Source organism: Aulonocara sp. 'chitande type north' Nkhata Bay, linkage group LG10 (assembly GCF_057382095.1).
Source record: "Aulonocara sp. 'chitande type north' Nkhata Bay isolate Kocher_YH1m ecotype deep benthic linkage group LG10, A_spYH_male_GT1.1, whole genome shotgun sequence".
NCBI classification, from domain to species: Eukaryota; Metazoa; Chordata; class Actinopteri; order Cichliformes; family Cichlidae; genus Aulonocara; species Aulonocara sp. 'chitande type north' Nkhata Bay.
The window spans coordinates 33568108-33712286 of record NC_141353.1 but is presented as its reverse complement, the minus strand read 5'-3'; the positions used below and the strand labels follow the sequence as shown (position 1 = coordinate 33712286).

General features: G+C 39.4%; 6 protein-coding genes and 1 pseudogene across 12 annotated transcripts; 6 read left to right on the top strand and 1 right to left on the bottom strand.

Moving 5' to 3' along the window:
* Nucleotides 1–17841: 17841 nt before the first annotated feature.
* Nucleotides 17842–23146, top strand: LOC147321259 (protocadherin-10-like). The gene is made up of 4 exons (XM_086309614.1): nucleotides 17842–20577; nucleotides 21522–21583; nucleotides 21667–21779; nucleotides 22090–23146. The coding sequence occupies exons 1-4, from the start codon at nucleotides 18061–18063 to the stop codon at nucleotides 22359–22361; spliced, it is 2964 nt and encodes a 987-aa protein (XP_086165740.1). The 5' UTR covers nucleotides 17842–18060; the 3' UTR covers nucleotides 22362–23146.
* A 7697-nt stretch (nucleotides 23147–30843) lies between these two features.
* Nucleotides 30844–38835, top strand: LOC147321258 (protocadherin alpha-C2-like). 4 transcript variants are annotated; one of them, XM_086309613.1, is made up of 3 exons: nucleotides 30844–33447; nucleotides 34767–34803; nucleotides 35761–38835. In XM_086309613.1, exons 1-2 carry the CDS (start codon nucleotides 31015–31017, stop codon nucleotides 34776–34778), a joined length of 2445 nt encoding a protein of 814 aa, XP_086165739.1. In that variant the 5' UTR covers nucleotides 30844–31014; the 3' UTR covers nucleotides 34779–34803; nucleotides 35761–38835. The 4 variants fall into 4 exon arrangements, with proteins under 4 accessions (XP_086165739.1, XP_086165737.1, XP_086165736.1 ...); XM_086309612.1 differs by having other exon boundaries at nucleotides 30845–33447; nucleotides 35758–38835; XM_086309611.1 differs by lacking the exon at nucleotides 34767–34803.
* Nucleotides 38836–47460: 8625 nt separating this feature from the next.
* LOC147321257 (protocadherin alpha-C2-like) lies at nucleotides 47461–69271 on the top strand. 2 transcript variants are annotated; one of them, XM_086309608.1, is made up of 4 exons: nucleotides 47461–50245; nucleotides 52576–52634; nucleotides 56243–56328; nucleotides 65282–69271. In XM_086309608.1, the coding sequence occupies exons 1-4, from the start codon at nucleotides 47705–47707 to the stop codon at nucleotides 65593–65595; spliced, it is 3000 nt and encodes a 999-aa protein (XP_086165734.1). In that variant the 5' UTR covers nucleotides 47461–47704; the 3' UTR covers nucleotides 65596–69271. The 2 variants fall into 2 exon arrangements, with proteins under 2 accessions (XP_086165734.1, XP_086165735.1); XM_086309609.1 differs by lacking the exon at nucleotides 52576–52634 and having other exon boundaries at nucleotides 65282–65419.
* Nucleotides 69272–73756: 4485 nt separating this feature from the next.
* LOC147321256 (uncharacterized) lies at nucleotides 73757–82236 on the top strand. Of its 2 annotated transcripts, none has more exons than XM_086309607.1 (4): nucleotides 73757–74173; nucleotides 75233–78495; nucleotides 79962–80036; nucleotides 81595–82236. In XM_086309607.1, the coding sequence occupies exons 2-4, from the start codon at nucleotides 75257–75259 to the stop codon at nucleotides 81791–81793; spliced, it is 3513 nt and encodes a 1170-aa protein (XP_086165733.1). In that variant the 5' UTR covers nucleotides 73757–74173; nucleotides 75233–75256; the 3' UTR covers nucleotides 81794–82236. The 2 variants fall into 2 exon arrangements, with proteins under 2 accessions (XP_086165733.1, XP_086165732.1); XM_086309606.1 differs by having other exon boundaries at nucleotides 75186–78495.
* Nucleotides 82237–89587: 7351 nt separating this feature from the next.
* LOC147321255 (uncharacterized) lies at nucleotides 89588–103219 on the bottom strand (annotated as a pseudogene).
* Nucleotides 103220–107250: 4031 nt separating this feature from the next.
* Nucleotides 107251–108616, top strand: hrh2b (histamine receptor H2b). Its single transcript, XM_086307380.1, has 2 exons — nucleotides 107251–107871; nucleotides 108140–108616. The coding sequence occupies exons 1-2, from the start codon at nucleotides 107251–107253 to the stop codon at nucleotides 108614–108616; spliced, it is 1098 nt and encodes a 365-aa protein (XP_086163506.1).
* Nucleotides 108617–117362: 8746 nt separating this feature from the next.
* kcnip1b (Kv channel interacting protein 1 b) lies at nucleotides 117363–142552 on the top strand. 2 transcript variants are annotated; one of them, XM_086309604.1, is made up of 9 exons: nucleotides 117363–117570; nucleotides 117972–118188; nucleotides 137941–138065; nucleotides 139210–139279; nucleotides 139362–139432; nucleotides 139525–139632; nucleotides 139722–139826; nucleotides 140284–140346; nucleotides 140973–142552. In XM_086309604.1, the coding sequence occupies exons 2-9, from the start codon at nucleotides 118101–118103 to the stop codon at nucleotides 141018–141020; spliced, it is 678 nt and encodes a 225-aa protein (XP_086165730.1). In that variant the 5' UTR covers nucleotides 117363–117570; nucleotides 117972–118100; the 3' UTR covers nucleotides 141021–142552. The 2 variants fall into 2 exon arrangements, with proteins under 2 accessions (XP_086165730.1, XP_086165731.1); XM_086309605.1 differs by lacking the exons at nucleotides 117363–117570; nucleotides 117972–118188 and adding an exon at nucleotides 129781–130124.
* Nucleotides 142553–144179: the final 1627 nt, after the last annotated feature.

Genomic DNA, 144179 nt, shown 5'->3' with positions numbered 1-144179 from the left:
ATGAGAACTGCTGCGGAGAAGTTGAATTATAATCTCATCAAGAGCCTGTAGATAATCCTCTATACGTCAGTTCATGAAAAATCGAACGCTCTGGGTTTCTAGTTTCTGTCACATCACAGAAACTTTTTTTTTCTTTTTCACAACTTAAGATGTATAATAGTTCCAGCATATAGCCATGACATATGAAGTGGTATTTTATAAACAACACATTCATTATGCACCAGTATGAATAACAGCAGATGCCACCATCAAACAAGTCTGTAAATGGGCATACAGCCAGTAAATGCCATATAGTGCTTCAGTAAACCTGGATAAGCAAATATTGCAAATATAAATCTACATATAAATACAATAATGGGCATTATTGTTTCCAGAAAACATATTTATGCCCAGTACATCTACAAAAAATACTTGCTTATGCTTGGGTGGTATTTGGGCGGTATATGCAAGCAAAAACATGTATGTGTGCTTCTGTTTTTATTAACTACACAGAGATTTACTGTATTAATATAATGTGGAATCCAATGATACATCATTTGAGCTGGCCAAAACAAGCAATGCTACATAGCTTTCATCTGCTACAAGATGTTTACTGTTATTTAAATCAAATATGGCATGCAAAATACTGCGAACCTGCACTTAAACAACAGCATTTCACATATTAATTTAACATTCATATAGCACATATAATTCTGCCTCTTATAGTATAGTTTATTATACATTTATACATTACAGCTATTGATCTTTTCAAGTACATTTCCTATTCGATTTAGCAAAGCATAGGCTGGTGTCTCTAGAATATAGTCTACTGCCAGGTGCATGTCCATGAAGTCTGTAGTGCACATGTTAGTGTTATGTACTTTTCTTTTCAACTGTGACAGAACAAAACCAAGCAGGCTTTGCTCAGTTCATTGCAAGATCTACATGGTGGCTGCTCAACTAACTCCTACAGTGTGCAGGGAAGTCACAGATTCTCACCTAGAACTTTTGCTCTAACAGCTCACAAATTCAGACTGTAACTGTTTGGCTCTCAGGGCATATACAGCCAGCAAATTCTTATGCCAAGTCAAAGAATGCATTCAAAATAATTATGGATGAATAAATGTGCTATTCTGTGAACAGTATTTATGATAACCTGCTAATAAGAAAATGACAGTAGCTACGCAAAACCTGAAAATCAAAGACTGCATATTTTAATATTTGTCACACTTCAATGTTTGAAACAAATTTCACTATTAAACAAAGATAACCGAGTAAATAGAAAATGCAGTTCTTAAATGATGCATGATCATTTCATTTGTTATCCAAAAAGTAATTCACCCCTTGTTTGGGCGATCATGGCTCAAGAGTTGGGAGTTCGCCTTGTAATCGGAAGGTTGCCGGTTCGAGCCCCGGCTTGGACAGTCTCGGTCGTTGTGTCCTTGGGCAAGACACTTCACCCATTGCCTACTGGTGGTGGTCAGAGGGCCCGGTGGCGCCAATGTCCGGCAGCCTCGCCTCTGTCAGTGCACCCCAGGGCGGCTGTGGCTACAATGTAGCTTGCCATCATCAGTGTGTGAATGTGTGTGTGTGTGAATGGGTGGATGACTGGATATGTAAAGCGCTTTGGGGTCCTTAGGGACTAGTAAAGCGCTATATAAATACAGGCCATTTACCATTAACATGAAATAACAGTAATTAACCACATGTTTTTGGAAAACTTGGTTCATTTTCATTAGACACACCCAGACCTGACTACTCCCAGACCTGTTGAATCAAGAAATCACTTAAACATAATATGTCTGGCAAAGTGAAGTAGGCAAAAGGATCTGAAAAGACATCATGCCACAATCTAAGTGAGTCTGTAAAAAGCTACAAACCCATTGCTAAGGCCTTGGTACTCCAGTGAGCCACGGTGAGAGCTATTATCCACAAATGGAGAAAACTTTAAAGAGTGGCGACCCTCCCCAGGAGTGGCTAGGCAACCCAGATTAATCTAATAACACATTAATGACTCATTCAGGTGGTCACAAACGAACCCAGAAAAATGTCTAAAAAACTGCAGGCCTCACTTGTCACAGTTAAGGTCAGAGTCCATAATTTAACAATAAAAACAGGCTGGGCAAAAATGGCATCCATGCGAGAGTTCCAAGAAGAAAACCCTGCTGACCAAAAAGAACACAAAGATTCTCACACATACTAAAGAACATTTTGATGATCTCCAAGACTTTTGAAATTATTCTGAGGACTGACAAGAGAAAAGATGATGCATTGCTGCTTCATAACCTGGACTATTTGCCATGTTTCATGGAACCATGAATTCTGCTCTCTACCAGAAAATCTAGAGACCGTCTGGCCATCATTTCATGACCTTAAGCTTAAGTGTCCATTTAAAACCTTTAATCAAAAAGTTTAACCTTTAATTAATCTTGAATATGTGGAATGGAATTCAAACTTCCTTTTCAGTAAGCCTTAAAATGCAAAACATACAGATCCAACTGGGATGCTGAAAAAAATAGTGTATTACTGTTTTGTTGTTGTTGTTGTTGTTTGTTTTTTAAAGTGAAATTAAGCAATGCATTAGGAACTATGTACAGCCTTTTCTATGGCCAAAGCATTCTGCGAGTTATGCTACAAGACACACAGACCTCATGGGTCTTTAAAATGGGATCATTTCCTTCTGTAGTAAATATTTCATTTGCCTTTGTCACAGCTAAAGGTCAGCTAAAGGTTCAATATCCCAAAAAGTTGATTCTGTTCATCTGGATGTTGCATTTTCAGTGGTAGCAATGTTTCATCACTCATCCAAGTGACTTCTTCAGTCTCAGCTGACAGCAGTTCCTCCACTCTCATAAACAGTACATTTGCACAATGAGTGACACCACTGACTACCAATGGGCCGTGAGGTCAGTTTCATGATCATTAATATGCTAATTGTCATAACAGTGGCCATGAGTACTATTTACAGAGGTTTATTCAGTATATTCAGTTTTGAATATGATGAAACCGTGATTACATTTCTTCATCAGTAGTACAACACTGAAATATGTGACTAGTATTAGTTTGGACAACATATGCATTATAGTGCTCTGTATTTTCTACTCGGGAATGCTTCTTCCCTGCTGGCTTATTCATAATTCCACTTCACAAAGCTACATCATATTATTACTAATCTAAGACACAAGATGACACCAGAGCCTCTGCAACATCAGTTTTCATTCAATATATTCAGATGCACTCTGAAAAAACAAAAACAAAAAATGGCCATATAGCAGCCTTGCCTGCTTTGTAAGAAACCTCATAAAATACATTACTGTTAATATTAAAATAGTATACACACTAGATAGTGATCTAATTTTCTACATTTGAAAGGTGCCTTACCTCAAGAATCACCACGTTACCTTTATTAATTTTGCTTGCTTATGCAATTATTATTGCCTTGGTAATTCTATGCTTGTACTTTAATATTACACCACTATTTCCAGATTTTTTTTGCAGGATTTAGACACTCACTGTCTTTCTGTACTCCAAGGCAAATCCCATGACAGTGCACGATTCTGCTTTTCATTTGAATAAACAATTTTTCCTCACCAACATGGGACCAATCAGACACCTCCAGTATTGACGACAATATTGAGGAATTCTACAAATTACAGAACAATGAAAGAACAGGAATGTTACACATTAATGTATATTTGGGTCATTACATTTGGGGGTATAATCAAGCATAGATTTTAATTGTGTACTTCTGTTTTTCTATCTTTTTCTGCCAAGAGTCCCACAAGATTAACTCTAACTGAATATGATATACACCTGCCCAAAGAGGAATACCTATTACCATTTTTATTTCATCCATTCCACTTAGAACAGACTATTTTTAAACAGAAAATTTTATAATCCCAGGCTAATTCCATGACAATGCAGGACTCTGCTCTTCGTGTGAATAAACAGTTTTTCATCACCAACATGGGACCAATCAGACACCTGTATGACATTACTGAGGAATGATGAGAATCGCAGAACAATGAAAGATCAGAACATCAGAAGATTGTGTATTTGCCAAACAAAAAGATTTCCACTACTTTTTGGATGTAATTAAGGTTATTTTTTAATTGTATAGTTCTATTTTTTCTCTCATAGTCTGCCATGAGTACCACAAGATGAACTAGCTGACCACAGGGGAATACCACATACCATACATTCCAAACAGATTATTTTGGAACAGAAAAAATGCTGGTCATTTCATGCTCTGAATTACTTTCATTGTTCATTTTATTTACAGTGCTTCAGTGTAGTAGCCAGCAAGCTCTATTCAAGCAGAAGCTTTTAGATGCTATAACAGGCAGCACCACTGCTATACATGTCATAGCATCAAATTCTATTTCTAAAATGAATTTAATTCATGATATAATGTTAGGATGGAATAGAAGTGTAAAAAGATCAACAAAGCCTTTGCCCGTCTTATTTGCCTGTAGCATTATTGCCTTAGAAATGTTCAATGAAAAACAATTCTGCTACTATCGTTTAAGCCTGCACCAAAATCTGAGCAGCTTTCCATTAAAAAAAGAAAGGCATATTTTTCTTTGTGACAAATAATGAGGATAAACATATCAGAACATATCCTGTCTTCGGATAAAGATCGGCAATCAAGACTGTCCTGATATCCTCTGCAGTCTGCCATAGCTCCATTTCTTCTTGCTCTAGGGGAAAAGCTGCAGTGTGTCATCCAGCTGAGAGGGTCATTGCTTGCCAGTTGCTCTCCACTAAGCAGTCGCCTAATGCCAGAGCAAAGAGGAGGGCAGGGAGGATTGCCTCCGACACTGCCCACCCAGGCAATCAACTGTTGGAGGATTTGTGGGAGGTGGAATTAGTCCATCTCCACTGACTCTGCCTGCCACTTCTACAGGCTCTTCCCAATACCTGTCCGCCTACTCAGCTAGCCTTCCAACCTGAACTACATCTCTCATCTGACTGCCTCCATGCAAACCCTACATTGTAAATGATCTTTTGCTGTTTATCCACCTAAAGCAGTCACCCTAGCACAATTGCCTCATATGATTGTCACCTTTTGAGACGTTTTCTCTGCTGAATGTTTAGGGATCAAATTCAACATGCTCCGTTTCAAATGTGTGCAGTATTACATATTAAACTTTTTTTTTTGCATTTTTGTGGCCCTGTGGGTGTTTTTATCATCTTGTCTGATATACTCCCACCCACAGCTCTGTCAGATGAGCTCGAGTATCCCTTCAGTGACACCACCTGTCAAGTTCCAGTGTGTTCATTTGATTTGGTTTTAAATTGCGTGCTGGAGTATTTAGAGAGTGACATTACAAGAGTGACATTACAAGAGTGACATTACAAGAGTGACGTTAGTGATATTATGCTGACTTTACACAGAATATGGTCCTTTATAATATAGTCCTTGAGATGATGCAGTAGTCAAAAGTGATATTACATTCCAGATGCAATCCTGATGACAGTTTTGCTCCGTGACATTTCCAATTAAGTGTACACATGAAATAGATTATTAGGCTATGTATCTATGAGGGATGTTCTTATTAATGTGAGTAGAGTAGAAAATGTAATGTTCATCAAGGCTACAATGCAAAAAAACATACTAGCCTGACATTCAGAAAGGGGTTGTGCCAAGTGTGCTGTGCAAATTAAATAGCAAAGTGGTGTAATTGAGTTATAGATTACAGGCTACACCTTAGGCAGTCACCATCTATAAATTTAGATATTAATCTATTCTACCATATTTTGACACTGAGTAATTTCAGTTTATCAAATTTTCTTAGAAGAAACAGAAGAGGAAATAGAAATGTTTGAGTGAGTGAAGTTATATTTGAAATGTGATAAGAATTTATGACACTGTGTCTCTCAAAAGTAAAAACCACTGATTTAAGTTTGACCTCTATTAAGGTATAAGGTAATCTCTTAGGACATTTACCCCTACTTGTGATCCTATTACCCCGAGATGGCTCCCTGAACATCCTGTTTTCAACAGCTCCCTTGTACTGTTGCCCAACATGGAATTCAAGTTTAAGGGTCAACATTTTGACAAAGTGGGTGAAATGTAGAATTTCTTACAAATACTGTATATGCCTGCAAGTGGTAAGAACAGGACTACCAAGGAATGATCCAAATGAGTGGCGAGTGAGTGGTGAAAACCTGCCAAGGAGACTAACTTGAAGCGTGCAATCTTTTGTTTTTTACAGGTGTGATCCCACTTGCATTTTGATTACATCCCATAGATATACTTTGTACATATACTGTGTTTCACACTGTGTTTTAAATAGGTAAATGGCACACATAATTATGGTTAATTAAAGAATTGTATACTGACAAATGTCTGTTGCCAGAGGGCTTTTATTTTTTTTGCCTTGTAACTTTCAGGCTTTTCACTCTGCTGAGAAATGACAAATAGAATGGCATGAGCACTAACAGGAACTGATACAATTAATTATTATTTGTCTTGAAATAAAAATGTGTTCGGCTTGTTTGAGAATTGTAATCGTCTGTTCAACAGTTGTCTAAATTGCCTATATTAAACGAGTCATCTTATGCCAATTAAAAAAAGAGAATTTAAATAGTTGCATGTCAACTATATTATTTTGCGCCAAATAAACAGTTCATTTTCATAAACAATTACTCAAAACAAGATTGCTGAATTATAAGTCCATCTGTTTGACAAGATGTATCAAATGATTATTTCCTGAAATGATTACTATGCATCAAATTCAGCTGGGAAAATAGTCTAATGTTACAGCTTACTTATTTATTTTTACCAGATAGGTTTTAACGTATATTGCAAGCAGAAAAGTATACACTTGCTTTTGAATTTAAAGACACAAGGAGAAGGAAATTGTTTGTTTAAATTTTTTTTTCTCTAAAACTATTATTATGACTAGACCACATCCGACTGTTATTGTGGTCAAAAGTACTGGTTTAGAATTTTAAGGAAAAGGCTGTTAAAACTGAACACAATATCCATATTCCATGGGAAAAAGATTAGACAGATGCTGACCTCTACAGGTGTGTTGCTGCCTTGCATTGTTGATGGATATCGCTTCATATTGTGAGACTCATAATGTTGCTTTCATCAAAACAAACTAGGATGCACTGACATTGCTTGCAACGCACAAAGCTCCTGTTACTAAGCAAAGTTTATAGGCATACATGGTTGTATGCTCTGTATAGTTGTAGAAAGGGTAACAATAGCTCATTAAAGGGAACAAAATGATGAGCATGAGGTACTTTAAGAAATGTGGTTTTGCTGAGGCACTGATAGATAATGAAATGTCTCACTGGAGACAAAATGTAGTGGCAGAGCAACAGGGAGGCAGACAGCTAAACCAAATAACTGGGCAATCAGCCTCTACTGACAAACAGCCACAAGCCTGACTGAACTGGGAAAAATAGAGCAGTGGAGAAGACATGGCGGCAATGGAGCACAAAGTGGAGATGACAGCCTTTAGGACACAAGTGACAGCAATTGAGGGTAGACTGAGTACAACTGAGTGTCAGGCAGAAGGAAAAGCCATGCTGGTGCAACAAGCATTAATGGTGACTGGCACATGGTTTAAAGACAGACACAGGGGTCTCATTCAGAAGGTTCGCTTAGGCTGTAACTTGCTGCTTACCGGTCATCTGGTCAGCTGTTTATAATGATGTTTTACACCACTGACCTTTAAGTCTTATTTAGAATGGTAAAGTTAGCAGAGTTTCTTTGTACTGTTGCCAGTCCTCCACAGTGAGGAGAAGCCAAGTAAAGGAAATCATATGTGATTGCAAGAGTAGCACTCACCAGTTTTAATTTTAGAGACTAACATGTGACATTCTACAAGATCTAAATCAAATGGGGATTCTTCTGAGCAGAAAAGGCAATCAATCGAAGATTGATTGCCTTTATGTGTATCCATATAAATGGGTGGGCCATTTATATGGATACACCGTAATAACATGGGAATTGTTGGTGATATTAAAGTCCTGTTTGTGGCACATTAGTATATGTGAGGGGGCAAACTCCTCAAGATGGGTGGTGACCATGGTGGCCATTTAGAAGTCGGCCATCTTGGATACAACTTTTGTTTTTTCAATAGGAAGAGGGCCATGTGACACATCAAACTTATTGGTAATGTCACAAGAAAAACAATGGTGTGCTTGGTTTCAACGTAACTTTATTCTTTCATGAGTTATTTACAAGTTTCTCTTTGTTCACAGCCATTGACATGTCGAAGAGGTTAATACGTGAGCAGCGGATCGAAATTGTGTTGATATCTAGTGAACGCAGTAACCGGGTCATTGCAGCAGATTTCAATGCAAGACACCCTACGAGACCACCCATCTCCTATGCTACAGTTAGCAAACTGCTTGCTAAGTTTTGTGAAACTGGTTCAGTGTTGGATTTGCCAAAATGTGGACTCAAGAAAACTGTCACTAATGAAGAATCATCAGTGGCGGTCCTAGCTTCATTCAGCAAGAGCCCACAGCGTAGCACTCGCCGCATGTCACTGGAGAGTGGCATTAGTCATACATCCCTTTGGCGGATATTAGCTACTCACAAATGGCACCCTTACAAACTCCAGCTACTGCAGCATCTCAACGAGGATGACCCAGATCGGCGCACAGAATTTGCAAAATGGGCAAAACAAAAATTGGACGATAGTGGGTCCATTCTTCATCAATGGAAACCTCAAGGCCACTGGATATTTGAAATTGCTACATGATGATGTGTTTCCCTCTTTATGCACTGAAGCGGACACGTTCCCTGAGTTTTTCCAGCAAGATGGTGCACCACCACATTACGGGTACCAGGTCCAAGCATTCCTAGATTAACAGTTTCCTGGAAAGTGGATTGGTCATCGTGGGCCAGTTGAATGGCCCCCAAGGTCTCCCGATCTGACCCCCTTAGACTTTTATCTTTGGGGTCATCTGAAGGCAAATGTCCATGGTGTGAAGATACGAGATGTGCAGCACCTGAAACTACGGATACTGGATGCCTGTGCTGGCATTTCTCCTGCGGTGTTGCTATCAGTGTGTGAAGAGTGGGAGAAGAGGGTTGCATTGACAATCCAACACAATGGGCAGTACATTGAACACATTTTATAAGTGGTCAGACACTTGTAAATAACTCATGAAAGAATAAAGTTACGTTGAAACCAATCACACCATTGTTTTTCTTGTGACATTACCAATAAGTTTGATGTGTCACGTGGCCCTCTTCCTATTGAAAAAACAAAAGTTGTATCCAAGATGGCCGACTTCTAAATGGCCACCATGGTCACCACCCATCTTGAGGAGTTTGCCCCCTCTCATATACTAATGTGCCACAAACAGGACTTTAATATCACCAACCATTCCCATGTTATTACGGTGTATCCATATAAATGGCCCACCCTGTAGTACTGCATAACCTCTACATGTGACAATTTAGAATTTTTTAATACATCTCATCAACTATCATCAAGCTTTTTATTTTTTTTATTCTGTATGTTGGTGTTTTGATGGGACCTAACTGCTTTCCCAAACAACACCTTTTGTTTTTCACCCCACAAGTTTGTTAAAATTACTTTTGTTGTATTATCCACATGCCTGTCTGCCTCCTGGGGCCTCCACTACAGTACAAAGCAAGTTCAAATTACCCAATATTGTTCCCTTATCTGGCTTCACTTACACCAACATTGGAAATCCTGCTAAGCAGTCACAGACATAGACAGTCCTACTAACAGCAGAGCAGAGCACTATATTTTAAAAATAAAGATCAAAATATTGGCTAAAGAAAAATAGAAGCTGAAAGCAACAGTACTGATAAAAGAAAAAGAGAAAAGCTTTGACAGGATTGTAGTATGATTATAGCTATACACTTAAATGTCCATAGAGAGATTTTCCTTTTGTTACATTGTTCATAAATTGCTTTCATAGGTCTGAAAACCTAAGGTTAAGGTTACCTCACTAAGCCCCTAATCCTGCGTCATAGGACAAACCTCTGGTGTCTGCACTCTGGCTCGGTTTTGAAATAATAATGACAGCTCTTCCAGCATATCAGCAGCCTTTCTTACCAAATTCCCACACAACATCTCACTTTCCCAAATTGTAATGTAAAAGCTACTATCTATTTGAACCAGTTCATTAGTTAATGGGGACCATTTGGTATTTGATCATACTGATTTTGCTTACTTGAGTGTTTTTACATTTTTTTATACATTTTATTTTGAAACCAAAGAAAGGAACAGAAGGCGATATCGGGACAAAATAGTAACAAAATAATAATTTGGTATAAACATTAAAATGAGTGTGTGTTTTGTGTGTGTGTGTGTGTGTGTGTGTGTGTGTGTGTGTGTGTGTGTGTGTGTGTGTGTGTGTGTGTGTGTGTGTGTGTGTGCATCATTCCTAAGCACAACTCTGTTCAGTCTAAGAGGAACAAAGAGTAAGAAAAAAGCTAATGAAAAAATAGAAATAAAGCTAGATAAATAGTTAAGCATGGTTGTGTACTTACAAAAATATAAGGAGATGTATTGGGAGTACTGGAGAAGGCACTGGCAAATTATCGATCAATCATGAGCTATGGACACGGGGGTGACTCAGGATGAAGTCCTCATCGAGACCTGCTTTGGCGGTTCAATAGGACAGTGTCTGCCAGCTTTTTATGATGTTCAATACAGTGTAGTTTTATCTGTTATTAAATTATGCCGTTTTAAATTGCCCCCAGACCCAACAGAAGGGAGCCTACTAAACGCTTTTCTCTTCTTCAAAGAAAAAAAGAGTAAAAAAAAAAAGCATGTTTACTTTTGTTATGAATTGTATTTAAATTGTGCCACTTTGCAGCTGTGGTTTGCTACAAATGTGAACTTGAACTGTTCTTCTTGTAATGCTTTAAGATATGGTTTATCAGCTTGTTTTTTCCTGTGGTATGAATATAGTATTTTTTTTTTTGTCTCACAGAACGCAATTTTCTTCAAAGCTTACAGATGTTTGCCCCTCTTATCATAAGTGCTAACTGGATCATTGATGAAATCAAGTGTCAAAACCACATTGTTTTGCTGATTGTCTGAGGTTGGCTGCCCAAGGCCTTGTTTAACATAAAAACACAAACAGAATACAAAAGATGATTTTTGGCTCTTTCTTTATTCCATAGAGTTTAGCAAGACAGAGGAGAGTGCTTACAGCACAGGGTATAGAAGCAACATTACACTGGCAAATGCTATCAACCTGCTGTGTTAAGACATGTTCAAAAATGATACTGAATGAACATGTGCAGCTTTAGCTATCTGGAAACAAAAGCATGCCATTAGTCTGAGATCTTTATTAAAAATACGTCTTCTGATCACTTTTGTAGCGATGATTCTAATCATATAAAGTTCATTTCAGTTATACCAGTTATATTGCATAAGAATTAAGGCTTTATTGTAAATCTGTGTGTATTTTTGTTTGAGCAGTCCAAGCTGCAACCCTGTATTGACTGTGAGCATGCTTATGTACTTTGAAGCACTGTCATGAATGAGCATAAGTGGTAAATCATATTCAGAGACATGAAAGATTTATTGCCAGAGAAATGATAACACTCAGCAACACCAAAAGTAAGCGACGGAGAGAAAGAATTTAAAATAGGCATGCTCGGTAATTGTCAGATATATATAGATTATCTGCCATGAGAGGTGTGCATATTGCAGAGGGATAGCATAATAGGTTTGAGTTGATAAGAGGATGACAGAGAAGTGATGTCAGTGAAACACACACAGTTGAAAATCAGCTAAATCAATATTTATGTGTGGTGTGCAAGCTATACTGGTACACCAAAATGGTGCATTTCCACTCAGGAATTAAATTAAATATATATTTTTTTTAAATTACTCATTTTTTTGACTAAAGAGCACTCTTCACTCAAGACTACTGTGATGAAACTAAACTTTAAAAAAAAAATCATATTGTAATGTAGAATGAAAAGCATAATTTTCCATTTCCATTTTCATTTATTTTCCTAAAAATAAATAATGGGGGCAGCATGGACCATCTCTGCGTAATATCTTAATAACCTTCCACTCATTAGTGTGCTTGGATTACAGCTGCTCTGGAGGGTCAGCAGCACAAAATAGGTCATGCATGTGTGAAGCATTATGGCTTACATTTCATTATGTTTTCAGAAAAAGAAATATTCACATGTGGCAACTCGGGTACAGAATCTCAGTACATGTTTGAATAAAATTCGCTGATATGCATGTGTAGGCCCATTACTGCGACTCGAGACGCAGACCGTGGAGAGGCAGGAGAGGAGTTAACCGGGGTGCCTGACCCGGTTTATCATAGATGAAATGTTAGCTTCTCTGGTTTTATCTCTAAAGTCGGATGCTTTTCCTCATTTTCTCTGTCCCCCTCGGGTCCTCAGGTGCTGCTGCATTTCAATGCCATAAATTTTGGTGTGAAGTTTGTGTTACAAAAAAAAAAACAAATTTTAGAATCCAATTCTAAGTGAGTGTCTGGTTCTAATTCAGGGTATTTTCAACAAAACTTAATTTCAGCAACTTAGTCACCTGAGTGAACACCTTAACTGCAGTCCACTCAACATAAGGTCCAAAACATGACAAAATCCAGAGACTTTTAAACAGTGATTTCACACAGTGTGACATTACTCAATCCAACAGCAATTACTACCCAGCTAAACTATTTTTCTGATAAAGGTTTTGAAATGCAGATCATGCTGTGGGGCTAGAAGTACTTAGCACTGTCAACTCACAGCAAGAAGGTCCTGAGTTTTAATCCTCCAGTTTGGAATTGTTATGTTCTACCTGTTCTGCCCGGATACTCGAGCTGCCCAGCACAGTCCTAAGACATGCTTGTTAGGTTGACTGGTGATTCTAGATTCCAGTGAATGTGAGTGTACATATTTGTCTGACTCTATGTGTTGGCCCTGCAATAAACTGTGGGCCTGTCCTGGGTGAACCCCACTTCTTGCCCTATGACAACTGGTATAGCCTCCAGCCAATCTAAGATCCTGAATTGGATAACCAATTATGAAATATGGCTTGATGGGTGGATGGATCATGCTGCAGTCCTGACACCACCTCACAGATGTACATTAGAACTACAGATCAGAGGTTTGTCAGCATGCAGCTATTCTTCACTTGCTTTGAAATACGACTGTGTGTCAAGTCTACGGCTGAGCATTACTTACTAAACATTAGTATGAAAATAGGAAACATCAGGGCTAGGTTAAAGAGATTCAAACAGTAAAATTGTTTTTCTAAGCCAAGAGGGACTTTCTGAACATCAAAACATGGCTAAAGGTCTCTTTGTTTTTTCCACGTCATTTCACTGGTAAATAATTCAGAAGCATTATATTTAAATTGATCTGACTAATTTGTTTACAGCAAGTTCCTGTTCTGTGGCACATGAAAGGCAGACCACAGGACAAAATAAAACAAAACAGAGAGAGGAGGAATCGAGAAGTATGCTGCAGCAGGATAATGAGCCCCAAAACACCTCAAAGTTTTGCAAGAACTACTAGAAGACCAAAGAGTACTGACAGATATGGATATTTCTCTACATGATCTAACCTCCACCCCTCTCAATATTCATGAATTGAGAGAGCAAAGCATTCTTGAAGTCACAAGACATTTTTTTTAAAACTCTCGGATCGTGCTGACAGAAGGTTTCGCACAAACTTGTTCATGCGGCTCAAGTGCGTGCTGCTTGGCCCAATGCCACAATTGCCACAATTCCAGTGAGTAAATAACTAGTGAGAAAAGTTTTGTATACCATGACAGTGAAACAGTGAGCAAACAGGCATAGTTCCTGAAAGCAGCTTAATGGTATTCATTCATTTAATAATGAATAAAAATTTTACAATTTTAAAAAATCCCAGGAAAATTAAAAAGTATCTTTTCATCAAGCTTGAACACAACCATGTGGCAGCCTCTGGGACTTAAAAAATGAAGTCAGTGCCAATGACGAGTTGAAGCTGGCTTCAAAAGTCAGTCACTCCCCACAGACCCCTGCTAAAATTCCCAACTTGCCACATAATTGAGATGTTTACTTTGTGTTAATTTTTGGCCAAATCTCTTACAAAATCATTGATGCCTAAATCCAATGTTTACAGGTTACTGCAATAACACCATGTGACTCAAGCTCTGGGTTTTAAGAACAAAAATCGGTTTTACCTGCCATATTATTTACAACCAGCAGTGTGAGTTTACTTCTTTGAGCAAGCCAGTGAATTGGCATGTAATTGCAGCAGGTGTGTTTTGCTAAAAAAAAAAAAAAAAAAAAAAAGTTAAAATGGCAACTGAAAATGAAAATTACTAAACCCCAAGCAGAAATACATAGACATACTGATTACTGAATAGACATGTCCAGTGTGAGGAAATGCCACTTTAGCTGGTTGGTATGATTGCAAATATGCTCGGTCCAGATTGTTGGTTGAACAAAACAAACAGGGAACAAAGATCTTGCGGCTTTTGCAACACATCCAAAGACACAATTAATATTTCACTCAGTGCCTTTGAAGACAGTGTCATATGCCTATTATATATCATCAGTAATACAAAAAATTTCAGTCATCAGCTATGAGACCCTCATTTTCACCAAAGTGTCTTTTTTCACACATCCTGTTTCAAATTATTATAGTGACAAAATAAGAATGCCATTGACAACATTTTCAACAACCTACAGATACCAAGCTATCGTGATAAATTAACAATGCAGGTCAAAGACGTTGAAGAAAAGTCCCAACTCCTGTCTCCAGTCTGATTCTTCATCCCTGCTAGTTATGAATACAGCAAGAAAGGAGAAACTTCTCAAAATGCTATACAGACTGTCCTATGAGTGAAGAATACTATTCTACACAGAGTGAGCAGTCTATGAGTTGAAGCATGCTTGTGAGCTGTAGCACAGAAACATCTGCTTGTTGGCGGGGGCAATTGTTTAGGCTGTCTGTATCCGGCAGTGACCTGAATTATTCCATAATCTCTGAGCCTGAAGGATTAAGACGAACTTTCTTCTTTAGAGGCAAAGGCATTTCCTGCTGTTAGGGTGTGTATGTTTCTCACCTGTGATGACTACGACTATTATTATTTACTGCAAAGTCAGAAAATGTTGTGACTTTGCAGTGGCAATAATAGACCTGTGTAAGAAATATTAATAAACGGTCTAGTCATGGGTTACGTGTTTCATAGTTTTAGTCATCTGCAAATAAAATCTTAATGAAAAAATGAATGTTTAAATTTGCCTAATTAAGCTTGAGGTTTAGTGTGAATTGGTTTGGGGGGGGGGGGGGGGGGGGGGTTAGGAGACAGAATGGTGTGTGAATTATTTGAATCTAACTGGAATTGCAGATCTGTATCCATTTTTTGCACCTTGCCATGTTTTTACTCTTATTTGGTTTTAAGAGATATAGAAATAAGATGCTGAAAGAATACTAATTACTATAATATTACACTCAATCCGTATATTGCCAAACAGTCCAATTCAGAGGTCCTTCTAGTAGAGCTGGGTTTATATCTACTAATTGGCTCATATGTTGACTTCTGACTTCTCATTTTTTCCAATGAAGGGTGATATTAGTACAAGATTTCTTTTTGACTTGTTTTGTTTTGTGTTTTTTAGTTCGGGGAAATGCAAAATAAAGATAAAGCAAGACATAATGTTATCACGTAAAAAAGAATTCTGCTTTATTGGTCCAGGGAGGAAAGGGTTTTATGTAAAACCTTGAGGAGACTTTAGACAGCACAGGCACAATGTGATTTTACTGCTGTGTTATGTTAAAAAGTACCTGTCATTGTGCTAGTTTTATGATGAATAGTATGCCGATTCTTGCTGCACAGCAATTTCTGTAAAAATCGAATGAAGACAAAGGCCTTAACATCTAATTTCCTCTCCATTCTTTCATTAACTGATTTTTTTGTTACTCTGTGGGGTAAAGAACAACAGTTTTGCAGTGCAATAAAGACTTTAATAAAAAACACAATCAAACGCACGCATGAGGTAATATCCAAATGGATCTTTTCAAGACTGTTCAATTACTTTTAATGAAAATCTGTGTTTACAGATGGATTACACAAATTGAAGTAAACCCTCTTTTTTCTCCTCTTTTACTGGGTGCATTTGATGAACTCAAATCACCACTTACTTTCTTATCTACCCTATATGAATGTATGCACACTAGACTGGCATATTATTAGCAACCTTTTCCTGTTTACCAGACTGTGGAAATTTATGCTGTTCATAGCAATTTACAAACCATCCAATGTTTGTGTTTAGCACCTCTTCCCCATTCGGTGACTGTCCATGAAATAACAGGAACACAAGAGGGGGATCTAAACACTTTGTGGCAAGAAAAACAGGATAGGTAGCTATGAATGTTCCTTGGAACCATGACAGTCGATCATGTGAAAAGACATTGTTGTCAGTTGGCTGTCGGCGTTTCATGCCAGTTGATGCGTAACATCTGCAATAGTTTTTTAAAGGGTTAAATGGAATTCAAAATGATTAGTTGCACTCAGAGCATGTTACATGATGAGCAGACCATTTAAGCAGAATGCAAAACACTGTTTCCAACGTTTTTCTGGGGTTTTTTTAAGGCAAAAGTAGGCTAACCTTTTCTAATCCTGCAGTTTTAAAGCTGAAAAGTGGTTAAAGACAAAGGGATTGATAGTCTACTTTAGCCCTTTAGTGAGGTGTGTGCGTGTGTGTGTGTGTGTGTGTGTGTGTGTGTGTGTGAGAGAGAGAGAGAGAGAGAGAGAGAGAGAGAGAGAAAGAGTCGGGGGTGACAGTAAGATAATCTCTTTTGTGTTTTTGATCCCTAAATGTGGTGGTTGTGTCCCCTTATCCCAGCTACTTAGTTTCTGCTATGCGTAAGTGATGCCATGTACTTAGGCTATGAAAAGCAGGTCAGTATGACCACTGAGAGAAAACCACATGTGCATCGCATGGATAGCCGTGGGATTATTCCTCACAAAATGTCTTAATTCCACTGTTCACTAATGATCCAGGGAAAATGCCCTCTAATCTCCATTCCATTAATTAAAAAGAGCATGAGCCAGTAGAAAACCTCACCATCTGCTGCAGTTTCATTCCTGCGGACAGATTGTGTTTTCAGTTTTAAACAGGGGAATGGGGATTTTTTTTTCTTTTTTTCTGAGCAAATGGGTGAAGTAAGCATTGAGGTGGGTAGTAAACATAATGCAACTGCTCTATTTAAGTACTAATACACTGAAATATGTTCGGAAAAAGATGTTTTAAACAGTAACAGTGCCTGCCAGGGTACTTTGATGGGGTTTGCGCTTATTCATAACATTTTTACAGCTTACAGACTTCGCAGTCAGAATGACATTAACCTTTTGAAACTTCATTGATGTTTTGCCATAAATGAATATATACTGATTGTTTTTCCCTTTTATTTTCCTCTAACCTGACAAAGATTAAAACGAGATTCTTACACCGATGTTATTCTAATAAATCGTTATCACAGTTCCATTTTTTTTTTATAAGATAACAAGTTTATGAGTTTCTACACGTGTTATTAATTTCTCAGTCATTTGTAGCAGGATCATTTTTGTTCTCTTTTTATTTCCTTATTTTGATATAGTAAAGGCATTTTTTGAAAATCTGAAAGTAGTTTGATTACATTGCACAATTATAACTTTTTGCCAGTTTTGTGGGTTAGCATGACTACACTGCAGTAAGGTGTGCTTATGTCCGATTTCATTTCACTTTTATACTCTGTTATAAGAAATTGAATGTTGTACTTTTGACCTGCAGTCAAAGTCTAGAGACTGTGACATAAATTTGATCAGGCTAGTAGGCGAAAGATTATCCCACCAGATGTCGTTTCTCCTCTATTGGAACAGTGGGGCCAATAATAAACACACACACTCACAGACACAGTAATCTGAGGCAGGCGAGTAGCCCTTGCGCGTCCCTTTCTCTCTTCTCTTCTCTTTTCTCTCGGGCAGGCAGTGGCTGTTCCAGTCCAGCCAGTGTCAAGTTTTATCCCGGCTGTATGTTGGACAGTTCAGATTCAATCATCTTTTATGAGTACACTACAGACATAGTCCTTGTGAGTTGCCGAATTGCTTCTGCCTACAGATGGACATACAGGGCGCGATGAAAAGACTGAGTGGGAAATGGCATGTAGTCTACTATTTGGCATTGTTCATGTATTTATTGGATGCAGTCTGGGGACAGATACGTTACTCGATCCCAGAGGAACTAGAGCATGGAGCTTTTGTTGGCAATATTGCAGAAGACCTGGGTTTGGATTTGGATAAGCTCTCCGCGCGCAGATTCCGGATAGTCTCTGGCACTAAGAAGCAGTATGTGGAGGTAAATCTGGAAAATGGAGTTTTGTTCGTCAATGAAAGAATTGATCGCGAAGAACTGTGCGAGCAGAGTTTGTCCTGCTCTTTTCACTTGCAAGTGGTTATAGAAAACCCACTGGAACTCTACAGGGTAGAGATAGAAATTTTGGACGTGAATGACAACTCCCCTAATTTCCCGTGGACCGAATTTAATCTGGACATATCAGAGTCATCTGCGCCAGGTTCCCGTTTCCCACTTGAGAGCGCACAAGACTTAGACGTGGGATCCAACTCCCTCCGCACCTACTTGTTAAGTGTAAACGAACACTTCTTCTTGGATATACAGACGCGCAGTGACGGCAGTAAATTTGCAGAGCTAGTTCTGCAAAACCCGCTGGACAGAGAGCAGCAGAGTGCGCATCAGATGGTGCTCACGGCCGTGGATGGAGGCGCACCGGAGAGATCAGGCACTGTGCAAATTGACATCACCGTTCTGGACGCAAACGATAACGCGCCTGTGTTTGATCAGTCGTTTTACAGAGTGAGGCTGGCCGAAAACGCGCCCAAAGGTACAGTTGTTATAAAACTTAACGCTTCCGATCTTGACGAGGGTTCCAACGCTGATATCAGCTATTCATTCAGTGGCCACGCTCCCATCAAGGTGCGCCAGCTTTTCAGCGTGGATTCAGAAACGGGGGAGATCAAAGTCAAAGGAGTGATAGATTATGAAAAGACCAGGATGCATGAAATTTATGTCCAGGCTAAAGATAAAGGCCCATCTGCCGTAGCAGTTCACTGTAAAGTGCTGGTCAGCGTTTTGGATAAAAATGACAACCTCCCAGAGGTGATCTTAACATCTGTATCCACACCTGTGCAGGAGGACGCTCCTCCCGGGACGGTAATAGCCGTCATAAGCGTGATGGACAAAGACTCAGGTGAAAACGGGAATGTGGACTGCGAGATTCCTCATCACGTCCCATTTCAGCTCCACTCGTCATTTAAGAATTACTACACTTTGGTTACCTGCGATTTTTTGGATAGGGAGGCAGTCGCGGAGTACAACATCACTCTCACTGCCCGAGATATGGGTTCCCCTCCTTTATTCACCAGGAAAACAATTTTAGTGCAAGTGTCTGATGTGAACGACAACACGCCGAACTTTAAACAGCCTTCGTACACTGTGTATCTGACAGAGAATAACGCGCCGGGGGCGTCTATTTGTGCGCTGACTGCACTGGATCCCGATTCTGGTCAAAATGCGTACTTGTCATATTCAGTCCTAGAAGGTGACATACACGGAATGCCCGTGTCCACGTATGTGTCCGTAAACTCAGACAACGGTAACATTTACGCGCTGCGATCCTTTGATCACGAGCAACTCAAAAACTTTCAGATCACGGTTCAAGCTCAAGACGCGGGATTCCCGCCTCTGAGCAGCAACGTTACAGTGAACATCTTCATTTTGGACCAAAACGACAATGCACCTGTTATAGTTTCACATGTTCCGCAAAACCGCACTGCGCCCAGCGAAACTGTGCCCAGATCAGTTGACGCCGGCTATCTCGTTACCAAAATCAGCGCGGAGGACGCAGATGCGGGTCAGAACTCGAGGCTTTTCTATGAGATGCTCCAAGCAACAGACCTGAGTTTGTTCAGCATTGCTCTTTATACGGGCGAAATCAGGACGATACGCCAGTTAGTGGAGAAAGACCCCACGAGGCATAGACTGGTCATTCTGGTGAAGGACAATGGTCAGCCACCCCTCTCGGCCACAGTTTCCATCATTCTGTCAGTGGTTGACAGCCTGCCAGATTCCCCGCCCGATCTGGGTGACCTGTCACTAAGCCCACATCACAGCACCAACTTTACACTGTACTTAATCGTGTCTCTGGGCGCAGTGTCCTTCACATTTCTAGTGGCTATTATCGTCCTCGTTGCGGTGAGGAGACTGAAAGGCAGACCTTCCAACAAAGAGTCCAAGTTCCCCTCCATCAGCTGCTGCTGCTGCTGCTCTCGTTCAGAAATATCCACTACCACAGAGGTGTTCAAAAAGTCCAACTTAAATGTCCGCATGTCCACGGGCGCGTCAGAGGTAAACAGCAATGGCGCACTCCCCCAGGTCTATTGCTACAAAATGTGCCTGACACCGGAATCATCCAAAAGCGACTTCATGTTCCTAAAACCGTGCAGCCCGGTAATGTCAGTTCAGCAGAATAATGCCAAGAGCACAGACTACCTGACTTCTGGATGGAGCGCGCTGGACCACAATGAGCTGTCCAACAAAAGAGCAGCAACCCCAAACGAGGTAATGTGCTGAAATGAAGTGAATGAATACACTAAGACAGTGCTTTTCCTTCTCTGTCTTACTATCCACTTTAAGGCATCACAAACTATATCCACTCTGTCATGTCTCATCCCAGCCCTCTTCCTGCCATGCTGCATTTTATAGGCCTTCTACAGGCATAACTGCCATAAAACATCTAATATGCTGGGAGAAGATGGAGCAAAATCATTTACTTTACTTTACTGATGGTTTCCAAACACATGTATGCTAATCTGTAAAATCCCAAAGTCAGATTAGATGCTATTATGTATGCTGTGTACACGCATACACACACACACACACACACACACACACACACACATATAGATACATTTACATATAAAGATACATACATACATATATTATATACTTTACTACTTTATTTTATTCATCCCTTTTTTTTGGAATAAAACAAATGAGGTTGACTCTACACCTAGTAACTAATGAAATAGAAAATACAGCCTCAACCCTGTACCTTGTAGCAGTAAGCTACCCTGCTGTTTGGAAGATCACAGTGTGACAAGGTGTGTAACACGGGCATAAAAGGTGCTGCAGGGATAAAAGAGATACACGTTTTTATCACCAACTTGAAGCTATCTTTTGATGTTAACACAACTCCTGGCGCATTTGTGCTCTAGTCAGCAGCATTAGTGTCTGCACCTCACATTAGCCACATATTCTCAGATTAAGCAGTAACTCCTTTATCACTTTTCAAAGCCTTACTTTTATGTTTGACAGTCGCAAAAGATATGTAAGACAGAAAAAAATGTGTCACAAGTTTAAAGCTTTAAACTGACTTTCTGTTGGCTTTCTCTTAACTTCAAACCTATCCACCGCTGACAGCCAACAAGACTACACCTACACAGCAGTGTTCTCCCTGAAGTTCTCACTGATATTCAAAGTTTCTTTATGTTTTAAACTGGCAGCTCAAGTATTCAAACAAGGACTGGACGTGGACCAATAACCAGCGCAACTCGGCATACAAGAGGTGAGTACATAGCTGATTCAGTTGGGCAAACACTCACACACACACTTGAATTTACACTTCTGTTATTTCTCTTATCTTTCCAGGTATAGCTCAGCAAATATGGAGGGCACGCTTTCACGCCAACCAAAATTTGACTCTGATGGGTTTTCCTGCTCTGTGGCACCACAGTACTGGACTTGGGGGAACCACATGAATGGTGGGTGGTAGATGTGCAATTTTGGCACATTATTGTTCATGTAAACGAGGGTGGCGGTGTGGCTGGGATTTCTGTGCCTGAGGATTTACTGCGACATTAAAAACCAAAAGGGAGATAATACCAGGCCCCTAAACCGGGGGAATTTTAATGCATCAACATGAGGATTATAAGTCCCTGAAAGAAGTGTTATTTGCACAAAAAAAATTAAGAAAATGCCTTTAAAACCGCCTTATTCAAATCAAAAAGACTGTATTTAAATATGAAGAAATAATCTCCAAAAGTAAATTTTAATGCATGCATATTTTTACAGACTGCAAGATGCCTCTTCAAGAGGGAGCAGCTCCAAACTATTCATGGACTAACAAGTCCACACAGCCTCATCCTGAAACACCGGACTACCAGCACAACGTGTACATTCCGGGCACCACAACTGGATACAGCACTCTGAAGCTGGCACCAAGAGGAGAACTGGACGTATACAACACCTTCTCCACTTTTGGAAAGAAAAAGAAATTCATCTCAAACTATGAACAATCTTTTGACAAAGATGGCAGTCATATAAGTAATTCTATATTTAAGTAATCCAAAACGTCAGCGAGGACATGCCAAACACTTGTTGTCAATGTACTGGTCATGTTTCCGTAGCTTCTCTGTGTGTCAAAGCTGTGAATAAACTACTGTAACTGTGCTAGCAGTACCTTTCATAGGTTTCTATTAATAGCCAGCATTTAACAAATGTACTTTTAAGGTGTGATTTATTTTCTAAAATATAAAACTACAACTGTTTTACTACGACAATAAAAGGTTTGTGCGACTAGTATCCTGCACGTCTTTATCCATTTACTGTCCATAATGCACAGGCAATGCAAAACAGTATGGAAATGTACCGAAAGAGAAGTCGAGAAAAGCAATGTAACATCTTTTTTTTTTTAATTAAAGCAATTAATCTGTCAAATATAAATAAAAAAGAGGATTAAGTTGAAGAGTGTAAGCACTGAAGCTGTACATCTTACACTGAGGGATTTTGTTACAGGGAATAACATCACAGCTATAATATATTTCCTCTGTCTCGTGCAGTCGACCATCACACTAACACGTCACAGTGAATTGTTGGTGACATTTTGAAGGGCAATAACGCCAGTGAAGTGATGCAGATCCTGTAAGGTTATGGCAAAAGACTTACAGCTCCTGGACAGTAAGTGGAAAGCATAAGAGCACATAATTCACTTATGGGTTGCATGTATTCATGATGTATTCATTATTAGTGGTTGGGCTTGTATATTAATGAGTGTTTACATAATTATTCTTAGTAGGAATTATTACTCTGTATATATGCTATGTACAGAATAAATGAATAAACTTGAGACCAGCTCAAAAAACTTCATTTGTTTTTGTTATGGTTTTTTTTTCTTTTTTTCGGGGGGGGGGGGGGGGGGGGGGCTCTTTCGACAAAGCTGCTACATTTTTATGGCTATGTGAAGAACCAAAGTTAACTTTGGAAGTTAATGTGACTCAAAAGTGATGGTCACTTTCACCATGAATAACTATGCACATGGGGTAGCTCAGGTAGTAGAGCAGGTCAACTAGTAATCTGAAGGTTGGTGGTTTGAACCACGTCTGCTCCAGTGTGCATCCTGAATGTCTTTGGGGAAGATACTAACCCCAAGTTGCTCTCCAGTGCCCCAGTGGGGGTACGAATGTGTGTAAATGTTAGCGTGAATGAGGTAAACCGCTTAGAGTGTTCAGATAGAGTACAAAAGTCTTATATAAGATCCCATCCATTTACATCAGTGCACTATGGTGTAAGAGTGAAACAAATAGATGTTCTTTTTGCTACCTATTAAAAGACACCACTTCAATGTGGTCTTCCATTAAAACGCTTTTAGAAAACGATGAGTAAAAATCTAATCTTCACATTAAATCAGTTGTTCTTTGCCAGCTGCTGACACTAATGCTGGGCTCCACTGGTTCCAGAGGTGAAGCATCCAGTCATATTTTAAAGATAAAACTATGATGTGTTTGGGCATATGGCTTTGAATGCCTTTTAACCTTCTTCATGAAGCTTTCCTTAGTAAAGACACGGCTTTTAAACTGCACTGTGGGAATTATCCACAGGATCCATTGTCTTTAACTGAGCTATTACAGGCTAGTGGGTTAATCATGGGTTGGGCCTGACTGCCTCAGTGAACTGCTTCAAGCTGAGTGCCAAGGGCCATTTTGGACTCTGAAAATCAAGTCATGAGGATAAAACCTGGAAAAAAAAGAAAATTTTACTCTGTTATACAGAGACTATTAGGAATTTAGAAAACAAGTCCAATTATGCCCGTAACAACATCCTGCCAGAAATTACAGATAACGAAGCCAAGATTTATCTTTGACTGTATCATAACCAAAAACAGCCGAGCTTAGCAGTCCCATGTGCTCTAAGCAGGGACAGACAGCATATGCCCAGCTTCTGCTCTGTGTAAAATCTATTCACAGCCAAATCTGTGCTGCTTTATTTTCATTTATCTTCAGTGACTATTCCCCCCACCAATCCATAGCTCCCACATCTCCAGCCAAGTGCAGGGATTTCATCTAATCTCCACCAGAGGGCGCGTTTACTTCATACATCTCTGGTGTGTCTTGGTGTGTCTTAAATGCGTTAATAATAATAAATATTAAATACGTTCCTGTTTCTTTTAATTGGTAAGTTAGTTGTTATGTCTAATTTGTGGTTTGATAGGAAGTGCAATATATATATATATATATATATATATATATATATATATATATATATATATATATATATATATATATATATATATATATTGCACTAAGCTAAGATACTGCGCAGGACCCTCAAGCTCCCAGGCCTCTGGTAGAGGACCCGAGCTTGAAGGATAAACCGCCCGCAGGGGCGTGCTGGGTATATATATATATATATATATATATATATATATATGGATATATATATATATATGGGAACCATGAAGAGGTACTTGCAGAGGGTCAGGCAAGTCCTGAGGAGTCAGCTGAATGGTAAGAACAAGATCCGGGCCATCAACACGTACGCCCTGCCCGTGATCAGGTACCCTGCTGGGGTAATAGGCTGGCCAAAGGAGGAGATAGAAGCCACTGACATAAAGACAAGAAAGCTCCTTACCATGCATGGAGGGTTTCACCCCAAGTCCAGCACCCTGAGGCTGTACGCTAAGCGGAAGGAAGGGGGCCGGGGACTGGTGAGTGTCAGCACCACAGTCCAGGATGAGACAAGGAACATCCAAGAATACATTGGGAGGATGGCCCCAACTGACCGAGTGCTCAGTGAATACCTCAGGCAGCAGAAACCCAAGAAAGAGGAGGGAGATGAGGAACCATCATGGAAGGACAGGCCCCTGCACGGTTGTAGGGGTTATATACACTATATACACTATATACACCTTTTGTTGTGGGCAGTCTGAGGTACACCTGTGCACTACTCATGATGTCAGATCAGCATCCTGATGTGGCACACCTGTGAGGTGGGATGGATTATCTCAATATAGCAGATGTGCCCACTACCACACATTTGGACTGATTTGTGACCACTGTTTGGGAGGGATGGTTATATTGTGTATCTGGAATGAATTTTAGGTCTCTACGTCCATCCCATGGGGAATGGGAGCAAAAACAAAAGTGTTGCATTTATATTTTTGTTCAGTGTATATATATATATATATATATAGGTCAAAATGGGAGATGCCCCCAAGGGTGGTGGAGAATGACCGAGCTAAGATCCTGTGGGACTTCCAGATACAGACGGACAAAATGGTGGTGGCTAACCAACCGGACATAGTGGTGGTAGACAAACAGAAGAAGACGGCCGTAGTGATCGATGTAGCGGTTCCGAATGACAGCAATATCAGGAAGAAGGAACACGAGAAGCTGGAGAAATACCAAGGGCTCAGAGAAGAGCTCGAGAGGATGTGGAGGGTGAAGGTAACGGTGGTCCCCGTGGTAATCGGAGCACTAGGTGCGGTGACTCCCAAGCTAGGCGAGTGGCTCCAGCAGATCCCGGGAACAACATCGGAGATCTCTGTCCAGAAGAGCGCAGTCCTGGGAACAGCTAAGATACTGCGCAGGACCCTCAAGCTCCCAGGCCTCTGGTAGAGGACCCGAGCTTGAAGGATAAACCGCCCGCAGGGGCGTGCTGGGTGTTTTTTTATATCTCAGTGATTGAGTTATCAGTTGGTAGAAAACCTTGCAAGGGTTTAGGAGTGGAATAAATTCATGTTAAGGCTGTTATTTCCTGTTACATATAAAATAACAAAAGATGAAGAAATTTTCTTAAAATTTCCTTAATAATTGAAATACATTTTTATGAAAGCCTAATAATAAAGCCTAATAATATATTGATATAATATATTATATAATTATTGATCAGTGTAGTGTTCAATCTATGTTAGATGTACATCTTTGGAAGTCAGCACTGATTCATTGATAGTGCAGCTTTTTAATTCAATTATGTAAAACAGACTCAAATGAAATTTTTAATTTATGTTCCCTGAAGCACATCTCCTTTCATTTGAAAGTTTTACTACTATTTCCATTATTTTAAAAAATTAAAACCTGAATTGTGTTATATTCTGAGAAGTTTATGCCTCATTGTTTTTGTTTCTTTTTCCAAATGTTTTAAAAGTATATATTTGAAAACTTTGCCAGGAGAAACCAGAACAAGGCAAGATCCTGAAAACAGAGAGATACATCTGAAAACAGAAATCCAGTATATAAGGCAAAAACAGATGTTTTACCACTCTGAGTTGGAAAGTTAATATTTGTTATGACTTCCTTTTTTTTAGCCAAAAAAAAAAAAAAAAAAAACATAGCCAGAAATTTCTTAAACAAGCTCTGTTGTAATTTTTCTAAGTAGTCTTCAGGACTGGTCCTCCAGTCTTCTTGAAGGACATTCAAAGCTCTTTTTTGGACGTGGGTAGTCTCTTGTTCTGTCCTCTGTCAAGGTGATTTCACACTGTTTGAGATTACTGAAAATTAACCTGTTGCCAATCAGATGTTTCAGATAGTCAGATAGTATTTGCACAGCAGGTCATTATTTAATGGTTCTTTTCTCCCTTCATATTTTGTCAGTTTTCACAAGTTCTGCAAGACCACTGAATGAAACACATCATCAAAGCATGACAGAACCTCTGTCATGGTTTACAGATGGCTACTGTTGTACCTGGCCTCCTTACATATTGATGAGTGAGTACATACATACATACATACATATAAATAAATTTAATTTTTAAGCTTGCCACTTGCAAGAAATGTGAACAAATTGGTTCTTTGCTTGTTGTCTGTTATATGTAGACACAACACTGGTTAATCGGTTGAGGAGGATGCTTTTGTTATGTTTGAATGATTCATAGATAGTGTTTAACAAACAAACAAAAAATGCTTAGGTACAAGGACTGCTGAAAACGCAAAATGAAATGAAAAAAGTATCCAGTTATCATGGATATATACATAATTAAATAATACATTTAATGTGGATGGGAGGATGGGGTGTGAGGGGGGGCACTTTTCAAATTAGGGTTGGTTCAAGACTTTTGCACAGTCCTGTAGTTGTAATCTTTCTAGCAAATGATTAAACAAGCTGAAACAAACTGATTCAGTAAATCTCTGTTCCTAATTAAGGCTCAGATGGCGTATGTGGTGCTTCTTGTTACGCTTGGTGAGGAGCTTGATCTCTTCCTCCTCTTGAGTAAAAGGTTAAAATGAGTTAACGTGTCATAATTAATTAAAATTAATTAAAAGGCAAAAACAGTGGGCTATGTGAAGCTGCTGCCCTGGCAATCGCGGTTATAAGTTGAGGAAAACAGCCAACAACAGAAGGTATGTAATGAACTATATTTTACTTTCTGCACAGACTCAAAGTCAACTCATGGAAAGATTGAAAGAATTTATGATAGTAATAAAAACATAACAGTGTTTACATATATGGCACAGGAGCAAAGTGTTTGAGCAATTCTTTCAAATGCATTAAAGACAACATGGTGTGTGCTTTGCATGTACGGTGTTTTCTGTAATTTTCTGTGTTGTCACTGGATGGAGCCAAAGGAAAAGAGAGAGATTAAGCATCACCCTCATCTTGTCATCTGCCATGTCAACACAAAATGGTTTAAGCTTGCAGAAAAAGCTGACAAGTAAAAATATGACAGCTAGGAGAAATAATGAGAAGCACTGTATGCTGCATAGGCTGTATTAAAGGGGGAGACTGAAGCTTCTTTGCAGTAGCTTAGCTCAAAAGGAAAAGGAAACTTTGCATCACAGGATTAGTAGAAGAGACTCAGGCTGCATGAAGACATGGAGGTAAAAAAAAAAAAAAGAAGCTAAACTAAAGGGTGACGGGTTGTCTTCACTGACATCTCATCAGTAAAGTTAGTAAAAAAGAAGAAGAAGAAAAAAGACTGCATCTCCAGTTTAAAATAACACTTTTAGATGGTTTTAAAATATACATGAAACAAAATGTGACCATTTAAAATGATTAAAGCTTTTATATACATTTTTTTTATATGCCTGGATTTTCAAGTTGGACTCTTTGTCCTTATTGCAAACAATCTTCTGTTTTTCCCCTTGCTTTTGGAACCTTTGACTGAATCATTACCTCCATTTAGCATATTTTTAAGAGCTTGACTCTTTTTGGCCATTAATAACAGAATAACCCTTTAAAAATCTTTCTTGTTGCAAATGCAAGTTGCATTTTTCAGTTGCTCAAGCAAACTGAAAAAGTTTGCATGGGCCTCTAGGGAGCAGTTTCACTGGAAATGCATGCATTAAGTGGTCAGAAGGATACTCTGTCATGTTTGAATGTTTCGTGGATCCAAATGATTTATTAAGTGATTAGCTTTTTTCACTCCAAGTGGCAGCCAAAAACAAAGTCCACAAAACCTTGGGGCGACAGCAGAGGGCTGTCTTCAGAGAACAGCCTGGAAAAGAATGCAAAGGGACAATGAACTAAAGCAAACTGAAAACAGACACAGGAGGAGAGGATATGCGAAACACCAGGGTAATGAGATACTGCTGAAACTAATCCAAGAAGACAAGAAACCAAGCTGGGAACAAACACAAGCGACTGAAGCTGCCCAAATAAAACAGGATGTAACAAAATGAGGGCACACCTAACACCGAAACTGAGATTAAACCACAGACACATAGAACACAATAGGGCAGGAAAAGTGAAACAGTAACTATATTTAATGATTAAAAAAGTAATCATATCTAAAACTAAGAAAACCTGAAAATAGAATCAAAAGCAGAACACGAACAATGCACATGATGCACACTGATCCGAAGATCGTTTGTCCCTTACACATACATTGGAAAAAGAACTCTTGTAAGATGATGGATACTTTTTTTTCAGAGCATCCGAAATTATTGTTTGTTTGTTTTTTTCAAGCTGTTTAATTCATTTAATTTGGCTCTGGAGAGTCTGTAACAGCTGCATGATTATCTTATCAGAGGCCTTTCATGTGTGCTGGGAGCCAACAGAAAGTCAATCAGTTCAGCAAATGAGGGTCTTGGTTGCACATGTCCTAAATGAGAACTAATGTGCATGCTCACGGGCCTAAAATGTGGAAGCAGATGTAAGTACCTCATGGAGGACCTTTGGTATATGCACTGATAAGCAACTTTCATTCAAATGAATGAGGCGCTGTCCTGAACTGCAGTATCCACTTTTCCTCAGCTCACCCCAATTGAAGCCCCATTCTTCATTCAAAGTCACTTTATTGTGTTTTCTTGTTGTTGTTTGGGTACTTACAAAAAACATTACATTTCATACATACTCTATCCATTTGGGCACTTTGGTACATTTTTCTTCTTCGTGTGGGTGCCTTAGGTTGCACTGTATCATGTTTACCGCTGAGCACCTTTGAGGGTCATAAAAAGCATCTCCTTCATTTCTTTGTCAAGTAACAGTGAGAGCTACAGCAGATAAATTTGGCAACACCTCCATGGCGTCCGTTTCTGACATCCATTCCTTTTCTTCTGCTTCTCCACTTCAGAGGGGGCCTGGAGTCTATTCCAGCTGTCATAGGGTGAAAGATGGAGTACACCGGGGTACACCGATATACTGGACAGGTCACCAGTCTGACACAGGGCAAACACAGAGAAAGAGAGCAACAACATTCACACTCACATTGATGCCAAATTTTAGAATCACCAGTTAACCTAACCCCAGTAACTGCCAGTCCCTGACAGAACCCACGCAAACATGGGGACAACATGCTAACTCCACACAGAAAGGCATCACAGAGCGACGACGGTGATGAAATGAACATGATTTTAAAAATGAGACATAAAGGGATATGATTCTGTTAACTCTTCTGACTCAATTGATTATATTGTTTGACTTTCATAACAGGCAGCACGGTGTCACGGTGGTTAGCACTGTTGCTGCACAGCAAGAAGGTCCTGAGTTCAATTCCTGAGTGTGAATGGTTGTCTGTCTTTGTGTGTTAGCCCTGTGACAGACTGGTGTACCCCGCCTCTTGCCCTATCACAGCTGGAATAGGCTCCTGCGACCCTGAAAAGTGGAAGTGACTGAATGAATGGACTTTCATAACATCAGAGGACCAGAGATGAGCAAACACATGCTCACCAAATTTATGATTTTTCTAAAGCCTATGATATGCTCTTAATCAAAGACGCTGCTATTATGCAAAGAATGAGTTAATTATCAAATATTAATTTTAAAAAATACATTAACCGGAACTAGTTATTATTGCTGTTGTTGCTGTTTTTTCTTTGTTTTTTTGTTTTTTAATCCAGTCAGCCATCTGTCAGCCAGCCATCCATTTCTTTTTTTTTTTTTTTAATTTTTAATCAATCAATTATTTTTTTTTTTTGCTCTATACTCTATTAGACAACACATGATGCAAGCTGTTGCACAAAATGCCAAAAATATTCTTTAAAAAACACAAAGAAAGAAAGAAGGGTTCCATATGGGCACCCTTTAATTTCACTGAGGAGACCTCGCCAGTCTGCTCAAGCCCTGCTCAGACGTTGCATACGCCCCTGCAGAGCAGGGCTGTGAGAGCCCCCCCTCTCCTCCTCCAGCGGCACTGTGCTGTAAATGGCCTGCTGCAGCTACAGCTACAAGTCGTGGAGGCAAGAATGACACCGGCGCTCCCCTACAGCAAGACAACTTGAGCGTAAGAACGGATTTGTTTCATTAATTCCTTTAAAATAATAATAAGATATATACCAAAACACGATGGCGCTTATCCCTGCATCTTTACGGACACGGTTAGTGGTGGGTGTTTTTTCGTTCTTTGCAATGTGGGGATTTGCGCTCTCCATCACTCGGTACTCTATTCCGGAGGAAATGGAAGAGGGTTCCTTTGTTGCTAATCTGGCCACAGATTTGGGTCTGGATATTCGCAGTTTGGAGGAGCGCAAAGCAAAACTCGATGTCATTCACAGTAAAAATTACCTCGACATCAACAAAGATACGGGGGAGCTGGTTATCCGCGAGAAGATAGACCGGGAAAGCATATGCATGACTAAAACAACCTCGTGTTTTCTGAAAATGGATGTCATACTTTCAAGCCCGGTTCGCATTTTTAACATCGAGCTGGAAATTATGGACATAAATGACAACGCGCCGGTGTTTCGCAGAAAGACAATGCACTTAGACATTTCGGAGGCAACCCTTCCCGGTGAGAGATTCTCACTGACAAACGCCGTGGATGCGGATGTGGGGGCGAATTCAATCAAGACCTACTATCTCAGTGAAAGCAAATACTTCAACATCGACATCCAGACCGGCAGCGATGGCTCCAAATATGTCGATTTAGTGCTTAGTGGTAATTTGGACCGTGAGGAGCATGCTGTTCACGATTTAATTCTAACCGCTGTGGATGGAGGTGTGCCTCCTCGCTCCGGCACAGCCAGCATCATTATTAACGTCCTGGATATCAACGACAACGCCCCCATATTCAGTCAGCCGGTATATGCAGTCAATGTCTCGGAGAACTCGGCAGCAGGAACGGTGGTCATGACCTTAAATGCAACAGACTTAGACGAAGGCACAAACGCCCAGTTGGTATACTCACACACACTGTACACATCGGAGAAGACACAAGAGCTATTCTCACTTGATCCAAATTCAGGTGAGATCAAGGTGAAGGGGGTGATCGATTATGAAGAGAGTCAGAGTTTTGAGATGCACATACAGGCACAGGACAGAGGGACGAACCCTCTGTCCGGACACTGTAAAGTCACAGTGTTTGTGACAGATCTCAATGATAATTACCCTGAAGTGACTATCAAGTCTCTGAAAAGTTCGCTGACTGAGGATGTCTCTGTAGGGACGCTGATTGCAGTGGTCAGTGTGAGCGACAGGGACTCTGGAGCCAACGGAGAAGTGGAGCTCTCTCTAAATAGGCAAGAAACGTTACCGTTTCTCTTAAGCAAGTCCTCTGAGGGTTACTTTGAAATGCTAGTGTCAAAACCACTGGACAGAGAGGTAATAAGCAAATATGACATCATACTGAGAGTGACAGACAAAGGTGTGCCACCCTTATCGGAAAATGAAACCATCACTTTGGAGATACTGGATATCAATGACAATGCACCTACATTCTCCCAGTCGTTCTACACAATCCATGTCATGGAGAACAATCCACCGGGGGCATTATTGACATCTCTGAGCGCATTTGACCCAGATCTGAATGAGAACCAGTACTTGGTTTATTTCATAATGGAGAAAGAAATCGTTAACACTTCTATGTCGATGTTGTTTTCCATCAATCCTGAGAATGGTGATCTTTATGCCCTGAAGACCTTTGATTATGAGAGAGAAAGGGACTTTCTTTTCCACATTGAGGCAAGAGACTCTGGTGTTCCCCCGCTGAGCACCAATTGTACCGTGCATATTATTATTCTGGATCAAAATGACAACACCCCTCTCATAGTGTCACCTTGGCGCGCACAGGGCTCTGTTATAGAGGAGGTGATACCGAGGTCGACTGATAAGGGACATTTGGTGGCCAAAGTGATCGCCATTGATGCAGACTCTGAGCAGAACGCCAGAGTCACATATCAGCTACTTCAGATCAGCGATTCAACCCTCTTTAGCCTGGATCAGTACAACGGTGAGATCCGGACAACAAGGATGTTTAGTTACAGAGATCCAAGACAACAGAGGCTGGTAATTGTTGCTAAAGACAATGGTCAACCTTCTCTTTCTGCTACTGTCACCATCAAGATATCAACAGTGGAACATGCAATGGCCTTTTCAGAGACTACAGAGCTTCCACTAGACTATGACATGTTCACTGACCTAAACCTCTATTTAGTGATCGGTTTAGGAGCCGTGTCCTTTCTGCTACTGATAACCATCTTAGTTATTATTGTGCTCAAGTGTCAAAAACCAAAGCCAAAGGCCATCAAGATCCCTCCAGCCAATAGAAATAGCGTGATCAGCAGGAACAGCGTGATCAGCCAGAGAAGCTCCACTATCGCAGATTCCACGCTGATCTCCAGCGATGCCTACTGGTACAGCTTGTTCCTCGCAGAGACCAGGAAGGGCAAAGTGGTCGTGAGACAGCCCATAATTCCCAAAGGAGCTGGGTATTTTGTTTCCAGCATACCCAGGAGCATAGGGCCAAGTGAGACCACAGATTCCAGAGCATCAACACTGGAGGTATGTAGAAATATCGGATGGGTTTGGTAAAAAGCTTAAAAACGTTGAAATTGCCCATATGGAAAAGATATATATAAATCTTATAAAGCTTGTATCTGTCTTGTGTGAAACTTGTATGAAAAGCATACAAGCGTGAAAACACTTGAGTTGAAGTTTCCTTCAACCTGCATTCAAGTATAAATCAGAAATACTGTACTTATACTCGACAACATTTCAGAAGTAAATATTGCAAGTTTGAGGTTAATCCTGAAGTGAAGATTTTACCAAGTCTCGGGATCCCCTGAAGGAGGCCAACCTCTGGCTTAGTTTAAACTATTGAACTGTATATAAATCAAATGACGTACTGTAATATGTAATAATGTGTCATTTTTCAGTGTGTTTAATAATAATATTTATGAAGGATTTTGAATGTTAATTCAGGCTGTTTAAAAGTGTAGGACTGGTACTTTTACTTGGGCAAAGGATCTTAGTACTTCTTCCACTGCAGTGACTCCTCGCTTGTACTTTGAAATGCATTCAGGATGACACGACTGACTGAAAAATCAAAGCGCTTTCTATTATTTACCTTGGGTCTGTGTCATGGGTCTGATGGGCTAGTTTTCTCTGCAGTCTGAAATCTGATATGAGTTGAAAATAAAAGTGGGGCTAAAGTTTTTAGAATGGATGAATTTGATAATGACTATAAGTAATTTCATTGACATTAATCAAGTGAAATGTATATTGTAATGAATAATAATGCACCTATTTTCAAAATTATTGGAAATAAGTTACAAGTAAGAGGACAGCTCAATTTATTTAGTTTAGTTTAGTTTTTTCATCAAGCATGTGTTTCTAGAGCAAATCATCAGTGCTGCTATTGCATAATTAGGCCAAACAAGTCCACCCCACAAAAAATTGTCACTTTTTGATGTCTTATGTAGCATGTAGGTCATGTACTGCAGATGCATAGCACAGAATAATAGCATAACTGGTAGGTGCAAGAGGGGGAGTACTACAAAGAAGATCAGACGTGGGAGGGTTGTCTTCAAGGACAAGCGAGATGCCTCTTGAGTCTCTAGCAGTGTTCTGGCACACTGTAGACTATCAACAATGCATGGATGCTAAAAAAATGATCCAGATGTTGTTTCTGTTTGTACAGCTGGACCTGCAGAGTAAACTGAATCGAGTGATCCGCTGAATGATCAGCATAAATATGCATGTTGTACGGGGGCATATGGAGGGAAAGAGACAAACACCCATGTATGATGTGGATGTATTGTGAGCGTGAGTTCGAGTGTCTGCATTACCACTGAATTTGTCTCTTTTTTTCTATTCTTAAGTACTCAAAATGAAAGGAAGTCCATTCTACAACTGGAGGTATGCTGGTTGCTAACTACATCTGTAGAGCCACTATAATTGTGTAGACATTTTCTATCTCTTTCTATTTGGTGTTCGTTCTTCGTTTGGCTCTAAAAATTTGGATTTTATACAATTTTTTTTTCTGATTCTTCTTTTTTTTTTGCTGAAATCATTTCCCAAGATATTTTCCTGATTAAATAGAACAGGTTACACTAGCCCACAAAAAAACAACACTCCCCTCTAATTCACTGCTACTGTGAGCATTAAAATCTAAATTGGCTGGTCTCTGAAGTGAGAAAACCATGTATCAGCTTATAACAAGAGCTGAGATTAGAATAAAATTGGCTGCTTGTCAGATCTGTGTTGCGCACATCTGGCTAGCTTGGTAGAGATTCAGGGCAAAAGTGATGGCACAGACATAAAAAAAGGATTAAAGAATGAATTGCCCTGAGTGGATTCTCAGCATACCTGAGAGCAGTGACTATATAAACTCAGATCTCCACATATAAACTCTGTTAGGTGACGTTTTAAATGTCGCAAATGAATTATGCCCTATTCTTTTCCCCCCACGTCAAAAAAACATTAGACAGTTTAATATTGGCATACCAAAATACCAAATAGCACATTGTGATGCTTGCTTGTGCATGCTTTAGTCACACCTTCTGCTTCCCTTATTTCAGTTAATGACTTTGATATTTTATTTTAGTCATGTATGTTAGTCAAACAAATTTTTTTGTATTTTTAAATTTGTAGATTGATTTTTTTTTTTAAAAAAACAAATTTAAAAAACAATCCTGATTATGATTGATTTAGTGACTTATCTTTCAATTTAAAAGTCCCTAACGTCTATTGACATGTCAATGATGGTGGCAGTAACCAGTCACGATCCACTGTTGCATGAGTGAGGACTTTCTGTAAGTTTATATTAAGACTTACTTCCTGTGTTGGCTAATTCTATGTTCTTTCTCTCAGCAGGGGCCCAGAAGAGAACTGCCATGATATAATCATCTCTTCATGGGAGTCTTTGGCTAAAAAATCTTCCCTGTGACTCACAAAGAAGATGTAAAAAAAAAAAAAAAAAACCAGAAACAAAAAAAACATCTGCTAGTCCCTCTGCTCCAGCTGTTCTTTCTCTCTGCTTCCTCCATTGGCCACTAACCACCTCAGCCTTCCAGCTTTGTTAATCTTTTAAGCATGAATCTGCATGATTCTACAACTAAGTATTCAGACAACAATTTGAAGTAGTTTCTGGCAGGATATGTGGACATTACTGAGCAGACCTCATGTCATAAATCATTCCCTTCATGATGTTCTGAAACTTTTAAATAGACAATTTTGCCTTTTTTCTCCAGAGTTTAAGCTGAGTGTTGTAGTTGTAGAAACCTTCAGTACTTTGCAATATTCTTAAGTTCAAGTCAGGCAGCATTTCATATAAGCAAGAGTTCAAAATATGCCTAAACCTAAATATACAAGTGAATCAGGGTGAATATACTTCTTCCATAATACTGATATAACATAACTGCAGCTGGTTATGTCACTGATTCAGCCTTTTTGTCTTGTTTCTTTTTCGGTTTTTAATAAAACGTTTCTACTCTATTATGGGTCTTGCTGGTTAGTAAGATTCATATGCTTTTAGTTGAGCTGTTTTCACACATGTGCTTCAGAAAATATTGAGAGAATTACTGAAGGACATTGTCTACAATTGCCCTTTTCACATGTAGCACGCAAAAGGGGAACAGTCGGTGTCAGATGCTTTCTCATTACCAGATAGACGAGAGTGCTGCCTTGGCGGAGTGTGCAGAAAGCACACTTGCTGTGAATTCACTGGGCAATTACCTGCTCTAGTCTCAAATGGGTGCATTCAGATGTTACATGGTGTTTTTACTAAAGAGCTGTCAGGGTAAAGACTGTTAAATGTCCAAAATGACATTTGCTTTCTCACGTAGAGCTCTGCTGGTTAATGCTGAGGAAAGTTTAGGCCCACAGTGCAAGTGTGAAAACAGCTGTAGTAAGTTTCTAAGAAAAAGAGCAAAAAAAAGATTTTATTCAATTTTAAATTTTTTAAACAGTATTTGTTGTACTAGAGAAGTTATGAATGTGTCAAAGTGATGAAAAAGAATGAAAGATAAGAAAACTAAAAAAAAAACAATCACATTATAGGTGATACATTGTTTCTCTTTTCATTTGATTGTAGATAGATTAGTCGTATAGGGACGATAACAAGATTACAAAAGTTAACTAACAACAGATTTACGTTTTTTATCTGACGTGTATGAGCTACACAAAAATATTGAACTACACAAATATTGAACAATTTTCATTTTCACACTGTAGTTTGAGCTTGTCTCATTACGTTGTACTAAGCAAGGGGTCTGGAGGAGGGGTGCGCTTACACCTCTTTTTTTTTTTTTTTTTAACTGAGGTAATCACAGAGTGGGGTGAGGCCAGAGTGGGGGACATGTACAACTCTCAGACACAATGAACCGTATTTTGAAAAAACACAATCAAATATCAAATGTCAGTTTAACTGTCTGTGAGAAGATTTGCTTATTACAAGCTATCATCTCTTCGGGCTCATTTCCTTAAAAGTTCACAGTTCAAATAATAACTGTGTTCACTCATTGCACAAAGTGCAAATTGATTAATTTAATATGAAAACAAAGGAATAATATAGAGCAAGTATATCCAAATGTATTTATCTTTGCCAGGGTACAAAGGGATATCAGGTACAGGCATGGCAATTTAGGAATATTATTGTTTTTATATATTTTTTGGTAGTAACTTTTAATGCTGCTTTTGTGAGCTTCTTTGAGGGCATTTTTTGTTGCATATTTGTAGTTTAGTGTACGTAATGTTGTTTTGATGGTGTACATATTAATATATAAATAATAAAACTAGAATACTTCTCTTGACCTCAAAAGTAGCGCTGTTGCACTACGAATAAGCCCAGGACTTTCATGACTCAGAAACAAGGAGCTTATTAATACCACTTATTAGGGTGCTAATTGATCAAATGTAACTGTATGTGGTAAAAGTATTGGATTATGAGAAGAAGAGCGCAGTGTTAATTATGCTCACAGCATTAAAGTGCAGACTCTGCAAGTTCAGAAATCTGCTGAACCCATACGTGGAGCGTGAAAAGCATTAAGCAGATGCCAGCACTTTGAATCTGAATCTAAATGTGATCGGAGCACTCCCTTCAGTAATGCAGTGAAGGTAGAAGATTTCAGGAAGTATCAGTCTTCACATTTAGAGTCAGTGAAATTGAACCTCTCTTCCTCTCTTTTGCACCAGGCTTCCCAGACATAAACACATCTTTCTGGCTGTCTGTCAGGCTAACGATGTCACGTAATAAACGATTTCTCGCTGTGAAGAACGTTTTATATGTTTAATTCATGCCTGAACCAATTCGAACAGTGTTTAAAATGATTTTTTTTAGAATTGCACATACGATGAGCTCTTTGTGTGCCTTCTGCATTGTAAAAAATAAACATGACTGTTGATGAATGAAATAATGGCATTCCACTAGTATTACAAATTACACTGACACCCATGATACAATACCTTGAATTTCTTGTTGGGTGGGGCTCAGCCTTTTGGTTTCAGAGCAGGTTTTCAGTTAAAAACAAAGAAACAAACAAAAAAAAGCAACAAAAAAAAACATGCATTTACTGTAAAATGAAGTGCTTTGTACTTTGTTTTTTCTACAGTAGACTTTTTTGATATTTTCTGTATTCACTGTGACTGAATGGCACAGGAGGTGCTTGTGCTCAGTATTGTAAACGTGAGTAATTCTCATGCGTACACAGCTCAGTTTTTTTTTTTACTTTTCTCCTTCTCACTTATTTGCCAGTCAGACTGTACAGTATGCTTTGAGAGTCGCATCAAATGTTAGCCAGTTCCATCCCATTTAATGAATCAAAGACAGTATGGGTGAGAATGGTCTTGCTTTGTTTTCAAGTCTAGTCAATTGTCAGATTTTGATGTTGCTTATTTGGCTTAAATGTTCTGCCTGATCATGCTAGTTTGAATAAAGCTTTTTAATCTGTCTTTCTATTGTTTCTCTAATGAAGAATGAAGCTGAAGTGATCAGAAGTGACTTCTTCAATATGATGTTCTCTCTTCCCCCTCTTCCTTGCTCTCTCAAATTCCCTCACATACACACATTTTGACCCAGTTTCTCTTTATAACGCTCTGTACTAATTCTTGGAAATTGAAAACTAAATAAAGGAGATGCGCCTGCAGTTCAAATCACAGAAGCAGACAAATAATAGCTTTGTCAGGATTAGTAAAAGCCATGAGCCAAATTGCAGTAGTCTGCTCTTCGCTGTGGCCACACAGGGCTTTTAGTTTGTAGTCCTATGGCAGACTCATCTATGAGAGTACTGTGAATTTGTATCACTAGCTATTGCCACTGCTATCAATAACAGCAAATTTCTATCTGTTATCTGGCTAAATAATAACAACTTCCATACCTGGATTGATGTGATTTACAGTGTCTTTCACAGTAATGATCTGGCTTGCTTTTCAAACAAAATCAATACCTGTATATAATAAAACTATTAAGGATAGTATTGACTGAAATCTAGTAGATTTGGATAATAAAATTGAGAAACAGTCCTGTGTCTCAGCTGTATGCTGGTCAGTTCAGAAATACAGCACCTTGTAAAATTACACAATACTATAGAGAAGGCCCAAAAGTTCTTAAGTAACTTGTGCTTTAAAAGATCCTGAAGTAGGTCAGTGCAAATGAGCAGTGCAACTGTGGCTACATCCCATGTGCTGAGTGCTGTTCCCGCCAACTCTTCCCTCAGGAGAGCTACGTTTTTTAAACCAACGCAGTCCATGTTATTGAAATTGTTGTGCAACCCACCAGTGATAAACACGAGCAGAGTGCAACTACAGTTCAAAAGGGTACTTTTAATCACACTGGTTCCTAGAATGTTTAACTGTTTTACAATGTTTATAAGTACTGTACTGCACAAGGTCATCATACTGTAATTAAAAGGTAAACCAAAATCTAAAATGTAAATACAAATTAAAAAGTAGATTTCAGGAGGAAAGAAAAGATTTTGTATCCTGACTAAACTGAAACAGTTCCCACCAGTAAAAAATAAACTGTCATGATTCACTCTGGAAGCCAAAACCTCTGATAACTGTGCTGCAGTATTTAGGGCAGCACTGTCTAGCCACCCAGCTCTGATCTGTTTAGGGATCCACACAGTTTCAATGCAATAAAACTGGTGACCTGCCCAGGGTGCTCTGTTCAGTGATTCTTGTCCCACCGTGAACCCAAACAGAGCAGGCAAATGTGGAAAATCTAACCGATGTTAGGTTAGGTTAAGTGTTTTCAGAGTGCACTTATAGTGAAGCAGCAGCACTTAAAAAAAACAAACTCCTCTCTGCTGTAATCTGTAATGTAGTAGAAGTTGTTTTGGGTTTTTTTTTCAGACAACTTTGTGGTCTGAAGAGGTATGCAATTAAGCACCCCATTACACATCATCACCACTTTTTTCTGCAATGCTGCAGTGCTTCCATATCTAATGTGTGGGCTTCATTATAAATCATTTTAAAATCTATCTGCCTCACAGTAAAAAGAAATGTTTTTGTTTGCAGCTAGCTCATCACACAGCACTATATCGATCCGTTAAGTGTGGCAGTGTGTTTTAATCTTCAGTACTGAGATACAATATTCAAAACAGAGCTTTGGGGAAGCTGCTTAAGCATATTTTTACCAGATTATCTGGACTGACTCAAGTCTATATTTTGGCCACTGTAAAAGCTTCTTTTAGATCAGCTTTAGATCAGCTTCAGTGTGTGGATTTGCATTAACTATAATCAACCTAAAACAATTCTCCTTTTTATGAATTAATGTGATTTTGATTTAGTTGCTTTAAACACATGTTTAAGCAGGGGTTTTTTTCTCCAATAAACGAAGTTCAAAAAAGGAGTCAGTGACCAAATATTATACCTAAAATATAAAGTAGACATCTGGTGCCTACATTGTGGATCGTCCACTCTAGATAACTCTATATTATCCCATATTATATTCCCAAAAAGTATTCACTCACCCATCCAAATTTTTGAATTTAGATGTTCCAATAAATTCCACGGCCACAGTTCTATAAAATTAAGCATGTAGGCATGCAGACGGCTTCTACAAACAAGAATTGGTCACTCTCAGGAGTTCAGCGAATTCCAGTGTGAAACTGCAGGATGCTACCTATGCAACAAGTCCACTTGTGAATGTTCCTCACAGCTAAATATTTCACCGTCAGATGTTAGTGGATGTGTAACAAAGTGATTGGGAACAACCGCAACTAAGGGCACATCAAATTACAGATCGGGGTTAGTGCACAAGGTCGACAACTTTCTGCAGTCAATCACTACAGACCTCCAAATTTCATGAATGTGGTTCCATAGCCGAGCAGCTGCATGCAAGACTTACATCAGCAGTTGCAATGCAAAGTGTCCGATGCAGTGATATAAAGCACACCGCCACTGGACTCTAGAGACGTGTTCTCTGGACTGACAAATCACGCTTCTCTGTCTGGTAATCCAATGGACAGATCTAGGTTTGGCAGTTGCCACGAGAGCAGAACTTGTCTGAAGTTTGGTAGAGTGGGGGATTATGGTGTGGAGGTGTGTGGAGGCCCCCTTAGTCCCCCTCTTAGTTGACCCCCTTAGTTCCAGTAAAAAGAACTCTTAATGCTTCAGCATATCAAGATATTTTGGACAATTTCATGTTCCCAACTTTGTGGGAACAATTTGGGGATGGCCTCTTTTCTTCCAACATGACTGCACACCAGTGCACAAAGCAAGGTCCATAAAGACATGAATGGTGTGGAAGAACTTGCCTGGGCTGCACAAAGTTCTGACCTCAACCTGATAGAGCATATTTGGGATGAATTAGGGCGGAAACTGCAAGCCAGGCTTCCCATTCAACATCACTGTCTGACCTCACAAATTTGCTTCTGGAAAAATGGTCAAAGATCCCCATAAACATATTTCCAATCCTTGTGGAAAGCCTATCTCAGAAGAGTTGACACTGTTCTAACTGCAAAGGATGGACCCACATCATATTGAACCCTAAAGAATGGGATGTCACACAAGTTTATATGTGTGTGAAGGCAGACAATCAAATACTTTTGGCAAAAATCTGTGAGGTCGACGCTTACACTACCAGAACACTCAGGCAAAGTCAGATAACCTTGGCAAAAATATTATTTAGAAACTCTTAATCAATGTGAACAATGGTAAAATGTGTGCACTCTTAAGACTTATTGTATTTGCAATATTAAGATTATCCTTTAGCAGGGAATCTCTACTCCAACTTAGCATTACAGTTTTTTCTAAACTACCGTAGGTTTCTACTACTACTGCCGTCACCACTCCCAGGGTATGGGCCACCAAAGTTAGATCTCCAGAGTGGTTCTCCTGGTTGAAAGGAGAATCGGTTCGGTGGCTTCCTTTCGGCTTTCACCACCTAGCGTCATTCGTCCCTGAACTGTCGGGGGTCCTCCATCTTCCAGAAAGTTAGTCTCTGTTTTTCTTATTGGCATTTCCTGTAGTGGTTGAGATTTTCTCTGGGGTGGGGTTGCTAACCCCAGGCCCAACCCTCCTCCTTTAACTCCTCCAACGGCGGAGTTAAACAAGGTTTACCTGACCCATATTTGTTAAAATCGGATAATAAAGACATCACTCAGATTTGGCAAGAAGTTACTGGGTCAGTCTGACTTCTGAGGATGGAAGAGGAGCAATGCTGGATCGTCCAGTATAAAATAGTTATCACACTTGTCATCTGGATATGATGTTCAGAAAAAAACAATTTTAAATGCTTGATTTAATCAGGTCAGATCAGAGCAGCTTTACCTGCTACACAAGCTTACCCTTGTTGTTTCATTTAGGAACCCATGTTGCTATTAGATTGGCAGCATTATCGGTCAAAGTGTCAGACAGCATGTGAGAACTTGACCCATTTATGCATGAGTCAGATGAGCAGCCAAGATACCCTGGCTGGAGCCCATGCACAATGGGGTCATGAGTCTTATCACCTAGAGCTTTGGTCTTCACTACAGCTAAAAGAAAACTAAAGAGGTTTCCTGCAAAGTATCCCTGTCATTTGTTTGATTTTGTGAGGAGGCTGTGTGACAAAGATAAAACAGTTATTACATTATTGCAGAAAAGGACATGACCAGGCTGTCACTCTGATTTAGAGAGACACACTGGACAAGACACTGATACAAATCTGTTGCAGAATCTACAAAATTTACCGTTTATTTCACTAGATCTCCACAGACAAAATCTGTCTATTTTGGTGTGTTTGTTGTAATTTGTTGTATGTATTGAATATTAAAGATGTGGATATACAAACACGAATAACCAGGATACCAATAAGCAAGCTTCCCACTCGCAGGGAGACCAGTGATGGAAATAGTGAATGTTGAACTGGAGGGTAATCTTCTGGATGTACTATGATGGAGTGAAGTGCAGTGTGACTTATGCTCCATCTTGAGTGATGCCTGTGGCCGGTTTTCTATGTGCATGGTTGCCCTTGCCATGGGGTTACTGCTGCACTCATTTATGATGCGTCTGCTGGTTGTTTTAGATGCAAGCAGGAGTCCATTAAATACTGTGCAGTTTGGCAAAATGGCCATGTCTGTCGCAGAAGTCACAAAAGGCTTGTGTTAAATCGAACATTAACATGAACAGGCACAGACTTTCCTCAGCAGGCAAAGTTAAGATCAGTTCAAAAATCTCTGTGGTGAAAGGTGTACTCCCACACTTCTTTCTTTGTTGGTAAGTGTAACACGGACCTTTCTTTATGTTGGAATATAAAGCACATCCAATTTAGCTCACATATTCATCAAATTGCTGTTGCTATGGAAACAGAAGTCTTATGCAACAAATGCAAAATGGTTCCTATAACCAGGTGAACAGCAAGGAGAATATCTGAATGAAAAATGTGTCTATCTATAACATGCACATACACACACACACACACACACACACATATATATATATATATATATATATATATATATATATATATATATATATATATATATATATATATATATATATATATATATATATAAAATTCCCCACTCGCCCCTGTGGGCGGTCAATCCTTCAAGCTCGGGTCCTCTACCAGAGGCCTGGGAGCTTGAGGGTCCTGCGCAGTATCTTAGCTGTTCCCAGGACTGCGCTCTTCTGGACAGAGATCTCCGATGTTGTTCCCGGGATCTGCTGGAGCCACTCGCCTAGCTTGGGAGTCACCGCACCTAGTGCTCCGATTACCACTGGGACCACCGTCACCTTCACCCTCCACATCTTCTCGAGCTCTTCTCTGAGCCCTTGGTATTTCTTGAGCTTCTCGTGTTCCTTCTTCCTGATGTTGCTGTCATTCGGAACCGCTACATCGATCACTGCAGCCGTCTTCTCATGTTTGTCTACCACCACTATGTCCGGTTGGTTAGCCACCACCATTTTGTCCACCACCTCCTCTATCTCCTCTCTATATATGGCGATATTCAATAATTACTTAATTATATTTTTTATTACATTATTATCATATCATTATATTGTTTCATAACTGTGTGGAGTTCACACAGGAGGTCTGAGACTTAATATTGTAAACCTTTAATTCTTTTGTGCCTGTTGTTTTTCACTATCACAACCCTGCATTAGCACCAAGATGAAATTTAATAGCTTGTAAAAATCCAAATTAGGGACTAAAGACATGCTAATTCTAGGGCAGGATGGGAAACAGCTTTGTGCAAGTAGCAAAATATCTTCTGTGTACTAAATAAAAACACATCGATGGCTGTTTTAACCTATTTTCTCCTCATTTTTTCTTTACTTCAGCTATGTGGTGATTCATGATATCTCAGTAGCATATGGCATTGACATTAAAGTGATGTTTTGTTGCAGAAATACTGATAAAACTTTGATTATTATTGCAACACATTCTAGTGGTCCAGCTAACTGTGCATAAATAGCCAAAGAAGACATTATGGCTTTCCTCCATTGGATGCATTCATCCAGTGATCTATTCTGCTTAAGGCTATCAGGACAGCCTTGCCAGCTGTTGTGACTGACTTTGCTTTCCTGATTTGGAACGATTTCCCAGACCTTAGCTTAATCAGAAACAAAATGCTGCCCTTTTACATTGAAATGATACAAGTCATTTTTTTTCCAGTGGTTTGCTAGCTTTCACCTCAAATTGCTATTACTCTTCCTTGTTATTCACCATAAAGCTCTGAGCTTCATAATGTGTAATCAGTAGAGCTTCCTTTGTATTCATAGTGTGATAGGTGTTATGTTCTGGCTCTACCCCAAGCCATGGTTACTGACCTAGCAAACCTCTGTCATGGTTTTCTGTGATTTATGATCATTTCCTATGATTCTGTTGCTCCTTTAGTACTACCCCCCCCCCCCCCCCTTCACACACACACACACACACACACACACACACACACACAAACACACATATATTATATTAGATATCTCTAATCAAACAGCATCTTGGTTCTCTTGGCTCATCTGTTCACCTGAGCCTCAGGTACCTTGGTGTGATCTTTGATTCTGCCATGTCCCTAGAACAACACTCTTGCCAGTTGTTTAGGAATTGCCTTTTTTAGCTAAGAAACATCTCCAAACTGCGAACTTTGCAGTCTGAGTTAGAAATGGTTATTCATGCTTTTATTTCATCTCGCTTAGATTGTTGTAACAGTCTTTTTCTTTGTTTGGGCAAAAGGAATCTTGACCGTCTCCAGTTAGTCCAGAATGCTGCCGCAAGGCTTTTAACTAAGACACCAGTGTTACGTTCATTACACTGGCTTCCAGTACATTTTAGAATTCATTTTAAAATCTTGGTACTGACTTTTAAAGCTTTGAATTGTGATGCCCCTGCTTACATTTCTGATCTTTTAGAACCCCACGCTCCCTCTCGCAGCCTGAGATCATCTAATCAAAGGCTGTTGGTAGTCCCACGAACTCGTTTTAAGACTAGAGGTGGTTGTGGACTGCTCTCCCTCCATCATTACGTTGCCTTGATTGTATTTATTCTTTTAAAAAGCAGCTTAAGACTCATTTATTTGGATTGGCTTTTAATTAGATTTGTGCTGTATGTTTGATTATTAATGTATTCTGTTTTATATTACTGTGAAGCACTTTGTGGTTTTTATCCTGTGAAAAGTGCTATATAAATAAATTGATTTGATTTGAGATATATATATATATATATATATATATATATATATATATATATATATATATATATATATATATATATAGTCATCATTTTGTCATCATTCACCTGTACATCGTATATCACGTTTCATACAAGGAATGAGACTTCTGCTTTATGGGGTCATTTATGGGGCTTCTTTAATACGATTATGTGACCTGACAGTCTGAGGTCTGCCTCTGACAGTGATCCATGTGGAGAGGAGCTTGTGATTGTCAGTACAATGCTTTCTTGCTGCTGTGCCTTGCCTAAATGATCGCCATGCGGTAGGCTGCGCTGCAGAATCGCCACTGGCAAATTAACCATCCTTGCGACTTCGGAGCAGACAAAGGACGACAAATATGAGCCAGTTCCCGGACATGTGTCTGTGTTTGTGAACACGTTTCCCCACGTTTGTATTTTATTACGCTGAGAATTTCGGCGGATCCATTCATTACCACCGCCCCTCACTTCTTGCGCAATAGTGAATCCAAGAGAATCTGCCAAATAAAACATTTTAACTAAATATTCACGTTATATCATCAATTCCCTGTAAGTCTGCGATTAATATTTTGCCACATGCTGCACAGCTAATTTTAATTACCGGATGAAAGTCTGGTAAGACTGGATGCATACGCCAAATATTTATGTGGTCTTTTTGTGTGGTCGCCATTCTTTTTTTTTCTGGAGGTGCTTTAATATGTGGTTAGCTCACAGACCTTACACCGACATCGCAATGGGGGGATGAGAGGAGAGAAATGGGTGGAGGGGGAAGCGGGGAGCTGCGCCACAGCGGAGAGGAGAGAGCTGAAATCTGAGTGCGCGCTAGGGCGGATAGTGTCCTTCCAAGGTCAAGTCACCTACATTGAATTTTATGAGTTCCGGTTATCCATTCAAAATAAACCTAATATGAACAGACTGCACTGCTTTTTTTGCACAGAACATACTGTGTAAATATTTGATCCGTAGTGCTTGGTTCATAGTTCCATTTATTAAACTAAATTAAATACATAAACATAATACTTTTTAATCATGTCATACAACATGAGGCACAAAAAAAATGTAATACATTTCAAGCATCACGTCTCACATAAAAGTCTTTAATCAATACTAAAATAACTATTTAAAATGGTTATAGTTAAGTGACATATCACAAATTTTTATGTGATTATGAACAAATTATTATTCATAATGGTTCAAAATTTTACAATTTTTTTTGTAAGTAAGGAATTACAGAACTCCTCGCCAAGCTGTGACCTTTTTCCTTTTATTTCAGCGCCTAAAATAATCCCACACATTGGATTGGTTAAATCGTTTTTTCTTCTCTTCTAGTGCAAGCAAACTTGGGCACAGACCGCTTATAATTTTATTTTGAAAGGGACAGCAGTCTTTTCCGATTCCATAAGGTAAAACTTCGCCTGCCTTGATTATCTGACGGCTCCAGCGACAGGGAAACACACCCGTCAGCAGCGCGCATTGGAGACAAAAAAAGCGCCTCACGGACAAAGGTAATATGGATGCGCTGGAGAGGATTCGCTTCAGCCGGGTATCACAGTGGATGAGCCGCTTCTGTTTCATTTACCGGGAGACCAATTAGCCCACCTTAATGAGGTGCTGGGATGCGAGATACTGCAAGCTAAAAAGGCGGAAGGCTGCATTTAATCCGTCTGCGGATCCTGTGAGCTTGCAATGGCTGTGGCTGGGCTGTGCAACCGGATAGGGAATAATGTGCCTTTTTATTTTGTGATATTTTCATTATTTTGTGGCCTTTCATTTGGACAGTTACGATATTCGATTACAGAAGAACTAGAAAATGGGGCACTGGTTGGTGATCTAGCGCATGACTTGGGGCTGGATATTCGAAAGCTCGCCACCCGAAAAATCAAGGTAACCTCCAACAGCGGCAAACGCAATGTGATTGTCAACCCCAAAAATGGGAAATTGCTTGTCAATGAAAGGATTGACAGGGAGGCACTGTGCGATTTATCCAGCACCTGCCTCATTAATCTAGAGGTGCTGATTGAAAACCCCACTGAAGTGCACCACGTCGAGGTGGAGATTGTAGATGCCAACGACAATGCGCCGCAGTTCCCCAGAGACGAGTATCAATTGGAAATAATAGAGTCTGCTTTACCGGGGTCTCGTTACCCAATTGAAAACGCTCAAGATCCAGATACTGGGTCAAATTCTGTTCGCATGTATCAGCTTAGCACAAACGACCATTTCGCGCTGGTTTCTAACAAACCCTCTCTAAATACAAAGCACATCGAGCTTGTGCTCAAAAAGCCCCTTGATCGCGAGCAGACGCCTTACCATCAATTAATTCTAAGTGCTGTGGATGGTGGGACGCCGGAAAAAACGGGGACGACTAAAATCAGTGTCCGGGTACTGGACTCAAATGACAATATTCCCTCATTTGACAGCTCAGTGTACAAAGTGAAAGTGTTAGAAAACTCCCCCAAAGACACCCTGGTGATCAAACTGAATGCAACTGACCTGGATGAGGGCACAAATGGGGAGATTTATTACTCCTTCAGCAGCTACACCCCGGAGAGAGTGAGGCAGATGTTCAGCATGGACACTAATACAGGAGAGATAAGAGTGAGAAACAATGTTGATTATGAAGAGACTAACTCCTATGAGATGTACATTCAGGCAATGGACAGGGGCCCCGGTGCTGTGGCAGCACACTGTAAGGTGGTAGTAGAGGTTGTGGATGTGAATGACAACGTCCCTCAGATAGTGTTGTCATCTCTGTCGAGCCCCGTGAGGGAGGATGCCCGTGCAGACACAGTTGTGGCCCTTATTAGTGTTACTGATCGAGACTCTGGAGCTAACAAGCAGGTGAACTTGGAGATCCCAGCAGGCCTTCCATTCAAGATCAAGTCATTCAGAAACTATTACACTCTGGTTACCTCAGCCTTTCTGGACCGTGAGACCACTGATGCCTACAATGTCACTCTGAGTGCCACAGATGGAGGAAATCCTCCCCTATCCTCCCAGAAGACTATACAGGTGGATGTGGCAGATGTTAATGACAACCCTCCACGATTTGAACAGACCTCATATACAGTCTATGTGGCTGAGAACAATGCCCCCGGGGCCTCTTTGTGTACTGTGAAAGCTCGAGATGCCGACATCAAAGAGAACGCACGCATCACCTACACAGTGCTCAATGACAACAACCACGGCATTCCTGTCACCTCATATGTGTCTGTGAAGGCCGATACAGGGGAGGCTTATGCCCTGCGAGCCTTTGACTATGAGTCACTGAGAGAGTTTCACTTCCAGGTCAAAGCCCAAGATGGGGGCATTCCTCCGCTCAGCCGCGTCGCCACAGTCTACATCTATATAATGGATCAGAATGACCATGCACCACTGATAGTCAACCCCCCTGGCAATGGCACGCGCTCCTTGGAGACGGTACAAAAGAATGCCGAACCTGGTGTCCTGGTGACCAAAGTGGTGGCATACGATGCAGACGCTGGTCCAAATGCTTGGCTGGGGTATGTGCTGGAGACAGCCACTGACCCGGACTTGTTCAAGGTGCATGAACACAACGGAGAGATCAGGACCACTCGGAGGATCTTGGAAGACAACTCCACCTCCTTCACTCTAACTGTTCTTGTAAAGGATCATGGCCAGCCTGCTCTTTCCTCCACTGCTACTATTAACGTGGCAGTCATGGAGGTGCCACCAAAAGTGGTGTCTGATCCCAAGAGGATTATGCGACCTCAAGGCCCAATCCCTTTGTCCAAAGTGACCGTCTACTTGACCGTGGCTTTGAGTGCCACGACCTTTGTTTTCCTGGTCACTGTGGTGGTGCTGGCTATTGTCCGCTGCCACGCCTACTGCACCCAGCCTGGGTCCTGTTCCCCATGCTGTGTGTCACAGAAACCCCCTCCAGATGGTGGGAACAGCAGCGTGAGTGCTGGCGGAGGTGGCAGCAGTGGAGCTCCAGGCCAGCCTAATAACAATGTGGTGCTTCGGAGAGACCTTAAAGTGGAGCCTCACTACATCGAAGTACGTGGGAATGGCTCCCTAACGAAGACTTACTGCTACAAGACCTGCCTGACTGCCACGTCTGGCAGTGACACTTTCATGTTCTACAACACAGGACGACCCATCAGCGGCACCTGGGGCAGCGGTGCCGACCGCTTTTTCACCAGTGGAAGTGGATTTGTACGCAGACTCAGCATGCCCGATGCCTCCCTCCAAATCTGCCCAGAGGTGGGTCATGAATTTTTTATTTTTACCTTTTGTTCGCATAGCCGGAAGGTCAGGAACCTTCAAGTTTTAAAAAGTGTCTTGAATTTGACCAAGGTGTAAGCAGTATTAGGCACTTTTAAACATACCAAACCGGACTTTTCATTCCAATATGGTGCCAGTGTGCAGTGTTACCATATTCTCTGTCACTGTCACTTTGTTGCTGCAGGGAGATGACATGTTGCACATCAGGTTTTTACCCTCTCCTGAACTGAATCCCTGCAAGCTTCAGTCTCTTTGTTTAGTTCCCACTTGCACTGCAAACTCACTCAGTGTAGCCTAGCTCAGCACTCACACCGAATTAGTGTCAGTTGTGATGCTTTTCAAGGGTCCTATGTTATTTCTGATGATTCAGAGATTTGTGTTTCACCTTGAGATTGTCATCACGTCTACACCAGGAACAGGTCATGTATCATTCCTACTACTTGGTCACCCTCTTTGCATGCAGTTTTGATTTGTCTGTGTTTTTGTTGTGTTGAGTAAGGCAGTGACATAGGAGCAGTTGGGGTTTCCTGACTTGATTTCTGATTATGGTTAGTTTTGAGGTTTATTTTTATGGCTGTATTGCATTTATGACTTCTGGGTGATTTTTTTTAAAAAAAGAGAGAATCATTAATGAGTTAACCTCATTTAATAATAGAGCTTTTTAACTGGCAATATTAAAATCAAGGGTTTGGCTTATGTGATTTCCTGAGCACATTATTTCCATTTGTGTTTATTTTAAAGTTATTCTAAAGTCATTTAGATTATGTCTTAAATGACTCTTGCAAAAAAGTTTGGGGTGACACATTCTGCTTTTATCACTAATGCTTGCTGATGATGCAAATATTCATTTTTTCAGTTATTTTTAGTTTTTTGCTTTTTTGTTGTTGTTGTTTTTTAATTTATATGATGTTGAAGGTTTGGATTTTCCACGAGTTCCCTGTCTTAATTAGCAGGTGGCAGTCTCTGGTAAATTAGTTATTTTAAAAATAAATCTGATCAAGACAAGTGTAGCAGTGTAAATGAAATTAACCTCCACACTGTGTTCATCAGCCTTGCAAATTAAATTTACTCAAATGGGCTGGGTCTACCAGCAAAAAATACTCCCCCCTGATATGAACTAAGGAACATGATGTGCTTTCTTTATCTGGGACACTTGCTGCTGCCAGCGCAGGTTTGTTTCTTAAACACAGCTTTTTTTAAAATTCAGCGTTGTGCATGTGCCTACTCATGAAGAACATGATTATGAAAGAGTCCGGCATAATTAATGGCTGTGAAGCATTAACTTGTAAATGGTAAATGGCCTGTATTTATATAGCGCTTTAGCTCATTAAAACAATGACTTGCCCCTCTATGCCATTTATATTGCAAAGAGGGGGACGTTCTTTGAACTTAAATGTAGAATCATCAGTGAAATCTACAATGACCAAAGTCATATTGGGACTTCCACTTATTTCTGGGAGTCCTAGCAGGCTTTCAATGGTGAATAGCCTCAAGCCCCAGATCTGAACTTCACCAATACTTTTTAAATTTCTGTGCTCATGTGGAATTTTGTTTATCAGGTTTTCAGTGCAAGTATAGAATGTGCTATGTACTATTAAAATGTGTCCATACAGTTACCATTGATTAATGATAATTTAATGTTTTAGATGAGATATTCAGAAAAGGAACACAAGTAAAGAGGAAATACTTTTATAAATACTATGTGTTGATAGCTGAGATAGCCGTATCTTAATATAGCAAGGACCAATGCAGGCCAGAGATAGTGGATGTGGCTGGTCTCTCTTTTTTATTGGAGTTTAAAGGCAATTATTTACCAGAGGGCTGCTGGGAATTTGAAGCACTCAGCTAGGTTCATCAGGAGCAGACAGATTTACTCCAGTGACACACAAACACATACGCATCAGTCTGTACTGTCATCATAGTATTCCTTTAAAGGGCATTACTCTCCCAGCTCACACATTTACAGAACAGTGGAATGAGAGACTGTCCAGAAGCTGTCAATATGGCTTGCAGTCATTGTCCTTATTAAAGTCCTTTCGTGTGTGTGTGTTTGTGTGTTTGTGTGTGCGCGCGCGTGCGTGCGTGCGTGCATAAGTGTGTGTGTTTGTGCTTGTAATCAGTGACACAACTGCAGTGTTCCTATCACGTCCAGAGCTGGGATGCGTATCATGATTAATTGATGAGGCCATGGCTCTGCACAGTATGAGATCAAGCTAAACTTACTCTCTTCATCCTCCCTCTCTGTCTCTACCTCTCTCTCCTTCATTTTCTTTTCTCTCGCAACCTCTCTCTCCCTCTTGCTCGCTCAGCCCAAAGCCCCGAATGCTGACTGGAGATATTCTGCATCTTTGAGGGCAGGGGTGCAGAGGTAAGCATTTTCCACGTTAAAGTCTTGTGCAACTTTTTATCATCTCAAAAAAGGTTCCACCTTTCCACTCTACTCATCCTGCCGCCATCTAGTCTGCACCATTAGAGAGACCCCTCATTTTGCTCTTGCAACTATAGCATATACGATTCCCCAAGCAAATGATTTATTCACATGTTACAGTTACATTTATCCCTACACCTCTATGGAAATGATTCAAAAAGCTACTGCAACACTAATGCTGTAGCTTTTCAGAAATGACTGTGAGTGGCGCCTAAGCATTTGTTTGAACCTTTAACCTCAACCTCTCCCTTTGGGAAAAGGCCTTTGCGGTTCGGTCACTGGATTCATAGCCTTGGTCCTCTGCAGTGAAATACTATATAGGTCATCTACATTCTGAGCATCACTCCCTCACTTGCAGTCTTTAAGCTGGAAGCATGAAGGACAAACAGGCAGATGATGACATTTCCTAGATTATCACATGCACATGTGCTTCAGTGTCTGCATGTACAACTGCCCCTCACCACCACCCCATGCATGCGTTTGCATTTCTCTGTGTATCACATATTATTGTGCAAAGATGATGTTTTTTTACATCTCTAAGTTTTTCCACTTCTTATTGTTAGACCAAATCCACACAAAACAACACCTCCAAAGACATATTAAACTAAAACATTTGAATTGTTTTAAGTCTACAAACACTGTAGTACTCTAGCCATGATTATCCTCTCCTAAAATCATGATTTCTAAGATTTGGGCTTGAAACCTCTCCTAGGTATTGTGTCAACAATAGATTGCTGTGATTTTAGTGTGCTTGCTCTTTCATGAATATTCGAGTATTCCCACCTACATATATCTAATTAATGAAGCACTACACTTTAAGCAGTGTCATTAGCTGCAAATCAGAGAATACTGAAATGAAGAGGATCATAGAAAAAAGCACCAACGATTAGAAAAAATTCTACCCAAAAACAAAACTTAACAGTTTTCCCATGATTATGTCAGAAAATGTCATTTATTTCCCCATAAGTTGATCTAAAAACAGCAGGGACATCAGGAATTAATGTGTTTACTATTCACACGCCTATGCTTTCTGCAAAACTCTCCCAAATTTCATGGTACCAGTGCTTACCGCTCATTTGTGAAGTCATCTTCTTAGTCTAAGTTGATTTAATTGGATATTAGTGTTAATTTGTATGGATCATGTGCACTCTGTCATCAAGTCACTGTTACATGACATGGATTCAGATAAATCATCACTGCAATTTGCCGCTGCCACTTCTTAAATGACAGTGACTGTAAAACACACAGAGACACAGAGATGGCTCACATCAACACTTAGCCACAACACAGGCGTGCTGTAATGTAACAGCATGTAACACCAGCACTGTTGACCCATATTCTGAGTGTAGACAGAAGTGCAGTACATCAGTACTTTCTGTGTCATATTCGTATACATCAAACTGCTTAGAATACACCTGGTCATTTTTTCTTCATGGGGAAATCAAGATAATGCAGGTTGCAGATGATAGTATTAATGTGCTGCAGAAAAACCTAGTCAACAACAATTAACTATATATGTATAACAAATGGATGAGGGAAAAGATTTTTTGCTAGGGTGGGTGTGTCAGTTTTATATAAGCTCATACACTCATATTTAGTCAAATATTTGGACTTTCTGCCAAATGCATTTCCTCAAATGTGATTGTTTTCACACCACGGTGTCAGCGTGGTAAAGATAACGCTATAAAGCAAGCTGTCAGTTGGCTTCCCTTAGCTTAAAAACTGGAGACCAGGATGGAAAGGGGCAGGTTTGCTCAGTCACTCAGAAAATTGGACAAACTAAAATAATTGTTTTTCTTTCTCAGAACTGAGTTAAATTCCTATTTTTGCACCTAATTGTACCCTTGTTAGTCTTTCTCTCTAGCAGCCAGTGTAGGTGAAAGCCAGATCTCTTCCTCTTGTTTGGGGGTTGCTAGGGCACTGGCCAGAACTAGCTTTCCTATCATCAGAAGGAGAACTTCTAGCAACCTTGTTACTGCTGGCAGATTCAGGTTGGCTGATTTAGAAAATGCTGATATTTTTGGCCTGATTTTCAGACATCTGGGATCGACATCTGTTCATCCTTGGATGCAAACGGATTAACATTTGTTGGTAGGCTTATTGCACTCGTAGAAAAGTACCAAGTGCTCTTTAACTTAAATAGTTTTGCTGTCTTCACTTCACCTGTTTCTCCCCTACTGTGCTTCTTATAGCTCAGCCCCTGCTAACACACACAAGGTGAAACAAAGATCACAGGGAAGATGAAAAGCTAGCACACCCAAAAATGATGGCAAAACAAAGTCTCACACTGTACTAAATCTGTAATTAGTAAAAAATTTGATTGATAGACTGTTAAATGACTTTTTCACTGGTTTAACTGATCTTTTTAAAAAGCTCTACATTTGAAAAGCTCTATATATACTATTGCCATCAGTAGTATTCTTATGTATTTGTATAAACATGTAACAACTACATTAACCTACATTATGCTATTATTTCAAAGTGAATATGAAAGTATTTGTCACTTAAAGTGTTGAATTACTTTTTTTAAAGGCACACAATGAAACATATGCATTTTATGCATTATTCTATTGTGATATCAAAGTCATTTAGACATATTCAATTACTATTCAAAACACTGAGCATGGATCAGGATAGTTCATTATGCTTATAAATTTCAAAAGCTATGGAACGATTACAAGTGCAGAAATCCGTCAAGTCATATTTTACATGGAAGCTCCAAAATGAATGAAAATGAAGACTTGCAGTGCACCTTTGTTATTCTTTGCAAGTGGCACTGTTTTCATGTAGCAAGGTGTTTGGCCATAGTTATAGTATTTTAGTGTAGTTATAGTGTATACTGGTGCGCACTGTTTTAGCGGTTCTTAATCCTGGTCAACTTCAACCACAAACACAACCACATAAAACAGCTGGTTATCTGGGACAGAACAGCTATTTTCAGTTTCCATTATAAGCAGCAAAGTTTAAAGAGCACTTCATGTAGTCCTACAGTAGTCGTCAGTATGCATATTTCTATTCTGTGAAAAGTCGCTCATTCTTTTATGTGCTCCGTCTTTCTTCATAGCTATTCCTAGACCAATTTAAATGCATTACAAAAGCCCTGAGTCTTTAGATATTCTGTCATATGAGGCAAAGCACAGGTATTCAGCCTGAAGGGTGGGATGGTTTGGGTTTGGGTTTGGGTTTTTTTTTTTTTTAAAGTGGGGGTGGGGGGCTGTACCCACTTACAACAAGACCACATGAATGTATCCACAATTTCTCTTTCTGGAGAGCCAGAAAGCCACTGTCAATGTCTAAAATAATCAGTATTGCTGTTTGAAAGTTTTTAAGCTATTTGAATACCACTTAATTTGCCTTATATTAAACAGAAATGTCATCTTATTAGACTATTATTTTAAATTGCTCAGTTGTGGATGGATTCCAGGGTCTGCACCAACAATCATTTGAATTTCATAACAAAATCTCCGAATGTTAAGGAAAATGTGTCCTATTTTTAAATATTTGAATGTTTGCAAATTTTTCACTGACTAAATGTGATTGCCTTTCAGTTCCGTCCACATGGAGGAGTCCTCTGTGATGCAGGGAGCCCAGGGCATGCTGGTTCAGAACTGGCCCACTGTATCTAGTGCTGCAGGTGAGTGGAAATGTAGGAATCAGGATACAGGATGAAGATTTTTTTAAACTGATTTTGTGTTAGTTAGATGTAGTTCAGAATATTTAGCTAGAAATAGTTCAGATGCCCAAAATATAATTTGGGTTAAACCATCTAGGTCAAGGTCAAGTTGATTTATATAACACATTTAAAACAACAGTGTTGACCAAAGTACTGTACATTAGAAAAAAGTGTCCCAAGAAAAAGTAGACTAAAAATCCAAAACACAATAAAACAAAATAAAATGAAATGAAATAAAATAAAATACAAAACAATAAAATAAAGCAAAGGAAAAAGTTCTACTTTTTGATGGATGAGAAGCTGTTTTTGTCCTTACATCATGATATAACTTGAAGGGCAGCTGAACAGTGAAGCCCACTGCCAAGGTCAACACCTTATGCCAAAATCTTAAAGATTTTTTTCCTAATTTTGACAGGTTCCTCTTTTGAAGAAGAACCCGTGTTCAATCTCTACCTGCAACTTTTTTTGTAAGATCATTTTTTTAGCCTTTTAACCTTTATTGGATAGAGACAGTGTAGGTAGACAGGAAAGCGGGGAGAGAGAGAGAGAGGGGAAGACATGCAGCAAAAGGCCACGGGTCAGACTTGAGCAGGTGAACCAGTCACCTGCTCACCCACTCAGCTAAACCAGCACCCTAATCTATAACTTTTTATCCACCATTAATATTTACCATAAATAAGTAATTGACATTTGTCTCATCATGTAACTGTCAGCAAACAAACAAATTAGCATGTATGCAGAGTTCCATAGGCCAAGCAACATGCATAGTCAGATAGCCACCAGAGCCGTTGGACCCTTATGCAGAGCACTTTCATACCTAGAATATTGTCACTTTCCACAACAGCAGCAAGCAAGAGCTAGAAATCAGAAAAGGCAGCTGTCTCTTATAAGAATGAGTTAGTGAGTGGGTGACAGTGCTGAAAAATGTTGCAACACAACTGATGTGTAAAGAAAGCTGGACTCATAGACCTGTGCTTTACAGAAAGTGTGTCTTAGAGCTAATGCTTAAAAGTTTGTGTGTGGAACTTTACAAGGGCACAGAGGCTGGAAGACTTTGGTAAGCAAGATTTCAAAACCATGTTTCAGCACTGTGAACCGTCCCCCTATTCTTCCACCCCCGCTTCCATTCATTGATTTTCTGTCTGGCTTCAGGAATTAGGACATACGTAGACACTTGAGGGTGAAGAGTAGCATCACAGTAAATCACTTGGCAAACCAGGGACAGAGTATGAATTTACTGCCTGTCAGTAAACATGAATAAATAAAGATTTTTTTCTCTCTGTATAAAAGGAAGTTGGGAAATTGTTTGAGATACCAGCTGCATCATTTCCCAGTTCTAGTGTATTCCCCTCTGCCAGAGTGCAGCAAAAAATGTGCAATTTTTTTACTTACAGCAGATGGAAACCATCTGGCCAACTCCGCCCCTATAAAGACTCAAATATTGTCTCAAATATTATCTTTAAGCGGAGTGCTCAGCATACTGCGGTCCTTCCAGTTGTTGCTGATGCATTAGGAAATACATTTTTAGAAGTGGCTTAATGCAATAGCACAGACAAGTTTATCCTCTCTGTTACACGTCATCCTTTATTGTGACACATTTTCACATCTGTAGCAAACTGTTATCACAATGAAGCCTTTAATAATTGACCAATTATTAATAATTGGCCAATTATTAAAGTTCTTCATCTTCCATCAAGTGTTGCTGGAGTTCCTGCATTGTGAATTCTTTCATCCTCTCCATGCACCTTGGAAATAGGTGAAGTTGTGCCAGAAATCTTTGCTGCGATTTATCACAATGAAGTCTTCCGACATGCTGTGATGCATCTAAATGTGGCACCTTCAAAACTGTGTTTATGTAAGTGACCCTTGGTGCAGATGAGGAGACATTTGTGTGATGCCAGAGGGGGAGATGTGCTGTTATCACAAACAAGAAAGTGCCGTAAAAAAAAGAAAGATGTGGCAACATTTAAAGAAACTGTGATTAGAAGATGAACAGAAGAGACGTACAGGGGGATGGAGGGAAAAAAAGCGAGGTGTGGGGGGATGGAGAAACAGAGAGAGAAAGGTTAAGAGGATTGGCAGGTTCCTGCAGTAGTGGTGTTGCTAGGGAACACCATGTGACCTGTTGCCTGGCAACACTGTCTAACTGAGAGATTGCTGCAGCAGCCGCACCCTCCATCAGCAGGGAGTGGGCGAAGGCAGTTTCCATAGCAACCGGTCATATCTCTGAATGGAATATTTAGAGACAAAAAAACAGAGGAGTAAAGGGGAAGGGGACTTGGCAAAATCGTGGTTTTAAGAAAGAAAGAAAAGGCATTTTAGAGGATATCAGGTGGAAAAGCAAAGTTTATGCTTCCTATGCAGAATACATGTGGTACATGTCACATATATGTACGAGCACTGTGACTGTCGCATGTCAGTGTGCCACAAACCATCAGAGGGATTCATTTCAGATGGAACCGTGTCTCGGAGTAGCCTATTTTAAATGTAGGTTACACCAAATGAGGCTTCCGACACCCTTATATTTTCACATCAGGTGCCACTACATGCTCCTCGCTATACTTCCCTGCTCACTAGCAGTTACAGTGTAATCCATTTGCTGTGAAGTATAGGCTGTTAAAAAGAAACACTGGCTGGAGCATGTTAGATAAACAGCAGCACAAAGGCAGCAAAGCTCTTTAAAATTTTGCACTCTGTGACATGAAGAGCTTATATACACCTAAACAGGAAATGTCTGAATTAAAACGTGGGTTGTTTTTTAAATTAACAATGCCAGAGGTCTGGATTTTTTTCAAGCAGTGCATGAAGCCCTAGAATGTTCCAAGACACTAACGCGATACCCATTTGTTTCAGTATGCTGTGTCAGTGGATATTGTACTTCTCTGTACATCATGCAGAGAAATACAAACTTTTTGACCTCTGCTCTGTGTATACTATATCCACACACATTTGGTACTCTAAGCAGGTAATGGTAACATGGTTACAAATCAAAATTAAAATTGTAGAAAATCTAAAGATCATCCAAACATTTATTTACTACAGATTATAGATCCAGATGTTTCCACCAACGCAAGTAGCAACATTTCAGGATGAAAAATTAAGCAGCGCTGGCTCAAAGGTTAAGCCAATCCCTCCCTCCCAATGGTAAATTGCGAGACAGCAGAAATAAATGTTTTTACAGCCTCTATGGAGACCAGAAATTATTTGGCCTTTATGGGAACTCTAGAGTGAGTTTTAATATATTGAGATCACCTGTTTAAATTGCTTAAAGGCTTAACACTATGTATTATTAGGCCCATGGCCCCTTTGACTGATAGGTAGACGCTAAGCTTTACCTCAGCTAATTTGAGTCACTTAACTGGAAGTCTCTCTGGTACCTTCTGGAGTATTTTTAGTGTAGTTATCTAACAAATAGTATGGTTTGCTGTGAGGTATAGACCTTCTAAGAGTTTCTGCTTGAGTTTTGATATTTGACAACTGATATCTTTATATCCATTGATCCAAATATGCTCACTGCTTGTTCAAACCCCACCACCACCACACACACACACAAAAGAACACAAGCCATGCAGGCATCAGGGGCCCGTTCTTCGTACGTCGCTCACTACATCCAAGATCAAATGACACATCCAAGACCAAACCATCGCGCTAACCGTGAGCTCGCTATTCCGGTTCCCCGAACACACCTGCTGTTGACGATTAGTACAGCTGGACGCAGTAATGTGACATCACTGGGTGTCGTAAAAGGGGCTACGCATCGATAGTGGAAACATTGATCGGCAACCCTCTGATTGGTCGGCGAAAATGTCGACGGAGCGCGCTCGGCTCGGTATTTTTCGGCAGCAGAGCAAGAACTCTTGAGTGAGGGATTTCAGGAGTTTCAGAGTTTAATCAGAACGCAAGGGAACACTGCAAAGGCTGCAAAAGCAAGGAGCGAGGGCTGGCAGAAAGTTGCTGACAAATTAAACTAGTAAGTAATTTAATAATAACAATAATAATGGAGTGGATTGATATAGCGCTTTTCAAGGCACCCAAAGCGCTTTACAATGCCACTATTCAGTCACTCTCACATTCACACACTGGTGGAGGCAGCTACGGTTGTAGCCACAGCTGCCCTGGGGCAGACTGACAGAAGCCAGGCTGCCATATCGCGCCATCGGCCCCTCTGGCCAACACCAGTAGGCGGTAGGGTAGATTTATTATATTACACTATATTATCCAATAATATATTACATTATATTATAATATGTTATATTATATCCCCTTTCACATTAGAGCCACGACAGGACCCACTTGAACATGGGAACAAGTAAAAGTGAAATATAAGAATATTCTACAGAATGGTAATATTTATCACTTATATTGCTTTTCGTCTCTTGGAAAGAGACCCTGGAATAATCTGTTTGTTTATAACAGCAACCAAGAAAAGGGCAGAGCAAAAAAAAGACAGGTGGTGGTCCTGCACCCCCTCGTCAACAAGTTGGTTAAGTAAATAATACCCTCACGGGAAAATCGATATCTCTCTATGAGCACACTGTCGCGCTGAGCTAAAGGATCCTGTCTGTCCCGCAATATACGCTGAATTCTGAAAACTCTCCTTATCAATCTTGCACCTTCTGCAATGGGCTGCTCGCGTATACGGACAGGACATGGCTGCGACAGACTTCCCAAATCCACCTTCGCTTTTATAGCCGTGGTCTCTCATCTTGATTACACAAAGTAATTTGCAATTGCTACTCTGAAATATGAATTACATCTGTAATAATCACATACATGTGATAGAATGTTAATAGTACATTTTCCTTTTTTAGGAAATGACCTGTATGTATCTGTGTGAAATCAATAAATGGATCAGGTGCTGCATTGTCTTTAGTTACATTGATAATATTTATTTATGGTGAAACAGTGGAAAAATATCGCTGTTGCTTTCGTATAAATGAAGCGGACATACCTGCGTGGCCGCGATCTAATCCTGTTTACATAAAGTAAACCTGCTCCCGAGCAGGTTTACGCTTACGGCTCTGTTGCTATGACAGCAAGTCCCGGATGAGCTTCGGGGAACCGAACGATCCAAGATCAGGCGAAATCGTCAACAATCAAATCCAGCTAACCTACTTAGCGAGGTACGAAGAACAGACCCCAGGCCTTCAGAACAGGAATTCACAAACAGTGTGACATCACATATCACATGGATAAGTCTCTTTTATATACAGTCTATAGGTGAACTTCAGGATTTTCCTTGGCACCTGAAATGTATTTAAATAAACTTGATATTCCATGAAGATGAACTCCTAATTTGACCTTTCACCACCAGAATACAAACTTAAAGTACACAAAATGTTTCTAACTCGTATGGTAATCATCGAATTACACCGACTACATTATACATAATACACGAGGTTGAAATTTTAATGACCTTTTAATGGCTTGTTCTCAACTACTGTGTCACCACTACTGTCCAAACTACTGTGTCACGTGTAATTTTATGGTGAAAAGTAAACTGCAGGCTATAACGCTTGCCCCAAATTAATTTTAATACTGTGTTTTCACATTGCATGTTTACATACATTAACCTGTAAAAATGAAATGTAAAATGTGGAAAGACCCTTTGTGAACATTTAACTATCAGATAAGACAATATTACTTAGAACTCCCAAAATTTAAGCAAAAAAATCACCTTCCTTTAAGAGGACTTATCAGGTAACAGGAAATGGTGTGTCTGTTACATAAAAATGAACTGTATACTATATATAGAGCAGTAAAGTGCACTATATTTTCTTCCGCAGTTTTTCGTGCATCTGAGCAGCTATCTTTTCATATTTTATTACTTAAAGTTCTTTCTTCTCCACATGAGAAGTGGACTTTCTCACTTTAGCAATGGAATCAGTTAAATCGGACTTTGTTGAGCACAGATTAAACATATGCTAACAGACTGTCAAATGGTATAATCCTAATCCTAAAATGACTGGCATTAGAGTTTATTAGTAGTAAGTCCACTAATGTTAATGTGAGATAATAGCATCTGACACTAAATAATTACTAAGAAGCTGGTTATTTAAGCAAAGAAACAAAAAAAATGCAGAAAGTTGTGTGAATTTTAAGAAAAAAGGTCAACCAGATTACTCTGCATGCCTTCAGTAGTGATACCCAGGTGTTAATGTGGCCTGGAAGGATCTAGAACAGCAGTCCAGCTCCCACAGTTGGCGACTTATAAAATCTGATAGGCAGGTTAATGCTTATTACTATTGAATGAGTTCATTTTCATGCGCTGCAGACTAGCATTGCTTTCAGTGACAGCCTGGAGGTATTTGCTCACTGGTAAGAAAATAATGACATCCCACAGCGCGCTTACACTTTCAACACATCCCGTTTTTCCTTTCTCTTCCCTGTGATGCGTTCACGGCGCAGACGTAAAGTTGGTAGAAGTGCTTAACTAGCTGCTGAGCAGGAGGGAGCATAAACTCGAATGTATCTTTTCAAACAGCTCAACAAATATCAGCAAACAAACAAACGCTTTCTGCACAGTTTGTCACAAAATGCATCCATCAGATAATTGCGGTATTTCCCACGGAGAGAAAATAAAACGTTAATGTGTGACACTGTCAGAGATGGAGAAACATGTAAGAAAGAGAGGAAAGGAGATCATTTTCAAAGGACTGCTCAGCAAGTTAAATTTTATAGACTAGAAACTTGAATCTTACATGTTATACCCTCATTCATTTTAAACATCGGTAAAACATATAGTTGATATAGTGATGCACTATGCTGGGCTGGTTACGTCTAGGGTACTATTACTAGCTTATACTACAATAAGGGTAGCACACAGAAATGTATATTTAAGATGATGATGCCGATTAGATTCACTCACTGAATCTACCTTTTATAATTCCTCATTACCCCATTAAATATCACCTTAAATCTTGCTGAATTCGTTTGGCTAAAGCAGTGAATATTGGACTAGCAGCACAGGTCAGCTGATCGCAGTCTACATGCAAAGAAAATTCTACTGAGCTTGCTAAACAAATTATTATTTGACTTATTTCGAAGTAATTCTTTCCCCCACGTTGCACTGCGACACCCAAGCTTCCAGTTCCCCCATCTGCCAAATCCCAATTTGACCCCTGGCTATACCCCATTGTTTCTGTTTTATTTTGGCTTTTTTTCCCATCACCTTGTCTTCTATGTGCTAATTATAAAATGTTAAACATGTGTAATAATTAAATGATCACTTCTGCAAGCAGAAACTAATTCGAACTAATAATTTATTTCTCTCTTATCTGACTACTCCTTCTATATTAAAATCAATGACCCTTTCTGGCATTGTAGTTTCTTTATTTAATATCTAATGTACTTGCAATGAGTCAATGATAAATCATATATGAAGAATGCCTATACACTTTATATGCTCACTGAGGTTAAACAGCACAATAATGCAGAGCGACTGACTGACCAGTTCAGTAGAGACCATTACATCTGCTGTCATTGTAGCCTGTACGTGTTATATATTTTTATACTCAATGGACTCGTTGTGGGGACTTTGTGGGACACTGTGCGTCTGAAGAGCGCACATTTTCAAAATAGTGTACTTCCCAGTGGGGCAGTGGTTGAAATCATTTCAGCACTCCAGCAATGTCATAAATAGCCTACAAAGAAAAATCAAACAGAATCTTTTTGTAGGGGCCCGTTTTTGATCTAAATATTATCCAGGCTGAAAGTAGGTCAGCGCAGAGGGAACTGGTGTGAGCCTGAGAGCGCCGTGTCTGCAAAACCCGCCCACCCCCATCTTTCTTACTGCCTCTCTCTCATTCACGCTCTCTCTCCCTTCTCTCTCCGGCTTCATCTCATCTAGCATCCGCTTTCTTTTTGCATTACGAAATGTATGACCCCTTGACCTCAATAGATGGGTCCTTTTCTCACGTTTCAAAATAATTATTCAATATAGGCTATAGATCCCTTCTTCATTTTTTATTTTTTTGTCAATTTGCAATCTGGGTTTCTTAATCTTTCACATCCATGCACTGTTGAATCCTTGTCTCTGGCTTCCAATGAGAGTAGGATTATGCTGCAGCCATCATCCAAATACAAATCGCACTGCCAAGTTAAACATCCCTGTGGTTTAAAGGTTAGTCCCCTCCAGTCCCCTTCAGTGAACTGGGTTGCATTGCTCTCCTTAAAGTATATGAATCTTGGCTATTGTCAGGCCAACATTTAACCCTGTAATGCCAAATGTATCATATCATGCTTCTACCACTTACAAGCAAAACGATCAAAATATCGCTGCGTGTTAAGGCCGCATTGAAAGAGTATACAACGCGTATGTGTAAATGTACCAACAAAATGCACCTCATTGATAAAAGATTAATGGAAAATTGATATCAGTCAAAATCAGTCAAGTTACACATCTTTACCACTTCTTTCGACAATTGATGCTTTCATTTGAGATTTTACTTCCTTAATATATCTTATATAGCTTTGATCTCAGCTCTTTTCTCCTTTTTTGTCATTTCAATTTAACTTTGCTCTTACTTTAAGATTTCCAAATTATTTTGGTCTGTGATATTGCATTTATTTTATTTAGCTGAGTTTTTCATTATTTGGCTTTTGGGATAGTTTAGCTTGGAAGCTTTAGAAACAAATGGATAGCTTTAGCCTAACTGTCATTAAAGGTATTTAAGTCTGCTTACCAGCATCTCTATGGTGCAACTGGGTACCAGGTAATGTGATGTTTTTAAAAAGTTAATATTTTTTTCCTTTTTTTAATCAGAATCTCTCAGCTAGAATGCTAAGTATATCGATTCCCTAAAATTTTAAACAGTTCCTTTAACAAATAAATAAAATGTAATGAATTATTCTCTTTTCATTGTTTTTCTTTTTCCTTTTTGTTCTTTTCCATTTTTTAATCACGTGTGTGTAGATGGAGAAGGTGGTGGAGAGCTATCACCTCCAGTGGGCGCTGGAGTTAACAGCAACAGCTGGCACTTCAGATACGGTGCTGGACAAGGCTATGGCCTTCCTCAGCCCCTGAAACCAGGAGAGATTCCACCTGAAGCCTTCATCATTCCTGGATCTCCAGCCATCATCTCTATCCGCCACGACCCAGGTCCTGTGGATGACAAGGGTGAATTCATAAGCTTTGGCAAGAAGGAGGACGCCAAGAAGAAGAAAAAGAAGAAGAAGGACAAGAAAGATAAGAAGGAGAAAGGAAAAGATGAAAGCGGTGATGACTAGAGAAGTGGTGATATGACAGCAAAGCTATTAACAAACTACCCAATTTCAGAGCCAGAAAAATAAGCCAAATGCATATTGTAGAACCAAGGGAGCCTCCTTGCGCCATATTTGCATAGACATTGTATAGTGGCCAAATCCTCATTAGACCAGGCCTGGCTCCAAACGTCATGCGAACTTGTTAAACAAATGCTCTTTATCGAAAGAATGGACCAAATTACACCAGAAAATGATTTATTGTCTTAGATTAGCCTTTGTGATTTGCTGCCCACCCCCACTTCCCCAACCCCTTCCCCCACCCCCAGTTTGTATAACAACAACAAAAATAGCACCCAAAAAAGGTGTACTATTTGTAACGACCACTGTCCACTGAGGCTGCCTGTGATGACATCTCTGGCCCTCCTCCTTTTTGACTAGTTCAAGGGTAAGTAAAAAGTAAAAGAAATAACTTTAAAATTAAAAAAAATAATAAACGGGGCTATTGTCTTCAGAATTATGGAGGCGTTGTAGAAAATCTAAAAATGTGGGCTTTTATAAAAAATAAATACGTAAAAAATATAATAAAATGAGCAAAGACAACAGCATATAGTATGCGTAACATAGGATTAGCACCTTTGAGACTACAAGGTGCCTGAAAGAAGTTAGACCACGCTCAATAAAGAGCTCTGTTTCAGTGTAACATAGCACATTGTGGAGGCTGAGGACCTGGACTGGGTTGCACCAACTATGCGCAAGTTTGTTCCCAGGTTAGGATATAAAGTGGTGGCCTCATAACTGCTAATTCCTTTGCAATTAGAATGTCGCTAAATTCAATGATAGAGTAGGTATTAAGACGTGAGTTCAAAGGTGAGATCTTTTGATATTATTAAAAGTTAGAATGAGTAGCAAATAAGTAATAGCAATATACTGGATGGTTTTGGGACTAGATTGGCATAAAACATGGCCGATTCTCATTTGACTTTTAAAGGAAAATGCTAGTATTTGAATGTTTTAGTCCACTTTCTACCAGTCATTTTTAAGGCTAATCATTTTCTAAAGCACATCATTTTGTTTTTGGAAATTCTATTGGGGTTTTTTTTTACCTGTTTTTTTTAATGGACTATAGCACAAAAATGCATTAGCTGAGACTCGGAACTGTTTCACACTGAACACATCGAATTTTGTCCTTGCTTTAAGCCGTATTTTCATCACACTATAGTGTAGCTACTGCACTGACACAATTAACCAGATTAGGTACAGTACCTAAGGCGAGTCTCAGCGTATTATTTTTCACATTCCATGGAATCTAATGCCAACAAAAAAGGAATGACACACTAAATAGTTGAAAATAGCCCAAAGTGTTTGTGCAATGTGTAGACAATGGACAGAAACATTCAAAATCATGGCTGTGGCTCTTCAAGTTGCAAAACAGCAGGGAACTGCTAAAGAAAAAAAAAATGCTGCGTGCAGAAAACTAGATTCTTTATTGTTAGTGAGTGCATTTGTGTGACTTGTATCATTTGCACCTGCTTTATTGCTTGCTTAATATGTTTAGCGTTTACTTAAGGTTACGTTTGGACAGATTTCTGTAGTGGTACCGCTTGTAATTTTAGCAATGCCTGAAATGGGATTGTGGCGACTTCGGCCATAACTAGGGAACCTACGTGCAGCTGATGCAACCAGCCCCTGACATGGCTTCTTCTCTTGGAATGTGACACAGGTTAATGGGGTCTGAATTAGCACACCCAGTCTGAAAGACACATTACTGTACACAAACACTGATTTTCTCTCCGCCGCTTACACACAATCCAACAAATCAAACATACGCACACATGAACACATAAATTCAAAATACACGAAAAGAATACGCAGCCCTTTGTGGAAACTCCAAAAACTGAAGGCCAATGCCACCCTTAACATGGGAGTGTATTATATGGCTAGGAAGCAGGAACGCTGCTTGTCGCTTCATTTCTGTTCCGATCCGTCCTCTTCTGTCTTTGAATGTTAAATAGTTGTTCTTTAAGCCTTGCGCCACTGCCTCGCCTGCTTCAGTGCTTGTAGGATGTGCTTGCCCGCCGCCTGTTTCCTCGCTCTACTCCTGTTTCCTCAAATCAACATGGTTGGACATCTTTCCACTTTGCTTCAATGAACTGTACAACAGTAACATGTGTGTATTTGCATATTTACACAGATACAGACACATAGACATATAGACACATGTCACACTCTCATAGACATTTTTTTTTGTCTCAACTTCAGCTGAGTTTAGGCGTTTCTGCCAGAATGTCTCCTCTGGTTGCTCATTGTTGACAGCTCTGTCATCTCTCGCATGACTTGTATGCACTGAATTGCGAAGACGCCTGAGAGCTTAGCAGAAACTGAGATTATGCTGTGCTAGATATGAGGCAAGATGGAGTGAGAGTCAGAAAATAGTAGTCATAGTAGTCCATTGTGTAGATACAGTGTAGGAGACAAAGAAACTATTGGGCAAGTCATTTCTCCTTTGCACAAGCACATGTATTGCAGTTAACACTGACTGGGAAGTACAGTTCAGCTGCAGTACAAAGAGGCTGGAGGCTGCATTCAAATTATGATAATTACTATTATAATAAAAATTGTGACTGAAAGGTGACAAAAGTTCATTGGCTTCACCTGGCATCACCTTAAAATTTCCCTTTTTTTGCTTTATGGCTCCACATGAATATGGGGGGAAAAAGTTTGCTGGGAAGTTTTGGCACTGATATTGTGTATAAACATAGTGTGGTAGAAATGGGAGCAGCGTCAACATGATTGAAAGTGTCATAAAATCTCACCTCGCTGTTCCTTTTATTAGACCACCATATTACCGATCACTATAGGGGTATATAGGTGCTGCTCAGTCCTTCCCATGCACACTATTCCCTCCTCACCTGCCCTGTTCTTCAGGTGTACTTCTGTGCTGTCAGATCACCAAGTGGCTGTTTGCATGTTATAAGCAAAGGAAACAGATCCTATATAGATACTATATATATATATACATAGATATGTTTTTCCACTGGGAAATGCGTATTGGAATATTTACATATACCTCTGATACACATTCTCAAAGACAATACACACACCTCTCCATACAGACACAAACATACAGTAAATACAGACATGGCAGCAGCAATTTGTGGAAAAACCTAAAAGAAACACATTTTCTTATCATGTTGAAAATAAATTTAATCTTCTAGATATACATAATGCTATTGTGTTATGCTATGAAATGCCTTTTTTTCTTTCTGTTTTTACCCATATGATTTTCATGGATAAGAAAATCAGTCCTTAAACTAACTTGTGTTCAACTTTGAAATGATGATCAAAAAGACACTATTGTGAAATTATATACTTTGCTCACCCTCTGTACCTTTCCCTTGCCCAGTAGAGAAAAAGGCAGAAAAATAAGAAAAAAAATATCAAAATACAAAAAAATGAAATAAAAAAAAATAAAGTTGATGTATTCTCTGCTTGTGTATAGTGAATGTTCCTCAGTCGTTGGGTGTGGCGGTGAGTGGCACATACCAGTCGACTGTGACAGTGCAGATCTGTTAATAACTTTTTTGTACACCTGCTCATCATTGTAAAGGTGATCATAGTGATTCTTATGATTTAATCAATCTGGTAATGTGTTTTGTTAATACGTCACAAATAAAGTTTTTTTTTTCTTAAATATCTCAAACAGTGTTTTGAATTCAGTTGAACTAACAGCTTATTTTCTCCTTCAGTAGACTGTGACGCCCTTTTTTTCCTCTCCACTTTTGCAACAGTGGAATTTTGAAATATGGGAATGCAGGAAATGAGAAAATACAGCATTAGTATCCGAGGTCAACAAGATCTCAACATTTTAAAGTTGGCAAAGCCATGAAAAGGGGACTGGATGATGATTAACGTGGGACTTTAACATCCCTTCTATTTGAACAAAGACTTGTCTTTCTTTAGGAAAATAGGAAAAGCCTTTATCTATTCATTGCACTGGCTCCATCTGTCTGGAGAAGTAATTAATGCACACCACCCTTCCTCCGCTTTCTTGCTGCAGCCGACCCATACTGTTCATATTTAATAAGCATTTTGTTTGCAGCATATGTAATAACTAAAAAGGCTTTCTTTTTGTGGAATTAATATCTAAAGACATCAAATTCTACTTTAAAGATGACTTTATTCTAACACAATTCATTCTGAAGACACTTGTACATAGGATTGTGACTTTCCTCCATTCCTGGGTAGCACAGGGGGGCAGTGGTTAACAAGAAAGTCCCTGCTTCAAACCTCATGGTCACCTTTTTCTGTATTAGCATTCTAACCAGGCCTGCTGGCTTTCTTCTGGGTACTTCCTGGCAATTCAATTCAATTTTATTTATATAGTGCCAAATCACAACAAAAGTCGCCTCAAGGCGCTTCATAGAAAAAGGCTTTCTTTTTGTGGAATTAATATCTAAAGACATCAAACTCTACCTAAAAGCCTAAAAGCACGTATGTTAGTCTAACTGGGGATTTTAACTCATTAGTGTGAGGTAGATAACGTGGTTAAAGTGCATAGAACAATGTAGTGCATGAATCTATGGTTAAATGTGATTTAGGTATGTCTGAATTGCTTTGAGCGGTCAGTATGATGGAAAAAATGTTACATAAATGTCAGTCCCTTTCCAACAGACTGATGATAATTAGCAGTCATACTGACATGTTGTCAGTGATGTAAAAAAATAGAAGAGGAAGAAACAGTGAAGGGGCATAATTAATGTTTATCTGCCCTCTTGTGGCAGTTTTTTTGAATGCAGCTTTAAAATGAAAAACAAAATTGCTAATTTAAGTGTTTGGATTTCATATTACAGCTGTATGGCACGCTATTGAACCTCACTAAAATATGTTTTCACCATTGTGACTCAACAAGAATATAGCACTCTGGAAGCTGCTGAATTGCATACAGCTTTTCAGTAACTTCTCAAATATTTAATGGCAAGGGCAACAACTTTAGACTTACAAGAAACACCCTAACGGGTCTGCAAAAGACTTATATAATCCAGACAGAGTCACAAGCCATGTCACTTCATCACCTTTGTATAACTTAATTGGTAACTACAACCAAACTCTCGATAGTCATATTGCATTGTGACAAATGACAACAAGAGTCCAAGGATTAATAATGTCGCTCTCTCTGATTCACATGTACAGACTATTATCAGGAGTTCTCATGGTTTAAAAAGATGGGCTATAATTATTCTAATATGTCATTATATTTGCCTAAAGGAAACATGTTTGAAAAAAAGAGAAAGAGCCTTAGTAAAATGTAAATGTATGTGCATCTCTTAGACCCACATCTAATATTCGAAGCCCACTTGTCAAATTATCAGTCTATTGTCACCACGCTAACAAGGCAAAATACAAATATACACCCTCGCAAGATTTTTTTTTTTTAAAGGAAAGCGATTTTCCTTTTCAAATGTCTTCACTAAAGCATAACCAACTGTTATGATGAATAAATGCAAACCACACAAAACTCTTACAGTGACAGTTAAACCGTTTTCACTGTAGGCATTTTCCCTGATACAATACTGTGTAATTGCCCCGAGGCTATGAGATAATATTTTATTCACAAAGTCAGCCTCATGTTCCCTACAGCTCCAGTGATGGAATTTGAGTGCAATCTCTTGAAATCAGAAGTCAACACACAGCCTGGTTTCCATAGTCAAATTTGCTAATATCTGATGATAACAATAGTCTGATAAATAATTATATTACACATCATATTTCTCATCTTTCCAGTCTAAACGGAGCTGACTACCAACCAAATTATTAGTCAGCAGCCAGTCTATGCTATATAGAGTCACAGAATGGATGCATTTTCCTTGCGCAGCAGGACTTTCATTATTTTAATAGATTAGTGTATGAAAATAAAACATTAAAGTATTAGAATATTCTTAGTTTGATTTCATTTGTTTTTGTATTTAATGTTTTTGGAGGTTTTAACATCCATGACAATCCTCTTCATCCTGTCTAATTTATCCTTTCTTTTCTCCTTTAATTTGCAGTGCTGTCTAATGCTGGCTGAAGATTTAATCTTGTGAAAGTAATAAAATTGTAGGAGATGATGCAAAAAAATCATTTCAGGTGCAAAAAAATCATGAACATCAAAACATACAGTAATAAAACAACTCATTCTTATCTTTTTATTTTAGGAATATATTATTTAGAGATTGTACAAAGATCACTTGACTATAATCAATATTATGATGTCCATAATAGTGCATAACCTGATTTATTTGACAGCAAATATAAACATTACCATACTTGATTATTCATAATTTCAATATATCCTATGAATATCCTGTTGATGCAGGCATGGTGATAAATTATGTTAGAGGCTGTGGGCTCTAGTGTCCATAAACTTAAATGACATACATCAAAGGGCTTATATACGACACATTAAAATCCATAAATGAGAAACATTTTGATGTTTTATCAATTATTTGTCAGATGTAAAAATACATGGTTTTTAAAATACACATTAAATACACATTAATTGATATTAAATTAAACTTTTATTCACTTAAAACATGTACTTGAATGTTGCATGTTTGCTATGGAAAATAATATTTTTTTCCATTATCCCAAGACAATATTCAAATTGTTGTTATAATTAAAGAAAAGAATTCCACAGGGCTTAACTGCAGTACTTGATAAAGGTAGAAACCATGCTTTAATGTCAGCAGCAGGAAAAAACCTTCAAAGCTTATTTTTTTTAAATGTATTTATTTATTTATTTTTATTTATTTGTGAAGACATCAAAAATTTTGCACAACAACATAATAAAGTTGCAAAAACAAGAAAAAATCTGAATCTGAAAAGTAATTAATATTCATAAAAGTAAGAATACACATGTGGTGAAGTGCTTTAAATGCCAATGTGGAGAAAAGTACACTGTACGATAGAAATACTATATGTTAATTACAAGTACTTTTTTAAGGGTGTCCTGTCCAAGCAGAATTATGGTCTACATCCACTGTTGTGCCAAAGGACCTGGGTGTGATGGTGAAATGCAAACTGTGTACAGGACAGAAACATCTGTATTATTCTGCTAACATAACTTTGGCTCCTTTTTGCGAACATTTGCACAGACAGCATGCTAATGCAAAGCTGGCAAAAAAAAAAAAACCCAGAGTGATGTTGAAGCTGAGTGATTCCAAGCCCCAGACCTGCAACTGGACCCTGAACTTCAACAGAGGCAGTGGCATAACAGAGGAAGTGATAAGGAGTCAGGCTTGAAACACTGTTGCCTCCATTTCTGTCTTTACATGCTAAAGTAGAATCACTGTGACGATCACTTTGAATTCTCTTTGGGTTGGTTTTCAACTTTGCTTTGTGCTGTCGATTTTGTGTTCATATCTAATCACTAAAAGAGAGATCCTCATCCTCAAAGATGTGTCCTCATTAGAATATGGATTTGTGTTGGTATGTAGAACATTAGCTTATGGTATATATTGTTTACTGGAATAAAGTGAAAGTAATGTTTAGTGTATTGAATTGCTTTTTCCAGTGAGTAATTAAGAAAGTACTTGATTGCTTTTAAGAAAAGTAATGTGAAATACGTACATAACAACCCCAACACTGGTCATGAAATGTACATAATGAGCAGTGAGAAGCTGAAACAATGGCCTCTGGGAACTAGATGCAGACAGAGAAAAGCCCAGGAGACCCAGGGCATCCGAAGACCCCCCAGAGCACTGAAGACATGGGGCCACACATCCTGATAATAAAAGGATGTGTGCCCAAAATGTGAAAAATCAAACATTAGCTATACATGAATGCTTATTTTCTACCTGGACTAAGCCCGATCTAGAATAAAAGTGCCTTCTCTGTAAAAGAAACCACATACATTAAAGAAATTAGAGACTCAAATTAGTAATAGTGTTAAAGAGGCTTAATTTGTAATTACCGCCTCTTCAGACTGCTACAACTTTGTTTACATACATTTGCTGCCATTTACATTTCCTGTTTTTTAACTTGTATGGTAATTTACACACAGTCCCTACCCCACTGATGCAAGTCACTTCCTCTCTCTCCCTCTCTTTCTCTCTCTTTCTCTCTCTTGCTCTCTCTTGCTCTCTTTCTCCACCCAGCTATAGACCAGGATACATGAATGCTGGGAAGGAGGACAGTAGCAGAAAGAGCAGAGAGGGAGCACCGCAGAAAGAGTAAGTGAGAAGAGGAGGTAAAAAGATAAGGCATAGTAGGGCAGAGTGTGTTGGAGGACAGCATACTGTGGCATACTATGGAGCAGTGTGGAGCAGCAGGACCAAAACAAGAAGCGGGCGCAGTGAGGACACAGCTTGGCTTTATGCCTGATCAATAAAAGGTAGATTAGTTCAGAATCTGAGCAGTTACGAAGAGAACTCATTAAGCAGCATTGCTTTACCGAGATGACTGCCTGTGGACTGCACTGAGTTTGAATTGTGCAGCTAAGGGATAAAAACATATGAAAATAAAGTCACTCAGAACCTTGAGAATCCATGAGGACATAAAAGAGAGTGCGTAAAACTAACTCATTTGGAGCCAAGACTTGCAGCAGGATCATACAAAGACTGAGGTATGTCTGTGTTTTATTCTTAAGTTGAGGGCATGTAAACATTTTGCGGCTTTTCAATAGCTTGTTTTTTCTCTGCTTGCTTTTTTATGGTGTATTAACAGGACAAGACAGTTGTCACTTATTATTAGACAGCAACTACAGACGTGGGTCACTTGACCTAGCTCAACTAACATCAGTTGACACGAGAACCAAAATAATAGTCCCTGTGGATGACTAATGTTCGTCTAGCAATTTAGACATATCTGGATAAAGGAGTTTGAGGGGTATGAAGGCCAGGAGAAAGTGAAGAAAGCCTTACCAAAATGTATTTACATGTTCTTTTTTTGTCATGAATGAATACATGCAAGCGCTAACATAGACACACACTCTGTGTTTAACTGTATAATAAAGAATTGCTGAAAAATCCACACATGATCACCCTGGTGTTGACAACTGAACTGTTGTTGCATAAATCATTAAAATGACCTCCTCTACACATGAGAAAACTTGTGTGCACGCATAGACACACACACACACACTTACACAGGCTGTCCCCTTCGTGAAATGGTGTTGCGGTTAAATGCACACAGACCTTAATTAAGGCTATAGCATTAGTGTATGGTACTCTTTTTCAAGGTGAGCTGAACGTGAAGGGTAATGGGGTGAACGCTGCCTTCTATGGCAAATACTGTAATGAAAGAAGACATTAGAGTTTACTCCAGGCGCTATGTTGAAACATTAATGTGGGTGGGATCTTTGCATTATGTTCAAAGTGCTGATATAATATACAACACTTCTCTTGTTATCAGCATTTGCACATTGTCATTGCTTTTTCCAGTCTTATTCCAAGAAAGTAAGAGCACAATCCTCACAATTCTTGACAACTCTAGTTATCCTCCTTTTTTTGCACTATTAAAGCGCTTCCTTGTCTCAGCCCAAGCTCTGTGCATTGTTTCCTGCTTACTCATGGATTTCCTTCACAGTGCCATCTAAAATGTCTCTCGCTTTAAACGTGTTCCTCTTTTACTTTTAGATGGATGTAATGATGTGGAAACGCTGACCCCCTTTTTGAATTATCAGACTTTTGAGTCGACCAGTCGAGGAATGGGGAGACGAGCAGCTGACCTGACGACTTCGGTTCCGGTTTTAGGAGTCCCTGCCTTGGTTGGCGTGCGTGGTTGGAAGGCAACAGGAGGAGACAGATCCGGAGGAGCCCTGTGGGGACTTCAGTGCAGTGTTGGTGTTCAGACATCCCCTGCGATAAGTAGACCTCCTACCCAGCTAACTGATACACTCTCAGATAACATTAGTCAAACATCCAACAGCTATATTACCAAGGAAACGGAAGACAAGGAGATACTACTAACAAAGAGTGACAAGGAGAAAAAGGCTATTCTAAAACAGAAAAGTGGCGAATCCAAGACCAAAAAGGAAGTGACTTTCAAAGCACTTGGAGGTGAGGCCTCAAAGGATGTGGCCTGCTGTCAGAGGAACAGTAGAGGGACTTATTGCTATACCAGGGCAATCAAGACAAATCCACACATTGCAGGGAATGCCAGGTCTAATTGTAAATCTGGTAACCGTTACACTAATGGCAGTGTGGTTGACTCAGAGGCAATCGGTGGGATTACCGTACACAATGATGAGGCCGAGCCTGTAAAGGGAGCAACCTGTCGTGGAGGAGACCGGACCAGATTGCAAGGTCATTATACAGATTTGTGTAGGAAGACGCTGCCATTATCTGCTGCCCGACCTTTTGGTATGCCTCAAAAAATATGCAACCACTGTGGAGGGAGACAGTCTGTAACCAACAAAGCTGTTATTATAGGGGAGAAAATTCCTACTCCCAATGCTTTCCTTAGAGGGAACTCTTTAAACTCATCCTTCACCTCACTCTCGACCTCTACGCCTTTCCAAATATCCCACACTGAAAAAAACCCTACGGCAAACCAACAACTCTCCGACAGCATTAATAATACTGACAACAGGACCCAAATTACAGTCAATCCACAATTATTATACGTTAATGAGGAACTAAGGTATCGAAAAACACCACACCCTGCATGCCCGGTCCACTCTATAGGCAATCAAGTCACTTTGTCAAATATAAATCCTTCCAGAAGTGAAACATCAATCCAACCTACAACCGTCCTACATGCTAAAACCATCACTATCACAAAAGCAACAATAGAAACCAGACAGGATGTTTCCAGTGAAAAATTTGGTGCTAAACCTCCACAGGACCATAAGCTCTCTCGTCCAACAACTCTCCCTTTGACCCCCAAGTTGGCCATAGCTACCAAGGCCAACAACCCACATTCGCACACTTACCCCAAGCGCATTAAGACAACACAACACATTTCTACACAATACAATGAATCTCAAAATGTATGTGTGTCTATACATGCTGCACCTGAGATTACACTGTCACCACCTTCGCATTTCTATACTGTAGCCACAGGGACTGGAAATACATCCAGTACCAACACACTCATATCAACCACAGTTTTTAATTCTGCACCAACGTCCACTGAAAGCATAGCTGCTAAAGTCAATACTCAGCACAAGCCTCTACACTCCAAGCATGCGGGTCAAATAAATACAACTAATAACCAACAAATTAGCCCTAAATGCCCCACATTATCACTGGCCAGCAATGCATTCAACCAAATGCATAAATCAAAGTCACCTGCACACGTTTTACCCTCAGGTCCACCGCATGCTCTGCTTGAACATCATAAACTACAAGAAAAGGCATCCACAGTAGCTGCTAGCACATCTTTAGCTAAAATACCTTTTACTGACAGAGGAATAAGCTCAACTGGAATTCAAGCTTTTGCTAATCCACAGCATCCAGCTATACCGCATCTATATTTGAGCATTTTAAATTATAAAACTAATTCAGATCAAATTGCATGTGATGATAAGTCTGTGCCTGCACAAATAATTCACCCTAACTCTTCAAATTCTGAACCTCTGCTTCACGCTTGTACATCTTTCCTAGACACAACATCTAGTGCATCCAATCTCCTAGACTCGGAAGTTAAGGTGCCTGTGAGTACTACTTCCAGCTCTAGACTTGGATTTAACAGCACCCTGAACAAAAATATAGCTCTCAGGAACACAGCATTCAATTCGAAAAAATCTGCAACCCCAGCTGGCACGCATTTGTTTGCCTTGACAGAGAAACAAAATAATGTCTCTGTATCAAGTGCAAATTTGCTTCAATCAATAGGCACAGCACAGGTAGTTAGCTGTAATGAAGCCCCCGACAAAAGCAAACCTCAATGCACACTAGGACCAGACATCAGAACTCAAAGCAGTAACAAACCTGGTAAATGTGGTGTTGTTTGTCATCAGGAAAGCAACTTAGCACTTCCGCATGCATTATCTAAGCCTCAAATTGTGCCAAAAGATCATAACAGGGGCAGTGATGCTAGCACTAATCACCCTAAATCAACCAATAAACCCAGCGAGGAGTTGCATTCTGATAAAAGTAACTTCAGTGCTAATCTAACCAATGAATTAATTGTGCATGAGTCAAAAGACCATGAAAATTCAAATCCATCGCAGGTCGCAAACCTCCAGAATTACATTTCCCTAATTAAGTCAAACAGCTCTTGTCTGCAGGGTTTCATAAAAACGGAACAACAAAAGCCTGCACATAATCAAGGATGTGCAGAAACCGAACATGAGGGACACTGTGCAACATGCCCACCGGTAACAACAGCCCAGCAAAAGAATTCAAATGCAGAACGGTTTGCCTTGGGTGTATCAGCCAGTCATGCAAATGTTAAGCTTAAAACTGACGTAGTTAAAGAGACACATCCCATCAACTCAACACCCTCTATAACAGTGCAAACAAACTGTGGACCCATCACCTCAACTAGAAATGTCAAACCCATCATCAAATCCTCAGTCCAGCAAAACTCTGACACATTATTACCGCCACAAACACTCACACGTACCGAGCGTTCTTTCACTGCGCCAGCCCCATGCAGCAGTGAGAGAGAACCCCGTATGCACACAGGCCTTGATTGCAATTCCATATTGCTATCATCAACAAAGCCCTTGGCATCCTATCTCCGCCTCCAGTCTAAGAAAGTGGAGGCAATTGACAACCCCGCTCCTCCTCAGCCATGCCCAGAGGACACCAGCCTGGCTCACTCCCACCCAGCTGATGCAGCCCTGCTGCTGCCATCTTCCCCACAGTGCTGCAAATCAGCAGCCTTACAGCAGAGACTCGAGACTGTGGAGGCCAGCCTGGCAGCCAACAAGGACAGGATCACTACTCTGCTTAACATTATCCATGACCTAGAGACATGGCACGCTCCAACCAGTGGGTAAGTAAATGTGCGTGTGTGTCTGGGCTCTGAGTGTGTGTGGAAGTGTAATAAGGGATGTGTTGAGCTTTCTTTATCACTTCAGGATCATCAGTTTTTTACTTGAATATCTAATATTTAGTACAATAGAGCTTTACATATTTGTGAATGGCATATACTTAACATGCTTTGTTAGAGATGAGTTGTAAATACTTTGCTGTAATACTTTATATTCAGTCCAGTACAGGTACAGCAGCCAGAATCCTGTCTAGGAATTATTTTAAAAGCATTCCTGCTTCTGCTGATCTCTGGCTTTACAGTGAGTCATCACTTAGATTGGAAACACTCAGCAGCATTGAATATCAATGCAAACACCATTGTTTTTAGACTGAAAACAGTTGTGCATTTGTTAAATTTATAAACACATGTTTTACTCACCCACTGTTCAGTTAATTAGCTACTAATTACTGTATTGCCAAGGACAAAAATGATACAGAAAACCAGGATGTAGGATGTTTCTATCTATTACTGTACAAAAGCAAGGGTACAGTAACCAAAACAGGGTCAGTTTTTTTTTCAAAAGCACAGAGCTTCACGTGTTTCTCACATATTTCTCACATATTTCCCCATTCTGTCCTATAACTAAAGTAAATAATAGGAAGAAAGATATTCCAGCATCTGCACTGGAAGACCTCAATGACATTTGAACCAAACGAGTTTCAGTCGTGTAAATAATTTCGCACACTGTGATTTAAGTTGCACAAATCAATTTGAAGGCAGTACTGCTAACATGTTATCAAGTCTGTTTCACAAACGTGCAAAAAATCTGATTCGAATTGTAGTTATGTGGCATTGCAACATTGTTGCAGGTTTGAAAAACAGGTCCGTGATTATGCTCCTGAGTATGATAGAAACCTACTTGGGCATTTCAGGGGGGCAGAGATTTATATAGCCACGCAATTCTTCTGGGACAAATAACAGGAATTAAAACAGGCCTCTGGCAACGTGTCTCTGTCAATCATTCTCATTCAGTGTGCTGTGTTAATAAGCTGTGACTGTCTCTGAGGTCATGTTTTAGAAAAACCAACTCCTAATAACCTACTGATGTCTTACACGCTATGTTATATAGACTGAAAGTGTCTCAGATGGATACAGTGATAGGAAAGATGATTACACTGTAAATCTAAAAGGATGATTTGGTTAACACAAAAGGACGGGTTTATGGTTTATCATGACTTAAAAAGACATCATATACCTTAGTTGTTACATCAGCTGCATCGTTTATTTTTCTTTCATTAACAATAAGACACAATGATTCATGTAAGCTGCTGATAGTTGATAGGGTCATACATTAATTCATCCTTCCTTTTCCATTCAAGTTATGTTAGAATTCTTAATAGCTCATACTCTCTTGCACTGAAGGGTTACAGAGTTAAGCAGTTATTCACAATATTTGTGATATAAAATGTGCTTTATCTGTATTCCAGTCGGCGATCCCACAAAACAGGACAGGACTTCAAAGACTGCTCAACGTGTCAGAAAACTGCTTGTGTTGTATACAGGTGAGATGACAGTTGTGCCTACATGCAAAGTCTGAACACATAACTGATCAAATCTGCTGCAATGTACCATAAGAATGCTACATTATAATTAATACACCTTAATTTTGCTACTTGCTTCCCTTTTGGTGTTCATTCAATAAAAGAGATGAAGAAACCAATTAAACCAAATCAACATGCATGGCATGCACAGTAACAGGAACACGTATCAGTTTATTCAAGGACAAAGTCGGACAACAGATTTACAGTTTCAGGCACACAGTTCAGTTCATGGGTCAGCACCTTTGCCATTGCAGCTGCCAGTTCTTGGCCAGTCTGTTCTCTTCATTTCTCTAAAAATTAATGACTTACTGTCATTAGCAAGCAGTTTCTTGCTCAGAAGTAACAGAAGGATTATATTTTCCTGTCAGAGAACACGATAAATCTTATGGAAAAACTGCCAAATTTAAGCACTTGCTTTATGTAGCATAGTCTATTTGGAAATGTAAGCAGGCAGACAGAACTGAGTCAGGTCCAAGCAGCCTACAAAACTGATTTATACTGATTTATGAAGTCAAAATTTGCATTGTCAGTTGGATTGTAGACTAATTGATGTTATGCTGTATTAAAATGAAATGTTTTAGAAGATTCGATGACTCGTAGGAAGCAGGAGAATATATCAAAAGTAGTTATTGCAAACTGAGCTATTACTGTCTTAGTTTTCATGACAGCAATTCAGCAGTAGCGGTTGCATTTCAGTGCATTGCAAACTTTATTAAAGAAAGCAGTGAAAGGAATTGTTTGTCTGCTGTCTGAGAAGAGCTTTCGCATCCTTTGCCTGTAAGACTTATCATGGAATATTGGTTAGTTCTCATATTCCAACACTGGTATAGTTTGCACCTAATAACTAAAATGTTGCATCAGGTGGAAGCAATGGAGAATAAAAAATATTACTAAGTGGGCTGAGGAAAATCTAAAATTCTTCTCATCATCTTTTCGGAAAACAAAAACGCCTCAAGCTCGAGAAAGCAAAACCTTAAATTGTCTTCATCGTGAAATATTCAAAACATTCCTGTTGAGCTCCTTATTTTCCAAAACCCCTTTTGTATGACAAAAAGAGTGTTACATAAGTTGATTTGCTGACCAGTGTGTGTGCGCGTGTGTGTGGAGTGTGTGTGTGGAGTGTGTGTGTGGGCATCTGGTCCTTAAAAGGCCAAGTGGGGAGATAAGAATATTTAAACCAGACTTGTGTACCCTCCAAAAAAAGAGGATATCCTGCTGGGAAATGTCTACCTGCCCAAACCAATCAGCCACTTTGAAACCTGACAAGTGCAGCGCTTCCCACATGAGGAGACCACACAAAGCAAAGTGAAATGTAGCAACACAGTTTATAGTGATTTTGAGGCATGAAAAGCTTTTGCATTATGTAAAAATGAGCTGGAAATGCAGATACGACACACTAAAACATTCATTTGCATCTTCGGAGAAAGCTTTCAGGTTTGACACACTTTTTGTTTTTTGTAATGTGTGTTTTCTTCAGGTGGAGAATAACTAATTTGGGGCTGTGTGTGTGTCTCTCCAGTGTAGAGTATGACTTCAGGCAGCAGGAAAGACGCTTCTTGGAGGTTCTGAATCGTTCAACTGCGCACCTATCCCAGCCTTTAACCTTCAGCCTGCTCCAAAATGTCGTCATTAAGAACTTAACAAAGACAAAGCTGAAAAGCAAAAAGCTGTGCAAGACTCTGTTCAAATGGCTTCCAAGAAAAACTCACAAAGTCTAGAACTCTTTTCAGTACCTGTGTGCAGTTTAATAGCCATTATCCTGTGTTACAAGTGACCAGCAGAAGCCTTTTGCAGAGAACTCTTACTATTCCCTTTCTTCCTGTGGAATGAGATTGCTTTGAATTATGTTCTTCCCAAGTAAAGTTCCACTCTTCTGCACACTGTCAAAGCCTATATGAAGGATTTTCTCAAATTTGAACCGGATCTTTGTGACCTTCAACTAGTACCATCCATAAGAAATGTATTTTCACTTTTTCTCAAGTTAAATATGTTTTCTTGTCAATATGCTTGCATTAAAATGTAGATTTCTATATCTAATTTTGTACATGAGATTCTGTTCTGTTTGCACTGTTATAATTAAAGCATTTGATTCTATATTCCCTGTTTTAAATGTCGCTTAATGTCGCTTTACCTTTTAATTACCGTTAAGTAGTTTGATATAACCTCTGTTTATTTGTCTATAAATTAGTTAATTTGATTCATTCTAATTGCTAAACTGTTTTTGGTCATTTATGAATGAAATAAAGATTTTTTTTCACTTAGGACATGTACGTTCAATGCATCTAAACCTTTTCACAACTGCAAACTGGCCACAAGGGTGCACAAAATACAGAAGCATTCATTATGCCTTTGCCAATTGTGCTGATGGTCTCCAAATCCCCAAACAATCTGAACTTCATAAAAGGTCTCTGAGTAAAACAATGAAATGACGAAAGGCTGCAATGAAGCATGCACACACCCATGAGCACACTCATGGACACACACTTATGGACATAAAAAGCAAACGTGAAACAGACCCTTGTAGTTTCATAGAACTGTTCATAAAGTGTGAGGGGAATTTTGGATGAAAGCTTGTGAATAAGAGTGCGTGCAACTTTTATTTGAGCAGTATGTCAAACAAAGATTGTGATATTACCTTCTTAGCAGGCGATACTCGGGATTTAATTAAAAACCCCTCTAAGAAGAAATAAAGCACACTGAAAATGAAAGTCGTGTAACACTGTTACAAGGAATGAGGGCTCAAAGCACCTCTGAAAGCCTTGAAGCCTCGTACGAGTAGCCCTGTTCAGTACATTTAAATGTAAGTAATGCGACATGCAAAGGTGCAATTTTCACTTAAAGTCCCAAAAATTCTGCATTGACTTTTAGGTGCAGACTTAAAAATGCATAAAGGTATAAAATACTAAATATATAAATAAAATATATGATTGTCCAAAACACCCTAAGGCAACTGTTGTTGTGATTTGATGCTATATGAAAAATATATACATACACTGGTCAAGATCACTGTTCCATGTAATCACATTTTATGTGGCCAGAGACCAGCCTAAGAAGTTACTTTTACAAATAGCTCTTTCAAACTATATATTTGCGCATGTATCCTTCATCATTTATTTCTCATTATGTCTGGCTCCTCCACCACTGCTGTCTTGCTTCCCTCAGTTCTACCTCCTCAGCTCAAGTTTCATCTTCAGGGCTTTAACACAGCAATTAGACATGTGGCCCTCTCTCATCTCGGGACATCTGACAATAAGCCAGCTAAACAACAACAACGGCTGGTTATAAGCTAACATTATTGGAGCTAGTGGTAGGCTTTCCTAAAAACGCACTTTAGCTCTAAACATCTTGATTACATTGTCATCTGGTATGAGAACGTGGTCGGTAAGTGACTGAACTGATTTTTTTTGGAGCCTTTTCTTTAGCCTTTTTTCCCCTGCATGTTGATAGCGTAATATGCTGAAATCCTCACATAGCTGCTGACTGTCAGGTTGGATTGTAGGTACAAGCTGTGCAGGAGGAGAACTTTTCAGAATTCATGTCAGTTATGAAGAAAGCTCCTGTGTGAGTCTGTACTATGTCAGTGCTTTAATGTAATGAGACACTTTGGAGAGTTTGTATTTCTGAATGTTTGTATTTCTCCATGAGCCAGTTCAGCAAAATTAAGTTAAACTTAAGTCAAATGTAATACGTGATTTGATTCATTTCAAAGAGAGATTTGCACTTAAATTTACTATACACAAAAGAAGTTTATAAACTTTGGCTAATAGAAATTGTGCAGGAGCATTCTGCTGAGTTTGTGTACTTATCTGGGGCCTGCTAATTTTGAAAAGTGGTACTGCTGAATAATATTGCAGCCACAGTCCACGCCCTAGAAGACAAGAGGAATGGGTCCATAAAATAAATTTACACAGGGCAGACCACATATTACATTTTTATTGATATCCACATCAGAGATTATCTTTCACTGTGAATTAAACCAGTGTCATCTATGTGCAAATTCAAGTGCTACATTTTAAAGCGGTTCGACAAGTAGTTCTACAGTGTCATTTCCAACCTTTACTGTGCTTGTAAATCAACTAGTGTAACTCACAAAGAGGCAAAGAAAAACAATTTAACGTGTCTCATAGACAATCACTGCAAAAAATATGACTGTTGCTGCTTTTGAAGTGGGTAGAGCTAGAGGCAGATATTTGGGGGAAAAAAATCATCAATGCTAAAATGTCTGCTGTACTTAAAGCATACATATCTGAGGAACTGCACAAATAAAGTCTTTAAGTAATTCTTTAAGAAGCCATTTTCTATTTAAGTGGAGATTGTTTATCTAAACCCCCGTGCTTTTATGCATTTAAAACAGCATTTATCTTCATTTGCTTTCCCACAGTCAGGAGTTTAGTTTCCAAACATTTCTGTGAGCCATTTTCACCAGATTCCCCAATCATATTATACTTTGTCAGCGTCATTTCAGTTTTTAATATATGCTTCCTTCTTTTGAATTTTAATAGAAGTTTTTTGTGGATTTTTTTGTAACTCGCCTTGATACGCTGATTTTCAACAATATTCCCACATTTGTAAGAGGATAGTCAGAGCTACAAAACGTAGCTTGTAAACCACAGAAATATATAATAACACACAGCTTACATTCGTTGCAGTATATGCATATGTATACATATTTTTTGTATATGTATACATGCATATGTATACATATGCATATAAAAATCATTTTGCTGCACATAATCAAATAATAGAAACCGGGTTTACATATAAAGTGCTAATTGACCTTTTATAGTTGCTACAATACTAAAAAAAAGTCCGCCACCTTCAGTCTGCATCATATAATAGATGATATTACCTCCAAATCAGATTACTGCCTTCCAGGTGAAGTATTACAACACTGCAGCTGGTCTGCAGGTCCATGCATCCCTCAGCCACTTCATTATTTTGGTTCAATGGTCCATCTGGATTAGGTCCAGTGACTTCCATCAGCCCTAGCATTAAAGAAAAAAAAAGCTAAGGGTAGCAGCCAGCTCACAGGCTCAGATAAGTTACACTGTATACTGTAGACTATACCTGTGCATTGAACAGCAGATTAAGTGATTTTACAACTGGTAAATAATGTTGATCATATATTAAGCCCTACCCTCCCAAGAGCTATGGCAATAGAATATACTTATATCTGACAAGAACAGGGACTGGATTGTGTAGATGAATAATACTGTAGTCCAAAAAGTTAATATAGGATTAAAGGGAACTGGTAACAATATAGGTTTCCACCTTGTGTCAAATGGGGCCAAAGTAATTATTTTCACTGTACCCAGGCAATGATCACTGTATGAGATGCATTGCTTAACGGTCTACACAATCAAGTAAGGTAAAAGATTCCTGGTTCGACCCAAAGAGGAGTAAATCTCTTCCTATAAATCCATGTGTTGTATGAAGGATTTCTGAGATATATTTTTTTGTTTAAATCTGGCAGCTCAAACATACGGAGCTACCTGTTTTGGTGCCTTTTTGTGTGGAAAAAAGGCAGAAAGCCTCATTAATTATGAAAAACTCATTGATTATGAGGCATAGTGAAAGCCAGATTAGTTAGCAGGGGTGCCACCAGGGGGGGTGGGGGGTGGCCTCCCCCCAAAATTTGCTGCCCCACTTCAGAGAAAATGCTGATATTCCTTCTTTAGCCCCAGTTTTCTCATAATCAATGATTTTATTTAAAAAATAATAATAAATAAATAATGAAATATCAACTGCAATACCCAGTGCCTTGAGATAAATGTTAATGCAACATGGTAATATTCCCAAGCTAACATAGTGATGTGTAGGATGCTGTGTCAGAGTAATTTTAGTTTTTAATGTTTGTTTCCTTTCTTTTTGTAACTTGCCTCAACTTGCCTTGATATGCTGATTTTCAGACAGTCAGATCCACAAAACACACAACATAGCTCAAGTTCTCATGCTAATATGTGCTACACACACATCTTGTGATAAAAGGACACTTCCAAGAAAGAAAGTGAAACTCGGAATCATTTAACTCCGATGACTTTCAACAGGATACTGCTTGCACAATCCTATGGCTCAATATATATATATATACATATATATATACATATGTATGTATGTGTATATATATATATATATATATATATATATATATAGATATATAGATATATATATATATACATATATATAGATATATATATAGATATATAGATATATATATGTAGATATATAGATATACATATATATATATATATATTAGTATGGCATTCATAAGCCATACTATGTTTTTCCCTTATTACTCTTTGACAAAAGTATGACTTTATCTGTGACTATGTTTATCTGTCACCCGATTTGTATGGATTTCTCCAAAATATTTACTGTATGATCTTGAGAGTGGAAGCAAGCGTACCACAAATAAGCACACCGAGGTAAGCTGGTGCTGATTTACATTTTCTTGTATTTTTACAGCGCTGTGAGTGTTATGTGACACCAATGATTCATGAATGCTTTTAATCCAGTATAACATATGCTAATTTTTTAAGAGCACACTACTGCACAAACAGTACTTGCACACATTAGCATGAGTAACAGATTAAGCTATTTTCCTAAATAGCTTGAAGGCAGGGTCCTTCTTTTTAGGAAATTTAGGAACATAAGAAAAAAAGTTACCATTCATGCAATTTTTGAAATAAAAGTGAAGATTTTAATATTTTGTGTTTTAACATGTTGTGTTTTGTTTTTGTTTTTTTAGGAGGCGGGGATTCTGTCCCAAGAGAGACAGTTTCAGAGAGGACAATCATTTCCACTGCAGTGCTTTTCTCCCAGGGCAGGCTGCTGTGCCCTGACAGATATTTTTTAGACTGAAATTCTGTGCAAATTGCTCTGTTGTTTTTCTTTCCAGCACAGTGAGCGGTGGATTTCTACACCTGCAGGATGCTATAATGAATGTATTTTCCAAAATCTAGTCAAACTGAGCTGGCCTAAATTTGAAGACTTTGAGTCATCTTAGCCATAGTTTTCAATCTCTTTCTATATCTCTACTGACAATTAATGTTAAAAAGAATGTCAGCTTCTTCTTTTTTGCATATTCACTCTGACAGTGTCATCATGAGGATGTTTTACACAGTGAGGTACTCCTGCCCTCGCTGTTATACTTGAAAGTGTTAAGTGTAAATATTTAGTAAATATCTGTATTAGTAGGGCTGTACGCAAGAAACTGCATGCTGAATTTTAAGTGCCGTCTTAATGCACTTAAAATGCATTAAAACAGCATTAGGGTTGTTCAGTAATATAATTACATTCAGAAAATGTAAGTTTGACCTCATTATATGTGGACAAAATGCAAAGTGTGGACAATATGCAAAATGTAGCAAAAATAAAAATCACTACACCAGGTTTCCAATCAGCCATAAGAGTGTAAAGCTGATTTCAGTTCATATGTCTTCATTTATTTGCTTATTTATTTGTTTAAATCAGATTGTTTGATCAGAATGTGGCCTATTTGCTGTTTTACCAAAGATAAATATCCCTGGCTCTTGTGTTTCTCCTCTATATATGGAAACATTGCTGCCGGTTTCATTCACAGAGTAAGCTAATGACTCATTCTGACATGGAGACTCACTGCCAGTGTTCCTTGGGGACAATGAGGAGTGGAATAGGGCAGAAAAGGGCACATTGGGGTTTAAGCTCACTGCTCCTCTCAGGGTCGAGTGTCCTCCAGAGGAGTTTTAGAGCAGCAGTAATCCGCAGAGATGGAAGATATCGGCTTTCCCCCGAGCAGAAATGGAAAAAATGACATGGAAGAGAAAGGAGAGCGTAATGGTTAAATTTCCATAAGAGACAAGTCAATTGACTGGGGTTTATTTTATGGTCTTGAATATGATGTAATGTGGTTTGATAGTCTTGTTTAACAAACATGACAATTCCCACTTTAGTCTGACTTTTCTTTTTCATGACTTTACACCATCATGTTAAATGTTGCGTGAGGTCAAATTAATAAAAAACAATGAATAGGGATGTGTGAAACCTGTGATCTCTCCACATCACACCACATTAAGGCGGTATTTGTAGTGTGAATTATAATCACCAGAGATAACCTTGAGAGCTTAGAAGCAATGCTTGCTTTATTTAATAGAAGTGATGTCTCTTTAAGAAAATGACTAACAGTAACCAAGACATTACATGTCCCTCATTTCCCCAAGAGCCTAATCTATTTGACTGACAAGGAGACTACCACACGTATCCACACATAGAATACATAAACATGTAACACAAGAATTTTTTTAATGCATATTAAATATTAAAAAACACATTAAACTTTTTTTTAAAGGTAATTTAGTTTGCAGTTTGAATATCTTTGTCATTAATTTTACTTGAGTTTACTTAGGTCAGACTGATGGTTTTTGGACTGTATGTTTTACACCATTCCTTAGTCTGTGATAGAACAATAGAAAATATATAATCTGAATCTTAAAAAAAAAAAAGAACCTTGAGAGCGGAAGCAGCATCTAAAAGCTTTTACGTATTTAGTAAAATATTAACTAAATTAATTCACACACTTTCCCATTATGTGGAACCAGCTTCCAGAGTGGATTTGAGAGACAGACCCCCTCTGTACTTCTAAGGCTGGGCATAATACTTTCCTTTTTGCTAAAGCTTATAGTTAGGGTCGGATCAGGTGATCCTGAATCCTCCCTTAGTTATGTTGCAACAAGGTTGGAACTGGGGGCTTCCCATAATGCTTTAAGTATTTCTACCTTTTTCACTCACTGATGACTTTACATTTAATCATTAGTAATTATTCATCTCTGGCTCTCTTTCACAGTATGTCGTTTGCCTTGTCTTCCTCCCCTCATCCCCAACTGGTTGCAGAAGATAGCTGCCCCTGCCTGAGCCTATTTCTGATAGAGGGTTCTTCCTGTTAAAAGGGAGTTTTTCCTTCCCACTGTTGCCAAGTACTCATTCAAAAGGGATCGTTTGATTGTTGGGATGTCTTTTTATTGTTGTAGGGTATTTACCTTTCAATGTGAATCACCTTGAGGTGACTTTTGTTGTGGTCTGGTGCTATATAAATAAAATGGAATTGAATTGAATTTAGACTTTTTGTGCATTTTTTGGACATCAGATGATGACATCTGTTTTTTAATTGCCTAATAACTACAGAATTACAAAGGCAGGGTTCACTTCAGGTCACCAGTCTGTCACAGGATCATTCATGCTCACATTCACACCTATGGAATTACATATAACATACATATAACTTGACTATGAGATGTTCAAACCACAATTTCTCTTTTGAAGTAACAATGCCTCCAGCACCTCTGTGCTCCCTCTATGCATGACATCTACTCATTCATACATTTTCTTCCACTTATTCAGTTTAGGGTTGGGGGGTATGGAACGCCAGGACTGCCATAATGAATTAATTAAATACACCATTAAATAATTAATTAAATGTGGCAATAATTAATTAAAATTGGAATTAATTAATTAAATAAATAGTTATGACACATGTAATTAATTAATTATTGACACATTTAATTAATTATTTATGTATTTCACATTTTAATTAATTATTGACACATTTAATTAATTATTTAATGATATATTTATTTATTTCATTTTGGCAGTCCTGACGCCTGGCTCTCGTCATGAAATAATTTTATCTGTCAGCCTCACCCATCAAACTCAGGGGGCGGGGTTAACGCTGCCCATGCAGCTTCTCTAACATTTGATTGGTTGCCGTGCAAAGTAAGTCAAAACAGGTCGATCCTAGATAATCGATTGCTTGTGTAGACTTGGGGCAGCCAGTTATCCCAGAATGCAGATCAAATCACAGGCCGTTTTTCTGTCACCAGCTACACTTTTAACAGTGTTTTAGCCGCGAATGTCGCGCCGTATGTCTGGTCAGGTTGTCAACATAGAACATGTTTGCAAAAGTGCTCAGATGTTTTCAGAGATTTCACTAGCTCTGCTAACAGTTAGCATGCAGAGCGCACCGAGGGGGTACATTAACCGGTTTGTTTACATATTCCACTCTCCGTGTTCCACATGTTGCATTCGCAGATTCTCATTTTCACCGAACGATCGTCTCTTTCCGCCTGGTCTTGTGTCTCTGTGCTTCTGTAACATAAAGAACGAGCTGACATTTTTCTCACGAAACCAGCGATCAGCTCAGCAGACCCTCAGTTTACCTGCATGCATCCTCCTCCTCATCTGTCAGCTGTTTAACACCTGCTGCTAATTCAAGAAACACGCCTAGTTACCTGGTGATAGTCACAGTTTAACTGCACAAGATAAGTAAATATAGTATTTTCCCCGAGCGCAGAGCTGCTGGAGCTTGTTTCCTTACAGAGCACTTTATAGGCGAACAGCTTCATCAGCGGCTGATGTCCAATCACCGGCACACAGCTTTCAAACCTCAGCTGAGTTTTAGCTCTCAGTGGTTAAACGCTGGACTTCATTCACTCAGGTTCTGTCTGTCGGGTCACGTTTACTTCGCTGTTTTATTTACAACTGAGCAAATCGGTTTGGCTGAGGTTAAAGTTACGTTTCATAACTGCATAGTTTCACAGACGTTTAATGGTTCACTGGCACATGTGTTAGACTGAACTATCATCTAAATATCATCTGTTTTTTAATAGTTATTCAACTGTATTCTAAGCACCAGCTGTCTGTTAGAATGTGATTTTTTTTCTCTCTCTGTTGGCAGAGGTATAAAAATGCGCAGGAAAATCTGACGTGCATGGCAAACTTCACCGACGATATTTAGGGAGGAATAAACACACATCAAACATAAATGAACCATTTGCCTGTCTCCATAATTGAGAGCATTTTCTCTTCTTATGTCAACACTCTCTCTCTCTCTCTCTCTTTTTTTTTTTTTTTTTTTTTTTTTTTTTGCTTTTTCGGTCATGTTATGTTTACCTGTCAAAGGCTTGTTACAAACTATGAAACACATTGTGCAGACTTCTGGATGTTAGAAGAAAACGAATACTGCTCATGAATGAGACTAAAGGCAGGAAGGTGTCCTTTAAAACTAAACATGTTAATAGGACCTCCCTGTTTATATCATAGTTTATGATATAGCACGTGTATTTCAGTAATAGCCTGCTGAGGCCACTATACGTGCTGGCCTCATATCAAATGTGAAGGCAGACTGAGTCTATGTTTGACGTTTGTTTATATCTAATCTTCCTTTTCAAACATTTAAACAGCAGCGAGTCTGCAGCTGAGGGAATACAAATTCAAATTGTCGGAACAGGTTTGCTCGTTTCTTGGATTCATTTGGTGATTTATTAAATGTATAACTGTGTGGTGGGGCGTGGTCTGCGGTGCAGTGCAGGGAGGGCGGACGCACCTGCACGGCATCCTTAATCACGCCCGCCTAGTTAAAAACACGGGGACTGAGGGGTTTGGGGGTGTTGTGGTGTGGTGAGATGTAAATAAAGATGACTCTGAACGTTGCTCCGTGGTCCCGCCGTGTCTTATTCACGCCACATTGGTGCCGAAACCCAGGAGGCAGCACGGCGGGTCCATATCGGAGCCAGGGAATGGAGGAGCTGGCCCAGAGGGTGGCCGAAATGGCGGCCGCCCAGCGGGAGCAGGCGGCGGAGGTGCGTCGCCAGCAGGAAGAGCTGCAGGACCAGTCCGAGCGGCACCTGGAAAGGATTGGGGAGCTAGCGGCGCTGCTCTGGGCCTGGGCGCCACCCCCACAGGTGTGTCCCGAGGACAGTGAAGCGGTGGAGGAGCCGCGTGAGGCACCTCAGCAGCCGGAGGTGGCAGACGAGGCGCGCGGGGATCTGCGCCTGCCGGAGGAGGGGGAACAGCCAGGTGAAGGGCTGCTCCTGCCGGGAGTGGTGGATGAGCCGCTCCAACCGGAGGCGGCAGACGAGGTGCGCGAGGGTCTGCGCCGGTTGGAGAAAGAGGAGCTGCACGAGGGGCTGCTCGAGCCGGGAGTGGCGGCGGAGGGAGCAGTAGTGACGGAGGAGTCGCGCTATGGGCTGCTCCAGCAGGGAGCGACAGCGGTGACGGAGGGGCCGCGCAAGGAGCTGGAGGTCCCAGTGCCAGGGGAGCTTGCTCGAGTGGAACTGGCGAGCGAGGCGGGCGCCACGCTTGAGATCGCCGTGCTCGCCAGACCGGCCTCACCACCACCAGAGGCCTGTACACGCCACACCTCTGCCCAGCCACCTGTGAGCTGGGGCTCACGCTTGTGCCGGCCGCGCCGGGTGCACCTGTCACGTGTCCGACTTCCGAACCAGCTTTGCCTGCGCCGCTGGATTCGCGGGCGGCCGCCTGAACTCGCACCTCCCCGTCGCTTGGCCGGGGCCTGGGGGTGCCAGCTGTCCGGGCTGATTCCCTCTCCCACTGGCGGTGGGGGAGTAGGTTCGGCCGGATGGCTCCCCGGCCTCAATCGGGCGATGGGGGTATGTGGTGGGGCGTGGTCTGCGGTGCCGTGCAGGGAGGGCGGACGCACCTGCACGGCATCCTTAATCACGCCCGCCTAGTTAAAAACACGGGGACTGAGGGGTTTGGGGGTGTTGTGGTGTGGTGAGATGTAAATAAAGATGACTCTGAACGTTGCTCCGTGGTCCCGCCGTGTCTTATTCACGCCACAAACTGTTATTCTAATCTGCTGCTGAGTCTCTTACACTTTTCTTTATGCTGTATATTTTCACGTCTCTGGAATAGTTGGCAGTTAGATAGTCAGCTGGGAAACTTTGTTAACTCATGGAGCTGAGGATATCGTGGATATGCTGACCTCGCTGCGTGGTGTACAGAGCGAGGTCAGCATGATTAATATTCACAATAAAAATATTAGCCGAACATCATGAAGTCTGTATGTGTTTCATAGTGTCGAACAACCTTTGTACAGTTAAAGCCAGCAGTTACTACATGACGGAAACACCAACGTTATCTCTTTTATGCGTTTATACACAGGTCACGCTGATTACTGAACAAAAACCCAAAGATCAGATGTTAAACAGATTTATTTGCTCTCTCTCCTCCTTAAACATGTTTTTAATGTTAGTTATAATTCAGAATTGGCGACTGAAACACGTAGGACACATAAGAACATCAGGAAATAAAACACCGATAAATATAACCTCAGTAAAAGAAGTCAGCGGGGGTTACTACAGCTGTGTACCGGGGCCTGCGCTTTGTCGGTGGGATTGCTTGCGAGGCGAGCGGGTCTATCCCACGCTTTGCCGTGAGACTGGGACGACATCTCCGAAATCATCGAAACACTTTTGCAAAGAGGCTGTATCTTGACAAACCGACCAGACACATGAAGATTAAACCACTACATTCTCGGCTAAAAAAATATTAAAACGGTATTTGGTAACACACAAACAGGGTTTTTCAAAGCTCAGTTCTGTTAGCTTCCACATGCCGGTTGTGTGCTAGAAACAATGGCCACCAGGCCAAAGCAATGGTTTTGACTCGATCAGCGTTAACCCCGCCCCCTGAGTTTGATGGGTGAGGCTGACAGATAAAATTATTTCATGATGAGAGCCAGGCGTCAGGACTGCCAAAATGAAATAAATAAATATATCATTAAATAATTAATTAAATGTGTCAATAATTAATTAAATGTGTCAATAATTAATTAAAATGTGAAATACATAAATAATTAATTAAATATGTCAATAATTAATTAATTAAATGTGTCAATAATTAATTAAAACGTGAAATACATAAATAATTAATTAAATGTGTCAATAATTAATTAATTACATATATCATAACTATTTATTTAATTAATTAATTCCAATTTTAATTAATTATTGCCACATTTAATTAATTATTTAATGGTGTATTTAATTAATTCATTATGGCAGTCCTGGCGTTCCATAGTGGGGAGCTGAAGCGTAGCTTCATATGGACAGAGGCCTAGTACATCCGAGACAGGTTGACAGACTATCCCAAACATAAACACCTGAGTCATCTGACATACTCTTTCGCATGCAGTGTGGATATTGGAAGTTTTGTACTTTAGTTTTTCAAATTTCAAAGATAATTACCTGGTTGCTCGTTTGTTAAATCCATATTTAGTTCAAATGCTTATCTTACATATCAGCAAATTAAGAAGAAGCCACAACTGAAGAGAACTTACCTAGTGAATCTCTGTGTGTGTAGAAGACCTGCTTATTAAAGAAATTAGAGTTAGGGTTTTTTTTTTTCAACTTTATAGAACAGCTGTCATAAATGAAAGCTAAGGTTTGGGGACGCATCAACACCAAGCAGGACATACTCAACACCTCGGAGAGAGTGACAGAAAGCTTGTTAGTCAGGCACAGCACTCCAGGCTTACATTTTGTCAGCACACCTGTTTGAATAATGATGAATGACTAAAACATAGCTCAAAGCCCTTTATCATTCCTGCGTTCAGTCAAGAAAATATGCATATAAGCAATAATAGCAGCTTGGCAGATTTCCCTCCAAAAATGCAAACATTTTTACATGAACACATTATAAAGCACAGCGCTATGCAAATTTTATTGTGGAAGGCAAAGAAAACCATATGCAAACTGAGTTCATGCATACATTTATGTTGAATGCAACATCACCATTAAATGCTAATGCACCGTAAACCGCTGCAATAAAAGACTCAGCAAAGCTGAGTGCAACAGCTACTTAATAAGTCAGATTATTAATGATTTACACTGCTCCTAGTTTATTCTATCGCATTTGTTTCAAATAATTACATGTTTTTTATGTACATTTTATATTCCTTCAGAATATAGTTACAACAGGTAGAAGCTGAAACAGAGTTAGCTGCATATATCGATATATCCATAATATAATTTATTGATTTATGTAAAACTTTAAAACATCTGAGTAGCAATTAAGATCATATTTTAAAAGGTTCTTCGCTGTGTTTCCAAATGTGAAAATTCACTGTTCTCTATGACAGCAAACTAAATATCATCAACTAAGAACATACTGTATACAGTAAAGCAAATCTATATCTATAGAATAGGACAAACATAATAATTATAACAGAATAACTACATGTTTACATAGATCCATAAAGTACAGTTCTGGACATTATGCACAATTGTATTAGGGAATTGCTTTCTGTCTCTATCCATTTCTGATAGTGCAGGAGTTGAAGCCCCTTCTACAGTACCCACTCATGCCCAGCAGGTGGGAGAAAAGAGTTACTAAACTGACTAGAGGATTTGAAGAAACAGTGGCTTGCAAAAGTATTCGCCCCCTTGAACTTTTCCACATTTTGTCACATTACAGCCACAAACATGAATAAATTGGTGTACACTTGAGAAGTGGAACAAAAATCATACATGATTCCGAACATTTTGTACAAATAAATAACTGCAAAGTGGGGTGTGCGTAATTATTCAGCCCCCTTTGGTCTGAGTGCAGTCAGTTGCCCATAGACATTGCCTGGTAGGGCTGAACGATTATGGAAAATAATCTAATTGCGATTTTTTGCCCCAATATTGCGATTGCGATGCGATATGCGATTATTTTTTAAGGTCTTTGTCTTCTGTATTATTAAACAAAGACAAGCAATACATCATATAGTATGGCCAATACTATATTACATTAATTTTAAACTGTTCTTTCCTGGAAGACAGACCTCTGTTATGATGACATGAGGTGATGCATGAATTGATGACTGACATTTTTATTTAACTTCTTCAATCACAACAGTATATTTGAACATACACAATAGTTTATTTTTAGCTTACAAACATCTGAGCATAAAGTGCTGACAAGGAACCCTGGTGTAAACATTAAAATGAAAGTCAGTACAATGTGCAGATTGCAGAAATATACATAAACAAAATCAGTGGCTTTACCACACTCAGTTTTTCGACATCTGTGAACTACTAGACAGTCATTCAATTAAAAAATAATATTAAATAAATAAAACTAATAAATAAAAAATACACACATCTTACTGATCTCTGCAGTCAGTAACATTACACATAAAGTGCAAACATAATAGCAATTGTATAAACACACACACAAACACGCCTTTAAAGTTTAAAGGCGTGAAATTGGACGGTCTAGTTCTGATTAGCGTCACCGCTGTCTCGGTGGAGTTTAATAAACTCGGCCGTCTGCTTCTTGCTATCTAAAATATAACCAGACACTGGTGTAAATTCTCGACTGTCTCATACTTCTGTTTAATAAGTTTTCTGTTTGACGTTTAGTCAGCTGTGTGAAAACCAAGGAGGAACCCACCCGGGGGATTAATAAAGTTTTATTTTATCTAATCTAATAACTTTAATCTCAGCCAAACCGATTTACTCACGAACAAACAAAACACTGAAAAAAGCCCAACAATAACATTTTTAGGTTGTCTAAGTGACTTATATATTACGTTTAACCCGAGCAGCGAAACTCCGCGGTGATCTGAAAATGATGTGCCGGGAGTTGTGCCGTTCTCGGCCGCATCAGTAACCCTCGAGCTCCCGGCTAGCTGTCGAGCTGGTGGGTAGCAGACGCCTCTGAAAACGTCGAAGCACTTTTGCAAATATGGGATATCTTGATAAACCGAGCAGATATTTGATGTTTACACAACTACTTTCTCGCCTGAAAATATGTTAAAGGTTTATTTTGTGACCCAGAAAGATTAGTATGAGTAATTTTAAAACTTAGTAGCGGCCGCCATTGCTGGAAACTGGAGTTTGGCTGGGCCGCGCTATGAATTCTGGGATATGGTAGTAATTTGGACAGCCTTCGGCGCGTCGCTGTGACGTAATCGGTCTACAAATGCGGCCTCAGGAGGATGCAGCCCATGAATTTGGACATGTCCAGAGTATAATCGCAGCCTTTGCGGTTAGAAAATTGCACTTGATCATGTCGCGATATTATCGCAAATGCGATATATCGTTCAGCCCTATTGCCTGGTGAGTGCTAATGACTAAATAGAGTGCACCTGTGTGTAATCTAATGTCAGTACAAATACAGCTGCTCTGTGACGGCTCAGAGGTTGTCTAAGAGAATATTGGGAGCAACAACACCATGAAGTCCAAAGAACACACCAGACAGGTCAGGGGTAAAGTTAATGAGAAATTTAAAGCAGGCTTAGGCTACAAAAAGATTTCCCAGGCCTTGAACATCCCACGGAGCACTGTTCAAGCGATCATTCAGAAATGGAAGGAGTATGGCACAACTGTAAACCTACCAAGACAAGGTCGTCCACCTCACAGGCCGGACAAGGAGAGCGCTGATCAGAAATGCAGCCAAGAGGCCCATGGTGACTCTGGACGAGCTGCAGAGATCTACAGCTCAGGTGGGGGAATCTGTCCATAGGACAACTATTAGTCGTGCACTGCACAAAGTCGGCCTTTATGGAAGAGTGGCAAGAAGAAAGCCACTGTTAACAGAAAACCATAAGAAGTCCCGTTTGCAGTTTGCCACAAGCCATGTGGGGGACACAGCAAACATGTGGAAGAAGGTCCTCTGGTCAGATGAGACCAAAATGGAACTTTTTGGCCAAAATGCAAAATGCTATGTGTGGCGGAAAACTAACACTGCAGATCACCCTGAACACACCATCCCCACTGTCAAATATGGTGGTGGCAGCATCATGCTCTGAGGGTGCTTCTCTTCAGCAGGGACAGGGAAGCTGGTCAGAGTTGATGGGAAGATGGATGGAGCCAAATACAGGGCAATCTTGGAAGAAAACCTCTTGGAGTCTGCAAAAGACTTGAGACTGGGGTGGAGGTTCACCTTCCAGCAGGAGAACGACCCTAAACATAAAGCCAGGGCAACAATGGAATAGTTTAAAACAAAACATATCCATGTGTTAGACTGGCCCAGTCAAAGTCCAGATCTAAATCCAATCAAGAATCTGTGGCAAGATCTGAAAACTGCTGTTCACAAACACTGTCCATCTAATCTGACTGTGCTGGAGCTGTTTTGCAAAGAAGAATGGGCAAAGATTTCAGTCTCTAGATGTACAAAGCTGGTAGAGACCAGTGTTGGGTAAGTTACTTTAAATTAGTAACTTAGTTACATTACTAGTTACTTCTATCAAAAGTAACTCAGTTACTTCAAGTTACTCGTTACTTTCAGAGTAACTAGTTACTAGGGAAAGTAACTTTGGTTTTACTCAGAATGCTCTTGTTAATGTGTTGCTTCCGTAACTGGATACCCAGCCAGAGTGCCAGTCTTCTAGCTTGCTTACTTGCCACAAGTGCACTGTGCCACCTACCAATAGAAAGGAAAAAATAATGTGCACATTTCCACGAGAGAAATCCCACGCCTGATTCTATCCTAGCCTGCTTTTTACATCCAACACAAAAACTGCAGTCGTGGTGCTTTCGATTGTACTCAGAACTCAGAAATTCTGCCTTCTGAATAGGAAGATGTAGGTAACACCAGACTGCAGATGAGCTGCATACAGAGCTGGACTGGGACAAAAAAATCGTCCCGGGCATTTTGACCACCATTATAGGAAAAACCATAAAGCCTTTGAATGAAAATAAACACTGTTGTGACAGTGATGTACACTGTTCTGATGGTATATATGTATCAATCTATCAATTGTTTGTTGCAAGACTCAGATAATTTTTTTTTTAAAAGTGAGACATTTTAAATGAGAATAAGAAAGTATTTCCTTGTGCCCCCCTTTTAATGCCCTACATGGACCCGGGCAACACTTTGCTAGACCCGCCCCTGCACAGTTACCAGCTGTCAGCTACATAGAAAAGGATCCTGGGGTTATTTGTCTCTCAGAAACAGTTCATAACTTCCCTTCAACTCATTCATGTTAACTAAAAGGTAAACCTGTTTCTCCATCACCTGTTCAGCTCTGATGATTCAGTAAGGACATCTCCTGGTTTCATCTTCATGTTTCCCTCTCACCAGATAACCACACCGATATCATGACCATGCTAGCTAGCACGCAGTACGAAAAAGTCAGCATAACGAAAATAAACTCCAACTAAACTTGGTTCATATCTGACCCAGATGGACTGCAGGTTATAACTTCTTACCTGAAGTTCAGTTCACCTGACACTCGGACCAGCGGCCGCTTCGGGTCTCCCCTCTTGCCTCCCTTTTCCTTCATCCACGTGCTGGCTTCCACCACTTGCTAATGTTATTGAATCTGTGGAAGCTCCACGATAGCCACCACACGAAGTAACGAATAACGAGCCTATCTAAATCCCAGTAACGAGTAACGCGTTCCCGGTTTTGGCATAATAACTAGTTATACCGTGCTCGTTGCCACAATAATAACGTAGTTACTGTAACGCGTTACTTAATAACGCGTTAGTCCCAACACTGGTAGAGACACACCCTAAAGGACTGGCAGCTGTAATTGCAGCAAAAGGTGGTTCTACAAAGTATTGACTCAGGGGACTGAATAATTACGCACACCCCATTTTGCAGTTATTTATTTGTAAAAACTGTTTGGAATCATGTATGATTTTCGTTCCACTTCTCACATGTAAACCACTTTGTATTGATATTTCACGTGGAATTCCAGTAAAATTGATTTGTGTTTGTGGCTGTAATGTGACAAAATGTGGAAAAGTTCAAGGGGGCCGAATACTTTTGCAAGCCACTGTATGTACCCAGATTTTACTGCAAAGGAAATTTTTTTTTTGTTTTTTTAGTATATATATCTCTATCTTAGAGTGAACTGAACTGAATTATATTTACATTTTTAGCAGGATTTCTGATTTTATTTTGGATATGTACACATGCGAGATAATCTCGCATGTGTACACATCCAAATATGGGCACTACTATACATGTGACAGGGATCCCAGGACAGACATCTTTGAAAAAATGAAGCCTCCTATATCATCTAGAGTTTGCAGTACAGTTAGGTATCATAACTCTTAAGTTACATGTGTTATTGTTTAATCCCTTGAGCCTGAAGGATTATTCAGACTTGCTTTAATTGTTAACTTGTTTTCCTTCGTGGGCAAGTATGGTGATTTGAGCACGTACTGTCAACTCAGGAACCTCGTTTGAAAGAAACCATTAACTTATTTTGTTAAATGACCATTTATTTTTAGAGTCTTATTGCAATGGAGGTACAGTTTTATAATGGATCACTAGTCATTATAGAGCCTGAATATTAGTTTAGGGATTCAAGAGAGACAGTGCATGTCACACTAGAAGGTTTGAAGCTAAAATACCAACAAACAGTCTGAGAATTTTTTTTTAAGTCGGGACTTGCTGCTGAGAAGAGACATTGTTATTGAATATATAAGACACAGACCATAAATAAAATGCCTGTTAAGTGACAATGACTGAGAGTGAAATTGAACTTTTTGTTTTATATACATATATATGTGTGTGTATAGATAGATAGATAGATAGATAGATAGATAGATATAGCTGGATAGCGTAGTTGTAAGACTACATGCCTTTGGAGCGGAGGGTCTGTATCCAGTAAGGTTCCCAGGGCTAGACCCCCCATGCTAAGCAAGCCTACTGCAGAAATGAGCGAGACAGATAAATATGAAGGCATGCCGGCGCCATCGCCCGGATCAACAAGGTCCGCGTCAGGTGTTGAGGAACCAGAGCACCCTAATGAGAAGTGGGCTACTGGAACAAGAAGGCATCGGTGGGCAAGAGATGAAATTAGGGCGTTGTTGGAATGCTACTACGCATGTAACCCTGGCGGAAGGGGTTACATGAATAGGATGAGGGACCTATGGATTCTTCGATACCCAACATCCACAATGACGGCGAAACAACTAGCAGCTCAGTGTTCCAACATTCGAAAGAAGGGACTGCTCTCACAGCTATTGACGAGGTACAACACAAATGCTATGGCAAGGGGGAGCCAGGATGCCAGGTCAGGGGAGAGATATCATCACCCGCGCCTGAGACTGGGTACCAAGCCCCAAGTGCGATAGAAGCAGGATCATTGAGTGCGAGAGGAACTGAAAGATAGGATCATGGCCAAGCTTAAAACTTGGATCACCCGTAGCTGGTTATCAAGACTATGTGAAGTACCCTCAGAAGGTCTGCTAGATGATGTTAATGCAGCACTGCGGACGATACCTACAGTCATCATTACCAACTCTAACAAGCTGATCTACAATACGGCGGCAGTGATCAGTGAGATGCTGGGCTATAAGTTGAACCATGGAGAAGGAGACTAGAGGCTAAGATCAAGGTAGCACGGAGAGAGGTTAGCCAACTATTGGAGCTGCAGAAAGGTGCGACAAAGAAGGTGCCTAAGAAGTACAGCAAGCTGTCCATACCTGAGGCAGCCTTGGCCAGCCACTTAAAGAGGTACACTAGAGAGATTGAAGGCAGGAGAATAAACCAGCTGTTCTCCACAGAACCAGCCATGGTGTACTCTCAGTGGCAGGGGAACAATATGAAAACAGCACCACCAAGGCTGGAGACGGAGCAATACTGGAAGAGCATAGGGGAGGCCACAGCAACCTCCCTGAACAGGGTCCAGTAACCATCACAGTGGCAGACATCCAAGAAAGGGTCTCCAGTATGAAGAGTTGGCACCAGGCCCCAACATGGTTCACGCCTACTGGCTGAAGAAGCTGACTGCACTCGTGGAGTGCAGTCAGCTTGTTTAATTGCATGTTTAATTCCCTAGAATTAAAAAAAATCCTGTTAGCAAACTGCACTTTAAATTTTGCTCTGCATTAATAAATCAATATTACCATGCAAACAAGTCAAAATGTGACAGATAGCAAGAATCATGTGCTAAACATCAGCAAGTTGCCATATCAGTTTACCAACATGAATGTATAATACTGATTCTATGAAAAGCATCACACGTGTGCAGGGTGCGGATCTTGATAATCATCCCTGAGCTGTGTAGGTCACTAAAAAAACAATATGCTTATTTCCTGTGCTGCAGGTTTTTTGTTTAAATTATATGCTGCTCAAAGGATCCTTTCTAAATGCTGAGAAAAGAATAGACTTTCTAAGCAGGTGATGCACTTACTGCTATATGATCGACTGAGTGTCATATAATGACTACTAGTGGTCTGCACTGCAACATTGTAAATGATAACAAATACAGTTATATAATTAAAGACATATTGTTTATAATTAAATAAATAGCGGCTCACTTTTCCCCACTAATTATATTACCTACTAACTCTGTCTTGTATAAGAAAGAATGATACAGGCTGAAGTTGTGGGATAAGCATTCAACTCTTCTGAAGATGTGGGCTGAAATAAACTTTAAAGGGAGCAAATGAAACGATGTCACAGAACTGCAAGAAGTGCATGTGCTGATAACATCTACTAAAACAGAGCAGGCAGTAGGGAGAGACAGAGCGCGCGAGAGAGAGAGCGAGAGCAAGAGAGAGAGAGGGATACGTTTACACAGCCAGGTCTGAGGAATCAGTACATCTATGTTCAAGGAAGAAGTGTTGGATCTGACAGGTGTTTACGACAAACCACGTGAGGTGAGGCAATAAACATTTCTCTTTTGTGGTTGTTGTTGTGATCTTATCTGAAATGAGACAGTGCTGAGATGAAGGCTCTCGCAAAAAGATAAACTTGATGTTTCTGTAGGACACGTGTGTGTGTGTTTATACCAAACGGATGTAGGGATTTGATTTATTTGATTTTTATTCCTATTCAGAGGATATTAGCTGGCATGTAGGCAGCTGGCAGTATATGTATAGGGCAACACAGAGATAAGCTGTGGCCAGGCATGCTTTTGCATGTCACATGTGAGTTTTAAATGTGGATTATCAAGTTAATGGGTTCTATTTTCTGATTTTGCTGACTTCATACTTCAGATTCAGATTTGGGTAAATGACAGTAGGGCTTGCTGATATTGCAGTAAACATGTAGGAGTTGTTCCGAATGAGCCACATGAAATTAAGTCTGTGTCTCTGAAAAGACATGAGCCGTGTCCCTAATGAAATCAGTTTACTCTAAACAAGTTGTAAACAAGTAGTAAAAAAGCAAAAAGCAGAGTTTCAGAAGACAAGGCAAGAACCCAGTGCCACTGGGCAAAAATTATATAACCTCTTCTAGGATTTCACTTTGACAAATTCCCAAATGATTTACCAGACTGCTCTTCGTGGTTTCTTTTTTCAGTTGTTAAATTATTGAACTATAATGGTCCCTCCCCCTACTCGCTACATTCTTCTGCCATTCCAGCCAAGATCTTACTCCCTCTCATTGTTGATTTTTGGTACCTTCGTTAGTTCCATGATCAATTCAGGTTCTCTGACCACTGTGTGCACGATTGCTGCTGAACAGAAACATATTACCATTTCATTATTTTCATGAGATAGTCTGGAGTGCAGAATTGAAGAAAGAATTTTCATGTGGTAACTGTTAGTAAGCAATGTAGTATGATGAGCTAAAAGAGGCAGCATTACTTGTGGCATGTAGTTTGTAGTCATGCACAGAGTGTTAGCCTGACATCAATCCGCACATCCGTTTGTTATAAACACACGCACGTGTCCTACTGAAACATGGTGACCACAGATTATATCCAACTATTCACATTGCAGGGAACTATTGTAAGTATTACTTGGCAAGCTTATTTTTTTAATCTTTAGGCTTTTCTTCCTTTTATTAACCTCTTGCTAAGTGACAGTTTGACAAATCAAAAATTGTTTGAAAATTTTATTTATTTATTTTTATTTTATTTGTTTGCAGATAAAATGTTGCATTTCACCGGTTCTCTCTGTGCGTTTGTAAGTCAACAAAAGTGCAAAAAAATGGAGACAAACATCAGTGATTTTTATTTGAATTTCTTTCCTATTAAATCCTCCCTGACTTTTTATGGCCTATACTCAGTAAAGCCTGGTTATTATGGCTGTAAATGACGGTAGCCAGATTACTAAACCTCTGTCTGTGCTGAACAAACATAGTCCCCATGGAAACAACACGTTTTTATCCCCGAGGGAAATCCATCGAGATGATCAAAAACATTAAAAGCTTCGATCCTCTGAATGGCCAAGTACAGGTGAAACAAAGGCTGCTTTAAATTCATTAACTTGAAGCATGAGAAGACAAATGGTAATGTCATGATTTGAAATAATGGCCTAGTTATGAGTTGATTATGATACAATTATATTATTATATTATTATAGGTAGTTCTTAACTTCACATACTTTACAGGAAAGAAGAAATAATTACATTGTAAGTCAATTTGATTCGTGATTAAATAATAGCGCCCAAATTTTGGAGGAAAGGAGATACAAATTATACCGTAAGTAATTTTAAGTACTGCATAAATATTTTTAAGTACTGCCTAATTTGTTTGTAATTGTGCGAAGAATAAACCACCTTACATCTTAAGAAAACTGTCATTTTTGATAAACTGCACCTTACCTAACTTTCAGGTATTTACTGTAAAAGGAAAGGAGACACTCATTTCCTGTACACTCTTCTTATGTTATGTTATGCTTGAACAGTATTTGTGGAAGAAAAAAATTTAATTTAGAATTTGGCTCCATCATTATGAGATCTCCAAAGTCTGCAAATGCTGAGACTTATCACATTTACACTGGTAAATTTAAAAGAAAATCAAATCACGGAATATCCATTATGCACATCATCATATGGAGGAACATTTAGGTGAGGGGTGTTGGCATTTTGTGTGCTTTTTTTTTAGAAGGAACACTGTTAGCAGAACAGTATGTGTAGGGATTTTTAAAAAAAAAAAGCATTTTGAAGAGTATTGTTCACAACTGTTGCCTGTGAAGCCAGAAATATGGATCTGACTTTCTTTAATTAATTAATTAAATTACATGAATCTATTTTATTCAATAGGGATTATGCTTTTTAGATAATTTGCAGAAAATTAAAGTGAAATGACAAAAAACAGTCAACTATACATACGTTATAATGATTAAAAAATGTTTAAAAATTGTTAAATTAGAATCTAATTAATTAATTTTTAAAAACTGTGATTTATTTTACACCAAACTTTGATGTTTACTGTGAAAAATTCTATTTGGCTAATTTAATTTGATTTGAGCGATTTGGTTTCATTTAGAAGTGTGTACCTAATGAACCTTTCTGAAAAATGCCGACTGTCAAAATTTTGATCTACAATGTTTTAGAGATGCCATTCACTATAGGCTATAATAGGCTATGGCTGTATCTAGAAATAATAACTTTCTTCCTGAAAATATATTTAAAAAAAATAATTGAAAAACTTAATTAGCTCTACCTACATTTACACCTGATTAGTCTGTGTACCTAGCATGTTCCTGAGACAAAACCTCGTGACTAAATTAATCACATATCCTCTCTTCCAAAAATAGGATCTTTGAACACGGTTGTCAAAAGAACAATAATTATTCTGTTATCATTACTTATCATTCTATTATTGTTGGAACACAGCCATAATTTCCTCCACCCCAATATAAACACCATAACGCGATATCTGTTCTTATTATTTTTGCATGTTTGCTGTCGCAGCATGAATTACATTCTGTTGTGAAACCCCTGAAGAGGATCTGGATCGGTGCCACAAAACAAAATTACCACAACTGTAATCTAAACATGAATGAACAGTTTGTCTTGGTAAACATGTCATAAAGTTGAGGCTCTGGTATCTTACGTTCTGTTTAAACCATGCTCACTAAATATTGCATGTGTCTCTGATGTTTGTCTAAGGCCAAAAAACAAAAAAAACAAAAACACTAGCGATGAAACAGTCTATGATTGTAGCTATTTTCATGTGTCTAATTTCTATTTTGAATTAATTTAAAAAATGATGCATGGACAACACATGAAGCATGACAACATACATTATACAGATGTGATCAAATTAAATTAACTCTTACAGGAAATTGGTTTATGTTGCTTATTATTAAACTATGAGTTGCATCCATCAGCACTGGCTCAAGGCAGGGCAGCTGTCAAACACGCCAAAGAAAAACAGCGCGAGTCTGTTCATTTAGGGTTTTTATATTTTCATACTGTAAAATTTGATGTAAGTCGGGATTTTTTTGTCTTTTAAAAGTCCTCCCATGCTTAAAGAGCTTTAATGTTTATGTCTTCTTATACCATTAGACTTATACTATTGTCTTTTATGACTGTTTTAATATCTTGTTATGCATTACGCTGATGGTTGTGCATAATATAGTGTAGCTAGTAAAAATTTGCATCTAGGGACAGTTTTTTTTATTTCTATTTGTTGTATATTTTACAGCAGATCTGGCAGTTATGGATAGTGTAACATGGGGAAATGTCAGTGTGGGTGTCATTACTTGGGTGCATTTCTGTCTATAGAGGACTCCTCAACTGGATGTATTTGTTTATTTAACAATATAAGGCACAATGCAAGGGTTGTATACATTTCTCTGGTCTAAGTTCTATGAGTCACGGTAAATTCAACATGATTTTGTGAAAGAAAATGGAAAATGTTATTGTGGAATGCTTTAATATGTGTTGAAAAAATATGTAACTTTACTTAGCAGTGTTACAGATTCCCTGGGAGGTCAAATCCAAAGTCAGAGTAGAGATCAATTTTCTCATTTCTGATTTCAACTGAGAACATTTGGTCTTAGAACTGCATTAGTAGCATAAAAAATCAAAAACCAAATCTTTTATGAAGATTTATTTTTTATTGGATAGTGGAGGAATGAAGATGAGACAAGAAAGTAGGAAGAGCACGCAGAGAAAGACATGCAGAAAAGGTCCAGAGCTCATGCTGCATTCAGTGTGTAGCATATGATCGCCTGTCAGTATTGTAGTCCACTGTCTTATATTGAATTATTTATATTTTTATGGAAACCTTATTACTTAAAAAACAAATTGAAGTGACACTATTTTATATCTACATATACACACCTAATGTCAGGATTTGTATGCAGCCCTGTGCATAGTTTGCTTATTTGTCATTTTCTCAGTGACCATCTGTGGTATATTGACCTTTAACAGCGTTGGACTTGGACTTTTTCATTAAATGACAGAGGGATAAACATGTTTCCTTTTTATAGCTTTTTAAGTAACCCCATTGTTTTTGTTTTTCATCAGGGTCATGTTTACTTCAGAGGCTGTGGCAATGTGAAACAAGAGAAGACTATGAAGGGCTTTCCATACAGAGATAAACCTTTAAACCAGACTGCTTCTATGCACATAGATACCATGGAAAAGACAGTCTGAGGGACCTGACAACAGCTGAGAAACTTTGGAGATAAGCAGATGAGGCATTTTCAATATTTACTACTGAGGTACTGGCAGTAGCACTGTTCCAGTGCCAGAGAAGGAGTGCATCATGATCGCCACAGCACTGCGCTGGCTCATCCTGGTGTTTTTCATCATTCTAACCATTGGTGGTAACGTGCTAGTGTGTTTGGCTGTAGGAATGAGCCGTCGACTATGGAGAATTGCTAACTGCTTCGTGGTTTCGCTGGCAGTGACAGATCTCCTCCTTGGCCTACTGGTGCTTCCCTTGTCCGCCACTGTGGAGCTGCGCAGCGGGGAATGGCCGTTTGGAGAAGCCCTGTGCAACATCTACATTTCATTAGACGTCATGCTGTGCACGGCCTCCATCCTGACCCTCCTAGCAATCAGTGTGGACCGATACCTTGCTATTTCAGCACCCCTTAGCCACTCCCGGAGAGTTACACCTCTAAGGGTGACATTGGCTATCATCACCATCTGGGCTATGTCACTAGCTGTGTCCGTTCTGCCTATCCACTTGGGGTGGAACACAGCGGACTACAGGGTTCAAAACTTAGCCTGGGGCATGGGGGATGATGAAAAAGAGGGCTACTACTGTCAGTTTGGATGGAATAACAACTATGTTCTTCTTTATGCCTTTGGCTCATTTTACCTGCCTCTGATGGTTATGTGTGGAATGTATCTTTGCATATTCAGGATGGCACGAGAACAGGTCAGTGTTTATTATGATTTTGTCAAAGGTCATTACTTCAAGGCTTACATTTCTTTTTGAAGATGTCTGGCCAACTGCTATAGAAATACATATATGAATAAAGATATTTTTTTGTTTTTTCAGTGGACATTTAAATGGGATTTATTTAAATTCATATTGTCTTGTAATTGTAAATCCTTGACTATCAAATCAGTGACTTGGTTAAGTCCCAAGATCTCATTATCTTTGTCCCCTGGCTCTCTGTCCTTCTCTTAACCAATCTTTTCAGGCTAGGCGAATTCGTGCTACCCTGCCATCATTTGCACGTACAGCAACTGCAGTAATAGCCCGAGAGCACAAAGCTACAGTGACCCTGGCTGCAGTACTTGGGGCTTTTGTCATCTGTTGGTTCCCTTACTTCACCTACTTCACCTGGATTGGAATGAAGGAAAAGACAAACCCGCCTAATACACTTCACTCCGTAGTCCTGTGGTTGGGTTATTTTAACTCTACCCTTAATCCAATACTTTATCCAGCCTTTAACAGGGATTTCCACAGAGCCTACAGAGAGCTGCTTCACTGCAAAAGACTATATCGGAGAAAACTGCACCTTAACGGTGTATCGGTAAATAAGCGATTGACCTTTACCAATGGAAAAAGACTTTCTCAACAGTGTGAGGGACAGATAGACATACAAGAAAAAGACACAGAGGAGAAGACCCTCACGCTACAAATGGGAAATAGTATTCCTGATGAGCCAAGATGAAATGCTATGGATGTTGTCTCCCCAATAGAATCTAGAGTTCCAGCAAAATATTGCTTACTATTACTCACTCAAAGTAAAAGATTACCCAATGGTTTACACTGTCACTCATTTCTAGATGATAGATAGTGCCAAAGTTTATGCAATCCCAGGCACAGTACAATAAATGTTATATAAAAGTTTTATTAATGATTAATAACACTGTTATTGGAAAATAACATAAATCTTTACATGTTTATTTTAAGTTGCACATTTTTCTTTGGTTATAATAGTGTTGGACTAAGACAGAAGTTTGAACTGCATGTTTTTAACTGCTGTCTTCAGTGTAGCGAAGTTGATCTGAGTCAAATAAATAGATGACCCAGTAAGCTTCCCAGAAAGCTGCATGGAGACATGTGTAGTTAAAAGTTTGCAAATTGTTTATTTTTAAACCCTCCAGCCCTGCTATTCAAAGTAAATAAGTGACCAGCAAGTTCATTTGATATGTGCAATATGTGTATGAACCCAAATAGGACAAACAGAAGGACTTCCTGGACACTTTTACAGATTAACTGCAGTTGAACAAGATATACTTTTTAAAGAAAAATATGAGTTAAGCTATGATAACGACCAGCTCTTTTCTTTTATCTTAATGGACATGAGCTACATCATTATAGCTATGCTGCCTTTATGTATTATAAATACATCAACAGATGAGATCACTTATCTGCCATTATAGACAGAAGTGAAACTTATGCACAGTGGTGATATAGACTACTGTAAAAATCAAATCTACGTAAATCTAAGCAAAATGTATGATTTCTGCTTACATTTTTAATTTATAATGAAATTAGCACAGCAAGAGATTAATGCATTCAGTGTATTTATGAAGCATTCTCATTTCATGTTATATTTGTTATTTTTATTCCATAAAAGTATTTTTATTAATTACCTCCTAACTCTACCAAATCAAACATTACTCAAAAGTAAACTGTGGCATGAATGTTGTGAATATTTTACAGACAGTGTGCTATATACTGAATAATGCTCTAACATGGTTTTATTTGTGTCTTTGAATGTATGAAGAAGATTGTCAGTGGGAACTTAATTCAACAAAACTCATTAACAAGGCAAGCTGGACCTTACTGCACCAAGCACAGCTCAGAGTGAGTGTTGCATGTACAGCTTCCTGCACGTAGGTGCTGTGGGAGGTTTCATTGGCATTTCAGAAGGACAAATGTTCTTCCTGCAGGAGAAACATAAACAGAGAGTCATGAACATTTAATAAATGGGCTTTCTTTCCTGGACATTACATCTGTTTCTATGCATTATATTAAACTGTTTATTTATTACTGCAACTGCAGAATGTGCAGCTTTCTCTTTGTCTTTTCAAAATCTGAAGTGAGTGAAGTGAGAGATATGCTCTTGTGAATGTTGATTATAATCAATATTTGTTTGCTTTGTGTGTTTAATTGGGAAAAAAATGATAGCTGAAAACATCATTCATCAGAAAATTAATGAACTGATCCTTATTTTTTAAGCTCTGATATGTATCTGTATGTATAATGTATATTGCATTGCTTAAAAAATACATATTATAAGTAAGTACAAATAACTTATGCAAACAACAGGTTCCATTCTTTAACAGGATATACAAATCTAACTTAGTCTGGGTTGTCTGTGCTGCAGATTAACTAAACCAGACTGAATATAAAGGTCAGAAAGACAATCAAGATACAAGAGTGCTTTCTGTAGTCATCGGCATACATGATGGGACCAAATTGTAATTTTTCATTGTGATTAAGCTGATGAAAAAGCCGATGCGTCATCATGGCCTTTATGAAAACGCATCGTTGGCTCAGAAGTGCTCTAATCCAAAATTTTTACTTGCCTCACTATTTATTTAAGGCCTGATACATTTGAAACCTTTTATAGTCTCAGATGTGCAGTCCTTTATCTCTGTTTACCTGTGTATCGTCAGTTCCAGCATTACACCTCTAGGGCCGAGGATAAATAAAATTAAATGTCCAAAGAGCAGCACTTTTATCTAACTGTCAATAGCTGGATTATTATAGCTTTGGAGTGTGTCTCTGTGCGAACGGTTATTTGTCCACGTTTATGTAACACCGCACATATATGTCACATCACATACGCGTAACAGCAGGTCTGCTGTTGAGGATTGCCATTTCAGCATCAGTTATCTTTGTAAATAAAATTCTCTTTTACCAGTGTTTAAGATGAACCGCTGGGTTAAGGGCACACAGTAAAAAAAAAAAAAAAAAAGAAAAGAAAAGAAAAGAAAGAAAAAAATGTGTGTCATGTCAGTTTCACTTTGGCACAAAATGTTAAATCTCATTTGTCTGAAACTATGCAAAAACCATCATATGAAACTATGAAATTCTTTAATAAGATTGAGTTGTTGTTAATTGCAGTTATTTTTTTGGTAATGATCTTTCAAAACAAAAGTCTATAACTAAAGTAAACAATTTAATATGCTGTGATTCTGGCTTGAAGTGGAAACTTGAGTTAACTGTTAGTTTTAGTTTTAGATTTCTTCCTGTTGAAAGTGAGTTTTTCCCTACTGCTTGCTCACAGGGGATGATCTTATTGTTGGGAATTTATTCTCTGTAATACTGTAGGGCATTTACCTTACAGAATAAAGCGCCTTGAGGTGACTGCTATTGTGATTTGGAGCTACACAAACTTGAATTTAGCCAAATTCAAAAAAAAAACAAAGCAAGATGTAGTTTTTTGAACCCATCATTTACAGAGGTGGAACCATGTGTCAAAAATGACACAACACAAGCTTCTGAATGACCTGATATTACATTACATTGCCAAAGGATCAGTCTCTAATTAATCCACTATAGGATTAGTTGGGCCAAAATAATCCTATATAGTGGATTAATTCTTTTCATAGGAGTATATTTCATAGCTTCACCCTGAGTGGCTGAGCAGGCATGGGAATAGTTTTCAGAGATGATTCACCAAGATCAACTGTTTTTTTTTTTTGTTTGTTTGTTTGTGTTTTCTTCTAGATGCCCATATATCAGTGAAAATGTCAGTGAACAAACCATATATTTCCAGCAGGTGGCAGTGTTAGCCAGCTTTCTCTCTGATGACTTGTTTAACATCTGAAGCGTATTTGCTTTTCAAGGCCTTAGTCTTTCTCCATGTGGCACAAAGCAAACATGCAGAAATCAACAATTATGGATTATTAAAATAACAGTAAATCAAGGTACAGTCTGCTGATTGTGGTTATATCTCTGCAATAACTAATATCAACATATTAAAAAGAGCGCTCTGACAGCATAATGCATTGGACGAGGAACAGCAGTCAGAGGCAGAGTTTAGCAGGTCTTTAGGATTCATTAGAGACCACTCGAGTCATTAAGATCAGAACCCTTCTGGAATGTACCCAATGTGCAGCTTTGGGATTAGAAAGAGACAAAGTGAGTTTTTTTATTATTATGATTATTATTATTTAATTAAGATCCGAATTGACTCTCCTTAGGTCAAAGATAAGAAAAGAGAACTAATAGAAATGATATCAGCTCATAAATACAGTTTTTTGTTTTCTTTTGTTTTTATGTGAGTCTAAAAATTCAAAAGCGTTCTCTAATTTTCACATAGTCTGTGCCCAGTCACTGCCATTTGTTCATTTATTTGGTATCTATCTGTTTATTGTCTTGGGATTGTGATAAGAGCATTTAAATATCCTCATGCATTATGCAACGGAGTAGGAGGAGAAGGTGGGTGGTGAGGTGAAGAAAAAAATAACTTAAAATAAGATTCCTTTTCTGGTTTCAGTGCCATCATGAAAGTCTGCATACGCTTGCTAATACTGCCTTTGCATGTGATTGGAGGCTGTTGGCTGGTGTTTGTTAAGTCGCACGTCCTAATTGTCCCCAGTAGACCCAAACAGGACAGCAGCTGCCATGGATAATTAAACAAATTTCTTCCGCAGGCTGCACTGGGAGTTGACGGAGGTTTTACAATTGTTTTAGAATTAACACATAAAAGTGAAAGAACTACTCTACGCTATACGCTTCCGATAACAACCGCACTCTGCGTCTGGAGCCTAATCTGGAGCTATTTTGCGTTTGCACTGAAAAGGTTGTAACACGTGTTTGTGCTGTGCCTTCCTCTCTGATGCAGTACAGGCTTTCTTTGTGGAGTCAGCACTTCTGTTCTACCTACATTAGTGTCAGCTGCAGCAGAGGAAGTGCACAGATTTGCAGCTCTGTGGGAGAGCCGGAATAACTGTACAACTTTACAGGTTTTGCTTTTAGGTTTAGAAGTACTGAAAATGGGATAAAGGCATGTTATTAATAAAGTTGTGTTTTCTTACGCTATATCAACATTCTTTTCTTACTGTAGCAGCTTACACAAGATCGTCTTTCTTTATGTTTCTGTCTGGTTTCTGACGGACTTGTGCGTTGACAGAGCAAAAAATAAATAAATAAATAAATTTTTCTATGTATACTCCATTTGCCATCGTGGGTCTGTGTGTATTTTTGTATGCCGGTCTAGCTTTTGGCTCTGCTTCTTATCTCAGCTCCATGGCTTCCCACTGTTCTTGTCACTTCGCATCGTTCCATGCGCAGATGACTGCTAAGCTAAACTCCTGTAGAGATCCAGGAGCTGGTTTGTCTGAGCATGCTCAGTGCGGGGGCTTGGAAGACTTAACATCTGAGTGTGGGAGGCAGCACACTGCTGCTGCAGGGGTCAGCTGTGCGGATGCCTGCACCCAACAGCAGTTGTTTTCATACTGACAGCACTGAACAGATAACCCCGAGGAAATGGCAAAAAATCTGTAGCTTCCCTCGCCAGGATCATCAGAATGAGTGCAGGAAAGAGCACCGGGGGTTCGACTTTCAAGCAATTTGATTCAAAATATGCACTATTTGAAAAAGCCTTCTTTGTGCTTGAGGAATGTGCTTCACTATGGCAACAATATTTTCTGCCAATATGTGACAAAGTATTTCATCATTTCATTTATTCAGATTCATCACCATGGATACTATGACCAAACCAGTTCTTCTCTCTTCAACTTCCTTTGGCTTCTTTTTAGTGATCTTTGTAGAATATTGCTGCCAACATTTTTTTATGACTAATGTCACTTTTGCCTGGTACACAATGATAGATCAAATAATTGGTTTGGGTTATGACGTTGATGAAGGGCTGTACTAATAACTATGCCACAGAGCACACTCTCTAGAAGTGGTGCAGAAATTAGACCAGTGAATTATCCAAGTTCTATGTGTGTTGACATTGCCATGGCTACTAATGGTCTCTGCGGGGCAGACATGATTACAATGAGTATGTGGATGAAGCAGCAGACGAGAATGCCAATGGGTGACTTTCTGGATTCGCAAGGTGCTTTGCAGCTTTGTTGGAAAGCACATCTAATGATAAAGCAACCTGTAAAGAAATCTCATAACAGAAATTCGTGAACTTAACATATCTTTTATTTCTTGCTGGCTTCATAGACTGTATATAAGACATGGAAATAGCCACCATGACATAAGCCACTGTGTTGACTGAACTCTGATGATTAATGAAGATGAGGGCTGTTTCCCTATAGACTCCCATACAATCAGAAGTGTTTCTGCAACCAGCTGAGTTGTCCCTGTCTACCCATTAAAAAGAATGGCAGGTTTAAAGCACTTTTACGCTGACTTCTCTTTTCAGCTTGTAAATTACTGCAATTTTGTTGCTACTGTGTCTGACAGCTAGCTTGAGTGCCATCCATTAAATACTCCATATCCTTTCTGTAATTTTCACAGAAGTGTCCATGAAACAAAGGCTGGAACTTGTGGAGGAGCAGTTGTTGTTTGCACATACAGATAAGGCTGCAGTCTGAATGACTGAAGGGAAAGAAGCAGGTTTCTGAAACAGTTACAATCTCCAGACGGCACAAAACATGGTAGAAAGGAAAGTTGCAAGTCACCCTGTGATTTAACTGATGAGTTGTCTCTTGCTAATCATAAATCTGAAGACACTGAAGAAGAGCTGAAGTGTACCATAAGCAGCTTTTAATAACTCCTTTAGAACTAAAGCAAGAAAAGCGTACACAGAAATAATGGGGAGGATACATCAAATCTTAGATGCTGGATTAGCATTTTCACCACTTCCATCTTGGACCAGCAGTGTGTGAAACTTTTTCTCATTCCTGAAGACTTGTCAACCTCAAGTTGCTAGCCAATGGCCATGGATAATCCTCCATTGTGAAAGATAGTATAACCAAGAATTAATAAATCTGACATTTTTTAATAAATGTGACATTTTTGGGTCACCTTAATCCAGTGGTTCCCAAACTTTTTTTGCTGGGCCCCCCCGCGTGCACACACACGCACTTACACATCCTCCAACCACACACACCCATATTCTGCTCCATTGCGGTTTATTTCACACCTCAAACATTTAGTAAACAATTAAGCAAATGCAAGTAATCTGCAGGTAGTAATAAAATAAACTACTAACTCTTTTACGCTACGTCCACACCTACAGGGGTGTTTTTGAAAACGCAGCTGTTTCGTCACCGAAAACGGAGATTTTTTAAAACTCCTTTTTTGCTTTTATGTGTGGACGAGGAATACAGAGTTCGTCACGCAACGTCAAAGGTGTGTGCCTTTTGTTATTGTTTACATGAGATAGATTGCAGAATGGCAGATAGAGACGAAATACTGTTAATCTGACTGTCTTCAGGTTTTACATGCAGTTACTGTCCCTCCATTTACAAAGGCAGAGGCCTCACAGTGTGATTATTTTACGTGTAGTTGTTTTTTTCCTGTGTAATAATATTCAACATTGCTGTCAATACATTTTTTTAAAAAATGCCTCTCTGTGCAAAATGGGTTTAAAAACATAAACAGCTGTGAGATACTGTTTGTCCGTGATTTGAACCGAGGGAACAAATCGTGGCAGGATCAGCCTGATGTTATTTGTATCCCACTGTAACTTTACTGTATAAAGAGCTAACATCTCCAGGAGTAGTTAGTCATTACAACAAGTGTTTGTGAACTAAAAATCAAGAATGTGGGATACTGTTTGTCCATGATTTGAAGAGCCCAGCGGGTGCTCCCGACGAAGGGAAAACCAATTCTGCAGGGGAGACCTACCTTTGCACTTGTGCAGGTGAAACCAAAGGGAAGATATGCTTCACCATATTTTCTAGTCTTTGGCTTAGAATGAAGTTGGTTTGGAAACATATTCAGCTATGCTTCATCTCCTGCTTTGCGTTTCTGTGGGCGCCCAGTGCTAGCAGTGTCCAAGCATTTTGTTGTTTTCCTGTTATGTGTGTTCTTGTTATAATAACGCATTATGATACTGCAAAAAGTGCCTTTTTATATTTTCTAATTGAATTTTGATTGCCGATATCCTCCACATATTCTTTTTGGCAATGTGGCCAGCTCTGTGCTTCTATTTTTACCATGCCACTCTTTGAGTAAAGTGCACCTCCCATGGGATCAAAGCAGAATTGTGCGAACAACCACCTCAAGTCACGAAAGCTATGGTCTTACTTAAGCTTCCTTTATTTTATTTATTTATTTATTTTCTTTATTGTACGAATCTATTGATGATGACATTTAGGATGAAGATAGTATCAGACAGAGACTCACAACAATATTCCACTGACCTTGGAAGATAAATAGAATCTGTAAACATTAAATAAAGACGAGACAGGATGGGGGGGGAGAAACACAGACAGAGGAAGTACTGCGTCATGCTCTCCCTGAGCATTTCCCCAGGTCACTGGAGTGAGAAACATAAAGCTCTGTCTCCAAAAGCAAACTCCCAGGCTTACATAACCTGTTTTGGAGTCATTTGGAGATAGAGTAGACTACTGTGTGTTGCTTGCTTGAAAGTGAATTTGGCACAGAGCGTGGTTCTGTCTCAGCAAGGATTTAGTCTCATTTCTGATAGAAGTTTGATTAAGAAAGTGACAAAAATGTGCATGCAGTCTGTGCATGTTACTCTCCATATTGGTTAATGATGAACACGATGAAGGTGATCAGGTAATAGTGTTCTGGTATAGCTGCTGTTTCATTATACATTTTAATGTCATTTCCTAATTTAGTTTTATTCCATTTGTTTCATGTGGTTGCATGGTATTTAATTGAATACATTCTGGGAAACCTTATAACACACGAATGCACAGTATCATCTTCTCATCTTCCTACCTGTTTACACCAAAAAATAATCTTTAATGGGTACGACAAGGTTTATGATAATAATAATATTTAAACACTTTATTATGCTAAATAAAAAACATCACTTTTTTAATAATTCAAAAATCTCAATGCAAATAACTGAATTAAATAAATCAGCTGTTTGCAAGGTCAAAATAATAGTATTTCACATACAATTAAAATTCCAGGCTTAAGTCTTGGCTTCATGAAGCACACGTGTGCTTTAAAACACATTCCTGATGTTTTATTAGGAAAAGGTTACATTTTAATACACTGAGTGTAACTGCAGAGGACCAAGAGTGCCCACTTTAATATAAAGCGCTCTGTTATTGCAACATGGAGAGGATCTGGAAACTCCATATGGAACCTTTTATACATTGAATTAGTGCTCCAGTTATAATCCACCATGCTTAACCTTTATTTGTTTCTTTTGATTGATTCAGCCCAGTTGGTGTATCGTGCAAATATACAGGATCAAGAAAAAGGTAAGATAAAGCACATCAACCAGACTAAGAGCAGAATGTGAGACAGGAGGAGGGAGCATCGAGGAGGCAGGGTGGGTATAGTGGTGGCTGCTGGCGCTCTCTGCAGTACAGATCTGCTGAGAGCACCAGAGCAGAGCTCCTCGACAGATCACAGCCGCAGGGTTCCCACTGCAGTTTAGAGGGAAACCTTACACCAAAATACTATACAAGGGGACAACAGTCAGAACAACTAACAGGACAGAAGGTAAAGGAAAGTGGAGGACAAGAAAAGAAGTGATGAGACAAACTGACAGAGGAGGTAAGAAGCACTGCATGAGGTTTTCTGCTCTTTCTTGGACCGACAGAACTTCCAGGGGGGCGAAGCGCTTTGTGTTCTACTTTTAGAGTCCTTTTAATTATTTATCTTCTCACTTATTTTGGTCTGTGAAAAGCAACTTTGCTTTTTAAAAAGTTTAACGTAAAGGTCTGAAGCCAGAGAACAGGAAATGTTGAACATTTTCTAGTTGTTTGGGTACTGCTTGTGTATATTTGTATATTTTTCTTTTGAGTGTTTCTGCATGCCTTTCTGAATGAGAGAGTGGAACACGCCTGAGTGCTTTAGGTACTAATGTGTGACAGCTTGGAAGCATATTGTAAGTAAAATTGTCTTGCACATAAGCTGTGGAGCAAAGGCTTAATCGTATCCCTTTTCTTCACAAGGAGCTGCTTGAAGGACCTCATGATGTCACATGAAGCAGATTCGTTTTTGTGATAACAATCATTAAGTTCAAACATTCCTTGAGATACATTGAAGAAAGTCTACCCATCTGCCACTGCATCTACCTCAGGATGGCTGGCTGTACCAGCCGCTGCAGACAGGGGGTGCTCAAATTAATCCAGTCCCTGCAGAGATTGGTCTCAGGAACCCTCACAAAAGGTACTTTGTACTGATGCACTCACGTATTCTGAGCCTCTTGAGTGTTAGCTAACTTAGATACAGTGAGGTCTTATGGGTACTCCTGTGTATGCATGTGAATTCAGTTCAGTTCCTTTTTCTTTATGTGGCAACACATCACAAGATAGTTTATTATTGCCTTTGAACAGTTAGGCCAAACTTTACTTGATATAGAAAAATGAGTATTCCCTGTCACCAAGCACTTGGCAAAAAGTGGATGGATGTTGGACATTTTCCACCACCACTCTCTCTCCCGCCCCCTACAAAGCAATGCTTTGATCAGCTTAATGTTGTCTTCCTGCAGTTGATCTAAAATAATTTGCTAGTAAGTGTCCCTGTTTTCTGATATCCTGTTTGTTGTACTTTATATCAGTGACAGATTTCAGCTGCCTTCTAATAGCACTCAGTTTTGCTTTAATTAAAGAAGCTCAAAGATTCCTAAAGATATATTGAAGAAAGCCTACCCATCTGCCACTGCCTCTACCTTTCTCAAGCATAATTTATACGTCTGTGTTAAACTTAACGTAGAGCCTTTAACATAGCTTATGAAAGCGACAGATACTGTTGCCGCGGTGAGCCCCATTTGCACTGCAATTTCACCACCAAAACATCAGCTGACGATGGTGTTGATCCATTCGCTCCAGTCTATTTCAAAAATGGTGGCAGAAGAAGAATTATCCAGAAATGAGCGGGACAAAGTGACAGTACAGATCACATTGCAGGTGTAGTCGATGCAATATGTCGCAACATTCCTGAGGAGGGACACATCAGCTTACAGAGTAGGTTACGCTGTAGGTTATAGTGCAGGGTTTCAGAAAGGATTATGGTTATAGCGTACCTACGAAACATAATTCAGTAGCCACATGCAAAACACAACAGGAAATAGCTCGCTTCGTACTACTGGAAATACTTTGTGTGGGTTGTGAAGAAGCCGCCCGAATAGACTGCTCAGGAGACAGCACAACTCGGATGACGCTGTGTGTAGCCCACAGATCAGTTATTTGTGACACTGTCCCCTGGTGACAGAAAACAGCTACAGCATGTAGCTGAAAGTCTGCAATTCTTTCCCGTAGAATCTGCAAAAGCGATGTTTGAGCCATTTGGCTAAGCCTGGTGGGGGGGGTTTGTTTTGTTTTGTTTTGTTTTGTTTTGTTTTGTTTTGTTTTGTTTTGTTTTGTTTTGTTGCATACAACCACAGGTTTCCTAAATCTTTCACACTGCATAGCCAAATACCTACCCAAATGTGGTGCCATAGTCCTAACAAGGTTCAGGCCTGCAGTGCGTATGTGAAAGTGGTTGTAGGCTCAAGTGTTGGAATAAGAAGGCCTATAGGAGAAAAGAAGAGCAGTGAGAAACAACAAGCAATCAATACTGGGCAGGTCGGTGAGGCTAGTAGCTGCAGATCCAAAACTTACAGCCAAGAAGCCAGAGATACTTGTAGAAAGGTACAAAGAGAAAATGCGGTGGAGAGAAAACACAGAATTGAAATGCAATGATGGCATAAATCCACACCGAGTGAAAAACAGGAAAAGAAAGGGGTGCCTGTTAGTCCAAGCCTAGCAGCAGAAATCTGTCAAATTATGATCCCATCATTCATTCCGCTGAAAGTTCATATTAAGACTGTAATAGGATTGTTTTTCTGACATAGATTTAATTTGAATTCCACGATTGAGCCATTGTGTGGTCTATTAAGCAAGAGGCACATGTTCTGTCATCGTGTCTTTAAAAATTACAGAGCATTTGCTTTGCTACAGTTGCAGGAAAGAGTTTATGAATCCCTTGTACTTTTTTTGTGTTTAAATTTCTGCATTAATATGACCTAAGCATAAAAGCTGTAAAAGCAGATAAACCAAACCAAGTTAAGGAAATAATGCAAACATTTTGAATGTTGCTATTTATTCACACAGCTTTATGTAACTGTCTGGAACATGGGAACTGATACACTAGAAATGTAACTTACACATTCAAGCCCTACATGTCATATATTTCTTCATTGTTTTTAAATCATTCTTCAATCTTTGATCTATGTATGATGTGTTGCTAAATTACATTTTTGTAAAGTGTCTTGCAAAAAAACCTGAATGATACTAATTTAGCGTTTCTTATAGGTTGCATAAAAATGCTGTTTTTTACTGTGTTAGCTGACTGTGCTGAAGCATAAACGTCACTACAGTACTACATGTGTTAACAGTTGGTGTTGGGTTAGGTATATCAACCTTTTGAATTTGAGGGAAAAAGTTGAAATTTTGAGATTGCAAACCCAAAATTTTGAGATAATAACCAAAAATGATTACATTTTTGGTTATTATTGAGGACCACCTACAAAAAAAATTGACCTTCCATAAATTATGTGACTTATCTTTAGCTAATAAGATATTTCAGATATGTCAATATTTCATTTGGACATATCTGTATACTTTTAATTTTCATCTACATCTAGTAAGCTTTGCTATAGAGATTCACATGTGCAGAAAAACACAAGTAAAACAAACGCCAGGAAATTCTCCTTCTTGTATGACATGCATGCTTTGAGTGGCTTTGAGTTAAATGATGAGGTCATTTAACTCTCATCTGCACATAGCTCACAGGCTGAGGCTGTGGTGTACTCTAAACTTCTTCTATTCATCATGCTTTAGTGCTTGTTTGCTTTTTCTGCCCCTTTCTCAGTTATAGTTAAAAAGTTACTTTTCACCTAAGCTGCAAAAATCAAACGCTGAGTCACGATGTCAGAGTGCAGCTGCGAGTATGTCACGACTAAAAAAACACACACAAACACAGTACTGCTCTCACTTTCAGAAGAACCTGTGGTCTGATATAAATTTAAAATTCACCCTACGCACATGTATGGAGCATAAAATATTTGTGCAGGTGCAGGCAGCGCTTCATTTTAACACTCGCTGTGGGCCACAAATTCCAAATTTATGTATTTTTACCACTTCTTTACTTTTCCATCTAGAAGCATTTGGATACTCTTACTATCTACCTCTAAATTATTTGCAGCCATAAGCACTCTGAGAAATTGATTTTTCACAGGGCAAAGAAAGAAACTTGCAAACTGAGAAACACATCAGATACTGTCAACAAACTGACAATGACAGCATGATGCCTGAATTGTACGTTTTTACACATAAACAGCTACTATCATGCATAATGAAGGATGAATCTGTTGACACATTTCCCACAGCTTGTGTTACAAATGCAAATATGCATTTACAGGAGCAACAAGCTCAATGTTTTTCATTGAATTAAGCAGGAATCCAGCCAGGCTTAGGTTTATAATAATGAACTAACCAAAATCTTACTTACTCTGTTACATGTGCAGTGTTTGTCCAGTGTTTTTTCATCTGCAATGTTAAAAAAAAAAAGAAGAAAAAATAGTATGTAAATCCTTTGTAGCATGAACCTATGTGATATAAACTGGTGTTTTAGTCAGCCGCTGAGCTATTCTAAAAATTATCCAACCAACTCATGGCAGTGAGTAGGCTGACTATCTAGGTCATGCAACACAATCGTATAACGTAGCTATTTGACTGAAACAATCCCAAACCTACTTTTTTATGGTTAGGAGCTAATCCTTTACCAAAGGAACGAAGGATTACAGTTTATAGCAGACTTGGTTATCAAGATGATATCTGGTTCTCTCATTATTTGTAGACGTTAGTTATATTTTTCTTTGCATTCTTAAAGGATGCATAACTGATCAAATGTAATGTAAATTATGTTGAGCATCCACTTGCTTGATACTGTGCATCTGGACATTTGTTGCTTCTGTCCAAAATGTTCTATTGTGCTTCGCTGACCTTTACTGACTTAAAGTTAAGATGCGTGCGCATTGGGCAGCATAAGGGCCGAGTCTTCATTTAGCTTCATAATTAAATGTCACAGAGTTAATTAAGAGCCACTGGTCAAAATACATTTAAGTGGTCTAAACGGGGATTTAATAAATCTATGATTTTATGCCACAGTGGGGGTTTTAAACCTTTGGAATTTTTACATTTATACAATGTTAGTTTCTCATTGCCATAGCTCAAGATGAACAGGCACAACTATCCATCCATGCAAAAACACAGGCAAACATAATATTTCTTCCACGTATCCAATTCAGGGTCACAGGAGGAATGATAACAAACATTATTCAAAGTTTTAAACATCATAGGTATTAATTTGATTTTGGTGCTTACATGGAGGGGGTTGATCTTGTAATGTGCGGTTACAGCATGAAGTAACAATGTCTTGTTTAGCTTTGAGCCCTTCCTCTGCACAGTTTAATTATAATCAGATTTCACAAGCACTTGCTTCCAGATTGCGGCAGAGGAAGACCGCATGCTAAAGTATGCACGGATGAAGACATGAAAACATGCACATATGTTCTCATAAACATTAACACACAAGCAAGCTATTTAGAGCTATTTTAACAGCTATATTCTATGTTGTTTTTTGCATTTTTCCTTGCATACACTATAGACAAAAATGAACTGTCTTATCTTTAGTCTTATGCCTTAAGTCTTATTAAGTTCAGCAGCATGCATATTCATCCTCAGACCTTTAAACATTGCAAACCAAGTGAGGATACAGTAGTTATGATATGCCTCGGGGCTGCAGCTGACTTACTGTTATTCCTGTTTCTAACATTACATTGTACTTTATGCTCTTTACATAGTGCTTTCCTTGTAAAATAAAAAAAAATAGTTTCCATGTAAAGATACAAAGGAGTAGCACTAGTAGCTTCAGTGTTTTGACAGTTGCTCTGACCTTGCATTCATGTTAGTGCACATTTAAAAATGGCTGTCCTCCCTGTTGTTATAAAAAGAGACAGTGACCTCTCACAGCACATTTTAAAAGCAAGATGGCAGAGTGCAGCCTCAAACATTCAGCTAGAGGCAACTTTTTCGAATTTTACAGCACGTGAGAAACCAGCTAAAAGGCCTCAGACAAAGGGAGGGACTTGTGAGGTATATTTTGAGTGAGTTATATATATTTTGCTGTGACGTACTGATGTTGTAGTGCAACATCCAGGGAATCTGAATGTCAAACCTAATGGGAAATCTGATGCTGTGCATTACCTGACAAAGTAAAGAAAAACCTCTTTTTGAACTGACGGGACTTTGACAGAATGACTGACAAGGAAACTGGAACAGCACACAGATTTAATTTTATTAAGGACAACTTTTAACAAATACTATTTCAAACTTTTTTTTGATGTGTTGTTTAACCACAACAGCAGACATACAGTTTAGCTTTAGGAAAAAAATGTCTGTGTTTTTAACGTTGAATGTATTTAAAAGAATTTCACAATTAAAACAATATCATTTCTTAAATACCACAAGACCACTCCCAGATCTGAATGGTAAAAAAAATAGATTCAACACTACCCCATCAATTTGCATGAAAATATATATCCTCTATTTCGAGATAAAAATTGTGGCATTGTTGCTTAAAGCAGGCGTCTGAAATGTCCCTGCTGTTTTTGTAAACAAGCAAAGTTTTGTACCTACGAAACAATCACCTTTAGATTGCTTGGAAGAATTAAAACTTCCATCCTTTGCTCATGATCCATCTCTATCATGTTTCCTGAAATTCAGTTAGCGTGTAGATGTAGGCTGTAGGTGGGTTTGTGGTTGCATGTCTTTTTTTTAAAGATGGAATAGACTCCACCCATTCCACGGCCCTAGGTAGGAGCTGAAATGGATGGATAGATGGAAGGATGGATGGATCATTTGCAAGCAGCTTCTTCCCTGTAAGCATGTTTTCAATGAGGTCTGTTGTTGTAATTGTTTGCCAACACTCACACAATAAACTACAGAGTTTATAGTTTACTATAGCCACAGCTTACTATGGACCTAGAAAACTATACCCATAAAATTAAATTTGCCATTATATTCAAACTCATGAGGTAAAGATTATCTTTATCACAACTTCAACATCTACTTTTAAAATTTAGTTCACATCATGCAATCATGCAAACTGACAATCATCTTTGTTTAGATACGGGAAACGAGACACATCTGGGGAAGCACATAAAAAATGCATGGTTCAACAAACACAATAGATTTATACTGTCTTTTGTGTAGACCCAGGTCCTGAAAACACGAAGAGTGCAGGTAAAGACAGAAACCTTTCCTACCCGACCTCATGCTGCACCTGTCTCTCACTATTACAAGTCACATGTGTCCTCTAAGAGCATAACCTTGCAGCAGTGGTTCTGTCACCACACACTGCAGAGTTAGATTCAAATCTATGGCTCAAGCTCTTCTAACGTAGCATCTATTTTGTTCAAAACCCGCATAAGAGTTATCTGGCATTAAGCTCCGGTTTTACAACCATCTTCCTTAAAAAAAAAAATCTTTCTCCTCTGATTCTTTCCCTTTTTTTGTGACTGTAGAATCAGTGGATTGGAGCTGACAGTGTGTGTCTCTGCTTTTAATTTTTTACATCACCTCACTACATACTTTTATGTAACCGTTTTCTTCTAGATTTATTTTTATCTCTTGCTCTTTCCTCCTCCGTGGGTGTGTACGTGTTTCGCCCCACCATTACTCCTGTCCAGCCACGTTGTTTTACTACTTGGTATTTATATGCAGAATCTCCTATGGTTAGATGGCTATTCGATCCAGCGAACAGTATGGTTATGTTTGCTCAGCCACATTTCTGTGGAATTCCTCTTTCATGTTCATATTTAGTAGTTCCCTGAGGATTTTTGCATGTGATGCATTAAATCGGGAGCAAAACTTGTTTTGAATGGTGACATGAGCTGCTGCTTGCATCAGGAACTGTTACGCTCTGCTGCCATCTGTCGTTTAACAAGTAACTCCACAGCATTAGAAACTTGAGCTCATGTGTTAGAGTTCTCTGCTGAGAAAACCTAACCCTCTAATGCACTTTGTATCATGATCAATACTTGCCATAAATTCAAAACGTTATGGACAAAATTCTTTTTTTGTCTAAAATTAACATTGTTGTTAACAAAAAGGTGCCAAAAATCTCCAATGTATCAAATGTGATATAAAAAATATATAATAAATATATAATAATTTCACACAACATGATATAGCAAAATGATTTTTGTGGATTTTGTTATGGGGTTATTAAACATCTCAGTTCCAAAAAATCTGAATTTTCTGGCTATTTTTGATGGGTTTTGTCTTGCAGGGTTAAAAACACTTTGTAAGAACATTCACACTAAATTTGTGACAGTCTGTTTTCAAGATGCTTGATGCATTTTCGGGGGTTTTTTTTAGTATTATTATTATTATTATTATCTAGCCTCCTGAAATAAAGCATCATTTTGCACTCACAGATAACTTAATACACATTTCAAAGTGGCAAAAAGGGGAGCTGTGGGTATTCGCCTAAAGATTCAAAAGTCATCAAATACAGGTAAATCAAAAAGATGTGATGAAAGCCAAAGCAGCTTCATTAATGGTGAATGCATAATAATAACCACAATTAATAAAAACGCTTTCAAATTTAGTACATATGATAAATAGTCTTCATCAATAATAATTGTATCATGTATTTTAGTTTATTATTTCCAATCTGATCTTTGTTATCACATCTGACAACAAACAATGACACTTAAATCTAGATGCTTAACATTTTATTCACCATACTGTGAATTTGTTAACAATTTTCAAATGTTACTGAGATTTGTTATATAGCATTCATTACAGATAAGTGACTCCAGTCTCAGTGTTTGGATTACAATTAGCATCATATTGTCACAGATACACACAAAGGTTGAGCCACAGCTTTCTAATAAGACACAGTCTTCAGGCTTAGTTTTTCTTAAATCTTTAAAAGTTAAAGCTTAAATTTGTATTCTTATATTAATAAATAGTTATTACAATAAAAACAAGCTTTAATCATCAGTCAAACCTTGAAAATGATACCATCCAATTAATCTTTATATGACGCATTAAATCAGTGATTCCCAAGGTGTAAGCTGATGGCATCTGGTGGGCCATGAAGGTACTGCAGGTGTACAGGTCCATCCATCCATTTAATTTTACTTTACAACAAATGCATTTCTAATTCTTAATTTTCATAAGAGTCGTACATTTTGAAGATAGGATTTAATTTTAAAAGTATCTCCTTTTAAACATTTGTATTATCATATATAAAAAAATAAACATACTTACTTTGAAATCATATGAGATGGCTTCCTGAGATTATTCTATTAAAACGTTCCTTATGGAATCCTAAAGAATCATTGTAATTCAGCTTATTATATTAATAATGGCATTAATAATAAGTAGTATGTAGTTGTATTAACAGTAAAATATATATTACCCATTTATGTTTAGTTTATTTGATTTTGTATTTCATAAGAAACAAAAGTAATTAATATACACAAATTTACTTGACAGTGAAAAGCACCACAAACTCCAGGAATGTCCCCATTTTTTCCAGAAAGCTGCTATACTAGCTTCAAAAGCTGATGTGTAATAATTCCCATCTCAGTAGTAGCTCTAAAAAGGACACAACTGAATGTCAGGTTAAAGAAAGAAGACGAGACGACATAATTTAAAGATGCAAGTTCTTGCATAGTCAGACTAGAAAGCCACATGAGGTCTGAAACTGCTGTCTCAGCCCACTGGAGGGAAAGTGATTCCTGTCCAATCATCATTTGGTTCACTTGATTTACATGGCAATTGCAGGTTGAAATAACTGTTAGAGGAAGTAGTAAGAGGAGTTTAATGATAACGATGAGCTGCCTTTAATGCGTGCATGAGCATGCATTCATACAGAATACCAAAAGCAGATGGAGCAATGAAACACTTTGGGAAATAAAAGGACATGTGGCAGTGAAAAGAACAGTCTTTCATGTGCACTATCATTATTTGCATTCAAATTACAGGATTTCTTGTGAATGTGTTATTTTAACCAGCCACCGAGCACACAATGCACCAAATCCCTACAGCATGTCTGATATCTGATGAATCCACAAGAGGACTGGCCCATGTTGGGCTGCAATGTGTGTATGCTGTGTGGCGGTCAAGGGCAGAGCCCCTGGCAGGTCAAACCCCAGCTGTTGAAAGTGGTTGTTGGGGCATGGAATATTACCTCACCATAGAGTTAGGAGCTTGAGCTCTTGCAGTTGAGAAGTACTGGCTAGATATAGTGGGATGCAACTCAATGCCCAGGTTAGTTCTGGATGTCAGGCTGGACTCTATTCCAATCTTAGAGACCAGATGCAGGGGTGTGTATACTTATCTCTTGGTTTTGCTGCCTGTATGTTGGGTTTTTCATAAGGGAATCGTGTAATTTTCCAAAAGCATAAAGGGATTTTTTTACTGGAACCAGGAGCAACTAAATCTAAACACACAGTATAGGCAGTGCACAAATGTGCCTCTTGCTTTGCTCAGGGCATACTGACTATGCAAGAAAGAGCAAACAGTTGTGTCAGCTGTGTTTCAGAACCAAAGATAACACCTCTCTCATCTCATATTTTTATTTAAAAAAAAACACTAACCAAAGTAGCAATGGAAAACAACATGACTGATAAAATCATAAATAATGGCTGATTAGTGTACAAGGTCCAAGTGTGTCCTTCCCACTGTTTGTAGAAGGGGTTGTATGTGAATTAGAGAAAAGATTTTGAAGAGATTATGAAGCCAGACTGCAATGCAGCGTCCTTGAATGTCTGTCATAGTGCAGGGTGATATGGTGCACTAAGACTGTTCCAGATGGCAAACATCTGTCACAGGGATTACACCGGGTTATTTAGTAATCGGAATACTTAATTTCCCATCGCAAGTGTGTGAGTGTGACTGTCTGTATGTCAAGCAGGTTATTTTTGGTGAAGATTATAAACGAGTTAGAAACATCTGTGACACAGTTTACGAATTCTTTATGCTTCCTGAATTATCCAAGAAGGAAAAATAAATACTACTGCATTGAAGAAGGCAGAGAAATCATTACATGAAAGTCACTATACAGAGGGACTATATTTGAATGGATGAAACTGGGATACAAGAAAAATTTAGGACAGACACTTGATATAAAACATGATGGTCCTTAATGTTTTGCAGAATGCCCCTCGCTCAGCTCTCACCATCTTGGCTTTATTGATTTCAGACATCAAGTAAGCAGTAGATCTTGATAACCCCCATTCACTATACAGTCACTTATCTTATTGACTATACAATGATGATCATCTATTTTACTCAAAATTAGATCACAGTTTACAAAACATACATCACTGTGGATTCTCTAAAAGCTGGGGCTACTAATCTGGTTACTGGGGTTGTAAAGTAAGCAGTAGGGTCGTTTTCTCATTGACCGGCATGCAATCAGACTTATTTTTGGAGCCAAAATAGTTGACCTTTTCTAACCTTAAGAAAAAATCCTTAAATTTGCTTCACTTTTCAGATCCAGCGGCTACATCCATCTAACTTCAGATAATATCTAAGTTGAGAGAAGTTTAAATTATTTTAGAATTATGCATGACTTCATGTTTAATTATTTAGTCCATGTTAAGTTCTTTTTCTCAGCACTACCCACACAAAGAAACTGAACTGCACAGCTGATCTAGGGTCAGGCTCCAGAGTTAGGTTGTAAAAAATAATCTGTACTCCCATACAGTGTGGATTTGATCATCATTATTATCATTTTTGCTCATGGATCTTGTTTTTAAATACTCAGAACAGAACATATAGACGTCAACTTTCAAGAAACAAGAAAGCTGAAACAGCACTGAAAAAATGGCCCTCAATGAATTTTTTAAAGTGTGAGAGGGTTTTCTGAACCTCGCGTGCACAAACACAGACACACACATACACAAACAAGGAGCGAGACAAAGGCAATACATTTTTTGGTCGGCCGCCAGTAGAATATTTGATTGGATGCAATATCATTCACATTTTTTCTGTGTGTATCTCAATGTTTTTACAAGCAGCTTACAAAGACTGAGCTAACTGCCCTTCAAGTAGCTTCCATAAACTTAGACCATTTGAATTCTCCTGCAGAAATCCACAGTGAAATCTAAATTTTACGCTTTACTGATTAGCTATTTTTTGTTGCTTGTGTTGTTTGTGCTGCAATCCAGCAACCCTGCTTTATTTTCTGAGTTTGAAGGAAAACAAGCATCACTCACCCCCACAGCTTTCCATCCCACGTTACACGCAGTCCACTCTGTGAAGATTCGTTGGCACCGTTTAATACAAATGTTCTTGTTTGTAGCACATTTGATTTGTTTTTTTTTCTAAAAATATTTCTTCAAAATCTCACAATTAACTTTAATTCTTTCTAGATAGAGAAAAAGATGTGCTCCTTTATCCTGTGGTGAGTTAACATAGGCATGCACAAATGCCATCCCAAGTGGGCAGTCTTACATATAGCTACATCCTCATTATGGTACACACTTCAGGGAGCAAATTGCTCATTTGGAGTAGTAACCACTGGGTTGAGAAAATACACGTGTGTGCTTTAAATGCACACACTTCACATGTCAGTAAGCGTTATTAGTGACTACACCACTCTACAATACCACAAGGGCATGAGGAGGCAGGGAGCTCGAAAGAGTGGGGGGGTAAAAGCTGACAGATGAGTAGAGTGAGGCACAGAACAGAGGGAGTGGCGCAAAGAGGCAGGAGCAGCTTGTGCGTGTGAGTGTGTGTGTGTGTCTTTGGAGACAGGGATCAGAAATTCAAGAGAGTCAGCTCAAAGAGGAGAAGCGTCCCCCCGTGACAGATCTGGACCCAGTGAAAGGACTTGACAGGGGCAAAAAAAAAAATCCTGTAAGGTACAGAGCCGTGGAGGGAGGCAGCGACGGGACGACAGGCTGACAAAATCGTGAAGTAAATAGAGGGACTATTACTCTCTGGGTTGTTTTGGCCGGCCTGGCTTCCACAGTGACAACATGGGTGCAGTGGTGGGCACTTTGACCATGCAAACCAAACAGCGGAGACCATCTAGAGGTACGTCGATGTTAGTCACAAAGAGAAGAGATGGAGACGAGACAAAAAGAGCAACAGAAAGCTAGACCAAACTGACAGTAACACTAAGATCGTAGTGTTTGTACACCAGCTGCCAATCATGATATGTCTTTGTTTTAGTTATTTTCTTTGCTTATCCAATGCAAAGAGACTTTATGCTTTCACCCTGTTTTTGCCAAGTGATTTAATTAATTGAACTATGAAGTTAAAGGGAAAAAAAAAGTGGATAATGAATCGTGGAAATGTTACATAGGTTTAATGAAAAGCCAGTAGTGCTGATTCTGTTTTCTCAAACAGAAATCTACAATGTTTACTTCTAGAAGTGGCAGCAGTATTGTGGAGGGTGAAGCATCTCTCACTCACGTTCAGTGACGAGGTACAGCACTTGTGCGGAGATAATGATTTAGAGACAACAGGATGGAAGAAAGATGTCCTTGAAAATAACAGAGCAAAATCACTGCTCTGTCTCTGTAATTATGCCTGTGTGTGTTTGGTGCATGCCCATCGAACGCGCCAGTGAGTGAGCGAAACAGAAACACGGAGGGAGCGAGGTTTTGGGCACTTGAATTAACACGCAGCTCACATATCATACCTCTCCCTGGCCTTATGCTTGAAAAGCCTGTTGTCATGGAGACTGGGTTGTAGGGGCATAAAGGGAGAGTGTGAGCGCATACTCCACCAGGTTGAATGATGAATTTATGGCAGCGGGAGATCGAGATTAGAACCATGAAAAGGCAGCAAAATAATGACTTTTTAAAAAGACATTGATGAAATGCCCCACGGTATGAGGGTAATGCTTTAAATGCAGATAGGATGAAACCGCTTGTCTGTGTTTTGATAAGAGCCTTTAAATGACCTTTCAGCAAAGCAGGTCATCTAGGGATTGTTTTTAGCTCGAAGTAAGTGGTCTGTTAAAAAATGCGTTGTGGTGCCAGCTGTGAGGAGGTATGTAAGATAGGACAGATAAAGTCTGATCCTGTAGGGGATAAACAGGGACCACAGCCACACAAGAAATGAGACTCAGAGGTAAGCTACAAGTAGGATACAAAATATAGCTTGTTCTAGCAATACTGCTCATCACTGAGTATGCATAAATGCTATATATATATATATATATATATATATATATACACTGAACAAAAATATAAACGCAACACTTTTGTTTTTGCTCCCATTCCCCATGGGATGGACGTAGAGACCTAAAATTCATTCCAGATACACAATATAACCATCCCTCCCAAACAGTGGTCACAAATCAGTCCAAATGTGTGGTAGTGGACACATCTGCTATATTGAGATAATCCATCCCACCTCACAGGTGTGCCACATCAGGATGCTGATCTGACATCATGAGTAGTGCACAGGTGTACCTCAGACTGCCCACAACAAAAGGCCACCCTGGAATGTGCAGTTTTTTGCGCTATTGGGGGTCTGGGGACCCAGAACCGGTCAGTATCTGGTGTGACCACCATTTGCCTCATGCAGTGCAACACATCGTCGCATGGAGTCTATCAGATTGTCAATTGTGGCCTGTGGAATGTTGGTCCACTCCACTTCAATGGCTGTGCGAGGTTGTTGGATATTCGTGGGAACTGGTACACGCTGTCGTATACGCCGGTCAAGCACATCCCGAACATGCTCAATGGGTGACATGTCCGGTGAGTATGCTGGCCATGCAAGAACTGGGACATTCTCAGCTGCCATCTGCCCTGAACAATGTGAACCATGATTCATCCGTGAAGCGCACACCTCTCCAACGTGCCAGACGCCATCGAATGTGAGCATTTGCCCACACAAGTCTGTTACGGCGACGAGCTGGAGTCAGGTCAAGACCCCGATGAGGACGACGGGCATGCAGTTGAGCGTCCCTGAGATGGTTTCTGACAGTTTGTGCAGAAATTGTTTGGTTGTGCAAACCAATTGTTCCAGCAGCTGTCTGGGTGGCTGGTCTCAGACGATCTTGGAGGTGAACCTGCTGGATGTGGAGGTCCTGGGCTGGTGTGGTTACACGAGGTCTGCGGTTGTGAGGCCGGTTGGATGTGCTGCCACATTCTCTGAAACGCCTGTGGAGACGGCTTATGGTTGAGAAATGAACATTCAATGCACGGGCGACAGATCTGGTTGACATTCCTGCTGTCAGCATGCCAATTGCACGCTCCCTCATTGCTTGTGGCATCTGTGGCATTTTGCTGTGAGACAAAACTGCACATTCCAGGGTGGCCTTTTGTTGTGGGCAGTCTGAGGTACACCTGTGCACTACTCATGATGTCAGAAGAGCATCCTGATGTGGCACACCTGTGAGGTGGGATGGATTATCTCAATATAGCAGATGTGCCCACTACCACACATTTGGACTGATTTGTGACCACTGTTTGGGAGGGATGGTTATATTGTGTATCGGGAATGAATTTTAGGTCTCTACGTCCATCCCATGGGGAATGGGAGCAAAAACAAAAGTGTTGCGTTTATATTTTTGTTCAGTGTATATACACAAAATCATATAACTTATTTTAAGAGGAAGAGGGCTTGTTGTTTTTATCTCTCTAATGCCCTAATATAACTGGTATATATTTGACCAGTATAGCCAATCTGTGCTATACCTGGTTTGTCTTGAAAAAGGTCCTGTATAAACTTTCAACAAAACTTTGAAACATGCAGAGAGATTGCTGTCGCAAATCAAGAAAAACATTCAGGTCAAAATGTGTTCTTAGGATTGGGGGGGCTTGTCCACACAATACGGTAGGGGAAACAGTTCTCCTCACTCTTCCTGCAGCATTCAGCACTTCCAAAGCCCAGTCAGCTTTTGTACAAAGCAAAACCAAACAGCCTGCTGTGGGTTTTGTGAGGAATCACGTAGGGGACTATGATTTTGACCCGGCTCAGTGACTTCTTCAACTTTTGTCCTCATGGCTACAGACACCAGAAGGCTGCTGGATTAAAGAAACCAGATATAATCTCATAAGTAGCAGGCTTTAGATAAACTGGTAGGATGATTATATTTGGAACAAGGCTAGCTGTTTGGGCAGTCGGCTGCTTCCGTGAAGTTAAGAGGACGAAAGAAGAAAAAAGGGAAGAAGAAAGCAAGATCATGCCAAAGTCAAAGCATGCAGAACTGTAAAAAGTGTCTGCCTTGATCTTGGTGTTTCCAAAACCAGATGTGATGAGAAGGAGGCAGATCTGAGGGACACTGCACACTCATATGGTAGTAACTTCCTAATCAAAATATAACATCAGCCTATAGGACATACTTTACAAGATGATGTGATAGATAATGTTAGATTCAACTATGACTTGAAACTAGTGATTAAGACCATAAATTTATAAGGAAAACCAAGAGTAATTTTCCCATAGACTTCTACATGACCTTCATTTTCATTAGTGCTGCAGTGTTTGCCACTGACTGCGTAAGAAAGCATGTACACGCACTTTCAATTATCAGCACCATTTCAGCGTCTCCCACCTTCTTCCATTACATGCTAATAAGTGATCACATGCAGAGCAGTTGTTGCACCATTTATAACAAGACTCACTGCAAAAGTCTGCAGCATTTCTTTGTCTGAGTCTTACTCTGCGATCAAATAATTCTGTTATATGATATGATATATTCAACAGGTTTTTGAAACCCTCAGGCAACATATTCTTTTGCTGACTGTGCTTCTGAGCCCAGTTCAGCTCTCGTTTCTTCTCGGTGTTATTCTGTGTTTTCCCATTTTGCCCTTTGCTGTTCTCCTTCTTGTCTCTTGTTTTTCTTCACGCTCTGCCACCTCTTCCTTCCTCTCCTCCCAGTCCTGTCTCAGCTTTCTCTAATCAACACCTCTGCCTTTTCATCACCCTCATTCCATTTCATCTGTTTCTAATCACACTGTCACATTAACAGGAAAGAGAAATCAGCCCACAGGAAAGATTAGTCCACATAGGTGGAGTCTTAACAACACCTTTGTCTTTCTGTTTTCATGTAACCGAGAGACTTTTAGTCACAGGGAAAATATATGTACAAATTGTGTTTGACACCTTTAAAAAATGGTTGATCCAGTATATCAGAATCAGAATCAGAATCAGAATACTTTATTGATCCCTGGGGGAAATTATTTTTTGTTACAGTGCTCCATTTTAAACCAACATTAAGACAAGACAGACAATACGCTAACTAAGAATAGTACAATATATACATATATATATACATACATACATACATAAGTCACTTATAAATAAATATTTGGAAAAGAAACATGTGTAGTTGTAGCAGCAAACAGTGTGTTAAGTGGATGCGTTGTACAGGGAGATGGCCACAGGCAGGAATGATTTCCTGTGTCGTTCAGTGGTGCTTTTCGGTAATCTCAGTCTCTCACTGAACGAGCTCCTGTGACTGACCAACATGTCATGGAGTGGGTGGGAGGTGTTATCCAACATTGTCTTTATCTTGGACAGCATCCGCCTCTCCGACACCACCTTGAGGGAGTCCAGCTCCATCCCCACAACATTGCTGGCCTTACGGATCAGTTTATTAAGTCTGTTGGCATCTGCGACCCTCAGCCTGCTCCCCCAGCATGCAACAGCATAGAGGATCGCACTGGCCACCACAGACTCATAGAAAATCCTCAGCATTTTCTGGCAGATGTTGAAGGACCTCAGTCGCCTCAAAAAATAGAGACGACTCTGGCCCTTCCTGTAACGTGCTGTGGTGTTTTTAGCCCAGTCCAGTTTATTGTCAATGTGTACTCCAAGGTATTTATAGTCCTCCACAATGTCAACACTGACCCCCTGGATTGAAACAGGGGTCAAGTGTTTCCTGGTCTTCCTGAAGTCCACGATCAGTTCCTTGGTCTTTGCCACGTTGAGCTGCAGATGATTCTGCTCACACCACGTGACAAAGGAGTCGACCACAGCCCGGTACTCTGTCTCATCATCCCTGCTGATGCATCCAACCACCGCAGAGTCATCAGAAACCACCACTGCTCACATTTATTATGGCTATCTATCTCCATGACAACATGAGTCAGTGGGTTGGAACTGGAGCTCAGGGGAAGATGGAAGGGAGATTGAGAGAAAGTAACGCATTATATGTTTGCATGGTAATGGACACCATGCTATCTCACCACTGACAAATAGGCCATGTAAAAGTGGCAGATTGGGGTAAGAGGCAACATGTGTGTCTCTAGTGAACATTTTATTGCTATAGTTTCCCAAGCATGTGGAAAATCTCATTGAAATGACTACTCCCTAACGGTTTTTATAGCTGTGTCAACCATCCTGTCCAGATGTAAGCAGTATTTAAACCTTTAGTGCATGTTTTTACTAAATGAAACAAAGGAGAAAATACAGGAGAATAAAGTTAGCATCACAATAATAAAAAGAAAGCTGGCATGCTTATACAATAATAATAATAATAATAATGGATTGGATTTATATAGCGCTTTTCAAGGCACCCAAAGCGCTTTACAATACCACTATTCATTCACTCTCACATTCATACACTGGTGGAGGCAGCTACAGTTGTAGCCACAGCTGCCCTGGGGAAGACTGACAGAAGCGAGGCTGCCATATCGTGCCATCGCCCTCTGGCTTGCCCATACAAGTGCAACTAGCTGACTAAAATGTTAGATTTAGCTTGTTAATCTAGGACTTTTTTAGCACCTTGTATCTACATAGCTATTATAAAATTAATGTTAGCTATCTATTAGAAATACTAAACAGCGTAGCAGATGGGTGTACCTTCGGAGACATCCATTTTTAAGCCTTGAGATGAGCATTTTTGGTCTCACCATCATGTTGTTTGAAACTGGAAGTGACAAGCAAGGGTGGGATCTCACTGTGAAAGTGCACACTGATTGGCCAACAGCTTTTCAATCTTCCTCTACCAATGAACATACCATGAATAATTCTCCTTTCTGACACTAGAGAATAAAAAAGATAAAAACTAAATAAAAACTTTTAGCTAACAACAGTAGCAAGCCACTGTTGTTAGCTAAAGCACTTACATGCATAGTAATGTTACAGCGTTCTGAAAGTTTGTTACCTCATTTTGCAGAAATGTAGTGGACTAAAACTGACATCCATCCATCTTTTCATTTATTTAATTCAGGGTTGTGAGGGAGCTTGGAGCCTATCCTAGCCATCCAAGGGCAAAAGGCAGGGTGCACCATGGTCAGGTTCTCAGTCTGTCACCGAACTAACACAGACAGAAAGACAATATTCTCACTAACACCTATGGGAAATTTAGAAGCACCAATTAACCTGACCCCACTAACTGGATGTCTTTGGATTGTGGGAGAAGCCAGAGAGAACCCAGACAAACAAAGGGATAAAATGCAATCAGCACACAGAAAGGCCCTGGCTAAATGGTGGATTTGAACCAGAACCTTTTTCCTATGAGGCAACAGCACTAACTAACACATTGCATATCCAACTACTAACCAGGCCTGACCCTGCTTAGCTTATGGTATGGACATAAGCTGGAATTTTGGCATTATCGACTTATTTGACATATTCCGTATATGACTGTTAGGATCCCACAGTTTCACTACATTTCCTAGTCACGGGATTTTCCTAGAAGTTTATTTCTCCTTAAAGTTACAGTTTTTCAGTTTAGAAATTCATAAAAACCTATTCTGGGTTCTGTAATCAGTCTGCAGTCCATTTCACACAGAACGTTTAAGTAAGTTTTCTATTTTTCACTAGCAGACAGAATTGACAAGGATCGTCTCTCCCACTCAAAAGTCAATGAAGAGCCGGTAATTGCTTTCCCCCCTGGTGTAGGTGGGACTTAAATGAAGATTGCACCTGTTACGACCGAGAATGTGGCTGCAGGCAGTTCTATAGCTGTGCCTCTTCTCCTGTTTCCTGTTTAAAATTTAAATCACAATGGCCTCTGGCATAATGATGTATGCTACTTGATACAGTTTCATTGTTGAGGATTAATCCTGACACCACTCATGAATGGGCTGAAATGAATGAGTCATCACTACCATCCAAAAAAAAGAAGAAGAACAATGTAGTCATGTTAATCTCCTTTTCTTCGTGTCTAATCATCTGAACTGAGTCTGAATCCATTAGGAAGCTTATTTGTTCTCACGTGTGTGTTTTTCAAGTTAATAACATAGGTGATTGAGAAATTCTGGGAATTGATAGTGTGCTTTGTCCACACTTTTGTGTCAAAACAATTCATTCAAGGACATATCATCTAATAATACCTGCAGTCTCAACAATGCATTTCAAGCCACAGACCACCCTTTGTAAATAGGCCATCTCTATACCTCACACAAAGCGTCGGACTTCAGATTTTTCTTCACCGGGGCCCACAACAGCCACTGGGAGTTTTCTTCTGGATATTTGTCCATGTTTGTAAAGCCGCTGCCCTGTAGCATGAGATAGTCACAGTGACAAACACTTGCCCACAGCAGCATCTCTTCAGATCATTAACCACCATCCATCTCCACAGGACTGGGCACTGAGCACCATGTTGCCATTAATAAAATGCTTCAGCTCCTAAGGGGAAACCTAATTTGTCAAGTAGATGAAGTTCTCCACAAATCCTTCCTTTGTTCTCTTTTTCCCTCATCCTCCCTTATTTTTCTTCTGCTTCACTCCGAGAAGCACTTTTTTATTCTCTTTGATCCCACAACATTCGTTGCAGACTTAACATTTTCAAGCTTCGCTGAGTCATCTCTTTCCTGTATTTAAAAGCCATCATATTTCTAAATCCTGAGTGGGACATACTGTTAAACAGACAGCGTGTAAATGTTGAGGCTCACATACATCTTCTTTTTTTAAACTGCCTCTCTCTTACCCTTCCCTGTAGATAAAACAGATGATGAGCTTGAGATGACGATGGTGTGCCACAGACCAGAAGGACTTGAGCAACTCGAAGCCCAAACAAACTTCACCAAGCAGGAACTGCAGATCCTCTATCGTGGTTTTAAAAATGTAAGCACACACCAGATATTGTTATTTTAAAAAATGCAGTCATACTAAAATGCACTATATTGCCAAAACTCTGTTCTATTCCATTCTAAGTATTGTTACACCTCTCTAAATCACTGAGGCATTGAAGTGTTTCAATCACTTCCATGGCCACAGGTGTATAGCATCAAGCACATAGGCATGCAGACGGCTTCTAAAAATATTTGTGAAAGAATGAGTTGCTCTCAGGAGCTCTGGTACTGTGCAAAATGTCCAGTTGTGAAATTTCCTCACTACTAAATATTTCACAGTTAACTGCTAGTGGTACTATGACAAAATGGAAGAGATTGGGAATGACAGCAACTCATTAAGTGGTAAGCCGCATAAAATTAGAAAGTGGGGTCAGCAAGACTGAGGTGCATATTGAGCAGAGGTCGCTAATTTTCTGTGGAATCAACTGCACATGTGCTTCATGTGGCCTTTGCTCAAGTAAAGCACACAAAGCGCTTCATGTTCTTTGGACTGAGAAATCGTGCTTCTCCAATCCAATGGATAATACTGGGTTTGGCGGTTGCCAGGAGAGCAGTACTTGTCTGACTGCATTGTGCCAGGTGTAAAGTTTGCGGGGGAGGGGGTTTCAGGAGTGGGGCTCATCCTTTTTGCTTCAGTGAAAGAAACTCAGTGTTGTGGGAACAGTTTGGGGATGACCTTTTCTGTTTCAACATGACTGCGCACCAGTGTGCAAAGCAAAGTCCATAAAGACAAGACTGAGCAAGTTTGTTGTAGAAGAACTTGACTGGTCTGTATCTCAGCCTAATCTCAACCTGCCAGAACACCTTTGGGATGAATTAGAGCAAAGAATTCAAGCCAGGCCTCCTCATCCAACATCAGTGTCTGACCTCACAATTGCACTTCTGGAAAGAATGGTCAAACCTTCCCATAAACACACTCCTAAGTCTTGTTGAAAACCCTTCCAGAAGAGTTTAAGTTGCTATTGCTACATAATATTAAATGCCATGGATTAAAAATGAGATGTCAGTTATGTACATATGCATGTGAAGGCAGACAAGTGAATACTTTTGGCAATATAGTATATGTGTGCATCACATCATCAGACAACCAAATTTTCATTGAGTAGAATAACTGTAGAGTCTCATTTCTTCCACAGGAATGTCCAAGTGGAGTTGTGAATGAGGAGACTTTTAAACACATTTATGCACAGTTCTTTCCTCATGGAGGTAAAGTACACAGTTTTTAATCTTTTTTATTGCACTATGAAGCTTTTCTTTTTTTTACACTTTTCTTCCATGTGTGTTACAGATGCAAGCATGTATGCGCATTATCTGTTCAACGCTTTTGACACTGCAAACAATGGTTCCATAAAGTTTAAGGTACAAAAATGGACAAAATGTTAGTTATTTCTTTAATTTTCTGCTCTTTTTTTAATTTATGCTTTCCCACTTCCCTGATCTATTTTGGACAGGATTTTGTAATGGGACTATCTATTCTGCTGAGGGGAACACTAAGGGAAAAGCTGGAGTGGACGTTTCACCTGTATGACATCAACAGAGATGGATACATAAACAGAGAGGTGAGACTGTGTTGTTACAGTTTTAACTGGATATTATTTGTTATCTCAAATCTTTGTCTAAGCATGACATGAATCTCCTGTTCTTGCAGGAAATGACTGAGATTGTGAGGGCCATATATGACATGATGGGCAAGTACACCTACCCTGCACTGAAGGGAGACGTTCCACAGCAGCATGTGGATGCCTTTTTTCAGGTTCATTTCAAATTCAAATTCAAATTTTATTTGTCACACACACAACCATACACAGTATGATGTTTGGTGAAATGCTTATTGCTGTGCAATGCCCGACCATTAAATGACAGTAAGAATTGACAATAAAATTTACAGATTTACAGATTACTACAAAATTACAGACAACAAGCCATACTATTTGTTTAAATTGGATCAATTCCCTTTATGGAGTTTTTTTCACACTTTCAACTTAACTACATTTTTCAGTCTCGTAAGGTTTATAAACCCTAGTGTTTACACATTATGAAAGGAAAGCAGACTTTTAATGTCTCTTGTCATAACCCCGTAACTTCCCAAGAAACCTTTGTTGGTTTATAGCAGCTTTGTAGTCATTATTAGATTGTTTCATTAGGGTTAGGATGCAAGGCAATGCCACCAGAACAGAATCAACAAAATAAAAATAACTTTTTCTCTACAGAAAATGGATAAGAACAAAGATGGCGTGGTGACTTTGGAGGAGTTCATTGTAGCCTGCCAAGAGGTCAGTATTCTTCTTCATGTGTTTTTGTCATTCATAAAGTGGTCTACGAACGCTAACATTACGGCTAACAGGTGGATTTTCCCATTTCATTGCAGCTAGCTAACAATTAAAAGCCACTTACTGTTTGAAAGAGTGAATGTGAACAGTATATCCTCTGTTATTTAAACATAAAACTAAAGTGACTCTTTTAGATTGCTTTTTAGATTTTGTTTCTTTGTTTTCTATTGAGTTATTGGTTCTTTTAGTAGTTAGACTTACATTAAATTATATTAGCGATCAGCAGCAACCAACTAACGCACTGACATCATGTTATGTACTGGTGCAAGATGGCACTATACATGTTATAAAAACTTTAAACACTTTTTTTTAATCCAGATTCACAGACATTGTTAAATCTGGCCCTTTTTTAGAGAAGGACTCAGTGGTGTATATTAGCCTGAATACATGCAGTGTTAATAGTGTAAATAGTGTAAAGTGTAAATAGGCCTACATAATTTCACCATTACTTAAATTTTTTTATGTCAAAAGTCAAGCATAAGAAAAACCACAATCCATCAGATGATTTCATTTCACAGACACAGGTATTCAAAATAATTCCATACACCATTTGTCTTATTTCTCAACAGGATGAAACTATGATGAGATCCATGCAGCTGTTTGAAAACGTGATGTAGAACAAGCGGAGAGGGTGGAGACAACCACATGGAAAAATGAGAGGGCTGAATGTGAGTGCGTGTGTGTGGATGCATATGTGCAGTACATCCAGTCTCTCCTCCTCCTCCTCCTCCTGTTTTATCCAGCTGTGGTCAGGATATAGGCTGAATCCCCCACAATGACTTGTATGAAGGGACTGGACTGGGATGCTCTTTAGTGCTCCTGACGAGTTTCGACACACAACACAAAGTGACTGATGTGACAGACATGGATTTTAACACATTCGTCTCTGTTCTGTCATGAAGACATGAAGATTGGCCTGTTAAAGATAAAGCTGCTCATCCATTATGAGGCTGCTCCTGACCAGCGAAGGGCAATGTGCTCAAGAAGCTGATCGTTTTATTTTCTTTTTTGCCAAGAAGCAGTTGGGGTTTGTTTATTTTTTTGCTTTTTTTTTTTTTTATTGTTTTTTTGCCAAAGTATGATTGCATGCTTGTTTTATTTCCAATTTTTTTGACAGATTTGACCATAAGTAAATCTATACTTGTGTCCCATCCATCTTGCGGTTGACAGATATGAGATACCGCAAACGTTGTACGTTGGTTTCACTGATGCGGTGACCCTTGTAAATTTGTGCTGGCCTGGATGTCGCTTGTGTGCTGAGTCTGTGTTATGCTCGTCTGTCCAAAACTTACAGTGCAAGTCAAATAATTTTAAAGCAGCACATTTCCTGGGTCTTACATGGTGTGTGTGTGCTTATCTTTTCTTTTCTTTTTTTAGTGAAAAAGAAACCAATTCATTCTTTTTTTCATGTTTTCATCTGCTGCTTTTCGGCTTGTGGTCAAATTGGTGTATTGTCAAAAATGTTTTTTTTAAAAAGATTGAAAAACGAACAGGAATAAATTTTAAACAGAATTATGAAATGCCCGCAAATCAAAGATGTTGACGAAGAGGCTTATTAGATGTTCATTTGCACAGATGACAAGTAATCGGGATGTGACTCTCAAATGGAGACAGCGATGCCACAGAAGAAGTTTTGTCCAAAAGACATCACTGTGTCAGAAAAAGCAAGATTTTGCTGCTGGTCCATTCCAGCAAAGAACTGAGAAAGCTTCTGATAATCTTGCAGGGAAAACCGCTGAATGTCAGCTTTGGAATGTGATATGACACTGAGGACAGCTCCATTTGTAATAATGAACATTTGGCACTGTGTCCTCCATTTAAACGAGGACAGTGATGTCACACTGACGTACATGGTACACCGAAAATAGGGTTTTTTTCTGTAGCAGTAGCCCACTGAAGGTTTCCTGTGACTCGTGGTGTATTTAAATGCGCCACCATAATAGAAAACTCACAAGACTATCGTAGTTTAGGCACTAAAATATTAATTGCTGTTCTTTTTCGCAGTCATTAGAGAGGCTCTTTTTTCTGCACCATGCGACCGTGTGACATCGCAGCCTCAGGTCTTGGAGATCTTATTTTGGAATCAGATTATTAAATCTCACCAACAGGTTCATTCTAAGCCATATGAATAAATGTGTCCATTCTTAAATTTGAGTGGTGTGCTACTTTATACTGGTGTGCCTATATTTTTGTATGCTATTAAAAAATGTAATAATTATTAGAGCAGAAACCTAAACAGATGAGTGAAGAGCACAAAAACACAGGGCAGGCTCTAAGGAGTCACTGAAAAATTTAATGAGTATTGTTACAGCCCTAGCTGGGCCTCCTGAAACTGCCCTTGTGTGGGTGTGGTGTTTTCTCTCCGCCTCTTCCTCTCTTGCTCCACCCCTCTGTCTCTCTCTTGCTCTTCTCTCTCCCCAGGACACAGCTGCTGTTCATTGGCCTCATTTACCACCTGGGCCCAGTTAGCAATCACCTCTCCTAGGTCATATAAGCTGGGGATGAACTGGGTATGAGAGAGTGTTTTTTCTCTGGTGTTCCCACATTGTGTGTCGAAGGTGTTGGGAGAGATCCTATAGTGTGGAGTTGTGGAAGCAGTTTGCAGTGTAGCTGCTTCACATGAGTAGTGTGGGCTTGTGGGCCTCGGCAGCAGTAAAGCTAGCTGCTGCTAGTGACAGGGTGAGCTAGTGGGCCCCTGGAAGTGCCTCCTCGTGGTGTGGAGTTTGTTTGGTTGTTGTGTTCTTTGTTGTTGCAACCTTTTTCTTTTTCTAGTGTTATTGGTAAAACAGCGTTGCCGGCTCCTTATGTTAATTTTATCTATAATAAAAACTATTTTATTTACTAAGCACCTCTGTCTGTTCTCCTTTCATTCTGTTCTGGACCCATTTGTTACCAGTCCACACACACCCCTAGACCTTCATCGTGGGGACGTAACAATGTGGGGGCTCGTCCGGGATATGACTGGAAGGAACAGCGGTTAGGTTGTAGTGTGTTGTTTGCCGGTGGCTTGTGTAGTTGTGTTGTATCTGCTATACTCTCTCCAGTTAGCACAGGGGGGTGTCTAGCTGAGCGTAAGCTCCTCCTTCAGGCACTCATTTTTTTATTTTGCCTTTTTTATTTTCGGAGTAATCCCAAGTGGGGATTAGTTCCCTGTCGGGGGTAGGCTTGTCGGTGCTTTGTGCACTTGATGCTTAACCTTTAAAGTTCAGAAGCTCCAGAAGCTAACTAGGCTAAGATTTTAGTAGGTAGGTCTGGGGAGAGGGTCGATGGTCCATCCATCCATTCGCTTCCGCTTATCCTTTTCAGGGTCGCGGGGGGCGCTGGAGCCTATCCCAGCTGTCATAGGGCGAAAGGCGGGGTACACCCTGGACAGGTCGCCAGTCTGTCGCAGGGCCAACACACAGGAACAGACAACCATTCACACTCACATTCACACCTAGTGACAATTTGTATTATCCAATTAACCTATCCCCACAAGCTGCATGTCTTTGGACGGTGGGAGGAAGCCGGAGTACCCGGAGGGAACCCACGCAAACACGGGGAGAACATGCAAACTCCACACAGAAAGACCCTGGCCTGATGTTGGAATTGAACTCAGGACCTTCTTGCTGTGCGGCAACAATGCTAACCACCGTGCCACCGTGCTGCCAGGGTCGATGGTATTTTTATTTATTGGTTAACCTGTGGTCACACACATTTCCCACCTGTTTTTGATTTGTGTGTTGGAGGTGGTGCTTCTTTGTTGTTATTGTTAGCCTCAGGTAGTTTTGAATGGC

Coding starts and splice junctions, on each gene's coding strand:
- LOC147321259 (XM_086309614.1), top strand. CDS start 18,061: ATGGACATACAGGGCGCGATGAAAAGACTGAGTGGGAAATGGCATGTA. Junction 20,578..21,521: donor GAGCAGCAACCCCAAACGAG/GTAATGTGCTGA, acceptor TTAAACTGGCAG/CTCAAGTATTCAAACAAGGA. Junction 21,780..22,089: donor TTGGGGGAACCACATGAATG/GTGGGTGGTAGA, acceptor ATATTTTTACAG/ACTGCAAGATGCCTCTTCAA.
- LOC147321258 (XM_086309610.1), top strand. CDS start 31,015: ATGGCGCTTATCCCTGCATCTTTACGGACACGGTTAGTGGTGGGTGTT. Junction 33,448..35,757: donor CCAGAGCATCAACACTGGAG/GTATGTAGAAAT, acceptor TCTTTCTCTCAG/CAGGGGCCCAGAAGAGAACT.
- LOC147321257 (XM_086309608.1), top strand. CDS start 47,705: ATGGCTGTGGCTGGGCTGTGCAACCGGATAGGGAATAATGTGCCTTTT. Junction 50,246..52,575: donor CCCTCCAAATCTGCCCAGAG/GTGGGTCATGAA, acceptor TTGCTCGCTCAG/CCCAAAGCCCCGAATGCTGA. Junction 52,635..56,242: donor TTGAGGGCAGGGGTGCAGAG/GTAAGCATTTTC, acceptor ATTGCCTTTCAG/TTCCGTCCACATGGAGGAGT.
- LOC147321256 (XM_086309607.1), top strand. CDS start 75,257: ATGGGGAGACGAGCAGCTGACCTGACGACTTCGGTTCCGGTTTTAGGA. Junction 78,496..79,961: donor TGGCACGCTCCAACCAGTGG/GTAAGTAAATGT, acceptor TCTGTATTCCAG/TCGGCGATCCCACAAAACAG. Junction 80,037..81,594: donor ACTGCTTGTGTTGTATACAG/GTGAGATGACAG, acceptor GTGTCTCTCCAG/TGTAGAGTATGACTTCAGGC.
- hrh2b (XM_086307380.1), top strand. CDS start 107,251: ATGATCGCCACAGCACTGCGCTGGCTCATCCTGGTGTTTTTCATCATT. Junction 107,872..108,139: donor TCAGGATGGCACGAGAACAG/GTCAGTGTTTAT, acceptor CAATCTTTTCAG/GCTAGGCGAATTCGTGCTAC.
- kcnip1b (XM_086309604.1), top strand. CDS start 118,101: ATGGCTGGCTGTACCAGCCGCTGCAGACAGGGGGTGCTCAAATTAATC. Junction 138,066..139,209: donor TCTATCGTGGTTTTAAAAAT/GTAAGCACACAC, acceptor TTTCTTCCACAG/GAATGTCCAAGTGGAGTTGT. Junction 140,347..140,972: donor TCATTGTAGCCTGCCAAGAG/GTCAGTATTCTT, acceptor ATTTCTCAACAG/GATGAAACTATGATGAGATC.